Source organism: Ixodes scapularis, unplaced genomic scaffold (genome assembly GCF_016920785.2).
Source record: "Ixodes scapularis isolate PalLabHiFi unplaced genomic scaffold, ASM1692078v2 PGA_scaffold1__304_contigs__length_218370807, whole genome shotgun sequence".
NCBI lineage: Eukaryota > Metazoa > Arthropoda > Arachnida > Ixodida > Ixodidae > Ixodes > Ixodes scapularis.
In genome coordinates this window covers 58,483,479-58,601,152 of record NW_024609846.1, presented here as the reverse complement: position 1 = coordinate 58,601,152, position 117,674 = coordinate 58,483,479, and the positions used below count along the sequence as shown (strand labels likewise).

General features: G+C 46.9%; 5 protein-coding genes across 5 annotated transcripts; 1 reads left to right on the top strand and 4 right to left on the bottom strand.

The window, feature by feature from the left end:
* Positions 1-13,707: 13,707 nt before the first annotated feature.
* LOC8027398 (60S ribosomal protein L22) lies at positions 13,708-31,579 on the bottom strand. The gene is made up of 4 exons (XM_029983669.3): positions 31,415-31,579; positions 30,132-30,242; positions 24,948-25,157; positions 13,708-16,000 (listed from the first exon to the last, which is right to left on the bottom strand). The coding sequence occupies exons 1-4, from the start codon at positions 31,469-31,471 to the stop codon at positions 15,449-15,451; spliced, it is 930 nt and encodes a 309-aa protein (XP_029839529.2). The 5' UTR covers positions 31,472-31,579; the 3' UTR covers positions 13,708-15,448.
* A 3,135-nt stretch (positions 31,580-34,714) lies between these two features.
* LOC120839272 (uncharacterized protein K02A2.6) lies at positions 34,715-38,903 on the bottom strand. The gene has a single exon (XM_040209530.1). It carries the CDS (start codon positions 38,660-38,662, stop codon positions 34,715-34,717), a length of 3,948 nt encoding a protein of 1,315 aa, XP_040065464.1. The 5' UTR covers positions 38,663-38,903.
* Positions 38,904-39,801: 898 nt separating this feature from the next.
* On the top strand, positions 39,802-80,409 carry LOC8027396 (glycosyltransferase 8 domain-containing protein 1). Its single transcript, XM_042290752.1, has 8 exons — positions 39,802-40,047; positions 40,149-40,250; positions 47,946-48,220; positions 56,724-56,811; positions 62,184-62,284; positions 63,801-63,967; positions 72,645-72,745; positions 74,035-80,409. The coding sequence occupies exons 1-8, from the start codon at positions 40,005-40,007 to the stop codon at positions 74,274-74,276; spliced, it is 1,119 nt and encodes a 372-aa protein (XP_042146686.1). The 5' UTR covers positions 39,802-40,004; the 3' UTR covers positions 74,277-80,409.
* An 86-nt stretch (positions 80,410-80,495) lies between these two features.
* Positions 80,496-81,626, bottom strand: LOC8027400 (uncharacterized protein T19C3.4-like). The gene has a single exon (XM_029983666.4). It carries the CDS (start codon positions 81,552-81,554, stop codon positions 80,787-80,789), a length of 768 nt encoding a protein of 255 aa, XP_029839526.2. The 5' UTR covers positions 81,555-81,626; the 3' UTR covers positions 80,496-80,786.
* A 13,464-nt stretch (positions 81,627-95,090) lies between these two features.
* LOC8027399 (somatomedin-B and thrombospondin type-1 domain-containing protein) lies at positions 95,091-112,896 on the bottom strand. Its single transcript, XM_002408081.5, has 4 exons — positions 112,594-112,896; positions 103,599-103,793; positions 96,596-96,722; positions 95,091-95,520 (listed from the first exon to the last, which is right to left on the bottom strand). The coding sequence occupies exons 1-4, from the start codon at positions 112,847-112,849 to the stop codon at positions 95,247-95,249; spliced, it is 852 nt and encodes a 283-aa protein (XP_002408125.3). The 5' UTR covers positions 112,850-112,896; the 3' UTR covers positions 95,091-95,246.
* Between the last annotated feature and the right edge of the window lie 4,778 nt (positions 112,897-117,674).

Below are 117,674 nucleotides of genomic sequence, written 5' to 3'. Positions count from 1 at the left end.
GAGCATCTATGTAGGGAGCGCGTGGTCAATGAAGGCACGAAGCGCATCCTGACTGTCAGTGAGGATAATGTGACGACCGGGAGAAGAATGGTTGGTGGGTTGATGGGAAAAATGAGCGACGAGAGGGGCGGTGAGATGACAGCCACCGTCTTGCCGAGTCCCATCAAGGTAGGCAGCCTCTGCATATATGAAATGTGTGGGGTCGGTGCAAATGCGAGCCTCCCTGAGGCCAGCATGGTTCACTGCTAGCATGTTGCGGGGTAGAGCAGGAATCTGGATGCGAGACAAAGAAGTCCACGGGGGTGCTTTTGGCGGGAGCATAGGTCGGCATTTTAAGCTGTCCTCACTCAAACTCACGATCACTATTTTTTCCTCAATCAGGACTCACGCCCACTCACGATCACGATTTATTCAAAATACGGTCATCACCCGGACTCACCCTCACGGTTCAACACACAACCAAAACTCACTCGCCGTCATCATCGCGGTCGTCACGCTCACATATCATCACGGTCATCACGCTCACAGGTCATCACAAGTCATCAGACTCACAGGCCATCAGACTCACAGGTCATCACACTGACAGGTCCTCACGGCCCTCACACTCACAGGTCATCACGGTCCTCGCACTCACAGGTCCTCACACTCACAGCTCTACACGGTCCTCACACTCACAGGTCCTCACGGTTCTCACACTCACACAGGCCCTCACGGCCCTCACACTCACAGGCCATCACGGTCCTCGAACTCACAGGTCCTCACACTCACTGCTCCTTACGGTCCTCACACTCACAAGTCCTCACGGTCCTCGCACTCGCACAGGTCCTCACGGTCCTCACACTCACAGGTCATCACGGTCCTCGCACTCACAGGTCCTCACACTCACAGCTCCTCATGGTCCTCACACCTCACAGGTCCTCACACTCACACAGGTCTTCACGCTCATCTCACCCACAAGTCCTCACACCCACAGGTCATCAGGCTTACAGTTTGCTTTCTTTGTTTTTCTTTGGTTCCTCGCAAGCCGTTGGTCTAGGTCTCCGAGTGAGTCGTGCGACGGGGAAACTACCCCAAAACAGTGAACTTCTGAACCGCTTATCCAATTTGAAAGAAATGTACTATGTTTATGTTTATGCTCCGCACATTTCTACCAAATCTCGTTCACCCTGATTAGTTACGAAAATAACTAAATGCAAGCTGACGAAATTGGGTGTGTTGAACTTTCGCCTGCTGACAAGGGCAGCGGAAAAACACAAACGCCCCTTCCGACAGGTTACACAGACAACGTCGCAGTGATTAGAGCATCGCCTCGCTGTGCATACCTCGCTCATTTGTACGTACACAAATGAACGATTAATGCATATATCATCCCCGTTTCTTTTTTCGTGTGCCACCCACACGTAATTCTACGGAAGTTTATGCAGCATATATATAATAAACATATGCACTGACCAAATTGTTTTTTTCTCTTTTTTTTTTTTTTTTGGGGGGGGGGGGGGGGGGGAAGGGCGGTATTGTTAGGTAGGGTGACGTCCGTCTGGTTTGAAATCGCACCATAATCCCTGTTGGATGTGTTGGGTGAGGGGTTCCGCAGTTCTGTGGTGTCCGTCAGTCGTATGCTGTTCTATGAGCAGAGGCCGTTGGAGGCCGAGTTTTCCTTCTCACTCGAGCTACTTCTGCTTTTGTTGATCGACCGTGCTTGCCGCACTAGGCTGCGATTTAAGGAATCATCAGCCGACATTGTTTTTCAGTCATCTCGGCCTTCATAAAATACTGTCAGCATTTGTTATCTTGATACGTGCAGCCGTCCTTGGATTGGTTTCATTCGGATTGGTTTGGCATGGCTTTGCTTAATTTGGTTTAGAGTGGATCGGGGGTTTGGGGTCGCCTCCGTGTGTCTCTTTGTCGCGCTCTCGATCACGTACGGTGCGCCACTTTTTATGTGGCAAGCCGCGCCATTCTTGGCGCGCAGTTCATCGAACAAGTTTTTATAGACAGATCGTTTCATTGACACTGCGATGTTTCATCGGCAGACCGTTTCTTCGACATTCGATGCTTGACAGAGTTTGCTACATTTCGTCGACACGTCTTTTTTTTTTTTTTTTTTTTTACTCGAACGTCTAGACGACATTTGTCTTTCTCTCTCTTTCATCGACGCGGCTTCTTGGCGTCTCGCGTTCTTCGCATGTTCGCAGCGCACTACCGTGGTGTCCGCTACGGACAGGGCGCAGGTGGCGCAAGCGCAAATGCTCCTCACTCTTTGTACGCAGTGCGCTGTGCGCTTACGTTGCTGGAGTGGTGCGTGCGGCGAGGCGTTCTTTTGGATACAGTTGGCTGTACGGGCGCGTGATCGGCCTGTCTAGCGGCTATTTGTTTACGTAAGGAGCGTGCCCTATGAAGCTGAGGCTCGGCACTCGACAGCCAGACGGCCGGACGTAATTGTTGCTTTCTGTCGTGCTCTTGGCTGCGTGCACACTCGAAGCTCGCGAGATGCGTAATCGTTCCAAACTTTTTCTAAAGGAGTGTTTCTCGACGCGGTAATAGCCTCGTATACCATTCTTTTTTTTTTTTTTTTTTTTTGTAGAATTATGTAAGGTTTATTTTGTGCCCAGCAATGCACGCAAAATACCAAAACTGATGTTTTGCATTCTCGTCTTGCAAGTTTTCCGAAAAAGGTAGTGACGTAGAGGTTAACCTGTCGGTTTCGGTAGTCTTTTAAGAGTCCATGAACAAGGTATTTACATTGTTGTAGCGTGTAGAGTCGGAGCTGGCGGAGATCTATCGCCTACGTCGTCTTCTTTGCCACTGGGCAGCTGACCGATTCTACGTGCTGGAGCTCTCGCTGGAAGCGTAATCCTATTTATATAGTGCTCAACAGTGCTCATCCGTGTGTACTGTAGTGAACATTTCAGGCCGACATAGCAATAGGTTCTTGTTATCAACCAGGAAAACGGAATATCTGTAAACACCTCCCGACAAAAAATGAAAACCACAGCTCGCCGTTCGCTTTGACCAATAGTCCGATCTCACACACTCTCACGGCTACCACAATGACAATTGTGGTAGCCGTGAAACGCGAACTTAATCGCGCCGCCGCTTCGCGGCGACGCGACAGACCTGTGTGACTCATATGAGTCCTGAAAGAGACACAACTACCAGCTAGATGGCGCGCATCGCTGTTTCCCATGAGCTGATCTGCCCAACGCTCTACATTTCCTCTCCAACTTTTCCCTCACATACGTTGATTGATTGGCACCCTTCCGGATATTTGCGGCCAACTATTTTTAACAAACCCCTCTCTCATCTTTCTTTCCCCCTTCCTGGAGGATAACAATCTGCATAGGCATTAAACCCCTTTTCCCGTTTTATACAACCCCCTCCCCCCTCACCAACCGTCTGGAGCGTGCGTGACGCAGCCATATATATAGTTGTACTTCACATGAGGCAGTGGTAGTGCACGAGACGGCTCGTGATCGACACTCGCAAGCCTACTGCGGCGTTGACCCTCGTGCAGAAAGGCTACACTTCCCGCAATGCATTGCGCCGGAGGAGGCGTAGCGAAGCTGGCGGTGGGTCGGTCTATTACCTCAAGCCCGGTTCACACATCTGCGTTCCGAGCGAAAGAAACAACACGAACGACATCACACCGGGACGATTCTGTTCGCATAACAGAACGTGACAGAGATGGCAAAGAGCAGCTTTATCAAGCAATCATGTGCCACGGTGGTCCCGGTCACCGGTGTCATGTCGTTCGTGTCGTTTCTGTCGTTCCTCTATATCGGAACGCAGATGTGTGAACCGGCCTTTACGAGCCTACTCTGATGTTACGCTTGAACGTCACTGAAAATAGGTCTTCCCGCCTTTTCGAGGCGTCGCCACGGGTACGAATACTAACGGGGTCTATTTAAGTGATTTGTTCGGCACACAAGCGTCAGTACAGGTTATGAGTTATGACTAGGGATGCCGCGAACTCCTTTCGAACCGAAGGTTCGATGATCGATTCAAGCGGTTCGAAATATTTCAAATTTTTGAACTTTACATATCGAGAAATTCAACGAAAATCGAATTTTCGAACTTGTTAAACTAAGAAGTTCGAAGCTTTTAGAAATTTCGAACTTTACACGTTCAGAAACGCAATGTTTTTCGAACCATCGAACTTTTTACGCTAAAAAGTTCGATCCTTCTCGAACTTATTACGCTGCGAAATGGGATGCTTGTCAAACTTTCGAACTTGATAGACTAAAAAATCGATGATTTTCGAACTTTCAAATTTCTTCCACTAAAATGGTTGAAGCTTTTCGAACTTTTGAACTCCCTACGCTAAGAAATTTGATCATTTTCGAACTTTCGAACTTGACGGTGACAGCGCAGGGAAAACAAATCTCAAACCAGACACTCAGGAAGACAAGCATATGCGCTTGTCTTCCTGAGTGTCTGCTGTGAGGTTGGTTTTCCCTGCGCTGTCACCGTCAAATATGATTCACCAACCATGGGCGTACCAACCGGGGGGGCAAGGGGGGCACTTGCCCCCCCAGTTCTCAGAGTGGGGGGGCAAGGCATGCGTTTTGCCCCCCCTGAAACGGCCGCCACTGGGCAGAGCAGACACAGGCCGGCGGCGCCCAAGGAATACCAAGGGCACTGCCCCCCGACCCGCGCGGGCATATTTTTAACGCGCAGGCGATACAAACCCTAGCAACGGTGCTCACGCACGCCGGATTGGCTGGTTTGTGGAGCCTTGCCCCACGAACAAGGCTACACGGTAACCTAACGGAATCCATCCGCGAGACATGGGCCGGACGGGCCGTCCAGACCAGGACGTAGGCCCTTACACAAAATAAAGTTTTGCTTGCTTGCTTGGAGATAGGCGCTGCCGCCGTCAACATAGGCAGCGGATGCAATGCGAGTTTCCGAAGAGGTAGCGTAACTTAGTGGTGAGATGTCTGCCTCATACGTGTCAGACCCGGGTTCTGTTTATGGTGTGGGCCGGCTTACTTCTTTTTATTTTTTTTCTCGAACATTTTGTTTTGTCGAGGCATTTGGCGATATTTACATTTCTTTTTTACCATTAACACTAAAAAAACGAATGTTGTTGACGAAACATCGCTAAACTAAATCGTATCGACTCTATTTACGGAAGTGCATGGGGGGCAGCGGGGCTTGGGTTGCCGACCGGACGCCGCAAAGCGGCGTGTACGGGGGGTGGGGGGGCTAGGTGGGTTAATAGATTTGTAATTAGCAGCCGCACACCGTCACCGCGAAGCGGTGTGAACGCAGGCGCGGGGGTGGGTTAACGCGCTTCGAGTGATACACGAGCAGCCCATCCGGCGTGAGCGTCGTTGTTAGGGGTTCTATCGCCTGCACCGTAAAAGGAGCAGTGTGTGCACGTCCTGTAGTGGGCAAGAATTCCTACATTGGAGAGAAGCGGACACAAGCCCTTTCTTCAAATGCGTCAAGTCTCCTTGAGCTTCGGAATACAAAGAAACGCCACTATTCGGAGCTAATCCCTCAGTTACTCGATCTCTCTTGCGTCGTGTCTGTTCGCTCCCCGCGCCTCGTAGCAGTGTTGTTGCAGTGGGGGGGCTCGTTAAAATTCTGGGGTTTTTTGGACTATCTAAATCACTTTCTTCCTTCCCATCCCCCCCTTTTCTACTCCGCATGCTTCCCCCTCTGCAAATATCAGCTGACCTTCCGACCTCTGTTCTCTGTTGATAGGCAAAACAACCACTAAAATTAGAAAGTAATTTGTAATTTGAGTGGAAGTCACTCGGAAAAGTAGTTAAAGTAAACTACTGATTACTAGAATAGAAATGTAATTAAAAGTTACTAAACTACCCAGAAAAGTAGTTAAACTACAGTAACTTGAGTAAAGTAGTTGAACTACGTACAAGTCTGGCCTGGCAAGCGCTCTGCGTAAGTGTTTTCACTGATCTGCCTAGCCCCGCACACCATCACATGGGCCAAGAAAGGTGTAGTTTTACTGCAGAGGAGAAATCAGCAGGGTCCAAGATGGTGACAATGGAGGATGGGGGACTGTTCCAGTGGCTGATGGCTTGAGAAAGGAATGACCAATTGAAAGCGTTCGTAGAGCCAGAAGTGTGTTTGATGGTGCAGACGTTGTTGAGGCGAGAAGATGTTCGGTCGAGGGGTAATAACAAAGTGGTTTTGAAGTCGGGAATGTGGTAGTAGATTTTGTGAATAAGGCACAGCTGAGAGACTTTTTTGCGAAGCTGCAAAGAGGACATGGTTAGTTCAGTTTTTAGCGCCGAGACACTGAAAGAAAAGTTATAAGTGGATGAAATGAAGCGAGCAGCTCTGTTCTGAACTGCCTCTACAGCGTATTGATGAAGTACAGTCGATGGGTATTCCAGATGGTTGAAGCATATTCTATTTTTGGTCTGACGTACGTGTTAAAGGTTAGCTTTGGGACAAACGGTGGAGCGATTTTTTTAAGTTACGTCTGCTTAGTCCAAGAGTTCCAGATGAATTGGCGGTAATGACTTCAATGTGGTTATTCCAGGGAAGGTCAGATGTTAGTCTTACACCAAGGTATTTATACACAGTAGTGGTCTCAATCAGATCGGAGTCCAAGAAGTAATTAAATGACAGAGTGTTTTTTTTCTTGGTGAAGTGGATTAGTTTGCGTTTATACTTGTTTGGTGACATAATCCACTCTTTGCACCAATTGTTAATTTTATCTAGATCTTCCTGAAGCTGGTTATTATTTTGCACACAAGTTACTTTGTTATGGATGACGCAGTCGTCGGCGAAAAAGCGTTTTTTTTTAAGAAATCCCAATGGGAATGTCATTAATAAATATTAAAAAGAGTAAGGGCCCAAGTACGAACCCCAGGGGAACACCAGGAGATACATTTATTAAGGAAGATTCATGATCATCATGGACGTGACCTGTACACGGGAAAAAAGAAAGTCACGAATCCATGTAAACGGTTATTGGTCGAGGCAAAAAGATGATAGCTTAGAAAGAAGGCGTTGATGGAGGACACGGCCGAACGCTTTGGAAAAAAAAAAAAAAAAAAAGAAAACTGCGTCAGTTTGGACGTGACATTTAAGGTTAGTGTGCAAGTCATGGATGAAGTCGCAGAGTTGCGTTTCGCAGGAAAGTACCTTTTGAAAACCGTGCTGCTGTTTAAAGAAAAGAAATGGGATGATAGGTGCCTCATGATATTGGAGTAGAGGATATGCTCAAGTAGTTTGCAAGAAATTGAAGTCAATGAATTAGGGCGATAATTAGATGCGGAAGAGCGGCTGCCCTGTTTAAAGACTGGGAATTACCCTTCCCACCTTTTGGTCAGATGGAAGGCAGCTTTGAGATGAGGACTGAATGAAGATGAGTTTCAAATACTCACTAGAAATAACACGGGTGTTTCTTTTAAATTTTAGGGTTGATGTTATCGGTTCCAGCGGACGAAGTAAGTTTTAGTTTATCAATCATTGTTTTAATACCAGCGGAGTTAACGTTAATAGGATGCATGCGCTCGTAAAGCTCTTCAGGGAGAGTGGGGACGAAGTCCAAGCACTCGTTAGTAAACACTGATGAAAAGTATTCGTTAAACACAGAACTATCATGCTCGACGTTGCACATCCGACATTCCTAACTCTCCCCATCTTCCTAAACGTCCGTGTGTGTCCTAACACCAGAAACCGGAATTTTAAAGGTTAAAAACAGCACGTTGCGAATATGGAACGCGCACTTTCATGCAAAGCTGACGTCAAGTGACTCAAATCGAAAAACATGCATATTTACAGTATTGTTATCTCTTCTGGTGAAGGCTAAACAACCGTTGCATCCGTTTTCGCGCACGAAACGGTGACTCCCAGAGAAAGTAAGAACGCAGTGATTGTCTTTATTTTAACAATGTAAACACACTTGCAGGCGTGCGCTGATGAAGCCTCAAAATCAAAACTCTCGTAGTGTGATTCGTGACTGCTCCGGCTACTACCCAACCTCGTTGTCACGCCACTTTCTGCAAGCAAACACTAAAATTGCCAGTAAACACACAAAAGCGACATCGATACAATTATCTTGTAGAATATCACCTTATTTAATCATAACTGTTTCAATAGGTACTACAAGTTGTATTTATTTTAAGAAGAAGAAGCAAAATTTTTTTCGTGAGAAAAAACAAAATATCAATGTTAAGTCTGGTAACGTTGTACTTTTGCCGAATCATTTCCACATCTTTAGAAAAGTTCGACAAAAGTTGCGCCGAATTTTCGATTAAGGGGGGGGGGGGAAGAGGGTCGGGTTTGCCCCCCCACTCAAAAACAAGTTGGTACACCACTGTCACCAACTCGCCCAAGCATCCATCCTATCAAAGAACTTTCGAATTTATGTATCTAAAAAATTCGAAAATTTTCGAACTTTCGATTCCTGAAAAGTCAAAAGTTCGAAGAACTTCGAACGTTTAGGGTAAAAGTTTCAAGTTCGTCGAACTTTGAAAGACGGGCGGACGGTTTCATTTGGATTCAAGCCGTACGATGTACATTCGTAATTTCTTTTCTCAAATTTCGACATGCGGTGCCGCATTCCTTGCGAAAGACAATGCCGTTTATTTCAATCATCAGGCATGCTTGGTTTTAAAGAAATAAATTCCCGAAGGAGCAAGCAAGGACGACGGGTTTTTGACAATTGTCGTTCGCTCCATATTTGAAGCACGTTATAGCCGAAGCTCTGTATGGTAGAGATGTCAAACTTTTTAAGACTTATCTATGTATAGCCTAGGTAAGTGTCGTCTTTAGGTAAGAATATTGCTGTTCAAGATGAGTTTCGAAGAAATGTCCAAACATGTCCTTCACAATAATATATATAAAAAATGCCTTGCGCAAGTATAATTTCTATTGATTATTGAATACGTACTGATAAAATCCCAATCATTTGTTTTTCTATCTGATTCAAGCGAGTCGGACTGCTCATAACACTGGTCGAGCATGAAAATAACAAAAAATTGAACTTTTTCATGGCCGGTTTAAGATTTATTGTTAGTACATCGTTGTTTTTCGCAAAGGACTAATTTTACAGATTTTGCCTCCATACTTTTTAAATGCAAACAGTTCTTACATACGGCTGTCCATTGTGCCGTGTTTTGTGTCTTCTTCTATAAATCGGTAACGGTCAGCGACCAAAGAGCTCACCCGTACATGTCAAGCATATATACGCCGCGGGGAGAGTCCGTTGTTAGTAGGAAGTGTCGGGCGTAGTGTCGGTGTTGTGTTTGTGTATGTGTCGCTGCTGTATCCTACGTGGTGCTCGTGTTGTCTGTGATGTATGTGAACACTGATCTCAATGACAATTGCTGGATCGCGCTTGCCGCTCCCGCAAGTGAAGCCACCGGGCCTCACTCGCTTGGGATACGATTTGCCGTTTTTGCTAGCCTTTGCTGCGGTTTTCCAGCGTGCTGACGACACGTTTTCTACTCGTTCGTCGTCATTCGCCGAAGAAGTTTTTTGAAGACTCTGTGTATTGTTGAGACTTGCCCTTGTGAACACGTGGAAAAGTTTACGAAAGTGCAGTGCCGCAGGAAAAAGGCACAACGCGTCGAAAGGAAGGGCTGGCGGCGTGTTCAAAGCATCCTTGGCACGCCGAAGTGCCGTGTCTCTGTGCCTTCGCGCGCGTGGATACCGACCAAGAACCGACGCCGAGTGAATGTGTTTAGCGAGTGCAATGTGCGTGAAGCCGTGTCAAAAGGTACAACTCGTCGAAAACGTGTCGCCGGTGTCGCGGCGTGATCAAAGATTCCTTGGCACGCCGAGTGATGCATCTTTGTGCCTTCGCACGCTTGGATACCGGTCAAGAATTGACGCCGCGCCAAAGTTCTGAACGTGTGTCGCGCGTAGATGCCTTTAGATCATTTATATATATCGGCCACGGAGTTCTGGATCGTCCAGCTGTTCCGGTGAGTTGCTATCAATAAAAGGGGGAGATCTGTACGTGTTCTTATGTACTATATTAACCATGGCTATGTCCCAAATCTACTCTAATAGATTCCGTGGGAGCACGAATAGGGCAACGTTGTGGAGCCAGGGGGGTTTTCGAAAGCAAAAGTACAAGACGACGAGAATGAAAATCTTTGAAGCGCGGCCGATATGGTCGTGTGCAATCTGTTGACCAATTACAATTAGGCGAGCCGCGCTCAAACGTCAAGTGCAATTAAGTGGGTTGATAATAAGCCAGCACTGATCATTGATGAGGAGCTGTTGTGCACGGTATTGTGGAAATCGTCTAAGGACGAAAAAAAGACGTACCTTCTCCCCATCTTCCGTCGCTAGTGGACGCTGGATTAAGCTCGTTCCTAAACCGCGAGAGGAAAAGACGCTGATCCAGAGGCACGAACAGCTTCACGCACATTGCACTCGCTGAACACATACACACGGCGTCGGTTCTTGGTCGGTATCCAAGCGTGCGAAGGCACAGAGACACGGCATTTCGGCGTGCCAAGGAAGCTTTGAACACGCCGCCAGCCCTTCCTTTCGACGCGTTGTGCCTTTTTCCTGCGACACTGCACTTTCGTAAAATTTTCCACGTGTTCACAACGGCAAGTCTCAACAATACACAGAGTCTTCAAAAAACTTCTTCGGCGAATGACGACGAACGAGTAGAAAACGTGTCGCCAGCACGCTGGAAAACCGCAGCAAAGGCTAGCAAAAACGGCAAATCGTATCCCACGCGAGTGAAGCCCGGTGGCTTCACTTGCGCTGCAGCGAACAAGCGGGGAAGCGCGATCCAGCAATTGTCATAGAGATCAGTGTATGTAGAGTAGCAGTCTACTCGTGATAGTTCCCTTTTTTTTTCATTGGTTGCTAGAAATCGCACTAGGTGGCGCAAGTTACCGCCCGATTACAAGAGTTTGCATGAGCTATTTATCCATGTAAGTTCAATATTGGTTTTTTTTTTTTTTTGTTTTGTTTAGCGGTTTTGCCGTAGCCGTAGCTGCCGACGCCACCGACCGCCGACGATGCACGTACGTACCTTTGCACGTAGCTACGTCCGCCGCTCGGAGACTGTTTACTGTGCATAAAAGACATCGAACGAGAACGAACGCGTCCTGTATGCTTTCAGTTCGGCTGAAAGGCGCGGCTGGCTGGGCTCGTCCCTCGCCTGTTCTCGGCTGCTGGCCGCCATGTTTCATAAGGAACACGTTGAACCGTGCTTCTCGGAAGGCAAACACGGTGTAGCGTGTTAACTTTACACAGCACCTCATGTGTAGACGAAAAACACAGATGGCTCCGTGTAAAACGAACACGTTTCGACGTGTCCGCTATGGGACAACGGTTTACACGTCTGGGCGTGTTATTTTTGCTAACAGTGTAGGACAAGAACGGACGTGTGCTTGAATTGCGAGGGCAACAGGTCTAGCAGAAACCACAGCCGTTCGTCGCACGAGCACACGAAGGGGTTGTCGAGGTGTGCCATCTGAAATTCGGTGGTCGCCGCAGCAAAGAGAACGACGTCGTGCAGTTCCCAAAGCCTTCCCGCTTTGCGTCCGCCTTGGTCCCGCAGCTGTCATTCTCTCACTCTCATCCTCTCCCCGCGATCACGCGGGTTTTTGCGTTCGAACGCCGAATTTCAGCGGAAAGCGGCACTGACAACTACCGATGTAAAATCACTTATATAGTTTATTTAAGTCGATGCGTTTATTGAACAAATTTTATGTGATTTTTTTTTTCTATTTTCAATGGGGACGGTATGAGTTTGTTCTTTTTTTTTTCGCGGCACGCAGGCATCGCTCAATTACTTTTTTTTTTCTTTTTTTTTTTGGTGGGGGGGGGGGGGGGTGATTTTTGGGAGAATTCCCCCTAATAGGCTGTCGTAACGGCCGCTGAAAGGTAAGTTCGGCCGCCTTGCTAGATGTTTCGACTCGTTCGCGCGGAGACAAGCCACCCGTTCTTAGGAGGTATGGCACTCCACTCTCTCATCCGGCAGCATATGTATTCTCGAAATCGGTATCGGCCACTGATCTCTCGTAGTAGAGATCAGTGGTACCGACCGTTAGGTCTAGGTTGTTGTTTTTTTGTTTTTTTTTCTTGGGGGGGGGGGGGGGGGGGGGGAGGGAGGGGGAGGGAGGGGGGAGGGGCTGGTCCGGGGTCTACGAAAGTATGCAGACCTGTTGTCGGAGCTCCTCTCTCCGACGCTTCCCCGACCTCGGTTCTCGGGACCCTAGTGTCTGGCAGCTAAGAATGGCCTCTTCGCTGGCGCGAGCGGCCTTTTGGATGTGGACATTTGGTGTGCTTTGGAGAGTGTCTAACAAACGCTCTTGGATTCTGCCCTTCTGCAGTACGTGTGTCTTCTCTATGTTCGACAGAGACAGTGTAGCGATCATTGGCACGCCGGAGGTATTTATGAAGCCGAACCGCGGTAGTGTATGTAGCCTAAACGTCGCGAACGCCACATGGATGTGGGACCGCGCTACTAGGCTTAACGTCTCCTGATTCAGGTTGCCGCCACTGCAGTAAAACCCTTTGGTTACTGCAGCCAGTGTTGGTAGCTAAACCCATTACCGCGCCTTACACCGTCAAGCACACTGGGCGAACTTCGACCGTGGCGTCCCCTCCCCCCTCCCCTTTTTTTTAACGCCACCATGCACTAGGTACGACATCACATTGTTAGTGAATATGTGAGTAGTGACCCAACACGAGCGTTTTGTCAGACGAGAACTGCATTCCAAAAACGAACAGTGATTAAGCATAGAGTCATGTCGGACGCCGTGTTCAAATAAATCAAAAAGCTTTAAAAAAAATGCAAAAAGGGGGCGTCCCCCTTTTGATGAGGCCCACCTCTGGGGCTGGCCGTGGCTAAACTCCACAAACTGGCGCCCAACGCGGAGCCATGACTGTCTTTTTTTGTTGTTGTGGCTTCTTCGTCCCCATTGTCCCGATTACCGGAACTCTGCCTTTGACCATAACAAGAACACCCTCAAACATATTGTGAAAACGCGTATAATGTAAGCGAGCTCAGATTGCTCTATGTAATCTGTAGACGCTTCACGAAGCCAGTTTCGCGAAGATGTGTACAAAATAATCGCTGCCAAAATTTGTATTTAAATTTCTATCGACACAAAAAACAAGGGGAATTTACGCACATCGTTGCACGGCTGATATCGACTTGCTTGAGGGCAATGGAGTGTCACAGAAGTTGGGGCTCCAATCCACGCTGTGAAGGTGGTTAGCCAGCGAAGCTGTGACAAGTGCCGATCTCAAACCATCTTTGAAATCTTTTAATATTTTCACCATTTTAATGCACAAGTGCATTCTAACGGGGGGGGGGGGGGGGGGGGGAATTTAGATTCCGTGTCATCTGAAGGAGTGCCTTTGGACGGATGTGGAAGGTAGAATTGGCAAACGCTTGCACCGGGCACATCTTCGCCCGCATTGCATGTCAACACGTAAATTATGAGTCACCCTCATGTTCACACGACGCACCCCAACCTGTCTGCGAGTCTGCGTGTTTTCCGTGACTTTGCACGAAATAGAGGAAAGGAAAACAGACACTCCGAAAAGAGACTTCAACCCTTCAAAAGGTGATTTGACCGATAGATCAAACTACAAATACAAATCTTTTGTTCAGAATGTTGAATTCCTTGCCGAAAGTGGCACACCTAATACAGAATCTGCAAAGACTGCACTCGTCCCTCATGGGGAGGGAAGTCAATCCCCACGATGCTATTGAATGCAAAGTAAACGTGGCAGACATTGGATGATGTAAACTGCTTTATTGTGGATTTACACTTGCATTGTCATGAAGTGAGAAAAGCAAAGGTGAAGTCGACTACAAAAAGGGGACATTACTATGACAATAAAAAAGAAGTAAAATGCCCAGGAAAACAGGTGCCCTCAAGGTCCTGCCTGCCTGCCGAGGATTGATGTTAAGGCAATGCAAAAAATTATGTATCTTGAAAACAGCATCTTCCAGTTCCGCCAACCTCGGAACTTTCATATCCGAATCCCAAACAGATTCTGAAGAGATCTGAATAACCGAGGGTACCAAAAACACAAAGGCATGTATTCTAAATTAGTGTCAGCTTAATTCTTTATGGATACCCTTCCTTCTGAAGGATGCCCAGGTAAGGCTCATGCCCAAGCTTCGACAAAAACCACACGCTGAAGAAACAAGCTTTCTGAATCGGAGCAGCTTAACTTAACCGCAAGGGGCCATAAAAACGTAAAATGTAGGAGACCCCCGCACCGGAGACCTGGTCGACTGTGAAAAAGGCCACACTCCAAAGAGCTGACTGCACGCACACAAAATCCATCTTTGAGTTTCTCAGCCCAACGTGAGACCATCGGTGAAACGGAAGTTTCGATAAAAGAGACTACAAGTACCACTCTGCCTAGAGACCAGGGGAGTACAAAAATGGTGTTAGAAGGGGCACAATGCATATGTACAGTGCATAGTACTCAGGATAACGCAAACAGAACCCAACACTTATTTAACGAAACAAAGGTGTTTAAAATTTAGATCCCCTAAACGCTTTTTTGTCAAACTGATGGTTCCGAGTGGTAATTGTCAAACTGATCAAATTTCCTCAATAATCAATTATGCCCCACTGAGTTTAGCATCCAATGGTCATTCACAGAATAACAAGGGGTGCCCGTACCAACAAGAGCATCTTTAGAAAAGCAGCTGTCAATCCACAAATAAAGAAATATGAACTCCGACCGCTCGGTAAGGGGAAGAGGAAAGCGTGAAAAGGTAGCACTGCGGCGGCAAACAAGGCATGAATTTGGGGAGAGGTATTTGCTCTGTCGAGCTATGCTTGAAAACAATGAATGATTATGGCATTTGCGAAGCGGTCAATCTTACGTCAAAAAGGAGGGAGGGGGAAGGGGGCACTAAGTATAACAGTCAGGCAAGGTGTCTTGGCACAGGGAAGTATTTCTCTTCAGAAGGAAATGCTTCAGCACCATCCATCCCCTCTGCAGTTCCCAAACAACGTTGGGCAGTCTATAAATACAACTCTGCAGGGAAGATACAACTTGTGCATCGATCCCATTCGGAGCCTGACTCAAAAGTTATTAAAACTAAAATGCACTCTTAGGCACGCCAAACATGTCTCCCCCAACAGCGAAAAAAGTCTACAACACAAAGCACAATCTCCGACGACATTCATTGCCCTTTAATCCTCGCACAGCCTCGACAGAAAAGAAAATGACGGCGACATTCAGGTTTCAAGAAATCTGCAAGCAAAAAGAACTTTCCGACAGCAAGCCACCATCACTGAGAAAAAGACGCTCGCGCAACGCAGTGCTCGCTACGAAACAACGGAAGAAATGCAATAAAAACCCAATGTATGCGGCAGATGATGACGACACACTAAACCGAAAGGAGAACGAGAGTGTGGCAGGGTGCTTGCTGCCTCAGTTAGGCGGGAGGGGACAGAATTCAGCACGGTGGCCTTCCCCCCCGCCTTGCAACGCGAGCGACCAGAGTCTCCTAGGCGGCAACCTCTTCTGGCGGCGGCGCGGGTGTTGACGACGCCGTCGCGGATGCAGCCGGTGCTGACGAGGCCGGTGCAGAGGAAGCCGGTGCAGAGGAAGCCGGTGCAGACGAAGCCGGTGGGGACGAAGCCGGTGCAGATGAGGCCGGTGCGGACGAAGGTGGAGCGGACGCAGCTGGCACGGGTGATGCCGTAACCGACGGATTACTGGAGGCCGAGGGCTTGAGGTCTCCTCCGCTGGCCTTGTCGCCAGCAGGCTTCTCGTCGGCGCTCTCCGAAGCGGCCTTCTCGGCCTTGGGCGTCTTGTCTGCTGCGGCGTCTTCTTTGTTGTTCAGCTGCTCCTTCTTGTCTTCGGCCTGGGTGTCGTTGGTTTTTGACTCGGTTCCATGTTCCTTGGACTCCTTGGCTGGCTTTTTGTCCTTTGCCTCCTCGCGCTCCTCCTCGACCTCCTCTTCCTCTTCTTCCTCTTCCTCCTGCTTTTTCTGGCGCTTGGCTGCAGCTTTCTTGGCAGCAGCGCGTGGCTGCTTGGCTGTCCGCCGGGCGGGCTCCTGCGTGTCGTGTGAGAGGACGTCGTCATTTTAGAAAGACTTGGAGCGAGCAGGAAGTATGCTTGCTAGTGCACTTAAGTTACCACTTGTACAACCGGCAGAAGGCTGGCAGTGCGAAAACGCGAATAGTAAGAAGCGAAAAAAAAAAACGTGCATGTCCATTTTCGCTTTTCTATAGTCGGTTACAAGTTAAGAAGGTAGGAGAAGCTCCTCCCACAAGTGTGATGCACCGGTTGCAAATCCCTCCGCAGTAGAAAGAAGAGTTCACTGGAAACGCTCCTTGTTCCGCTTCAATGGATAGATATTGGCTACAGAGTGATGCCAACTTGTCTCCAATCCCACTTTTTAAGAAAGCGACCTTTGTATTCATCGGAGGGGGAACCGAGCCCCTGAAAGCAGCCATTGTATCCATCGGAGGGGGAAGCTAATCCCTGAAAGTCGTATTTGTTTCCATTGGAGGAGGAGAACTCTAATCTCCCTCTCGTGGCTTCCACAATGCTAAGTCAAAGTCGAAAGATAAAGCAAATATGTACAGTAAGGCAAGACCCTCCTCGCGCGTTGGCCGCGACGTCGCGGAAACGATGGGACGCTATTGGATGCGGAGGTGGCGGAGGGATATTTGCTGCTACCTTCTTGACTTGTAACCTACTATAGTCTCGTACCTGTTGCATGGGTGGTAATCTTTAGTGTGCCACCATACTTCTCGAAACTGACAAATCAGGAAAATTCACTCTGTTGGCGATGAATGAGTTGCAGGAGAAGTCTGACGTAGCCGTCATGGGTGTGTTTAAGCAATTAGACAGAAACCTAAAAAAGATAAAAAAAGAGATAGTCGGCTTGTTGAAGGATTGCGACTTTCTGTCACAAGTATCCAAATCAAACAGTACTCCCAGTGACAAGTTTGGGATTAAGTTTTTTTTAAAAGACCACAAGGTGGACCTTCCCCTCCAAGTACTGGCCAAAGAAAAAGGCACCTGGCAAAAATTTGTCTCTTCTTTCCTTTAGAGTGCTTTGTCGGTCTTGGAAGTTAAAAGTCCATTGTCACTACGTTGTTCAGATGATTTGGTTATGGAGTTGCAGCCCTTTCATAAGAGACCTTGTTTGGTGTTTTCGATGGATATATAGGACCTTTATTATTCGCTTGATTCCAAAACCCTTCTCAACTGAGTTTATATTTTTCTGGAAAACAACCTCGTCAGGTTTCAATTACAGTCTGGAATTTCAGTACTGGATTGCCTTAGAATTTTAGAATTGCACCTTCAGGCAACGGTTGTAAAGTACGATGATCACAATTTCATTCAAAAACAATGAATATGTATTGGTTCAGCCGTGGCCCCAGTCCTCTCAAAGATTCACATTAGCTTTTTGGATATGCGTCTAATTGGTCTCATTCAAAGCCGTTCTCCAGGTGTCATCCTCATACGGCGTTATGTCGACGATATTCACATTTGCACTACCGATTCTTCATGGTCAGCGTTGGTAGAGAACTTTGTCTATGTAAGTGTGCCAGAGCTACAATTCTCAGTAGAAAGACTGGTAAATGACTGCCTGCAGTTTTAGACATCCAGCTTAAAACTAGCTCCATGTTGTGTTGGCAAAATGGCAAAACGGAAGTCAAACCGCTCCTGCCTTTCAAAAGTTGCCACTTGAAAAATATCAAGGCTGGCATAGTCAGGAATTTAGTAGATAGTACCCTTAAAAAATCTTGTTCGCACTTGACTGGTTCTGCGCTCCAACACCTTTCTAACTGCTTCGGCGTGACAGGTTTTCCCAAGGAGTATGTGTACAGACAGTTGTTGTACGGGGTTAATAAGAAAGAGAAATGTCAAAAGGTTCGTAAATCTGCCAGGCATGTTGTTCTCCCTTTCTTCCATGAGATTTCTCATAACTTCAAATCGGCCAACGACCACTACGGCATTAGCACTGTGTTCAAAAATGATTTCAAACTAAGTCGTTTCACCCCGTTCAACTCGGCCAGAACTGGATGCACCAAAAAACACGGAGAAAAAAATGGTGATTCTGTGTCGGGCGTAGTATACAAGATTCCTTTTGCTTGCGGGTTATGTTACATTGGACAATTGAAGCAGTGTTTGAATGATTGTTTAACTGAACACAAACGTTGTATTAGAAACAAAGACCAGTATTAAGAAATGTTGAAACATGCGCTGGAATACCTCTATGGCAATCCACATCGGTTGTGTTGACCGAGAGAGAGGATCATAAACGTTTCGTAAAGGAGTCCCCAACTATTATTAGTCACGGGAATGCAGTATATAGGCCGTCTTTTAATTTAGACACGGAGTTGAAAAGATGTCGACAAATTTGATTGTTTGGGGGTCACCTTTATATCTGTGTAGGATGTTGTTAGTTTGGGTTTAAGTTTCAACCCTGCCCCCTTTGTTTCAGGTGTGACGAATGTCGGGGGTTGTTCGCTTTTTTCCTTGTTGGGGTTTTCCCCTAATGCAGCCCTGTCTTTTGTGATGTGCATCAGGACCTCACCGAGGTGGGGTAAGGGATCTTCCTCCACCCGTTTGTTTGCATTAGAACAGTACCGGTGTGGTACTTGTCAATGTTCTCCCTCTCTTGTGCGTTTGGGAAAGAGAAGTTCAACCTCTTCCTTTTGGTTTTCTGGGCTCTTGTACCCTATAAGACCACAATATTCTGTCCAATAAATTTCAACTCTGTTAGAAACTTTGTATTGCGTTGTCCCTTCTTCCCCTAGTCTGGGGGTTTCGTCTAAAATGTTGCCCTTATCTCTTATTTCACATACTGCATAAGTGTGCTCAAGTTCAAGGAACTACTGGTTTGTACCGATTTCGAAGATCTGTCCGAAGCACACAAATTATCGCAAGTTTTCATCGTCCGAAAAAGTGTTATGTGGTAGCATTTCCGAATGTGTGCAACGTCTTTGTGATCCCGAAATCACATCTCTACCTTGCTGCATTGCTGCTAATATTACACCGTCTTCTGTAATCGTGGCAAAAGCATGTGGCGAGATTTTTACTCTTGGTAAAGTTATGTGCAACAGCCCAAGACAACTTACAGCACCTTTTTTTAGACCACCCAGTTTTGCAAGTTTGATCCTAAAAAAAAAGAAAAAAAAAAGAAGTGAATAAAGCTTGGGGCTATAGAAAACTGTCTGTCCGTTTTTTCTTATGCCAGAGAGCGGCAGCACGTCCCCTCCTTTTTTGATGCACTACAGAAAAAGCCCACAGAGAAGCGGGTGCCATGACTGCCATGTTTGCCAGAGTTGCTGCGCATGTTGCAGCTGTTGCAGAAGTGTGCACGCACGTCACAGAGCGGTCACTCCAGTCACAATGGATGCAGTCGTAGCTATCGCGCTCGATGCAGATGTTCAAACCACCCTCAACCTCTTGGAACTTCTTGATTGTCTGTCCATTTCTCCATAGATCACATTATGTGGGTTGCATCCGGGAGTGGTAGTCTGCCAAGTGTTGTGCAGTGTCACCACCGCCTCAAAGGATCTTCACTTGGACTTGCTTTTGCACGTCCTTTGTCAACCAATGCATGACTAAAGGAACTAGTAAGGAATTCAGCAGTTTTGAATCTGCAAGTTGTAAAAGCATCATCTCCCCAAAAAATATTCCAGCAGGGGTCCTCCTTTGTACTTTTAGACTATCACTTGATCGCAAACTTTAACTTTGTTCATGCCGAAGGAGGAAAACAACTCGCACCACTTTCTCCGAGAGCACTCAAAGCTCGTACCACTTTTTTGGCCATTCCACCAAGAAAGACAGCCAAGCTCCTAATCTTTTTGTTTGATAACCTTTGATAATTGCAATTTATATTTACCTTGATTTTGCCCTTGGCCAAAAAGTACAGGGTGTCTACCACATTGCCTCTCTCAAATTCCCAGACCTTTCCAGGATTCCCCTGAACATTTCAAATCAATTCCGGCAATTACAAAAAAAGAAAATGCAGTGGTTCTTTGAGCCGTGTTCGTCCGTTTAATCCAGTGTTGGGTAAAATACATCTAAAAGGTACTTCAAGTAAAGTACGAAGTAAATGAGACGTAACATAATTTAAGTAAAGCAGTAAGTACTCTGAGTGCAATGTACTTGAAGTAAAGTACTTTAAATACAATGTACTTTAAAAGTAAAGTACAAGCATTTCAATACAATTTTTCATGATGTCCTTTAATTCCCCAATACAGTGATTTTTTTAACTTGTATGCATTGCCCAGGGGTAATCAGGGATGCAAGTCCTATTTTCCAAAAAACACCGGCAAATATTTGATAAAGTCAAGTTGCTACAGAGTTGTTATTCTCTGGAATGGAGCCGAATACAGAAGTCCGTCTTTTGAGTTGCTGGAGATTGTTGCACTCAAGGGGGTTAAATGTACAGGGAGAGAGAATGACGTCAGCCCCGTGGCTTCCGCAAGCAATTCTCTCATAGAAAAGTATCCTCTCCTTAATGAAAAAAAAGTGAGTGCACAAGCGAGCTGGTGATAATTAATCATAAAGTGATACCTGAGATTGGGGTGTGAAAAAAATTAAGGAACTTTCAAATAGAAAAAAAAGGCAAAAGAGAATGTCTCAAAACATTGTGACGCGTCCTCTTCTGTTGTCTTTTACTTAGACTTGAAAATTAAATTTATCCGTACTAGTCTCAGGTGTTACATTATGAGTAATTTTGCTCTCCTAATAATTAGCGAGAGTTCAAAAAGCAACGGGAAAGCCGCCCCCAGAACAAACGGAGCGATGCGATCATCTGCTCACGTTTCTGGGGAGAGTAGAATATCCCTCTCAGTATTTCTTCGGAGTTGACAAAGCATAATTTCATGACACAAATTTAACAAAATCAAATTTGGGGAATGTACTTTAAAGTTGGGAATTGTACTTTGCTTGGAAAGTACCAAAAAAAAAACTTTAAGTAAAGTACAAGTACATACTCAAAGAAAGTACTTTAAGTAAAGTACAAGTTTCCCAAACCTACTTGAAGTAGTACTTTAAGTACAATGTACTTAAAGTACTTCCCAACACTGGTTTATTCAGCTGAATCCGGTGGCGACCTACGCCGCCTAGTGATGCCTCGGGCAACTGTTATTCAGTGCAAGGGTCAGCCAAGGCACCGCAAGCCACATGATCCCGCTTCGTTGCACGTCACTGTGCTACCCACCATCACACATTTTCCCCCAACTTGGGAAACTTTCTGATGATACCCCTGACAATTTCCTGACTTTTCCAGATGTTTCGAAATTCCCTGATACTTCCAGGTTATCCAGGTTGGTAGACACCCAGAAATATCTTGCATGCTTCAGCCTTACTTGCAAAGTAAATAGTGAACCAAGTTGCTGGTGCTTAATGTCAGCGGTAGAACAACGGTCTCTTCGCCTTGCAGCTGGCATTTGGTGCAGCAAAGACTTCCACAGTCATACCATTCCTCAGCTAGTTAGGGTGCACAACACCACATTGCATCTTCGAGTTGGTCAAGGCTGCCCCACTTGCATTTTTTGCTCTCGGATATTGGGAGTCGCTGCAGACGCTACAGCTGAACACCATTTTCATCTTTCTTGACAAGAAATCAGTGACATAGTAGATTATGCAGTCCACTACCTCGGGGAAAGCATTGTCAATACAGAACATTCTCGCACTCCCTCTTTCCAGTCGCAATGAGTTCATCTATATTTGCTCGCAACCTTGCGAGATGCTGAACATCGATGTCAGCAGTCCTGCTCTGCAAAACGTCCTTAAACGTAGCAAAAATACAAAACAGGTACCTCACCTTTTTGCCGTTTACCGTTAGCAAACTTCAGCAGTTGTAATAAGCTGCATAACGTCAACATATAATGAACTATCAGGAACGCTGGCATGTCCAGATGAACGCTTTTTCCCGATGTCTGCCGCACCCTACCAACAAATCTCTCGGGATTTTGGTTAAATTGGCACGATGCCACACGTAGTTAGCAAATGCGCAGAAAGGTCTATTGTCGATTTCAGAGTGACATGAAGTCCTTGTGTGGTGCCCAGCATGAGGAACACGTCGTGCGGGATGGCAGCGTTCCCCAACTAATATCCCCAGCTGCCGAACCAGTCGATGCCACATGCCACTATCTTTAGGTCGGGACTTCCCGGGCAGTTTCCTCATCTGGATATTGCGGATTATGAACATCAAACAAGTACAACCGTAGGGTGAGCTCGACTCTCCCTGCACAATTCCACAAACTGTTCAGCTTTCCCTCACGGTAGTACCGTATCTGTGCCGTTCAGTCATTGGCCTGCTGAAAACGTGCGTAGCAAGCTTTTCCCGCATCCTGTCCACATTTGACGAGAAAGAGTGGCGACGTGCAATTTTCGAGCACACTTTCAAATCACTCACATCTGAGCTGTTTTCTCTGTACATAGCAGCGTAGTCAGACAGGCTGATCCATGCTCCATTACTTCTAAAGGGACACTTCAACGGAATTTGAAATATACCTGTCGTGTTCAGAAATGGGTTGAATATGATCCGCAATATCCGTAAATGAGAATCGCGCGTTTGTATTTTGAGCCTGATGGCTGTATTTTTCGTTGTCAACAGCCCACTCTGGCAAACACTCGGAAAGCAGCCAGCGGAGAATATGTCACATCCGCAGCAATCGTGACGAAGTTTGTCTCGGGACAAAGAGCTCTGTGGACTGGGATAGCCAGTCCACAGAGCGGGACTGGCTATCCCGGCCAGTCCCGCTCTGTGGACGTAGCCCGTGATACGCTTTCCGTATGTTGCTGTGCCCCCTCTCCAAGGTCACGTGACACTCACACGGCCTTGGATAGGCCCCGATGGCTCATAGCATCCGCTGAAAGCCGCCGAAGCACACCAGCGAACGGGCCACCGCAAGTAACCCCAAAGCTGCCTTTGTACGACTTTTGAGTGACGGGTAATCTTCTGTAATCTTGTAGAGGGACAATAGCGACTTCTTGGACACACAAAAAAAGAGTCTCAGGGAAAGGGAAAGGGAAGTTCCTCCTTCAGCTCTTCTCTCGTCGTGGCCGGAGGCGAGACAGTTACCCTCACTAACTGTCAAGGTTCCGAGACGGGCATTACAAACGAGGCAATAGCGACATCCCCCAGGTGCTCTTTGCTAATCGTTTAATTCATTAGAAAATTTCTTTTCGTGTCTTTTTCAACAAGAGATTGGTGCGGCTGATGTGACAATGCTCCCCTGAACACGAATAGACCAAGGAATAAGCGCCTATATTTCGTTGTAGTATCCCTTGAAGGTACTTCTGCTCGTGCAAATGGTTCAAATGCACTTGAAGGGGTGAAGTACATCAGAGACCCTATGTGGAGAGCAAGTTTGTCCACTTCTTGCACAGGGGTTGCAATGATGTCAGAACGTCGAGCTCTTACTGGTTGATGGAAAAAAATAGTGGGTAGACCTCAAGGCATCTAGCATACATACAGGTCAACCTATTATTCTTTCAATCAGCCAATCAGAGCTCGGCATCATTCCGACGTTACCGTAACTCCTGCGCAAGAAGAAGACGACTTGCTCTCCGCATACGCCCTTTTCTGTATGTCAGTTGGATGCTTGAAAAAGTTCTTCTCTGGGTGCAGTTTCCCACGGACTCCCAAGCTGTTTCCACATTGCTCTGTTGGTGGTATTGGTACCATCCTTGCCAATATGAATGGCTTGCCTCGAGCTAAATTATTGCTTGTAAAAGCAGCTAGCAAGGCACTGTTCCCCGGTAGCCTTCTTTGATCCAAACACACCGGTCGACTGTGCAGACCTCTCTCCCAAAGGGAGAAACATGAATGCCAACTCATAGTCAGCCAGGTCAGAGCTCTTTTTTCCCGTCTTTGCCATGACATACAAGGCCCAAGCCCCACATAGCTAAGTGCCTTTGAGCTCACATACTTTTCCACACTTGGATCTCATCAAAAAAAAAGAATAACTCCATGTCTGAAAAAGTCAGGCTAAGAAACCAGGCTACACCGTAGCCGACAACTCCTCGTCAAAACCACATCTCTAGCCAACCATGAAGATACAGCACTGCACAGTCTCCAAGGCAGGCAGAGCCAAAATGTCATTCTTTCTGAAAAGCCTGTACCCAGCTTGTGTTTAAACATGTAATAAAGGGCACAAAAGCAGTTCATTCCCCGTGCACCCACTCTACTTTGCAGCAGAAATGCCCTCCGTGATTAGCATGTATTGAGCATCAGGCAGACTACATCTTTTCAAAGCTTTTCTTTTTTTTTTTTCCCTTTTGGGGGGGGGGGGGGGGGGGGGAGGGGATTCTTTTTTTGCAGTTTTAGCTTCTATAGACAAGCTAACAACTTAGCTTCCAGCTTGTGTTTCGATTTTAGCAGCCTCAATTTAGACTGGCAGCATGCAAACATTGATTTCTCAACTGCACAAACTCACACCTTTCTTAACGGATGAACAGAATTTGCATCCCCCACTTTGTCTTTTGCTTTTTGAGCTAACTATTATGAATGCGGAGTGTTGCGTGGACTGACACAAGAGCTACACTACTCCCTCACTTACTCAGTGAGTGTACGACGGTTTTGTCTCCAAACTCTAGTCTTGTCTATGGCATAGGCGCATTCGGGACGAAGATTAAAAAATTTGCTTCGAATTTCCTCTTTCAGCACGAAAACTGGCTTCACTTAATAAGTCGAGCGCGTCGCTCGCGCCATGCTGGGCCTCCGAGACCTTTGCATAGCCGGTTTCGGACGACATTGGAAGCACTACGTTCCTGCCGAAAACGAGTGCCTTCGTTCGAAATTCTTCCGTTGTACTTTCTCGCAAATGGAGCACCCTCGCAGATCATGCTGGTGCATGCGGCCAACAGCCAAACCTCCGCGACGCAGAACGCCACGTGTCGGAGAGACGATGTCAGCAGGGTCGAGAAATTAAGCCATGCGTCCAGAGCACCAAGCTAGCAAAGCGGCACATGCGCAAACGAGCCTTCAAAGCGCCTCGCCAGGGGACGCCACCACCAACCTGCTTCTGCTGGCGCTGCTGGCGGGCTGGGGTGGGGGCGGTGCCCCTCGTCTGGGAGCGGGTCCTCCTGCGGCCAGAGTCCGGGTCACTGCTGTCCTTGTGGCCCAGCTCCTTGAGCAGGGCCTCCCCCTCCTTGGCTGCCACCTCCAGGTGACTCAGGCGCCGGGACGCCGCTGCCTTACTCTCCCGCTGTGGACGCCCCGACGACGTCTGTGAGGCGGGACAGAGAGAGAGAGAGAGGTTGGGCACCAGATGAAGCGGGCTCTCCCCTGTTCACCCCTAAAAGCTGGCTTACGCACTTGCGACAGCCCACGACTGAGTGCCTTACAATCTCTTGTGACGAAAAAACACACTGGCGCCTTCTATCGGGCAGGCATGGAACACTTGCCATTTCCGTATATTACCTTTTCCTTTTCGTGCATCATTCTTTCTTTATTGGCTCCAACGCTTTTTGACAACGTTACAAATGACCGTCCCTCGTAGATGGTATGTACATTTGATCTTGTAAACACTGCAAAACCTTAGCTCTAGCGAAATGCAGTTTGAAGGCCGCCTCGTAGACGGCGCCGGCGTGCCAGTGTTCTCTCGTATTTAAGAGATCGCGAGAGCTCGGTCATAGGCAAATGTAAGTGTATGAACCAGCCCAAAAGGGCCACTGCCAGCCCCAAGATCTACACATTATTCTTTCTTTTTCATTGTCTGAAACGCCTGAAAAGCGTGTGGGCACGCAAAAAATAAATAAAAAAATAAGAGCTTCTCCCTAATTCGAGCACACACCCCCCCCCCCCCCCCCTTTTTTTCTTTTTTCGATGACGTAATTGGCAAAAGCATTTTGAAACGTTAAGAGGTTTTGCAAGTTGCATGTCTGTAATAATTATTATTGTTATTCATAAAATATATTAATGCGAAAGCATTACATGTCCCATGGAGTGAGCCAACGTCATCAGTTTGGAGCGCAAAAACGGCGCCTAGTTTCCCTGACACTAGAGGTCCCATTGGCTGGCGCGCAGCAACGAGGCTCCCATTGGCCGCTGCGCGCGTCAGTTTCAACAATCGCCGCCAGATGGCGCTGCGTGTCCGTGCAGCCTAAAGCCCCTCTATCCTCGGAAAAGTGGCGCCATTCATTGTCGTTGACATGCTCGAGACATGCACCCGTGCCACTTCTGGGAAGAAAGAACATGGACTCTAAAACCTAGCTCAGGGCTGCGCTGTGCCGCCATGATCTTCACAAAGGCTGCACGTTGCATGCACCTTGCGCTACTTTTGAAACATTAAGGGGCTTTAGTACAGCGTAGAGTTCCCGTATAAGCTCCCTACGGGAGCCAGAGTTGCACGTTATCCCCGTAGCGCCGTCTTTCCTGCTTGACATGTTGATCCTGTTCCTCACGTGACTGAATTCGGCGAATAGCGGCACCGCGCATTCGAGGCGCACGGCCTGCTCCAAAGCAGGGGAACGTACGCCGAGGCACGGGCAACATCTACTTTCCAGCGCGGCATTTTATCCGGCTCCTGAAGTGATCGGATCTCAGCGACTAGCGGTGCGGCAGCACGTGAAAAACAGACGCGCAACTCTGGCTCCTGTAGGGAGCCTATACAGGAACTCTAGTGCCGCCAGCGCGCCGATAAAACTAACCGCCAGAACCCCATGCCTACTACAGGCCCTGTGCCGGTTAAAATGAACACATTGGCGCCTGCTCGGAGGCTCTTGCTCGTCTCTCCGCCGACCAACATACTGTCGCCTCCACTCTCCTCCACGACTGTAAAGGCACTAAACTGCCGATTGCAAAAAATAAAAATTAAAAAAGAATTGTTAATGATGAAACATCGGCTGTTTCCTAGCTTTTTCTTCATACTTTCAACATAATGGCACCCAGTGGCTGTGCTGAGGACAATCAGAGGGTGCGGGCACAACGGGGAAGTCGAGTACGGCACGGACGAGCTGTTGTTTTTTTTCTCGATGTTGAATAGCCTCATAAATAACCTCTCTTGCAGCACTTTTGCGACATCGCCTCTCACGTTGCTCACCAAGGGCTGCTACACGGCATTTTTTTCCTTACCTTTTTAAAAATTGTTTTAGACCAACTAACACGGCTAAAAAAAGAGGCACTGAAAATTGATCTGTCATCTGCACGCAAAGAAGGGTCTCGCAAAATACTGTCGGGGATGGTCAGGTGGCGCGTGCGCATGTTAAACGATAAGAGGGAAAGAAAGCTAAATGACACTTTCTCTTAGAAGTCATCCAAAAAGTCGAGGAGTGCACCATTTCGTTAACTACGTCATAGATTCGGGCACGCGTTTCAAATCAAGCGTTCTGAAAATATTACTTTTTTCTCCATAAAAATGCAGTTCTCAAGCTCAATATTTTTTGGGCGATCCCCGGGAATCATTTTCAGCCGTTTGCAATAATAAAAAGAATATCGATGTTGGGATTGTCAGTGGCCCTTTAAGCTGACAATGCTGTGGGAGTTACACGCTTGCCAAACCAGTCGAACGCCTCCCTCTCATCGCCCGACCCCGTTCTCTGCGCATGAGTACGAGAGGGAACGTGATGATGCGGTGAAAGGTGAATGCAGCGCTGGTTCAACAAGCATGTAGCTTCCGCCGCACTGTCAGCTTAGGAGCGCATGGAGTATGGAAGAACCAGAAAGATTAATTTCGGAACGCGCGTCCTGGCGGGTTACGTTTTACGTTACGAGTCGAGGGCGGGCACGATCGAAGAGTGGCTTTATGCCACGTTCCACCTGTGCGAGCAATTGTACAAAAAGGGCACTTTCAGAAGCAACATACTTGCACACGCTCCTCATAGCATTGTGCACGGCCCATTTTATCGGTCAAAATGTTAATTACATCGCTTAGGAAAGGAATGCCTACAAAACTGAAGTTTCATTGAGAGCAAAGTGGTCAACACTGAACCTTTCAAATGAAGTATCGCACATTATTTGTGTTGCTCATTGCACCAGTGGTTTAAAAGGGGCGACCTAGTCTATATTATTAGGCTTTTTTTAGGTATTGCCATGCCTCACATGTACACAAGAACATGGTTTTTTTTGCAAGTATATTGCATGAAGAATCTAATAAAAATTTAAGACTAGATGATTTCTGCAGAGAAGGTTAAGCACCATAAACTGTAAAAGTTTCCTTACGATATAGTAAAAAAATTTTTCCCCTGGCACATCTCCTTAAAGGGGGGTGCAATGATTTCCAGACTTCGGTAAAAATTTGTGGAAGTTGCCTTCTGACACTTTTGAAGTAAAGAACAGAAAACCGAATACGCCAGTGTGTCCTAGTTGTGTAAAAAAAAAAAAAAAGATAAATATTGGCATTTCTGGCATTCCTTAACTCACTCCCAGCCTTCAGGGTCACACCTAGTCGCATTCCTATAGTCGGTTGCAAGTTAAGAAGGTAGGAGAAGCTCCTCCCACAAGTGTGATGCGCCCGTTTCAAATCTCTCCGCAGTCGAAAGAAGAGTTCACTGGAAACGCTCCTTGTTCCGCTTCAATGGATTCCCACTTGTCTCCAATCCCACTTTTTAAGAAAGCGACCTTTGTATTTATTCATCGGAGAGGGAACCGAGCCCTTGAAAGCAGCCTTTGTATCCATCGGGGGGGAAGCTAATCCCCGAAAGTCGTATTTGTTTCCGTGGGTGGGGGAGAACTCTAATCTCCCTCTCGTGGCTTCCACAATGCTAAGTCAAAGTGGAAAGATAAAGCAAATATGTACAGAAAGGCAAGACACTCCTCGCGCGCTGGCCGCGACGTCACGGAAACGGTGGGACGCTATTGGATGCGGAGGTGGCGGAGGGATATCCGATTCCCTTTGAGGGGCATTTGCCGCTACCTTCTTAACCTGTAACTGACTATAGTGACGTAACTCGGGGTGACGTGTAGGCTCCCATAAGCTCTCTCGGAGGACGCTTCCTCTCCCTCCCTCTGCTGACATTAGCGGGCGTTATGTGCAGCTTAGAGCCGAGTGGGGTCACATAAGCTCCTTACCATAGTTTTTTCAGCTGCCACTAGCAGCTGCAGGTGGGGGGTAAAGCTAGACTTTTTGCTTTGCGATTATGCAGCGGAATTGCGACATTTTTTAATGAAGGAGATATTTACTCTGTCTTCCGGGGCACAATAAACAACATAAAAATGACGAGATGCAAATTGTTTTAATTTTAAAATCGTTGCACCCCCCTTTAATTTTCAAGTTGAGTGACAAGGCAACGACAGTTCACTCTCATGGTCTAATGAAAAATTCCATCACTTTCTTGTGGCAGTGCCATTTTAAATCTTGTTATTGCATCAGGTATGGACCGAAGGTAGTCACATAACTAATCGAAGATAAAAAAAGGGGGGTGTTGCAGAGAGATTTGGCTGTTTTAATATGTTAAACACTACTACTTATAGCCCCAAACATCCCACCCCCCCCCCCCCCTACGTTGACCCCCGACCTTTCAGGGGTGGCCTATCTGGCCCACATACATCTGAGACCCCTGTCCTAAAAGGAATGCATTCCAGGAACACTGCTTCATACAACACTGGATAGCAGCATGCTGCAGCGTGACACTTTTACCAATATCAGCAGGCAGAAACGGAGGGAACTTTTTTGAGGACATGCTATATGCGTCATTCGAAGATGCGATCAGGATCCATACCCCGGGGCCCGATTTGGGTTATAGTAAGAGCGAGAGTGTTCTCGGCTGCCAAATGGACGTGGTACCATAGTTTGAGTGCAATAAGCCTTCAAGATATTCTCGACCCGTTTGCAACTTTACAAGTTAGAAATATTTTGGTGAGAATGTCTCACCAATATAGAACTAACGACAGGGGTCTCACGGCCTCCTTCGTCCACCGTTCAACATTGGGTTGTGCACGGCAGCGGAACAACTTGAGATCTGCAAACAAGCGCAGGTTGTCGACAGTGTCACACGTGAAACGGCGGATGACCACAGTTTCAACCTGCATCCAATCTCACTTCGCCGTGGCACTTGTTTTGCAGTGGACTATGGACTTTTTTTTTTTCCGGCCTGTTGGCGGACGAACTGCGTTCTTCGCTCACACTGGCAGGCAAACGGCCTACGACCCTGCCTTCGCTTGCTTTGCAAGAGGCAAGTTAGATCTCGCAGTGACCGGAACGGACCCCTGGTGCATTGATACGATCTAACAGCTCCCCGCAGAACGGTGCAGCGTTCCTTACCCTAGCCGGCTCCACCTTGGACTTCTTGGCAGCTGGGCCGTCGCCATTGGCTTCGTCGTCCTTGGCAGCCGACGCAGCTCCACTGTCCCTGTCCTCCTCTCCTGTGGACGCCTGTGAAACGAGAGCTCTTACGAGGCGAAGAGAGACCAGGTCCTAGGAAAGGATTACTCTTGCCCAACCCAGGCACGAAAGATTACCTACCTACGGCTGGCGAGGCAAAAACACGGATGACAGGATTGTCGTCCGCGCTTTCGTACTGCCAGCCTTGCAGCTGTTGCATGAGTGGTAACTCCTAGTGCATCCCCACACTTCCTTTATAAAAATCGACTGATTTATTAGTTTTCAACTATGCTTAGCAAGTTTTTAATAGAAGCACACATTTATTTTCACCAAGTAAAAAGCTATGAAGATATATTAGTTCATTACCCTATTTATCGTGATAATTAGCCCTCTTTATTACGTCCCCTTGGCTGTATAACTCACGTGCACTGAAACGCATTAGTGTAACTTTCACGCCTTTGTTTTTTTATGTGAAAAACTTCATTTTTAACCAGTATAGCTTCTCCCGTATGTCTCGTATAAAAAAGATATAGCTTCTGCCGGATGTCTCGCATAGAAAAGAAAGTTTACTGCAATGGCGATTAAGTTCATAAAGTCCATTCACACCAGGAGAGCACATAAAATCTAGTATAAAACCCGACGAATGCCGCGACCGAAGTTCCGGTACAAGCTGCGCTAGAAGGGGGCCACCACCAAAAGCGTTAGAACCAGTGTTTCTATCATCGCTACACCATAAAAGAAAATATGGGCACGGTATGTTCAAAATCACGACCGGTCGCGATCGCAACAAATGCTGAAGCTGGCAAGCGGCGCCAACGACAACCGAGAAAGCGTCGCAGCTGGTAACCATGACGACGCTCCGAAATTGCATCTCATTACGACAGATGGCGAGACGAGCGGCTCGCGAAACTCCCGCTCCACGGATCGCCCGCCATTATGGACGTTGGGAAGAACGCCGAAAGCGATTTTCGAAATTGCGGCGACCGTTGCGATGCCGCCGACACCGGTGACGTTTCTTAACGCACCGGGCCCGCGGGATCGCCCCGGTACCGACAAGAGGCCTGAACACGCCGCACCACGTGCCGAACACAGGGCTTCGGCGAGCGGCGACGTTCGGCCGAACGGTTGTTGTTGTACGCCACACCACGACGCGCCGTGCGTCAGGTCGCTGCGTTTGCGAGATTGCCGACGGTTCGATTCGGATCAAAGATGGGCGCACTTACCAGGGGGTCCTGGTTGGAGCGTTCTTCTACCTGGGCATCCGGTTTGTTTTCGGACATTTCGGCGAGATTGTGGCAAGCCGTGTAGAAGCGCGAATCCCTCTGCGAATTGCCCCACCGACCACTCGCACGGGAGTTTGAAGGACGGCGTGGGTCACGTGATCTGGCGACTCGCGCCGCCACTGGGTGAAAACTGGAACCACGTGCGGAAAGCGCCAACTTCAAAGCGCCGTAAAACTTTCAAAAACAACAACGACAAAAAGCTGCTGTTAATACTGTAGGTTGATGTGTGCTAAAGTGAAGGGCAACGTTTTGAAGTCATATTTTCACGGAAAGTAGCGCCAGTGGTAGCGCCTTCAGAGGAACGAAACCCATGGAAGTGCAGTTTTCTCCGTTTTCTCCTCAGCCTCAATCAACAAGTGTGTTAACTCGCAAAAAAAAAACAAAAAAAAAAACTGTTTTATTTTTTGGTTTTTGGGGAAGTTGGAACGTACCCAGTTTTGCAGCCTCTGCTGAGGTAGTAGGTTTGTAGGTTGCTCAAGGGTGTGTTGGAGCTCTGTCGAAGAGCACTTTCGTCCTTGAAAACTGTTCGCAGCCAAAATGACAGAAGACCGTGCAACCAAGTCGGGTGGCACTCAGTTGGTCAAACGATATTTTAGCAAACGCCGACTTTTCATCGAAAGACACTTTAGCGAATAGTCGGCCGCCGCGAAGCGGCGTTTACGGGTGGGCCAAGTGAGCTAACATTTTTTAATGAGCCGCCGCAGACTGCCGCCGCGAAGCGGCGTGAGTGCAGCGCGGTTTCGCGTCCCCGTTATTCGCTAAAACGTCGATTCGCTCCAATGGTGCTGTTCGCTAAAACGTCATTCGCTCATGTGATATGGACCCCAATTACGTTCATTGGACGCCATATGTGAACGTGTTGCACACAGCGTTCATGCACATAATCTCTGCACAGAACAAAAACGGGCAGCAGGTTGTGTGGGACAACTGGCATTCGAGTTAACCGGACAAAAGCTCACCGGACAGAAGCTCACCCGTTTTTTCACAAACCCAAACAAAAACTCAACTCTTTTTTTTTTTTTTTTGTTACTCGGGTGAAACACGGGCTGGGAAAAAGTGCGGAGGCGATGAACATAGCACCATTTTTAGGAGAACTGGCATCCCATCACATGGAAAGGTGTCGAAAGATAAGCCATAACAGGCAGAGAAGCAACGATTTGGGACCAAAATTAAGGTCACTGGAAACCGGAAACTCGGAAAGTGGTTGCTTGATTCAAGGCATGCCGAAGCATCCTTGCGCCACGCCCGAGAAACTTCGTGAATCGAAGTTTTTGAACCCAAAGAGTGACCGAAGAAGCGAAGTCACCCTTCGGTGACCTCGATTTTTCATTGTGCTCATGTCACGCTAAACGCGCACATAAAGGTTAGGCACACTGTCTCTTCATTACTAATGCATGGGTTTTCTTGGGGTTCAGGGTAATATTTAAAGTGAATGGCTAGAAAAATTTAATTATTTCCGTCATTGAGTGATTGTAAATGTGTTTGCAGTCAAGGATTATCTCGAGGGTGATGTGAAAGGGAAACTGAAGCAAAATCGTAATATACAAACCATTGAGTGGCGATTTATATATATACATATATATATTGAAGGAACGGGAGTTTGGCCTTTTGGACAAGTACGAGACAGATGACCAATTTCGAAAGCTGTGCGGGACTTTGGATAGGCTGGCGTTCCTTCCACCAGAACTTGTGCCCGAAGAACTAACCTACATCAGGGAAAAGTCTACCGGTGACATCGGCGACCTGCTCGACTACTTTGATTGCGCGTACGTCAACGGCCCCTTCCGTTGTGCTTCTGCTCCTTCTGCGGCGGCGCCCAGTGCGAATTCTTCTCTTTGCCTGACTGTGCGCCAACGAAGACCGGAGTGTCCCCCGGAACGGTAGAATACGCCACTCTTCAAAATAAAGACCGGAAGAACAACACCTGCGAAGGATGTGATCACTACTGCGTGATGCACGTTAAAAACCCCAGGTTACCGGTTTTACTGCACTGGCTAAATTTCTCATCTACTAGGTGTCATAAAAGAAAATTTACACTGTTTTTACCGCAAAAATAATCGCCGAACGCTCATTCTCCGCCCAAAGGTAGAGCCACAGGTCACAACCAGATGCCAAAGTTTCAGCCCGATCCGATAACTTAATCAAAAGTTATAAGTGATTTTCTGAAAATTTTAATGGGAAAATGGAGCCCATTTTTGCCTGTTTTCGGTTTCTGGTGCCATAGAGCCCCATGTGTTTGAAATCTCCGTTGGCCGCCATTTTCCCATTGAAATTTTCAGAAAATCACTTATAACTTTTGATTAAGTAATCGAATCGGGCTGAAACTTTGGCATCTGGTTGTGACCTCTAACGCTACCTTTGGGCGGAGAATGAGCGTTCGGCGATGCCTAGTTTATTTTTGCGGTAAAAAAGACCGTGTAAATTTTCTTTTGTGACACCCTCTACAGCTAAAAGACCGATTACCCGTTGAGGCGCATCGCCATCAAGGCTGTATAAACGTGCAGAGCAAACCATTTTTTTTTTTTTTTTTTTTTTTTTATCTGCGAAGGATCAAATACCGGGTCCCAAAAGTTTGTCGGCCACGCCTATCCAAGCGTCTGGAGGCTGATTGAATGCCTACAAGGAAATCAGGCGCTCGATGACACAATCCCGGAGGGGTGAACCCCCAGAGACCCAGGTCCGAAAAAAAAAAAAAAAAAAAACGCATCTCCACGTGGTGAATGATGTTGATTGGGGCGAAGCTCTGGTGGGTGCTCGTCTGCGTAGACGCTAAGCCGCAGCATGCCGAGCCTTTCGTTCGTTTTCATCCATGTCACGCTGCAGTCAAATGCTCAAATACGTATATAACCACGTTCCATACCACACATTCTCTTTCTGATGTGGAAGAAAACGAACGAAAGGCTCGGTATGCTGCGGCCACGGTGGCTGCGACTCGATCACTGTCTACGCAGACAAGCACCACCAGAGCTTCGCCCCAATCAACATCATTCACCACGTGGAAATGCGTTTTTTTTTTTTTTTCCCTACACAAGTGTTTCAAAAAGGCGTGTTATCGAACGTAACTAGTTTAATGCTTGACAAAAGGTTACAACGTGGACGGTATCTGCGTCCGCCATGCTCGCCGGTTTCTTCGTCTCCTGGCGTAGAGGAAGGGGGAAGGCGCGTACGCCACCGCATGCCTTGGGTGGTGGCGCCATCTGTCGGCTCATCTTGTAACATCCTCCTTTGTTTAAGTAGGGACTACCCCACAATAAAGTCTTGAAACTTCTTTGGTAGAGCTGCTGTTCTCTTTGGGCGCGTAGGGGTATGGATTGGGGCGAATTGGTGGTCAGGCTCGTACGTCTCAGGTACTGGTGTCGTGTCTGGTTCGCGCTGAGGGGAACTTTTGACCTGGGGTGTTCTGTGGTGCCCACGATCGTCCTGAGTAGTAGTAGGGACATCTGCTTCAGCCTGTTGGCAACTGGGTACATCTCGTATGTGCACTCTGTTGCGGCGTAGCACGCCGTCACTGACCTGTACCTTATATGACCTGTCACCACATTGCTCCTTGATGGTTCCCTTTGTCCATAATGCTTCTTTGGTTGGGAGAACCATCACATCTTGTCCCATGCTCAGAGGATGGAGGTCTTTAGCCTGTTTGTCGTGATAGAAAACCATCCTTCGTTTCTTCTGCTCCAACTGGTTTCTGGCACTGACAGTTTTTGGCAGCAGCTGCTTAGTCGTTGGTACACATGTGCGTGTGCGTCGACCCATGAGGAGCTGTGCAGGGCTTGCATGCATGTGTTGCAGCGGCGTGTTACGATGGTCGAGAAATGCCATCTGAGGATCGCCATTGCTTTCGTCTGCTTTCTTTAAGAGCATTTTGACAGTCTTCACGGCAGACTCAGCCATACCGTTCGATCTTGGGTATCGTGGGCTGGACGTGACATGTTCGAAATTCCAATCGATTGAGAATTTGTTGAACGCTTCACAAGCGAACTGTGAGCCGTTGTCTGTGATCAGAACACTTGGGATGCCGTGTCTTGCGAAGTGTGCTTTCAGTCTGCGTATCACATGGGCAGATGTTAACGAGTTGAGTTGGTCGACCTCCCAGAAGTTGCTGTAATAGTCCACTGTGACTAGGAAGTGCTTGTTCTTGTGCTCCAGTATGTCGCATCCAACACGTTCCCACGGAAAGTCTGGTCTCGGGTGTGGTTTCAGCGTCTCTCGTTGTTGCGCTGGTGCATGTTTCTGACACACATTACAGGCTGATATGTGGTCCTTGATTTCAGCATTCATGCTCGGCCAGAAAATACTGTCACGTGCACGTCGTAGAGTGCTTTCGATACCCATGTGTGATGAATGTAGCTTTTCTTTCATCTCTCCCCGAAGTGCTTTTGGTATCACCAGTCGTTGTCCCTTGTAAACAATGTCATCTTCCACGACAAGTTCGTCTCGGAAAGGGAAGTACATCCTGATTTCTGGTGCAACATTGTGCCTTTCCTGTGGCCATCCTGTTAGGATCACTGCTGTCAGCTTTTGCAAGGTTTCATCCCTCAGGGTTGCGTTGCGGATCTTCTCTGCAGTATCCTTTCGCACAGGTAGGTGGTTCACCACGTTGATGTCTTCAAGCTGCTGTTCGCAATGTTCGTCTGGCAAGAATGCTCGTGACATCGTATCGGCCAGTAGAAGTTCCTTTCCTGGTCGGTACTGCAGGTCAATGTTGTAGCGTTGAGTCTGTAGGATCATCCCTTGCAGTCTTCTTGGAACTTGGTCCAGCTGCTTCTTCATGATGGCTTGTAGTGGCTTATGGTCTGTGATTACAGTCGTCAGTCTTCCGAAAGTGTACTGGTGAAACTTGTTCAACGAAAAGACTATGGCAAGCATCTCCTTCTCTATCTGCGCATACCGGACTTCAGTAGGCGTGAGAGCTCTGCTCGCAAAGGATAATGGTTGTCCATCTTGAAGGAGTGCAGCTCCTAAGCCACGTTCACTGGCATCGCATTGTACCATCAGCGGTTTCTGCGGATTGTAATATGCCAACACTGGGGCTCTTGCTACCAAGTTCTTTGTCTCTTGAAATGCGTTGTCTTGTTCATCGCTCCATGCCCATGGTTCACTGTTGATGACCAGCTTTCTGAGCGGTTCTGTGACCTGGGAGAGCTTTGGCAGAAAGCGTGCAAGGTAATTGACCATTCCACAAAAGCGTTGCACACCTTGGACGTCAGTTGGTGGGGGCATTTCTTGAATGGCTCTGACCTTTTCAGGGTCAACACGTAGTCCGTCTTTTGTCAGCAGGTGCCCCAGAAATGTTGTACTTGTGCGATGCAGCTCCGTCTTGTCTCGGTTGAGTCGCACACCAATCTTCTGACATCTCTGCAGCAGGTTTTCCAGCTTCTTGTCATGGTCACTGCGCGCTTCTGCATCGGTTTCGCCGATACCATACACTAGAATGTCATCTGCCACACACAGCACACCACTCAGTCCATCCAGAGCTGACTGCAGTCTTTTCTGAAAGATTTCACTACTGACAGCAAGTCCAAATGGAAGGCGTAGCCAGCGGTAACGTCCCATTGGTGTCTGAAAGGTGGTGAGTACACTTGACTCTTCGTCCAAAATGCACTGCCAATAGCCGTCACGCAGGTCCAGCTTCGAGAAGACCTTGGCTTTAGCAACTTCGGGCAGAATGTCGTCCAAGATTGGCAAGGGGTGTCGCTCTCGCTCCAAAACTTCATTAAGAGCTTGAGGATCAATGCAGATTCTCATATCACCATTTTTCTTCGTGGCAACAACCATTCGGCTCACCCACGGGGTTGGTTCGGTGACACTTTTGATGATTCCCCTTTGTTCTAGGTTTCTGATTGTCTTTTCTAGCTGCGGTTTAACACTCACTGGCACCCGACAGCCTGTCACCGCCTTTGGGCTTGCAGCAGGTTTAGTCACCAGGTGTACAAGTCCAGGTAATGAGCCTAAAGACTGTCCGAAGACGTCGGAGTGTCTTTCCATGATCTGTTCCAGTGCACCCTGTGCACCTGCAGCACTGATGCTGGCAACCAGGCTGTAATTCACTGTGATCAGTCCCATCTGCTCGGCTGTCTTTCGTCCGATAAGGGGTCTGAGGTCATCACGCACCACGACAAAGTCAACAATGTGCTTGTGTCCATTAGCAGTGGTTACATTCAACCTCGCCTTGCCGTATGGCACTACCTTGGTACCATTCCACATTCTCAGCGTTGTAGACGTCGGCATTATCTGATCAGGCGACACATTTCTCTTAGTGATGACATTTACAGCAGCCCCGCTGTCAACCTGGAACCTTATTCCTTCTTGGTTCAGATTTAAAGTCGCAAACAGTGGACTTGGTTTGCCGCTTTGCACCATCAGTATTTCATCTGTGTCGTCTTCTGGCTCCAAACTGGCAACAGTCTTGCTGTTTTTACACACAACTGCAAAATGGTTCTGTTTTTTGCATTTGTTGCATGTTTTGTTCCATGCTGGACAAGCATTTCTAGCACGTGCATGATCGCTTCCACAGTACTTACAATGCTGTACTGCTTGATTCGAACTTGTCTTTTTATCTTTTGCTCGGTCAACAGGTGGTAGACGACGGCGTCTGTCTTTCACTGCATGAACTTCCTCAGTTGCTGGTCTGCCTTCCTTGAAGACTTTAAGTTGCAGCTTCGTTGACTCATGCGCTAGACATACCTTGACAACCTTTCCAAGCGACGGTTCATCAAGTTTTAGAATGTCCGCTCGCGCTTTCTCGTCATTCACTCCGCAGACAATCTGGTCTCGAATCATCTTCTCCTTTTCAGGTCCGAAGTTGCAGTCCCGAGTCTTCAATTTGAGATCGGTTAAAAACGTGTCGAACCTCTCGTCGGGGAGTTGTACTCGAGTGCGAAAGATGTAGCGTGAGTACACTTCGTTCTGCTTCGGCAGAAAGTGCGCATCCAGTAGCTTCACAACGTGGTCGAAGTCAAATTCAGGGTGCGGTCTCGCTTCCGTACACTCTCCGAAGTCCAGAGTATTGTAAATGTCTAGCAGGCTTGGTCCTCCAACCGTGAGAAGAAGTGCGACTTGCCTTTCCGATGATGCTCCAGCGGCATCGGTCGCTTTCAGGTACAGCGTGAAGGCTTGTTTGAACGTGCGCCATTGTTCCGCAGCGTTGCTGGCGTTTTCAAACTTCGGCGGCGGCGGGATCCTGTCCATGCTTGCTTCCGTGGTCGTGGCGGTCGTAGCTCAAGCGTTGGCTATTGCCGCTTCTGACACCATGTTTCAAAAAGGCGTGTTATCGAACGTAACTAGTTTAATGCTTGACAAAAGGTTACAACGTGGACGGTATCTGCGTCCGCCATGCTCGCCGGTTTCTTCGTCTCCTGGCGTAGAGGAAGGGGGAAGGCGCGTACGCCACCGCATGCCTTGGGTGGTGGCGCCATCTGTCGGCTCATCTTGTAACAACAAGCACGCGAGCACGTGTTCACGTGCTCGTGAGCACGTAGGCGCGTGAGCTACTAGAGCAGGAGCACGTGCACCCGACGGCGGACGGACATACAGACATGGCTAGCCCCAGTGGCTAGCCCCTAAGGAGCTTCGCCCCTAAAACCACTCTGCTGGAGCTAGTAAGGGACTGCACTTGCTTCTAACCAATCGATAAATAAACTTGTTTCTACTCTAATTAACAAACCATGCGCCTGCCAGCTTTAATTTATCGTTGCATTTTAGTGTCGCGCGCATGCACCTAAGTTCTCCGCACTCGTGTACCAACATAAAATTTTCTCCTGGTGAGCTTTTGTCCGGGTCTGTGAAAAAATGGGTGAGCTTTTGTCCGGGATTCGGCATTCGACACGGGCACAACACCGGAAGTTGTCAGTTATCCGCCTGGAAATGCCATTTATTGCACACGATATGGAAACTAGTCAGTGGAAGAAAGGATGGGGAGGAGGAAATAAACTAAACGCTGAAGCAGTGGCGTACCAACTTATTTTTGAGTGAGGGGGCAAACCAGACACCCCCCAGTGCCGGGGGGTGCCCTTGGTATCCCATGGGCGCCGAGTGGCGGCTGTTTCAGGGGGGGGGGGGGTGGGGGGGAACACATGCCTTGCCTCCCCACTCTGAGAACTGGGGGGGAAAGCGCCCCCCTTGCCCAGGTTGGTCGGTACGCCCATGCGCTGAAGAGAGGAGGAGGTTTCCTCCTCTTTTCTCCAGCATTCCGTCTACTCCCACCTCCCAACCCTACTTTCCCCAAAAAACATTTTTTAACCTGTAACGAACCATAGATGGCGCAAGCTACTACCTATTACAACAATTACATCTACTATGATCTATCTACCCCTCTTCTTGCACCTTTTGCGCCGCACCCTCGCCCCCCCTTCTTGTAGCGCTTTGATTGGGATTGTTTATGTTGGAAAAGGGTACGAGCGATCCGAGAGGCCCGTGGAGTCCGAGGACCGAGGTTCTACGGGGCTAAAACGCGGCTGTGCAATGATGATGAGTAGCCTCCATTTCTGAGTGTGCCCGAGAAGTTGTACTACAGTCTCATTATCCAGCTGAAATGGGAATGCTAAAACGTTCTCACAACTCCTGCCTGGTGAAAGGTAGGTCATTCGGCTGCTACGCTTCACCCGTTTCCAGTCACAGGATCCGAGCTCGCCAAGCGCATGAATTACATGCATTGGTTACATGCATCTCTTTTCAGGCCTGTTCGCCTCACTGGCAGTGACGTGCCTTGTGGGACTCTACTACGGGTACCGTCTCATGGTCTCCAACGAAGCCATCCTCACATTTGGAAGAACTGTCGGTGAGTACGCATCTGGCCCTGTCAATCACGCCGAAACTACTGGAAGGAAGTACCACTTTGCTAATCTTCTAAACACTTTGGTATACTCTAAGAAGCCGGGTGTCAGCAACGGGTATGGGTCATCGCTGAATGTTTCTACGCTGTTCAGTGTTTTTTTTTTTCCAAATTCATTCAATCAGAAGAAACTGCTATCCTTGACTGAGGTGGCTCACAAAGTAAGGGCAATGATTTCAGATTTCCTTCACAAAGAGCAATGATTTTGTGCAATGATTTCAGATTTCCTTCACAAAGAGGAATGCCCGTTCTAAGTAAATTCTTAGTCTCCTTCCTTCGTGGAAAGCAATGAATAGTTACAATGAGACGTGTCTGCCCTTTCACCCATGCACAGTTTTCGAAACTTTCTCTAATACACCATATTCATGGGGCCTGTTATTTGGTGCGCGCTAACGTCAAACTTCCCTTCTCCAACTTCATGCAATGAATTGCTTCCGTCTTGACACAAGAGGTTGTGCACATATTGCTCACAATGTTGCAGCTCTTCAGTGATTGTATTGAGCTTTGCAATGCTTCGCTTTCACTTGCGCTTGCTCCATGCTATACACGACATGACGCATGACATCACACTAGGGAATGACGGACCCCGCACCATGCTGCTGTTTGACTTTGTACCATGCGCATGCACTTTCAAAGCGTAGCATGTTGCTAACGGCTCTGATGTTCGCTGACATGCACCATATTTTCAACAAAAGTGCCTAGTTTTGGACATATAAACTTTAAAAGAATGTGTCGAGCTTACGAAGGTTACGTTCAGGTCATTATGTGCAGAAGTTTTCGGCTTTGGTGCGATTGCGCTGAGAGCTGAAAATTTTGATATGTCACCGACGAAGTTTGGACAAAAAGGACTGTCGTACTATCGAAATGAGCTTCATTACACATTTCGGGACAATTACTGAAAAGGTCACAATTGGAAGTTTCTGGAAGTAGTAAAATTGCTCTGATTTCGCAAAGTATGGGTGAGCAACTCGAACATTACCGTGTTGCGGACGGCACAAGCCGATGCCTTAGCAACGGCGTCTCGGCAAGTGCACACATGTGGGCCACCGCCTGACCGGTCTTGCGGCATGACGCACTCGCCTATACTCAGCAAGGGAGCCCCAAGAAGGTATGGTTGAAGCATGGAAGCAAGGTGATGAAGTGAAAGGTAAAGGGTACCCACATCACGAACGGGCAAAGCCGACCAAAGGCGTGCACGAACGTAAGCAACGTTAGAGATTGCTGTCACTCGCTGCTATGATACGCGTTCTGCAAACTCGGTAATGTGCGGCCGCATCCCTTTTCACTTATACTGCTCTAACTTGATGGCTACTTTGTTGCGGGGTATGCTGATGAAGCAATTGCCAGGATACATACCAATTGCTACAGCCAAACACGGCACAGTTTGCAACGGCTCTCGCTGCGGGGGGCCGTCGACTCAACCACCAGCATGGTGGTTGCCAGCATTCAATGTCATTGTGTGATGTAGGTGCAAGCCATGTATAGTCTACACAAGAAGTGAGGTAGTGGGTGCAACTTTTCGTAAAACTTTCATCTGCTCTGCCCCTTTGCGTGTTGGCTTTTTGCAGTAGAAGTTGAACTGTGAAAGACGCAGCAGTTGTTGCAAGCACATGAGCCGCACTACAGGGGAAGCAAAGCAGCATGTGTAACTACCATATTTGGTTCCTCCTTGCTGTGTATTTGTACGCCCTCACTAGATGGCACCGCCGACCCACTTCGTAACGACTGCGCCGAAAAAGGCTAAGAAACTCTCGTCAGAGGGGGCCGACTCTAAAACCGCGAGATGGGAGGCTGCTGTCATTCCGGCCGCTGTTTATTAGTTAATAAAGTGTCATGTTAAACCCCAACTTCAAAGTACATAACACCCCTCAAGAACCGTGGTGAAGAAAATTTGGCACTTCATGGAGAATTACTAATTTTCTCCTTTATAATGCAAGGAGCATAATCTTTTTCTTTGGCAATCAAATCTTGTTCAAATCTTGTAAGAAATACTTTGCACAGAGCATGAACTACTGTATGCAAAACCTGCTTCTTTCTTGAGGTAAAATTGAGCATAACTTTCCTGACAACTAGGAACACAAAATGCTGCATTCGTGCTGCATTTGCCTTTAATATCAAGTCTGCAAGATGACATTCAAAGGTTGTTCATTAACTTTGTCCGGCGCGTACTGGAAAGTGAGAGGCCCGGACTTCAAGAAATGAGACGTTGGAACCTCCTGATTTAAAGATTGGCCTTCGTCATCGAAGAACCATGCTGTGCACCCTTTAAGAGTTGCAAAGGGGCAGGCATTGAACCATTTTCTCAGATCAGTGGCATCACTAGGGTCAGCGGCACCTGGGGCAGTGGCTTGTTGTGATCCCCCCCCCCCCCCCCCCCCCCCTTTTTACGGCCCGCCACGACACCGGGAGACAGACCCCCACCCCCCCCCCCCCCACCCCCCCCTCTCCAGTGACACCACTGTCTCGGATGGTTCATATCATTGCAAGAGATTGTGTCATCACATACTTCCTTCTCTCATGGTTTACAAGAAACAGTTTAAAGCCAAGCCATTGGTTTTTTTCGGCTTGCTTCTGATAGATGCAGGCGTTGGTGGACGAAAAATTGTCCTTCTGTGTTGGTTTATCTCTTAGGAGTGAAGTCCAGTTTGTGTGGAGACAGTATTCTTTTTTCTTCGTCAGTTTCAAGAAAAGAAAATCGGATTCCTTAGTTTCTGTGTTCTTTATAATTGCAATACATTCCTTTCATTTTTTTTTGGGGAGGATAAAAAATTGATATGTGAGAGGCATGATTCTTTCTTTTTTTTTTTACTTGAAAGATTATTTAGTTTTTCTCAACTTAATTGTCAACCTAATTAAACTTTTGCCCAAGTTTCACTATTTTGTAGAGTCACAATGTCAAATTTCTGCATGTCTCCTGGTCTAATCAGTGGAACACTGTCAAAATCTTTTATATAAATTGGGATTCTTAATCTTCTTCGCATTCTCGTCGGTGCAGCGCATCTATTGAAGGATTTGTCCTCTGATGGTGCTCTCTCAGTTGCGGTGACCCTCGCTCACGTGCCTCCTGTTTGTGCAATGCCTCCTAAGTGACAAGGCCACAGCCAGGGTCGGATTGAGGTATCGGCTAATGCAGGGGCAGATCCAGGGGGGGGGGGGGGTCGATAGGGGCGGCTCCCCCCCCCCCCCCCCCCCCCCCCCCCCCCCCCCCCCAAACAAAGTCGACCCCCTCCCCTCCCCCTTTTCGGAGGACAATTTCACATGGGTGGACCCCCCGGTGCACAAGAAAGAACAGGAGAATCTTATATTTTTAAACTTTCCGTCCCCCCCCCCAAAACGGAGTTCTGGATCCGCCCCTGGGCGAATGGGCTGCAGCCTACGAGCTGTTAGGGGAACCCAGGCTGAAGATCGAGGGAAAAAAATATTAAACCCAAGACATATTTCGGTCTGAAAATCGATAGAGAAAATTGATACAGTGGTGGAAGCTGTTAGATTACTGCATTCCGTTCGCCTTAAAATAGTAATTTACTTAAATGGTGATTTTAACCCGAGGCTGGGGTAGAAGGAGGAAATATTTTTATTTACGCTGCAAGAGAAAGTAACAGGCACATCGTAGAGATAATTGCTTTTCTTTATTATTATTTTTTTTTTTTTGACCGTCAGGACAGCATTTTTTGCTCTGTTTTGTTTATCCTGTTGGCTGCGCCAGTGATGATAGGAGTTTGGTTTCCCCGACCTTGATGGACCACCATGAGGTTGCCAATGAGGACCGGGGGATCATAAATGAAGCTAGTTGCTGGAGGGCTGGATGCATAAGTGGTGATGTAGAGGCAACCGACAACTCGTTCGGTTAACGAAATTGACAGAACTTTACTTAGATAAAAAAAAAGAGAATCAAACAGTTACATAAAAGACAAGTGTGAACAGGTCACACGCTGTAATAAACTGCCGAGCACGGCTTACAGACTGCAGGGGACGCCTCGGCGTCAGATGGTCTTACCGCACGTGGTAAGGACTGCGACTACCTTGTAGCCGTGAAGACGCTGTTGTGCATGACAGGTAACGTGGCGCACCGCGGGAGCTGAGCGTAAGTTGGGTCGCTCACGAGCCCGTTTCAAAGATTTTCTTGTCTGGCTGGGGCCTAAAAGAGTGTACTCAAACCCATCCAGGCCAATCAGGGTTCGACCCCTGGTCCCATTGGCTAGAGGAACCAACACACTTTCAACCAATCAGGTGAGAGGTCATTGCTCCGAGAGTAAACCATAAGCCAATTCTTGGTTCTCAGAACCCGAGGATACGATACAGCTTATGGCTTTCTTATATGCCACAGAAACACATTCGCGAACCACCGAGACATGTCAGCTGGAGCGCGTCTATGCCACCACTAAATGCCATTGGCAACTCCTTGGTCACCGGGTGTCACGGAAGATTTCCAAGACACGACTCCGAGGGCTCTGAAGCACTTTGTCTCCCAGCAAACAACCTGGCGACCAAAGACGTGTTTATGTCTCGGCCGTGGGTTCCCCAGAAAGCCCTTACGTCTGGTCCTGCATTTCAAGGTCAAGGGGTAGATGCAGGCGGTGCTGAGACAGCAGCCTCTCGTGGGCAGGTTAAGTGTTTTCACGTGAGTTAGAAAACCAAGGTTCCGCACAAAATGTCAAGAAGAGGGCGACATGCCCGTGGCCATTTCCCCTGTGCTGGGAAAGCTCATAAACAATCAGAATTCCGACTCGTAACATCGCGGGACTCCCTGGAACACGACACTCGTCTCCCAAAGCACGTTCCCATTCCCGACCAAAGCACAGAACGAAACGGAGGAGGGGGGTGCCGTCCTGGCAGTAAAAAAAAATAACAAAGAAAAGCGACTACCTCTACATGTCCCTCCTAAGTCTGTGCCAGGACTTCTTGGACTGGTCAGCAGTTAAAGCAAACAAGAGTGGTCGGCAAAAACCAAGAAACACAAATACAACTTATGCGAACGCACTTGCAAAACAAGTTAATGGGGCTTCTCGTAAAAATCCTAAAGATAATATGGTATAAAAGCTAGCAAGAAAATATAGCCATGAGTAATGGAAAGAAAATACATCTGGCCATCAGAGAACAAGGTTAACTGTGCCACCTAGGCACAAATAGACGCGAGACGGGTGTTCACAAATCACTTACTAAAACAATAAAAAATAGACAAAGTGCTCAACAAAACACACACAAGAAAAAACTATACAGGACTACAACAGTCATTGTGCGCAGTGATAAACACATTAATGCAGTTGTGACAATATGTTCCTGCAGTCTCTTGTAGATCACACTCCTGCAACTAAAACACAGTTGCACAAAAACGCTACTGTCCTGTGATCTTACGGAAATGTCACAACAGCTCAGACACGCTGGTTCAGGTGGTCCACATGCTCACAGTAACTGGAGGTGGCCCCACCCGTCTGCTGCCTGGGGGACGCCGGCGTTTTATGCGCACCACCACCTTCCGGGTTTCCAGTGTGCAGAAAGGACCCCGCGAATTCGCCATATGTTAACCAGTCATGCCATCGTCATCATCCCCATCATGGGGGCCTAAAAATCAACCTTAGCCCATTGCCCTGAAACCTCTTAATCTGGCTCTGGCCACAGTGCTGGTATTCTGCCTCCTACTGAAGGCCAGTGCGGTGCACCGCTTGCATAAGAGTTTTGCGTCGATTTTTAGCTGGGACGTGAGGGTCTGAGTCCCACCCAAACAATGGCGCAGCACTCTTGTGCAATCTGCGGCCCCCACTGGCCACCGGTACGGGACAGGAAACTTGGCACTGTGACCTTGTTGTGTAGAAGCTGTTGGCTAGCCGGTCAAACCTTCCACTCGCGCCCTCTTCAGAGGTCTGCACCCTCCTGCTGCGTCGATTATTTGGGGTCGCCATATTTTGGGCGTGCAGTTTGAGCACGCACTGGACACTAGCGCCACATCAGCGTTTGGGTGCATGCTCAGGTCCAATTGTATTCGACACGATTTTTGCGTCACCTCTCGGTGCAAACTCTGACCCAATCACATGCTTTGTGCAGTAAGCAATGCCCAGAGGGCTTTTGAAAAGGGTTGTTGCCTTCGCCTTAATTGTCCTTATTCAGATTTTGCTTGCCACCTGTCGCAAGATGCGCCAACCTTGTTCGGTAGACTCAAGCATGCCGACCCATGATTGAGGCTATGAGCAGGGCACGGCTACGTTCTGAAAGTGATGCTGCACTAGTGCTGTGTCTCGCTGTGTAACCAACCGGGAAATAAGAAACCGCCCTAAGTAAATGCACAGATTGCGTTGCTTTCCTTTTCAATTGGAACAGTACCGTTTTACTGGCACTACCCGAGTGGTGAAGTGACAGAGCTTGTGGTGGTTGCTTTGACTGTGGGCTCTGCCAAATTCTCTAGATACTGTAAACGACTAAATTTTCGCAGGCACCTAATTTTCACGAAAAATACGTCCCACGAACAATTCGGGCAATACGTGAACGCTACGGAAGCTACACTCGATTTGCAAAAATTAGAACTCGGGAGTAATTTGAAATTTTCTGCTTTGACCCGATTCGCGAATATTTGAGCTCGCGAAAATTAAGTCGGTTACAGTATGCGGCGTTCCCCGCTACTTCATTAAGGGCTGGTTAAATGTGGTTCACACATTTGTGTCCGTTCCGTCCACAGCAACAAAAATGACAGCAACAACATAGACACCAAAACAACCGCAGCTCGCAATTGTTTTACGACGGTACTTCCGTAGCTTGTCACGTTGTGTGTGGCAAACAGTTTTCCCAGTGACTATGCCGTCTGTATTGAGACAGTCGCCCCCTGACTCCGGTGCAACTGTCTGATTCAGTAGTAAAGTAGTAAGCTGGGAGAGTAGGTAAACGTTGAACAGCATGAAAAATCACGCACGAAGAGACAAGGACAGACGAGGAAGGAAGACAGACAAGCACATCTATGTTGGACAGGCTATGTCAGACAGACTGGACGGTGTCTAAATGACTAGCTGCGAGAGCACAACCTTTCTTTAACATCAACTGTAGGAGGTCACCTTTTGGTGCATTGTAAGACCTGTACGTGCACACCACCTTCAGGAAAAACTTCAATAATTGGGGGCTTTAAAGAAAAACATGCATGAGGTGCTCGAGGCATTTATTATCTTGAGTCTGGCCAATCGCTGCGTTAGTCAGTCACCTGTTGCTTTGAGCAAAAAAGAAGTTGCCTTTTTGCAAAAATTTGACTGTGACTGAATTGTATTCCCCCTGGTGCCAGTGTCCCCGGTCATGAATTGTAAGTACGCGCCAGAGTTGTGAGTACGCGCCTGTCTGTGTTCTGTGTTCCTTCCTCGTTTGTCCTCATCTCTTTGTGCGCGATTTTTCATAATGTCTCAACCAGGCTCACTAATATAATTTATTTTGAAATGCCTAATGTCACCACAACATCATAGAAACGTTATCATAAAAACTATTGCATAGGATGCTAAGCAGGTAGAGCAGGGACTGCGAGGAAGCTTCGAAGGTGGTGCGGAAGCTCAATAGTGCTCGCGGCTTCCAAAAGGTGGCGCTAATAATGAGTAAGGCCTATTCGTAGTATAGCGAGACATATGGGCTGGACAGGTGTTTGAAAAAGGAACTCGCTGCAATGTCTTCCAGAGGACGAGTTGGTGGCAGGGCCAGCGGAAGTGCGCGAGCCCGTGCACGTGGCCGTGGTGACGTCTAACGCGAGGCTGGGAGGTGCCGTGGCGCTCATGGCGAGCGTGGCGCACAACACAGCGCGCCCCGTGTCGTTCCACCTGGTGACCGACAACGCGACTCAGTACCACGTGCACGCCTGGATGCACGACCCACGCCTGTCCGGTCTCAGCTACGAGGTGGTCACGTTCCCGCAGACGGCACTGGTCAGCCCCGACCTCGTCGGACTTCTCCAGGTGAGCCGTGGTCCAGTGGGCACTTGGCCATTTTCTGGACTTTTGTCCATGGATTATACACGTTTTAAGGTTGAAGTTTTATGTGGTGCGGACTGTGCAAAGATTTTTTTTTCTGGATCAATCGTTACGAGATGTGACGGATTTTGAAAATGACAGAATATTTTGATGATTTCTGTATGATACAAGCTGTTTTGTGAGCTAGTAAAGCAGGCATCTTTTTTAAAGCTTGCTGTGTACAAGAATTTTTACATTGGGGTCTAAGCATCAGGTGCAAACGATCTAAGAGTTAACTTTTTTTTTTCGTCTAAAATTTGTTTTTGCGGACAATACACAGGACTGTAGTCCGGAGAATATGGTAATTAGAAATGAAAGCAGCACTTGGAGACAGTGCAAAAGAGCAAAGCAAGCTAGACGTTGGGTTCTTGTGCGGAGAGAGGGCAACCCTTTTGGATGATGGCGACAGTGGTTTAGGCTGTAGATGAGCAATCTAGTCAGTGTAGTACGACTGGCAGTCTGAAGTATTTAGCACGCAGTTCGCCGGCACAAAGACTGCTTCATCAACCGCACTCCAGAACGTTTTGGCCTCCGGTTTCTGAAATGCATTTTGACGGAAGCGGCTTGAAGCTGGCTGTAGGTCTCCCGTCTCAGCGGACTATTCCCATCTGTGGTGATCCGTCATGGAGAACTCCAAGCAAAGTGTGTAGGACCCAGCGACTGTCAGACATTCTGACTTGCGCAGCAGTGATGTGATTGCTGCGCCAATTGCGCCAAACTGCGCCAAGGGGCTAACCCTGCTACATCCTGCTACATTTTGCCATAATATGGGTAATCTGCACTAAGCCTGCGCCAAAGGATAAATTTTGGTCGCCTTTGAAAACCGAAGCTGAACTGAGTACCGTAATTGCGCACACATGAGCTATGTGGTGCAAGCAGCCGTCCGACACAAAGTACTGTACCCTGCATCAATCGTTCATCCGGCCTTACATGGTCTTTCCCGCCGTGTCTCGTCTCGCGTCTTTTTGAAGAAAAAAATTCAACGATAGACGTGGGCGTGTGCGGACGCCCCGACGCTAGCGTGCTGGGTACCAGCCATGCCGTCATGCTGTGAAACGAAACCATGTTTTTGCGCGGCGGGGGTTACTTTATCGGTGGCAATCAGTTTGTCGAATGATGTTTCATGGACAAATCGTTCCGTCGACACTGCGATGTTTCATCGACAGATCATTTCGTGGAAACGAGCACCCGCTCGTTTCATCGACAGATGTTGCGACGCTTCGTCGACAGCTCGCTCTGCCAGCTCGTGGTAGTATAGAGATCATACATATTAACTCTAGAGGAAAGGTCCGCCATTTTTCCATGCATTCTGGCTGCCGCACGCGGCGGAGTATGCAGGCTGCAAGCAGACCCTCGGGGTCTCACATGGTTACCAACTGCCTTCGATTTCACAAATATATCATCAGAGCAGTTTCATGAACTTCAACAATCCACGAACTTACCGGTGGAAAGATATTCGCGTTCCTTTCGAAGCTTTCTTTGTGCTTAGCATGCAGATGTATGGCCTCCTTTCAACACTAAACTAAACCAGATTACCGTCCTCGGTTATCTGGTTTAGGGTTTAGTTTCGTTTTTCCGGGCGCGGGTGGCCGCACCCGGAAATACGAAACGGCGCAACTACCAGATTTTCGAGATTTCGACAGAAGGGAAGTTAATGCAGCGTAATGAGTATGTTGCTTTTTATAAATCTTAGAATAGCTCAGAATTTAGTTTGCAAGGTTAAATTATCACTGTTTATATTGCTGAGAGTTTTCAGTCTTCGCGATTACCATTGCGACTGTCGTCCTTCAGCTGGCAACATTGGTTTCTTTCTCTCGTGTTTTGTCGCTCTTTCGCGATCTTTCACTCGGGACCCAGGATGTCGGCGCGCGGGATTTGTTACTCCTCCTCACCCACCTTTACCCCCCTGCCTGGTAGGGAGCCTCCCTAGCTCCTGGCTCCGCCGGCTGCGCGTCCTCGCGACCTCTGCGCCTGCGCGGCGCGCGGCCTTGTGTTGGATGGATGGATGGATGAAAGATGGCCGACTGGGCCAAGTATGGCGAACCAGTGCGCAGCCATCTTGCCTCACCACCTCACCAACTTAAACTATCGCAATTTTTTTTTGCTTATTCTTTTTTTTTGGGGGGGGGGGGGGGGGGGGGGGGGGGGCTCGCCGATTGCACTGATTTCGGAACTTACGATTTGAATGGTTTCGCTCGTGTCTTTGCCCCAACCTTTGGGGAAGCGTTGTCAAAGCCGGAAAGTTTTGTTATCGACCAGTGTCCTTTCTCAAATTAGATTTTTAAGACATTCAACAATATGCGCTGCTCTTGAGGGCTACGCTTTCGGAAGCATACGTGATCGAGGTGTCGGCACGTCATCGAATGCAACCCTTCGCGGGCTGGCCGCCGGCACTCCGACTGTTTCGAAAAAGTGGCTGGGTCATTTCCAGAGCAAGCGTATCTTTCCGTGCGTCGCGTCTTTTGGCAGAATCCCCAAGAGCCACCTGAACATAGCATAGATAGTCCACACGTCAAAACACTGAAGCTCTTAAAGAAAATTTGAAAGAATAAACGAGGCCGGTTTGCGGTGCACACAGCCTTCCTACCGTTGAAAATGGCATAAAATCGGTTTTCATCATGGCATCTGGTCTTAGCCGCTAGCAATAAACTTTGAAGGAGACTGAGCATTTTCCTACGCGTGGTTTACTTTTACGGTGATAAAACTCAGTTGTTTTCTACTCCAAACACTGGGTATTCAACGTACTGTACTTACCAGGCCGCATACGATTTTTAGTCTTTAGCATATTTAGCTTCTGGAGAATGAATAACGCAATAGTTCTGCATATGTTATGCCTGTAGTGAAATTTTGCATGCCGATAAACCAATATGTGACCAAAGAACATTAGATTTGGAAGCCGCTCTTTTGTAAAAAAGAGCTACGAACTTGCCCCAGGTATCTGTCTGCTGGCATCGATAAAAGAAGAATTGAATGTCGCGTGTGAGGACCAGTCCGCTGCTGCCGACAGATTTCGTCTAGTGGTACTACCGCCTCCAAGGCCTTGCATGTGGCGGCTGCACGAGAGAAGCTATATAATGCATTAAGATGCACATTCGATATCAACTATGGTTTACCTTGTGTAATACGACTAAACTTGGTGTACTGTTTTATTTATCTGTTACCAATTCTCGTGTTTATTTATATATTTATTTAATTTTTGCATTGCAATGTAGTTTTTTTTTTTTTTTTTTAGGTTTACTTGCGGGTAGCGTGCTCCCGGTCGAGTGTTATTGGTTTTCGTGCTTTTGTTATTTATTTTTATTTGACATTTTTTACAGCCCCCTTATTGTGTAATGTCCTTTTTAATCGGCCCTTAAGGATAAATGACGATGAAACATGTGTGACTAAACAGTTTTTTCGCGTATAAGTCGCAGTAGCCAGAAAAACACTGCATCACTTTTCCTTTTGAATAATTGAGGGTAATGAACATGCTTAATTTCAATTGAAATATTAGGGTCGTAATGTTGCAATAAAAGGCTGCAAGTTGTATTTTTGTTTAAAAATAACCATCATGAAGGAAAAAAACAGTGTTTACGCCCTTTTCCGCAACCCACCATTGGATCGAAGTTTTGCTTTGTGCCTACGCATATTTTTCTCCACCGCTTTTCTTCTTCCAGTAACTTTCGGTTCTATAAACGGGCATCGGAACTTGCAAATATCCGAATAGGCCGCGCGCGAAGTCCTGCGCGCTCTTGCTTTTCCATCTGACACGGATGAGAGCGAGAGGATAGCGCAGTTGCTCACCTTGGAGAGCAACTGCGCTAGGCATCGTCTTTTTCATGTGTTACAAGCGCATGTACCTTAAAGGGGCCCTGCAATCATATTTAAGCATCTACCTTTTTTGCGGTTTCCACGTCTCTTGGGGTTCGGGCAAGCCAGCGGGCACGGAGAGAGTAACTAAATATCAGTGCGTCATATTTTAACCGGACGACGCGGAAACCTCCTCCACCGACGAGGGCGACCCACGGTACCGAAAGCGCGCAAAATGTGACGTCTTTGGTCCTGGGCTTGCCACTGGTCAAAGCCGCTAAGAGCTTTTTTTTGGTCGAGATACAAAATAAAGGTGTCGTGAACCGTTTCAATTATGTATGAAAGTAGTTTTTGTTCACTATTTTAGATCAGAAAAGAAACAAATGCAGTTTAGAAAGTACGGAAACGAGAAATGACCCGTCGACATACCCGCCACCAAGCGGCGGAGAAAAACGGCGCATACTAGAAAAGGCTAGTGGGATGAGGCTACGTCGAACGAGGAGCGTAGAAAGGTCCCGGATGTACGCGGCGGCGCTGTGGTCGTATACCGGCTCAAGAATCCGACCGGTTCCGAGCGTTCCGAAGGCCTTCGGCGCGGGCCCTGCTGGCAATTTGGCCATTTGGCGGTGCGTCAGCTCGAAGTGGCTCCCGTTCTGAACTGATCTTTACCCCGTGTTTGCTGTCGTTTGTGGCCAATGAAGTGTTATGCCGAATTAGTGATTAGTCGCGCAGCAAATGCAATGCGAGCTGCCCTGGCCGCCCGCTTCATACAGCGTACCCAACACGTGCTTTAGTGGCGCCCTCTCGAGCCGTCGACACGGAGTGCGGCAGCCGTGTGCGCTCGATGAGCTCACTCAGCTCACTACTCCTCCTCTAGTTCAAGGCCACTCAAGCCAGGACCTACAACGTCATGAAGGAGGTTATTTTTTGCTTGTTTTTGTAATTCTAATTTGCCTATAACTTTTAAAATAAAGCGAAATTTGAGAAAAGAAAAGTTGGATTAAGTTACTACGTTCAGTACGCTCAGGTTCAGTGCAAATTAAAAACCAGTCAAAAAGTCATTGCAGGGCCCCTTTAAGCTTCCAACATTCCTTTCGAAATCGCAAAAAAAAAAAAAAAAAAAGTTTGTCGACGAAACGTTTTACGGTGGTGCTGTCGACGAAACGTGTGTCCATGAAACGTGTGTCCACGAAAATTTGTCCACGAAACGTAATTCCACGAAACGAGTTTCGACGAAATGATAGGGACCCTTACTTTATGGGCTGAAGCACTCGTTCCTAAAAGCAACGGCCGTGGACAAACTATATTTGGTCCCTGCCTGCCAGTCACCATGGTCGCGCGACGTCGGATGTTGCCGTCCCCACGTTACTGCAGTTATGGCACTTTCTAAACTGAAACGTAAGGACTGCCGCATGTTCATCAATAATCATGTTCTTGTTTAATACGCTACTACAAACATCCCTTTAGCTCAAAGACTGTTGTGTCGAAGTATTGATTACCTAGGTTTCTCTCGGTATTTCTTTAGAGACGTACCCTGGTACGTGAAACAAACCAGCCGCGAAAGAAAGTTAGTGAAGAGAAGTGAGCTAAAGCAAAGAAGGCTATGTCCGCATGCTGAACCCGCACAACGTGCTTATTTATCTCCAATTCAGTCGTTGAACAAAGCGCTCCAAGAATTTTTTGACCTTGGCTCGCGATGTCTTCCACGATGCGCTCAGGTTTTTTTTTGTTTTTTTTCTTCTGTGTTTAGCTTGTACCTCGCCTGCCGGCCTGGCAGGCCCGTGCCGCTGGACTGTTTTTTTTTTTTTTTTGTCGTATGTTGGGCAGTTACATTTTGCAAACAATTTTGGGAATTAGTTGGAGACGGAGCGGAGTGGCATGGTTTCAATCGAACAGGCCATCTCCGCTCGCGCGACAATTTCGCAATGCACGGCAGTAGTTACGTGTTTCATCAGTGGGAGACTGCTTCCATTTATTATATTACCAGTCAACCTAATGATGTGATATTTACTACTAAGCTGGTCATTTTCAAATAAATTTTAATATGTGCAGTTTGGTCCAATATATTTGTATTATTTAACTGAAGCATTGCAAAATGTGTCATGTCATTGGCATTTCAGTTACATGTTGAAAGACTCCCAGGTGGTCTTGACCACCTGGGAATCTTTCAAGATAGACCACCAGGTGGTCTATCTTGACAATAATTGGTTGATTGCGGCGAGCAACGTGTCCTTCGTTTGTCCACCACTTGAAATTAATATCTTTTTTGTTTTTTCTTCTAAGAATATCTGCTCCAAAAGCCACTTTCGCTGCTCCGAACCACTGTTTTAGCCGCTCCAAAATTCAGTTTTGCTGCTCCAAAACTCTGTTTTGGCTGCTCCAGAACGTGCTCCAAAACGGCTTAGGCCAGTCACATCACTGGCGCAGTGTTCCTGCAGCATTCAGACCCTCTGAGCCTGAGATGGCCTCCTCAGTGTTATGGTGGCTGTCTCTGAAAGGGGGTGAAGTTTCACAACTGGTTTCAGTTGTGAAACAGCAGTTGGAGCACACAAGCCACGGCCGAAGTGCATGAAATTCCCTGGAGTGTCACGGGTGCAGGCCGGCCGCAGATGATCAGATGACTATCCGGCAGGGTTGGGCAGTATCACGAATAAAAATGTATCGCGATAGCATTTTAGAAATACATTATGTATTTATATTTCTTGAAAGTAAACATTAGAGAGAAGTCTGTCTGGTTGGGGGAAATAATTAATAAAATAAGACGACCAACCAATCCCTAAATCGGGGGCACAACGCTTCGAAGCCTGTTCGGCTTCTTTTTCAGGGGGCCTCTGAAGAAGAAGCTGAACAGGCTTTCAAAACGTTGGGCCCCTGATTGAGGGATTGGTTGGTCCTCTTATTTTAATAATTTATATTTCTATGTCGCAATATGTACAATTTTTCAACTGTACTTTGTATTCCTGTATTAAAATACATTTTTGGTGTATTCCTGGCATTGCGATACTATTAAGGCCAATGTATTTCATTATTTTAAAGGAATTGTTGACCTCCACACAGAGGGCTGAGACAGAGCTTCTTCCGGGACGTTTTGTGCCTCTGGCCGTACATTACTCACTTTATTGTACAAAAATTACCAAATGCTTTTCTGAACTTTAGATAGTCAAACATTCCTGTAGATTCGAAAAGTTGAAGGCTCTGTTAGCGTGCCCAAGTAATAGATAAAGGATATGGGTTTCTTGAACTTCATTCCACGGTGACATTGTAAGGTCGCTGCTGAAAGAGGCGCCCAGATCGGACATAATCATAGTTCCTTCTCGAGGTTATTTGGGAAAACACGAAACGGATTTAGAGATTCCTGGAATTTTGCTTCAGAAAGATGTCAAAATAAAACCGTGCTCCAGCCATGGTGAAAATATCATTCGCTTTACTTACGACTTTCAAAAAATGCAACCCGTTAACTTTGCGGTAAATTTGACTCGAGCCATAAAACGTAAATGTCAAAATTCAGGCTCCATCTTGCAGCAAATACTCGTTTGCTGGTATAGAAATAAAACATTGTATTTAAGATCATGTTTCTTTTTTGTTCTTCGTATTCACCATCACCAAGGGATGCACCACAACATCTGCAATAATGTTTTAGGGGCGAAGCTCCTTACGGTCTAGCCTTGTCCGTCCGGCGTCAGTACTCATATCGATCTTGCTGGTGCTCGTGAGCTCACGTGCTCGTGTAGGGAAGGAAAAAAAATTATGAAAAAAAAATGTTTGTGAAATCAACAGGAGCCGAACCTGTGCAGAGACACCCAGTGGATTTCTAGTCCATCGCCTTAACCACTCGGCCACAACTGCGGGACAAGTAGGGGGCTTTGAGATGTGGTAGTAACTCGAGCTGGGGATATCATGGATGAAATGTTGCATGTAGCCACTCAACATCTATACAGGAGAGGGTGCTGCGGTCAAATGCGTATATAATCGCGTTAAACTTTGCATGCATTGGCTCAACGTTTATAGACGAGAGGGCTCTGCGGTCAAATGCTCAAATGCGTATATAACCACGTTCCATACCACACATTCTCTTTCTGACATGGATGAAAACAAACAAAAGGCTCGGCATGCTGCGGCTCAGCGTCTATGCAGGCAAGCACCACCAGAGCTTTGCCCCAATCAACATCATTCACTACGTGGAGATGCGGTCATTTTTTTTTGTTTTTTTCTTATAACAATATGTTTTAGTGCTTTTATTTCTGCCCCACCAAAATTTGTTCCTGTATTTGTATTTCCAAACACTATTTTTCAAATGTATTTCTGATGCTTATTATGATACGTTTTTATAAATGTATTTCAGTTGCAGTATTTTAGCTGTTTTTGCCATGTATACCAGTATTTGTTTTTCCAAATACTTTTGAGAATATTTCTGCCCAAACCTGCGATCTGGCTGTGGAGTCCTTTGTCTTGTGTATGCTGCGAGTGTTATAGAAGCAGTTGGCTGGTTGAGGGATATGAATTCCTTTGAGGGCCATCTGCCACTGAATGAGTGTCCATCATGTGCCCAATACATGCTTTTAATTCCTTTTTACTGGGGTTAAGTAGGAACTTTGCTTGTGTAGTCCTAGCTCAGAATGAAGAATGTCTTTTTCTTTTTTTTCCTTGTGTCCCTCTGCAGCTGCCCTTTGCAAAGCTCTACCTGGCTCGTCTCCTGCCGTCCGTGGCGGGAACTCTGGTGGTGCTTGATGATGACGTCATTGTGCAAGGTCAGTGTGCACCATTCCACGGTGCTCGGTCCACCGTGTGCCCGCACAACAGTAAATGCTGTTTGGCGAAGCGCAAAACTTGAATTTACAGAAAACAGCCTGTCGAGACATCTTGGGAAATTTGTCCCGGTTGCAGCTGCATGCTGTCTGGGGTGGCCTTTACAGATTTGCTTGTGACTGTCCCTGCTCCCGTGTGTGCGCTGCACGATGCAGTTAGCACAATCATGACACAAGCTTTCTTGCACATAGCTCAAACCAACGTTACTAGAGCACTGAGTTGGGAAACTCACCGTTGAAGCCTGGGCCGCTGGCGTCCACCGAGACCAAGCTAAATACGACAACAGCGCCACTCTTAATCTTTTTCTTTACTGTGGTCACACTGAGCTCTCAGAAAGCATGTTTTTGCGTAAAAACAAACGGAAAGAACTCTTTTTGTAGGAACTTTATTTGGAGATTAGTACAAAATAGCAGGCGCACAATGTTTTCTAAAATCTTTAGTTTACAAGGTTTTGTGGCACATTTAATATTGTTTTGATACAATCATGTCTCACCGGTGATTTAAGGTAGCACGTCCCGACCCTGGGCAAGTCCTAATTTTGGAAAGAAATTCGCAGCGCGTCTGCTTGGGAGACGGGGGTTGGCATCCCAGAAACTCCTTCCACCGTATATGTTTCGGCGCCAAAATGGCCGATTAAGCCAAAATAGAACAGTCACAGGGGACGCTATCGAATGCGATACTCCCGAACCAACACAAGCAGCCGTGCAGTTCCCCGAGTGGCTGCAGCGGGAAAAATTGCGGCGTTGCGATCGCGATTAGCTCGGTTCTTAAGTACGGATCGGTGCCACTTTTTCAGAGCAGGCTTTATAGCAGTTTCCCAACTGAGTGGTTCTAGTAACGTTGGCTCAGACTGAGGAGCTACGAATGCCAGATTTTTGCCTTAGACAAGCACATTCCACTACAATAGTAGCTTTGGTGAAAGCATTTCAGTTATAGAAGAAAATGAGAGAAATGCTGCAATGCCTTTTTTGTGTAAACTGTGTTGCACTCTCTATGCAGCTCCTCAATATTGATAATACAGTGCAACTCATTAAAAACCGGACCTCCTATAAGAAGTTACTTTGGTAACAAACACTTCTATTTAGACAACATGTTTTATTGGGCCTCAAGGTTTTCAGTACATAGACATAACCTTGGTTAACCATTTAACTGGGGAGTGTGTCTTGAAATAGGGTGTGTGTCTGAAGACACACTACACTTTATTCGAATGCAGGGAGTGCACCCTTTAATGTGCATGAATTTAAGCGGAGGGTTTAGGTGCTGTCATCTATGAAATGCAACAACAGATATGTTTAGCTGAATTTGTGGTACCTAGGTGGCAACAGATTTGAATTTTCTTTGGCAGGAAAATCTCAGTTCTGATTCTGGACCACATGATGGTCGGAAATGGTTCAAAGCATTGACAGGTGCAGAGATTGCAACTGAACCATGTATTCATTATGCTATTGCACAATGAATACATGATCAGTTACAGTGACATTCGGTCACTTGACAACAGTAAGGACAAAGGGGACGTTGAGGATGCGGTGATGTCAAGCATATCAGTATCGTGCGTATTGCTGTGCAAGACACTGGAGTTTGGAGGGCTTGCTTCCCGACTTACCATGCAGAAAGGAAGGTGTGAAAATGAACACCTCGCAATGTGTTACTGTAGTCAACTTAATTTTTCAAGGACCTAATTTAGAGAATTTCGCACCTTTGAAAGTATCGTGAAAAATCAATCATGTGAATGTATCAGCCCGTGGTAACAAACACAGCATATCACACTGAGTCACAAATGTTTTGCTGCCAAAATATTCCCGACTGTGCACTTAAACAAATTTGTAAGTTATTGAGTCCACGAAAATAAAGTGGTTAATAGTATCTCAGAATATAAGTTTCAAAGTTTTGATGCATGAACAATCTTCAAGATTTTGCGTTCAAAAACCTTCCAAAAAAACAAGTTAAAGGGTTAACTGGACACAGGGTTGTTTTTATGTTCATGCGAGTCTTCTTTATGACCTTGCCCAAGGAAGCTCGCGGTGTTCAGGGGGGGGTGAGCAGGCACTAGAAAAGTTCTAATGCCAGCATGTGTGCACTAACTCCCATATGCATGAAAACCGGTAAGGAATTTGGCTGGTGTAGGAGTAGCATAGTGACCTGCAACACCATTGCATGATAACGTTGCTCTGCTTCTTTTTACTTATTTGAATTTTATTGTAGGGTGTGTTAAGGCTGCAGTGGTTGCTAATTTTTTTGTTTAATTATGAATGCTGTTCACCCTTAACAGGGGAGTGTGACAGGTATGGGGTAGAAGTTCTTTTGTAATATACAAGTTCATATAAACTGTACAATTGAAAGCAAAAGAGAACCAAAACAATACTGCCCATTAGGCCGACAATAAGTGTGTTAAATCAATATGAAGAAAACTATAATTAAAACACTTTAGTCTTCGATAGTACAGTAGAACCTGATTGATACGTTCTCAGTTTTTACGTTTTCCTGGTTTTGACGTTCAAAACCGCCGGTACCGCCGAGCTCCCATAGGAATACCTATATATTAAATTCCTGCTTATTACATTTGCCTTCCCGGTTCTTGTGTCCAAGACCACTGATGCGCGCCTGGTGGTCTTTGAACCGTACAACGTCTGCACCACGGAGTTGTAAGCGCCGTTGAGGAGAACAGCACGGAGGAGCGTTAACGTATGTCAACGTACCGCCAGCCGTATGTGCCCATAGCTTCCACTATGGTAGGGCAGAACAAAACTAGTTAAAATGCAGCAAACATATTTTTTTGTCTATAATTTAATTCATTTGAACCCCTTAGTGTTTTCAGGCGTAATTTGCAAGTCTGTTTCACGTCTTACAACACAGTGAGTACAGGGGGGACTCGCTTGTCAAACAAAAATTTTTGATGTCAGTCTTCCACATTTTTCGAATCGCCATATCCCAGATGAGTGCGCGTCCCTCATGGAAAGAAAAAATGTTCCTTGGGCAGAATGATTTCGAAAAAAAGCACGCCAGCAGTGAGCGCGTTAAAATAAATACTTCCTTTCCTCTTTGCTGACTCCGCGCACGCCTGCCCACGCAGCACTGCTACCGCCTCACCCACCGTTATGCGCTTTCCAAAGCTGTTTTTTTTTTTTTTGTAGGATTGACCAGTTGAATGAAGTAACTGTCATTCTTTTGCTTCTGACCCTCGCTTGCCCAAGACCCTTTGCTGCTCTCCGGCTCTGCGCAAAACATGAGCCTAGGGCCTTGGACGTTTCGAACCACCATCCATTTCTCCATCTTTCACCGTGTGCAGTGCTCGTGCACTTTCACCCTGTGTGCCACATTTGCATTGGTCGATGCTTTTGGTTGTGGTCTCTGGTCTCGCTCCTCGGCTCCTCCAGTTTCGTTTTGTGTGAGTTTGCTTCCGTTAGTAGCCATGGTGTCCCAGAAAAAAAATGCGCGAGTTTCCAGGGGAAGCTGGACATTCTCCGAACACGCGCAGGAAATGGAGGATGCGATGAAGAAAGTCGGAGCCCCTTTGCGTGCTCGGAATGCCTGTCGGTTGCCGAGAATGTTGTCACCTTTGAACCGCTGAGCATATCAGACATCGTCAAGGAGCTCACCGTGATCGACGATGCTGAGAGTGCTGAGGACGTCGAGGACGCAGTCACCGGTTACGTAACACCCACACTCGTGGACGCGATCATGGCACTGCGTACCTTGTGCAGGTACGCGAGTGTCTATGGCTGCGCGGACGGTAAGAAAGGGTTGCGACAGCTCGAAAAGGCACTCTTATTGTCAAGCAGTCGCTCGAAGCACCAGGCAGAGATTGCAAGCTTTCTTTAAACCTATTTCAGTTCACACACACTCACAATAATTTGCATGAAATCGAATTGTATTATGATAGTTGCTTTCCATTTCATCCCTAGCCTCCCCCCTCTCCCCATTTCTTGTTTTTTATGTTTCCTGGATTATACTTTCTTTTCCGCAGTCTCCCGTAAAACATATCGATGAGGTTCTACTGTACAAGAAATAGATCCAAACAGTCAACACTGGTTTATCTTTTGACAAGAACGTAAAGAAAAAATGACATCTAACAGGCTATAGGTATATAGGGTTCGGAGTTTTCGGATTAAACCGATAAAAGTATGCCGAATCCATTTTCGAAAATTCGGTTTTAACCGAAAAAGGTCAGTTTGTAGGTTCGACTTTTTCGGTTTACACCGATAAAAGTATGTCTAGTCCGTTTTCTAAAATTCGGTTTTAACAGGAAAAGGTTAGTTATTTCAGGGCCGCGTCGAGGTGGGTGGGAGGAGGTTGGAAGGGGAGAGAGGGCTTTGCAAGGTTCGACATTGTCTGACGTCTTCGTGATTGCCCTCTTCCAAGGTTCAGCATGCAACAAAAGAGGTCTTCGATTGGCCTTTGTGGGACATCTGTGTCCTTTCTGTGATCGGGCTTAGTGTGTCAAGTTCCTGGTCCTAAAAAAGAAGTTCGGGTGTCATGCACTTCAGAGGACATATAGACCGACATGCTGTTTACAAACAAGCCCGCCTTTGCCCACACGAGGTGTGGGCACTGCGCGTGCGCAGAAACCGAATTTGGGAGGAGTGAAGCGTCTGCGCATGCGCTGTGCCGCGGACAGCGCCACCGCAGCTGCGTGACGTCAGGGCCGCGTGTTGGTCTATACAGAAAAACTATTAATACCTTTCTTAACACCCCCTCTCAAATTTCCTTGTAATTAAAAACATAAATACAATGGATTTTTTTTTTCTTTGCCATTCCACTGGTTTTTGCACGGTCATCACTTCGAACGGTCACGTCTTCAGAATGGGAAGGAAAAGGAAGCGCGCTGAAGATTATGCCTGTGAATTCCGCGATTTTGAGGTGTGTTCTGACAGAAGTTATAGCGAAGACCACGTATGTACATGTGTCGTTATTCTTTGAGTGATCACAAATATCACAGCTACAAGGATCATCTGATCCGGTGTCCGATGGTGTTTCTTTCATATTCCTTGAAAAAAAAAACGGTAAACTTTTTTTTAAATATAAATGTACACCGAAAAAAAAAAAAATTGAATTTTAAAATAAACACCGAAAAAAGTACGCCGAATTTTGAAAAAATAAAAAACGAAAACGCGGAACCCTAGCTATATTGTATAAACCTGAAATAACATATGAAAATTCCCGTGGACAGTTGATCGACACAGTATTCTGGGTAGGTTATTCCAGTCGCGTATAGTTCTAGGAAGCAAAAAATTACGGTTTTCTCTTTGTCTGTGCGAGTATTTCGTACCTCCTGTTTGGACGTCTGGAGGCTCACCCCGCTGCACGTCCCTCACAGGCGACGTTGCCGAGCTGGCCGCACTGCCCCTGCCCAAGGGTGCTGTGGGGCTCTTCTCCCGGGACTGCGACACCTTCTCCCGGAGGTACAACACTGCCGGGGTGAGGGACGCCCTCCCTGCTGCTTGCTCGCAAAGCCTCCCGTGACGCACGCATGCGTGCCCGGGGTATTACGGAAACGCGACCCATGAGGCCCCGGCTAGAGCCGCTAAATGAGCTACGCTTCAGATTTACGACCGAGGAGCACCAAGGAGGTGACTTCTGGAGTGGCGGTCTCCCGCACTCTCCCATGCGACCGGGTGAAGCCAGTTTTGCCGGTCGGTGGCCATCTTACTAAAGGTGAAACAAAACGGCGCTCGAAGCGGCAGTAGCAGTGCACCGTTGCTTTTGGGGCTGGTTATTAAAAGAAAAACAAAACAGATTTTTTTGTTTGTTTGTTTAAACAAGGTAGAAAGCCAATCCGCTTTCTACCTTTAGTAAGACGGCAGCGGTCGCCGTTTTTGGCGTCAGCTCCGCAGCGCCACCGCCACTCCAGAAGTCCTAAATATAACCTCCTTGGTTACGACGCTTTGGCCATGTTAGTGCTTAAAGTGACCGTTGCCAGTCAAAGGCGTTATAACTATTCGAGTGATGGGAGACAACGGTGGTGGTAGGGAGGAAAAGATGTGAGGAAGAAAAATGAACCATTCAATTCATGTATATCTTTTTTTCGTCTATCCTCTCTTTTAGTTTTAACTTTATCAAGTGCATTTTTCTTGCATCTATGCAGTGAAGCAAACCATCACAATGTCTAACCAATTAGCCCAAATCCAAGCATTATAAGAACAATCTCACTTGTCGCCTCACTACCATTACCATTGCCCCCCCCATCTTATCACTCGAATAGTTCCAACACTTTGACTGGCCACCATGATTTTAGCTGGTAACAGTGGTGTCAGAAAAAAAAAGAAAGGGAAGTCGGGAAATTCTGGTTGAAATTGCTTGAGTCTTGAGTATGGTAACAGAATCCCTTGATCTGTAGCTGTTATAAATAAATCAAACTGCTTTATCTTTAATTCTTTCAAGACTAGATACTTTGACAGGTAAATAAAATGGCTCCCAAACAGGGCTGGCATACTCGGTGGTTGGTTAGATCAAAAATTTAAAAGCTGCTGAACTACTTTCGCCAAAGTTTGGCGGGAAAAACCGGAATTGGGGGTTATAATTGTACACCAATTCAATTCCTCCGCTATATTTAGTGGGGAAGCCGTCTCCATATAAATGGAGTGGGAAAGCCTTCCCACACTCTTCCGTTATACACTTCTATCTAACACTGTCGTTACACTTTTTCGAGACATTTTTTTTTGAAGGCTATGCACATTTTGTGTAATAATAAAAATCTCGGCCAGAACCCGGCATTCCACATGGCGGGCTTGTATGGTCTTGCCTGCTCCAGCCCGCATTGACGCCAGAAAAGTATGGGGCAGCGCACTTCCGCTCTGCGTTCCAAAACATGCTGCGCTCTTAAATCGAACGCTGTGGCACCACACCTAGCGCGGCCAGTGCGGGACGTGTGGAGCGATCGAACATAGCAGGCGTTGCATCCCCGTGCCGCTCATCGGGCTCCTCCGAAGCGCAGAGCCGGTACGAGCAGTACGTGGAGGCCAGGCGTCCGTCCCTCCAAGCCCTGGGCATCTCGGCCACTGATTGCGTCCTCAACCTGGGGGTGTTCGTGGTAGACCTTGCTGAGTGGAGCCGCCTCAACGTCACCGAAAGCGCCGAGGCCTGGATGCGTCTGAACATCAAGTGAGTGCCAACCTCCTCGACCCGGTGTAAAATAAATTCTTGGTTCCTAGTGAACTGTGGCGTCGGCCTAGACGCCGGACGCCGCCGCCTGCGGTTACGCCGCAGCGTTTAGACTCGGCGGACTTGCGTTCCAGCGGATTCGGCAGGCTGCATTCGTGCTCCACTGCGACGTCGCACGGCTTCGTGACATTGAGTGTCGCTAAAATTGCCGCCAAGTTTTCCCGGCAAATTTTTCCGTTAAATTTAGAGGAGGGACTTTTTGGCGTAAGTTAACTTAGTTTTTCCGCTACATTTAGCGGAAAAATTGTGGTGAAACATTACACGACGTCACGTGACGCCGCAATGTCGGGATGCTGCAACTCCCACCTAGATTTGGCAGAGAAGTTTTCCCGCCAAAATCGGCGTGCCACGACATACGTACACAAGAGGCACGGGGTCTGCCGTGGAGTTGCCCATAACGTTTCGACTCAAAAGCGGCGCGCGTTTTGCAGCTGACGACAGTCGCAGAAACAAAAACAGGTGCGGTAACAACAAGAAACTACAAAGCAGATGACATAAGTACCACGAAAAAGCTGTCAAAATAACCCGACAAACCATTTTTTTAATTGATTATGTGTCCATTCAATGTGTTTTATTAGTAAGGATGCTAAAATAATGCATTGGCAACTGATATCAGAAAAGCTCGCGCTGCTTTTCAGCCCCCTAGACATTTAAAAAGTTTCATGTAAACAATACAGAAAAGGGAAACAAAAATCTCGCTCGACCCCCTCCACCACCACTGTCTATAACCCCCCCCCCCCCCCCCCCCTTCCCGAATAGTTCCAACACCTCTGTATTACCCCCAGCTCTTTGATACCTAGTGTTAGAAGTTTGTGGTGTTTGGTGTGTACCGTTTACCCGCAAAAAGGACGCACAAGGCAGAGAAAAAGAACACTCCTTTATTCCAGCGGCGTAGCTGTCACCAGGGATATGGAAACTTCAGTTCCACCTAACATACATTTCGACCCCCATTACCCCAAGTCATAAACATCCCAAAAAACTCAGCCCCCACCTCCTTAACCCTTTTTTGACGAGTGTTGCCTACAGGAAACAAACAACATATTTTTTTTTATCTACTAGTCTGGCAACAGTCTTTAAAGGGGTACTGAACCGAAATTTGGATTTCGCAAAGTAAGGCTGCAGAAGTGTTGAACCGGACGCTTCGAACTCCAAAACATCACTCCTACATCGATATCTCAAACGGATGGCCTTACTTTTGGAAAAGAAGGGCGCGATCAAGCGAGTTCTTTGACGTAACTGTCCTCCGGGAGAATTTGAGAATGAGGAGAAGCGGCCTCGCTTCTCTCCTCCTCGCTTCGGTTCACCAGCTTGACGGGACGTAGGGAAGAGGAGAAAGAATGGGAATCGTGACGTGCCTTGTCTCGTCGGCCTCGTCGGCCGGGTTTAATCGCCCACATCTTTTCCAAAAAAATATGGTGGTCCGTTAGATATACACTCCGTGCGGGAACTATAGGGGGCGCTTTGAAAAATGCGCGCAGTGCCGCTAGCGGAGGGGCTGGCGTTCGACAGTGAGGCGCGTTCAGCAGCCTGCGGCGCCTTTTCGCATGCCAAGCTGTGGCGGCGGAAGCGCGCACGGACGAAACTTTTGCTTTTTGAGCCGATACGTTGAGGGTGACGTTGCATGAGTGCTGGGGCAGAAGGGCATTTAGCTGTTCTCCACTTCTTATACATTGAGTTCGAGTCGTTATTAGGGGTAATTTCTCTAGTTGTGGCCGAAAAAGGAGTTGGAGCAATTTTCCGAAAAACAAGACGGCCGCCACAATAATTGTTCTGAGTGAGAAATTTATTTCGCTCGTCGCTTTAAACGTAGGACTGCTGAAACGATGACATTTGGAGGCGGGTGAGATGTTTACTAAGTTTGTGCACGAGGTGTGCCAAGTTTCATTAAGACAGCAGGTGTGGAAGTTATGTTTCTAACGAATAAAGAAATAAAGCTGTACGGGATATCCAACATTGGACCCAAAATGTTGTGTTATAGTGGGATGTGCAAAGTGCAAATTGGGCACACAGGTGCTTGGACTTGACAGTAGCATGACACAGCACTTATTATACAAAAAAAGGTGGCATAGGGAAACCAGGTGGAAATTTGGTTTGGGCGGCGTAACTCAATGGGAACCGGTTTTGACCATGAAAGGGCTGTCAAGAGAATACCACTGGTCGTGGGAGGTGGAGACTTTATAGGTAGGAAGGGACTAGCGGACTATACTTCCAATTGAAACAAGTTTACGAAAGCTGGTTCCAAAGCCGAGAAAACAAAGTTGTCGGCCAACACACGGTTTGGCCGTCAAGGGCTTTTGCGGTCAGCTGTTTGTAATAACGTGTTGTGCAAGGGGCTGATTTTCGGCGCACAGGTACTTTGATATGACGGTAACTTGACACAGCACTAATTATACTAAAAGAGTTGGCATAGCCAAACCAGGTGGATATTTAGTTTGGGCGGCGTAACTAAATGGGAAGTGGTTTTGACCGTCAAAGGCTGTCAAAATAATACCACTCAGGAGGTGGACACTTCACAGGTAGGCAGTGGACGGTACTTCCAGTTCGAACCACTTTGCAATAGGTGGCTTTAAATCCGAGAGAAAAAAAAAATTGTTGTCTCCAGAACTCGGGGTGTCAGCGTTTCCACGTCCAAAAGGAGGCTGATCAAGAAAGCACACCACATAAACTTCCATACTCAAACGTCGATTCTCTATGATTCCGAGTTTCATTGTTGTTTTCTTTTATATTTATAATTGCTACTTTTTTTTACCGTTCGAAACTTTCTTCGTGAAGTACAGATTGCGTGCCATACTTGTCCGGAAATATCATGGACACGTACGATGGGAACGAAACTACTTTGGAGGGCATTCCTCCAACGAAATTGGCACTGCATAACTGCGAGTGTGGGATGACATTTCAGTTCGTCCCATCGGCACTAACAAATGTAGGCGTTACTGGTACGAAAACAAACGCAGAGCGTAAAGCGGCAGTGTAGAATATATCAGCCGTGCCGACACGGTGGCAGACATGATCGGGAGACCAAATTTCTCGCGTCGTATGGTACGGGTCCATCGTTGTCGCTGTCCCACAAAACATCAGCGAGGTGAAAAAATGTGAAACTTTGTCCCCACGAGATACGACGCATAACTAATAAAGCCCTTAATGACGCAGCACAGGCAGCACTTCATGCTGTGAACCCAGCGCAACCGCACCGCTCCGACTTCAATGCGTACCAACGTACGCAGCGTGGTTTCGGTTTCGTTTTCTCTGGGGCTCTCACTGCCTACCTTCGGTACCGGCCGCGCGGCGGCGCGCCAGTCGCGTCGCACGGAGTGTATATCGCCGTATGAGTGATATCTTTTGGTTTTGCAGCTTCCCGCCTACCCTCCTGGCCTTGTTTAGTGAGCTCAAAATTTCGGTTCAGTATCCCTTTAAGATCCAGAGTCATATATTGGGAGAGTTTGGCCAATGGGCAAGGCAAAGGCTGCCACCAGCGCCGAATACACCTCCCGGGGTTAGGCGTAAACTAAATGTGCGACAGCGTTCACCAATCAGTAGACTGCGACGTCACAATACAGTCGAACCTCGATATATCGAACAGCGCGGTGATGGCGAAATAGTTCGATATAGTCAGAATTCAATATATTAAATCACATCAAAAACGCGTCAAAAACTTGTTAAAAGCGCGTGGCCGTCGCGCTCCGCGAAGCGCCGACCGACCGCAGAGGTGGGAGCAGCCGCGTGTCGTCTGCTACGGCGCGCCGCCGTGCCGCTCAGCTTGCGGGAGCTGGGAAATCTCGCACTCGAAGGATGAATTAAAATAATGTTAAAGCGGGCCTTAAAACGTTGCAGCCAACCGCTACCGGCATTGAAGTTCTTGGCGTTAAAAATGAATGCAAAGTTCTTGGCCTTCTGCTCGGTCCGGATACAGCCTAGGAATATTCCGGGCCCTTGCGTCGATGAACCATTTGTGCAGCGACTTCTCAACATCTTCATAGGCAGCTTTGTGTACACGCCGCGCGCCTGAGTGCTGGTTCTGTTCTGCCTTGGCCTTTATGTCACTCTTGTTTTTCAGTAGAGTACTCAAAGTGCTTCTTGGTAGGCCTAAAGCTTCGGCAACGCTTGACTTTTTTTCTCCATTCTCAACCCGCTGGATAGCTTCCAGTTTTGCAGGAAATGTCAGGGACGTCCGTTTTTTCAGCGTTTGGAGCCATTACTCACGCAAGGCAACACGACACACGAAAGAACTACGATCACACGCGTAGCACTACCAATAATACCGAGGAAGAGGAGTCGGTGCGGCAAATGCAGTGCGTCGTTGACGTTGCGCCGAACTATCCAGGCAGCGGCGTGCGTGTAGGTCGTCGGAAACGCCCATTGCGGCACCGCTATCTTTGAGGGTGTTGCGGGAAAGCTCGCCGCCTGTCAAAAGAGCGCGGGCTGTTTGGGGTGGCAGAGTTCGATATATTCATTTTATGACCGACCCCGTTCGAAATAAAAAATAAAACATGCATGCGATTTTCCGCGTGATATAGAAAGTGTTTGATATAGGCAATAATTCTATATATCCGTGTTCGATATATCGAGGTTTGACTGTATTGGAAACAACATTTAAAACGTGAAATAGAAGCATTCAATCTCATCATCTCGGTGACAGTTTTCTCTCGGCCGGCTTGCTAGAGCAGCGTCTCAGCTGAGACTGGCTGAAAGACAACAGGAAGACGAGGACGTTGAGAGGATGCCACACTGGGCGTCGGCGGTGCCTCAGTCTTACCCTGGGCCTCAGCACCTCGGAGGTGGCAGCTTTCTGCTTTGACTGGGCTACCCCTTGGAGCCTGTTTCGACCCCAGTGAGCAACTCCAGAGCCAAATGAAGATCTTATTTTTATTATTATTATTAAAACAGTGCAAAGGGTGGGGCATGCAAGTGTCTCGAGACGCGGTTTGCTCGGCTCAAGTTCAGACGGTCCCGCTGGGCTCATGCGCTGGCTTTGGCAGTGCTTTCTTTCTCCCAGGCTAAGCTGAGACGCTGTTTCTAGCAAGGCAGTTCCGGTTTGGACTGCAGTTTCGTTTATTATACCGTTAAATATAGACACAACGAAAACCTCACATGCGCCAAGTTTTCAGTCACCAAGAGTTATACCTTTTTACTCGAGTGACGCTAAAACGGCTTAAATTAGTCGAGTCGCATCTTTAGAGCTCATGATCACTTCAAGGGGCTGTTTCACGGCCTGTGGTTGGCCCCGAGATGCTCACCTATTCAAACCATTGTATGGCCAAACTCTCAATATACGGCTCTGTTAAGGTCGAAACTACAGCGCCATCTAGTAAAACAATATGCAAACAGTTGACTACAAGAAAAAAGCTTGGCGCGCAAATACACGGCAACCAAGAACGGCGAAACAGCAAAAAACATGGATAAGTGTTTTTCTCTTGCCCCTACTATTTTACAATATGCGACCATTTTACTTGAGGTTATTGTATGTGCAGATATTATTGACATTTTATAGTGATCCAAAGAGGCTACGCAAGGGAGCCACCTTCGGCCTTTTGCTGGGTGTTTCCTACACGCAACAAAGCCATAACTTGCAAATGTACCTCACAATTCTTTTTTTTTATTTCAGCTCTGTTCTTTAATTTGATCTTGTTAAACATTAATATCTTAAAAAAAAGAGTTTTAAGCAATTTCTGTATATCTCGTCAATAAAAGGTTACAAAAAGAATTCCTACATGCCATTGCTTTGTTTGATTGTGTTTCATGTTCCGGCACTGACTGCCAGGAGTCGAACATTGAGCATGGCTCACGCCACTGATCTCTATGGCAATTGCTGGATCGCGCTTCCTCGCTTGGTCGCTGCAGCGCGAGTGCAGTCATTGGACGGCCAAATTGCGGTTTTGCCAGTGTTACAGAGACTGGCTGCAGTATGCTGAAGACACGTTTTCTACTCGTTTGTCATCATTCGCCGAAGAAGATTTCTAAGACCCTGTATAATCGTTGTGGGTTTCTCTATAAAGGTCCCTCTACTAATAATCGCTGCCTGATCGGTATGCGTTTCGCTCGTCACTCAGGGAGTAACATAACAACAGGAAGACAGCGAACGGGTTTACTGTACCTCCCGGTCCCCCGTCGTCGAGAGCTGGCAGTCCAGGCACGCTGGCCCTTGTTGTCGCCCGTCGCTCACAGTCGGAGTCCGTGTCCAGGCCTGCGGATCGTCCTTCCCACGCCAGCGCTGCGTAGGGTGGCTGTCCCGGGCTATCACTGCCTGAGTCTCGCTGCAGAACCACCCCGCTGGATGGCCACGGCTTGCCGTTTCCACCGGTCTGTCTCCAAACCTCGCTGGTGGACCGCCCCGGGGTTCGCCATAGGCCAGGCCAGGCAGCCCGGCTCCGTCGTTTCTGCCCAGCTCCAGCCTCGTTCAGCCCGCACTATCTCGCGCTAGCTCGTGACTTCTCCGCCGACCGCCTGTCACGTGCCCTCTGCCTCGTCTTTCACCCTCGGCTCCCACATCATTGAGACTTGTCGTTGAAAAGACGTGGAAAATTTGACGAAAGCGCAGTGCCGCAGGAAAAAGGTGCAACTCTTCGAAAACAAGTTTCGTCGGCCTCGCGGCATGATTAAATCTTCCTTGGCACGTCAAAGTGCTGCTTCTCTGTGGCTTCTCATGCTTGGATACCGATCAAGATTTGAGTGGACGTGTTTTGCGAGTGCAATGTGCGTGGAGCCATATGTGCCTCTGGAGCAGCGTTTTACTTCGACGACTGTATCTGTAACTTGCGACACTCGCAGTCCAGTAACGAGCTTGATCCAGCGTAAAGTGGCAACGGAAGAAAGGGAAGGGGAAGGTACGTCTTTTTTTTTTTTTCGTCGTTAGGCGGTTTACAGAATACAGCCCAATAGCTCATCACTAATCAGTGGTTTGGCTCATTATCAAGAATTGCATGTGACATCAAGTTTGAGTGATGCTCGCCTAATTGTGATTGGTCAACAGATTGCACACGACCGTATGGGCCGTGCTTCAAAGATTTTCAATCTCGCCGTCTTGTACTTTTGCCTTCAAAAACCATCCTTGCTCCACAGTGTTGCTCTATTTGTGCTGCCATGTGATCCATTAGAGTAGATTTGGAACATAGCCATGGTTAATATTAATAGTGCATAAGAGCAACCATACAGATTGTTTTCAACCCCTTTATTGATAGCAACTCGCCAGAACAGCTGGATGATTCAGAACTTCGTGGCCGATATATGATGCAAAGACACCTAAGCGCGGCACGCCTTCGAAACTTGGCTGCGGAATCGATTCTTGATCGGTATCCAAGCGTGCGAAGGCACAGAGATGCAGCACTTCAGCGTGCCAAGGACGCCGCAACACGCCGCGTCGCGACACCGGCGAAACTTGCTTTTGACGAGTTGTGCCTTTTTTTCTGCGGCACTGCGCTTTCGTAAAGATTTCCATGTATTCTCAACGGCAAGTCTCAACGTTTACACAGGGTCTTAACAATTTTCTTCGGCAAATGGCGTGTGGAAAATGTGTCTTCAGCACGCTCCCGCCAGCCTCTGTAACGCTAGCAAAACTACAATTTGTCTATGAACAAGATGGCCGTCCAATGGCTTCACTCACGGGAGCGAGAAGCGTGATCCAGCAATTGTCATAGAAATCAGTGCCTCATGCACCTATGCTGTGGCGTACATAGGGCTGGTGGCCCCCAGGGCAAGTACCGTAGCTTATTTGCACCTCTGGTGATGATGATAATTATAATCATTATTTTGTGTAAAATTGCGCGTGTCCATGAAAAAGGACTGGCTCTTGGGACATACATTTTATTGCATTGCACTGAATACATGTGGAAGGAAGATGCCAAACATGATAAGTTCCTCTCAAACCAGCTCCTAGTGCTCGTCTGGTATTCTTATTTTGTGGCAATATAAAAAAATTAGACATATAAAACTATATTAGTTCTAAATAACTTCGAACCACACAGAAGGTAAAAAGCAAAGTGGGCATGTTTACCGTTAAGCGTCTAGATAAAGTAATAGACATAAGCGGAAAAGTTTAGGTTTCTGAGGTTTTATTAGACACATTTTTTTATTAAGAGAAAAAATATGAAGCGGAAATAATACATCATGGCACTGCAATAAGCTACAATATAACTTTCCTTGCTTCCGCTGAAGTGAATTGATCAACAACGTCGTTAAAGTCAATTTGCTTGGTTTCTTCTCGCCTCTTGCTCTACACTCCAAAGAGCGGGATCACAAGGTCTGTCCTGGCTCATGGAGGCCCCAAGTTGGAGAGTATTAATTTAAAATTTCGGCACGATAAGGGCATTCTGCACTACCCTCTAGCAGGCCACTTGTAGCCACTTGGGCAGAGAGCTTTCGGCCCGCGGTGCTCTTTGTCCAATCCTAACTCAGGGCAACCTTTTCGAGTACTTGAGGGCCCGGCGCTTAAGACGTGTGCTTCCTCCCTATGCCACACCCTAGGTATGCCATTGCACCCGTGGTTGGCACTCAGTAGGCTATGGCTAAGTCTTTGTCTTCGTCTTCTGCCTTTTCCAGTACCACAAGCTGTAGCAAGCATGGGTTTTGTGTGTTCCGATGGTTAACCGGCCGGGACCAACTTCTCTGCCTATTTCTCGCTCAGGGAGAAGCTGTTCAAGCAGGAGGGGCCAGTACCAGCGCTGCTTCTAGCGCTGCACAACAAGACAGCGACTCTTGACCCCCAGTGGCACGTGAGGAACTTGGGTGAGTTGTGAGTTGTCTATCACCTGCTGTCAGGAGATGGTAACTCTGTATGTTTGCAAACTGTTGAATAGTCCCTGCCTTGCTGTGCAGTCAATTTTAGCATAAACTCGGTCGTGGCTGTCGTTCTCTCGAAAACAACCAAAAACAAAGCTATGCGGCAAACAAGTTTGTCTTCTTCTTGGACAGAGGGCAGACTGATGTCACAGAACCGGGCTCTGATGTAAGGACATATAGTAATGTTTTGCCGATATAGACATTTCCGTTCCCGCCAACAGACAAAGACGCATGTCTTTAACCAGTTCATCCCGAAACTGTTATCTGTATAGCAGGATATTCTTATTAACAAAGTTCCTATTAACGAAATCTAACTGTACTGTGTAGATACAAAGGCAGAATATTACACTGCCAAGCTCTGATTGGAAAGTAGGGTACACAGGGGGTATTCACTGGATGCCATGTTTGAAGGCGATGCTTAGAGCGCATGCTCAAAACAAGCTCACATTAATAGCCCGCTAAGACTGGCAATCTCAATGATGCGGAATGCATGTTGCAAAAGAACTGCGGAAGCTCGCCGTCAGCATGTACTCATTAGCCGCGCACACAGATATGGCTGCCAGCAAATACTTCCTATAGTCTGTAGACACAAAGACTGAAGTTCATCATCCACTCCTTGCACAGAGGGTACAGTGACGTCAGAGGGCCAAGGTTTGATTTGAAGACTGGGGTATGTAGACACAAAGATGTGGAACATCACAACTATTGTACCGTAATATCACGAGATATAGCCCACCTAAAATTGAAAGCAAATCAAGTGAAATTAAGGAGTGAGCTAAAAAAAATGCTAGTTTTAGATTTTGGGACCTGCGAAACTTGCGATTGCGGGGGACGGTGGAGTGAGGCGGGGGGCGGGGGCGGCGGCGGCGGCGGCGAAGAACCAAGGACAGCTGTCCTTCCCAGTCAGCAATGTTTGCTTATATCCCGCCGTAGCTGAGTAACACTGTTTCTGCCAAGGTTGCTAATGGACAAGGCCCTGCAATTACTAGAAACGGGCTATCTTTCGGTGTTTTGAGAAAAATAGCAAACCGTGCCAAAAATAGCGGGTAAGTTACCTTTCAGTGGTGGGACATCTCTCGGGATATTAAGGTAAACACAAAAATAAAATCCAGAGAAAACACACCCGAATTCGTTGAAAAATAACCCCCCAAAAATGCCGATTGATCTTCCGACCTATCGAAAGGTTCCGCGGAAAGGAAGGACAAATGTGGGGGTGGGTCGTTCGGGACTCGCAGGGGTGACGGCGGGGACGCAGTACTCTCGTCTGTTTGTGAGCTCCGCCAAGCTGCTGCACTGGTCAGGGCGCTTCAAGCCCTGGAGCTCCAGGTCCCCTTACGCCGACATCTGGCACCGCTACTTCGTGCCGGATCCCACGGGGCGCTTTAGGCCGGCCTCCAAGTCCAAGCACCGGCGCGGCACGACCGAGGGCCCTTCCGTCAGGCAGCTGGCACGGCGGCCCGTCAATGGCTCGGTCTGAGTCCCGACGCGGGACGTCCCTCCCCAATTCCCATTTCGTTTGTGCCGTCCGCGTTCGGGGTCATGTTGGTGCCCAGGGGCGCATCTCCAGCCGGCTTGTCGGCCGTGTCCTCGAACATGGTCCTTCGATTTTTGCTCGACAACTTAGCAGAAGCGGCGCGCCGTCGCCCGTTGCAGTCCCGGACGCCAGTTCCGTTGCGGCTCGTTCTCGGCTCCACGGTTCACAAAAGCGTCTGCGGTGACTATTGTATGTTGCCACGTAAAGATTGACTTGAAATATAGGCCTAAACTCCCCCCCCCCTCCCTCCTCTAATTCTAACCAACAAAAAAAGTTTCTTTGTGTGTTTTTTTTTTTTTTTTTGTTTATACTTTTTGTTTTTGTATTTATAGCCATTTTTGAGATGCCGGTTTTTTTTTTCGGTGTATGGCCTGCCGACTCTACACGTTTAAAAGATGAAATTTTACCTGGTGCGGACCATCTACAAGTGCAGACTATGAGGTTTCGTATTTTTCTAGATCGTTCACTGTGACAGGACGTGAAGAATTTCACGAATAGCAGATTATATTAATGGTGATTTGCGTACGATGCAGGCTCCTTTGTGAACTAATACAGCAGGCATTTGTAAACGTGTGCTACATATATTTTTTTACGTTTTTGATTAGGCACTATGAATGGCTTAAAAAAAACCTTTTTTTTTTTTTTTTTTTCAGCTGAACTTGGTTTTTGGAGACTATAGTTTGGAAAATACGGTACCCATTTCTGAAAAGGACGAATTATATGTGGTGATATGCGGTAATTGGGACATTGCTATGACGGCGACACTCGCGTTTGCTCGCCCGTCTCGCCCAAATTCTACGACGAACCGCCCGGATTGCAACGTCCAACAGCTTGGTGCACCAGCTCTTGCGACATCATTAATTACCACCTTGGGTCTACCTTGGATGCACGAGCGGGATGGACGCTGGGCACACCGGTCGGATATGCGCTCTGGGCACCACAGTTGCGACGATCGGAGCGACCATCGTCAGCTCGAGGTTCATCTCGCGGGCCGGAAAGTTTGTCAAGCGTGTTCGGTTAGGACGCCCGCTTTCGAGGACGTTTAAGCCGAGCACAAGCTCCGGTATTGCGTGCGAGCTAAAAATTTGATGCGTCGCTGAGGCGTCTCTTTCTCATCCGGGAAGAGGCACCTTTTTGTGTCTGACATTGTAGTTCTCCTACGAGGGGAGTTTACCGGCAATACCGAGCGGAATCGAAAGACTGTCGTTTTGTGGCGCAAAGCCCGCAAAAGATGTTCTAAAGTAAATCTTCAGGTGATGGGATATTGTAGACGAATCTGGTGGATGATGCTGTCTGCCACGCCACCGGTCGGGGTCTGTTTTCTCATGATTTATGAGCGTTTCAATTAGAGATGGTAAGTGCTCAGAATGTGCGTAGGGTATTACAATAGCTGTGACTTTCGAAATATTTCTTATGTTGTTTCTGTGCTAGGCAGCACGGTGAACCTAAGAAAAAGGCCAAATTGAGTCTTCTTTTTCATCCGACGGAATGTACGCGGGCGAGGTTTTGTCTGAGAGGTACTGGTAATGGTCATTCTCACTAACAGCTGAAGTTCAGCCATGTGGCACATGTGCATATTTTTCTGTTCAAGAGCAGATAGGTTTTAATGATCAGTGTTGTCCACTATGTACTTCATTTTCTTTTCGTACTACTTGTGCACAAACTATGAACTGTGAGTAATAGCACGCCAGTCAGCACCAAATTGGACTACAAATTTTCCATAATAAGGCTGCTGCTACTAATAATGCAAAACTGCATTTCTTTTTTTCATTTCAAGGAGGCTTTGTTTGTGGGACATGTTGGCTGGTTTCTTAGGGATGCAGGCAAGTCTTTAAAGCTTATAAAAAGAAGAGCAAATATTTATAGCCCACACATTCTAGGCAGTGCAACATGCATGATTTCTGCATGCCAATCCCTTTTCGGCTTCCTCTTCGTGGTTATGTGTGGATTACAGCCATGTTTAATGCAAACACTCAACAACCAGTCAGTCCCATTTTTCTGTGTTGAAACGAACAGCCAAGAATCAAACTACTATAATGTTAATACATGTTGCAATGTCGGTATAGGAATTTGTGCAGACATAACTTGACTTTCCACACTTCTGACAACTAATTGGTTAGTAACTACTTATGGCTTACCAATCCATGCAAATGTACCAAATGTAGAGCCCCTGTGGTATACGATAATACTAGTATACTGCTCCAGACAATTTCATAGTCTCTTTTGAATTTTCTGCAATTTCAAAAGGTGCTCTCCCTGCTAAGGTCTCTAAACCCATTTATAATTAAATGTCATAAAAAATTGGAAAACGAGAAATGAGAAAATCAGGCGGTCTTTCCAGATATAATGAGCAACGTTTCTAATTTAGCAGCTGGCATTACTTGTAAAAGTTTGCTAGAAAGCAAAACCGGTTGTTGGTCTGAAGCAAAATCTCAAACAATGTTTTTGGCCCAACACTTGTTTTTTCAATTTCCAATAGACCGATCTCACCAGCTAGTTTGAGTACGCCACCGCTGCCGCCATGCATCGTGGCAGCTGTAGTCTTTCTGCACGCGCGACAACCCCGCTGGAGCTCTGCGCGAGCAGAGCAGGAGGTGGCATGAGCTGTCTCGTGAACTGGCGTCTGCGTCCTATGAACTACAGTTATGGCGGCGTCACGCATGCGTGGAACGCTTGGTGAGATCGGTCTATTCAAATGTAAAGTAATATCCCTAGAGATGCCTTACCCCCAAAATATAGCCCGCCCCCTATTTTTGGCATAATTTGCTATTTTTTTCCGGAACACCGAAAGATAGCCCACGTCTACTAATTGCAGGGCCCTTGCCAATGTTGACATCGACAAAAACAGTGTTATTAAACGACAGCGGGAGATAAGCAAACATTGCCGACTGAGAAGGACAGTCATCTTTGGTTCCTTGCTCCATCCTGCGATCACAAGTTTTGAGGGCCATAAAATCTAAAACTAGCATTTTTTCTACTTCTTTTTATGACACACCGAAAGTTAGTTCACCCCTTGTTTTCATCCGATTTGCTATTGATTTTAGGTGGGCTATCTCTCGAGATATTGCTCTAGGTCCTTGCTCTTTAAATCGACTTTTGCTGTGGTGCACGTAAACACCGGCTCTCTAACCTCCAGTGTGTGGTCTCTACAGACTTTGGAAGACATATGGGACCACTCTACGACATAGTGTTTGCATTGAACTAATGGTGTTGCAGTGCACATGCTCGCTGCGCACTTCACTCCTTTCCTTCTACCTCGTATTTGTGCAGCGAGTTCAGCTTGTGCATGTTCTGCAACAGGGAAGTTGCTTGTCGGTCCTGCAGGAACGGATCTTTTGGTCGTGACCAGAGGGTCGCCACTTTTTAGAGCTGTAATGGAAGTGTGCTGCAAGACGTAAGGAGGTTACGAAAGAGAATGCGGGCGGTACGTACACCGAGTAGGAAGTTGCATGCAGAGTTTGTGTGAGAGTGCTGCTACGAGGAGATCTCTGCGTTGTGATTGTTTTGTATTCAGGATTGAGGCTCCGGTGCTAATGGGTGACGTTGGTGCTACTGCAGTTCCAGCCGTGGGGTTGAGTAGAAATGAGTTTGTAGACTGTGTGTGCATTTATTTCGAGTGAAAATGTGCGTGTGACTTTGTGTGCAAGCAGTGTTACCCCCACCCGGGCCACCGGAAACGACGACGTCTCCGCCTTTTGTGTTGCTCTAAAAAAGGTGCGAGGCTTCTTTTCCGAGCAAGGTCGGGCGTAAACACTCGTGGATCTTCAGAACGTGGTTAGACGCTTGTTGCATGAGAGTTGTACGGAGTCTCTGACACTTTGTTTATATGACCCCCATTATAGGGGGTTATATTCATAGCTACTAGATATTAAGCTGGGACTTTTGTCAGCATCATACTTTTTTAACTATAAAAATTTTAGAATTTTCTTTTTTATTATTTAGCAAACTTGGGTTGGCTCTTTGCCAGCTTCCCTCTCTTCTCATATCAGGGCACCTCAAATTTCTTTTCCCAGAGGTAACACCGTAAAATGCCAAGCCAAATCCCTCCTAATCTATTGAAAACTTTCGACAAAATTGGACACTGGATGCCTCAAGCAGTTTGCTAGATTTTGAAACTGCCTAATCTTGAGGGTTGGCACGTGCGCAGGCATGAATCTATGCTTGCTATGTGATGCTTTTTAAAAAAAAGAGGTAAAGGCTTACTTTTTCTTTGGCAGTTAAACGTTTTGCCCACTTTGTTGCGAGTGTTACCCCCACGCAGTTTTAGTACCAAGGTGTCCTCCGTTAGTTCTGGGTTGTCTGGCCGAGAAAATCGCCATTGTAGGAATGAAATTTTGCTGTTGAGGTTTTTTCTTGTCAGTAGAATTTTAAAATCATTGAGACAGTATTTTCTACAACTGTATTCTTTGGTTGTGTTGATCTGACTTTTTAACACGGGTGATTTTTGTTTTTTATTCTTGTCATTTTAAAGATTTTACCATTCATGTGCAGTCCCCATTACACTCTACTGGGGCAGGGGAGTGAATTTTAATGCAGAACAAAATTCATACATAACCATACCTATATTTATGTGAATCGAAAATATATGTACTTTAATGGGACATGGACATAACCCGACGCTACCGCAAGAGCCTGTACATGCGCATGGAAATTGGCCAAAGTATGACAAGAGTGGGCTTAGCATTTTCTCCAGTTCAGTATGATTGGGTCTGTACTGTGGTACCAGATTATCGTAGCATTTTTGCTACCTTCTTATTTATACCATCTATAGATTTGTTCTAAACGTTTTGCTTTGTTTTCCTCCGCACAAAAATTCTCACCTTGTTTTATTTTTTTTCTTTTCAAAGAGAGTGAAATTGGAAGCAAAATCTCTTCCTTCTTACCTTTGTTTTTTCTCAGCAACTGTTTATTCTTTCTGAAATCCATGCACCATTTTTTTTTTTTTTTTCACTGCTGTTTGGCAGTGGAATAGGACCTGTTTGCTGCAAAGCTATTTGTTTCAATCACGGCAAACCGCTCTTGGTTGTGCATACCAGGATTTTCATGTTCACTTGTTTGAGCAGGTGGACAAAGTACGTAAACCATTTTCTCTGATTGACATTTGTTTCAACTCCCTCTAGCTAGTCTTAAATACCCTTCAAGCAAGTGAACTGTACAATGATTATATTTATGTATATATTTATATATTAGCAAGCTCGTGGCATTGTCAGGTAGGTGCTGATGCCACTATACAGCTTCATCAGAATCTCCATCATCTCAAGGGTTCTGCGTAATACTGGGGATTATAGGAGGCAGAGACGCGAGCGTGTGGCTTTTGAAAATGCTTGTTCTCTCGTGAGTGTTTGTGCAAACAATGCATTTTGCTATGCTGCCCTTTTCTGCCTTTGCTGTTGAGTGCTGCATGCAAAACTCAGATGGAATATAGGTGCAACTTTGAAATCTGGGCCGTGAAGCAGTTTGTGGTTGGCTTTTTTAAACAATATTTATTGTTTTTATATTTATCGTGCTATGTTGTAAATTTGGGGTTCTGTGATGAACATATATGCTCTCTGTATTTGTGCATTTGCTGTCAGTCTACTGCGTAATGTGCGTGCTTGTGATGATTTGCCGAAGACTCTGTCAAGGGGGAGAACAATCCAATATCTGAGAACCATGTTTATAGAGCAGTGGTTGGTGGAACTTTTTATTTTTTGTACACATATCTCTTTGTACGAAGGTGAGAAAAACATTTGTGGAAATAACATTTGCTTGCCTGAAATTTGCCACCGATTGTTGGAACTTGAAACGAACAGTGCAGCAATAGTAACGGTCCTTTAGCTCTGTTTGGGCATTCATTAGGCAAGAGAAAAAGAAGCTCTGCTGTAACCGTTCCTAATCAAGCAAAAAAAAAAGAAAAAATAAGAATCATTTAGTTTGGCAGTTCTCACATTTAAATGCTTTGTAAAATTGTATGCCCTGCTTCGTTATCCATGTACGTTAATTAGGTCTCTTTTCACAGTTCAGATCTGTACATTAATTTTTAGAAGGTGAATTTTAATGAACTTGAAACGAGTTGATGGAAATAAACTTTTTACGTGCATACATGGCCTGTTTTAATTATAAGCTTCTTTGTTTCTAAATAAGAAGTGTTGCATAAATTTTATAAATGTTCAACATTGCAGGTCCCGACTATCAACCACATGGCTTGTAGCAAGTCTGTGTCATATCGACACACCTTAAACTAGAGCAAGAGCTATTTGTCAAAAGGTCTAGTTTTTGCAGCTACCCTGACCTTCCAGGTCCAGTAATTTTGTCCCTCAAGTCCTATTGAATCGCGCTCGCTTGACCACCTTTTTGGACGAAGAATGAATTGGAACAGTCCATTTTGCACTTTAGTGTTGCTCTTTACCCTGTCGTTATCATTAATTCCCCCACCCTTCCCCGTCGCCTAAATTTCGACGAGAAAGCGCTGTTTCAGATCAAGTTGAGGCCGGCCTTGGCCGCCTCCTTCTTGGAATCTTCGTCCGGTTTGAGCCTCCTGTGCTTGCCCGGGTCACCTAGTGCCAGTTCGGACTTGTCCTCGCTCGACGACGAGGTCTCTGTGATCGCGTCAAAGTTCAGCTTCATGTCGCACGGCATCAGGTCCACCGCGCTGCAGTTCTGGCGGATGTGGCTGAACACCGAGTGCATCACCACATTGGTCATGTATTTGGCCGAAGACGTACCCAGCCGGGAGGCGCGCACCTTGAGCTTGGACAGGTGGGCGTCGATCTCGTGCTCCCGCAGCACGAACTGCGGCAAGACCAACTTACGGAAGATGAGGCTGGCGCCCTTGGTGGTCGGCGACTGGAGCCAAACCACGAGGAGCACTTTGAGCTCGGCGTAGAGCGGCAGGCAGCAGGCGAACATCATGTCTGCCAGGGGCTCGACACTGAGCAGCCCGGCCAGGACGATCCAGTACATCATCCATCGGACGTACTCGCGCGGGTTGCGGGAGCGGACCGCCTTGCAGGACGCGTAGGCCGGGTGCAGGGCGCCCACAGCCAGCAGCACGAGGCGGCCGAAGGTGTTGGACAGCAGGCTCATCAGCAGCAGCAGTAGCCACAGCATGGGGCTACTCTCTCTGCCGGATCCTGGTGGGTTCCGAACGCCTTCGCAGCGGGGGTTCGGGGCAGGCTGCTGCTGCTGCTCGGGTCGGTGCCTGCTGGCGAGGGAGCCACGCGCTTCGTCCTCGAACTCCATCCTCCTTGTCTGCGTCGTCGTCCTCTGGCACGCCTGGGCTCGAGGAGCGCTCGAGCTTGGGGGGTTGCGCAAGGCGCGCGAGAGAATTCGGAACATCGTTAAAATAAAATGGAGCGTTCTTCATTCTACCTATAATTCGCCGAAACTTTTAAATCTGGTAATTTTTTTCTTGCCACTGTTCGACTTCTCCAACCGGTGTGGGCTGTTTATACACCATTCCAATCCTCAGCCCAGCACGCGCATGTTCGTCGCTTCAGAAAGCGAGCAAATTGCGCGCCATACGCACGAACACTGAAAATGGAAGCGGCCAGGAACCCTTTTTTGGAAAGCAGAAATACGGCGACATAAAGAACGAGAGACAAAAAGGCTTACGAGCCACTCACAAAATTTCGAAAATGCCAAAGGTAATCAGCGCGGAACGGGGTACAAAAACAGCAAAAGGAGAAAGCTGAGGCCATGAACAACTGCAGAAAATCCAAACCAGTACAAAGCGATTCCGGAACTACTCATCGCCGAATGCTCAATGCTGCAGTCCGGACGGTCCGGACCAGATGCCAAATTTTCACTCCGAACTTGCCGTTGCCTTATTAAAATTTATTATTGATGAAGATTTCAATAAAAAAAATTGGGTTCGTTCCCAGTAGCTCACGCCATTCACTCCATATATCCGTGAGCATCGTGGGCCGCCATTTTCCCCATGTCACCAATGGACATATTTTGCCACACAAACCTGCGTTTCAGTAATGCACCAGAGTGTTGATTATTATTTTCTTTTTTTTTTTTAGGTTCATTATCAAGATATATTGAAGGTCGTACGACCCTCGGATATTTCCCTGAGCGCTGGAGATATTTAATAAAGGGTGGCGATGTGGGTTAGTTGGTTCATACTGACGAAAAGGTAAACGGCGCACAATAAATGGGGACTAGAAGAAATGCAAACAGCACAGCGCTTGTCCTGTTTGCACTTCCTTCTAGTCCCCGTTTATTGTGCGCTGTTTGCCTTTTCGTCAATATTTAATAAAATCCAGAAATATGCCCAGTTTGACTGTTGTAAGCGCATTTTGAGGCGATTTTTAAATGGAAGTCATTTAGATGATAAAAGTAACAAAACGAATGGCAGTACGTACTCGTAACTATAAATTTGATAAGGCCGTTTTCGCTAGATTTATTTTCAATCGGTTCAGCGAGATGGAGACATCAGTACCAAATGCCCAAAGCAGGCACGTAGCCGGGGGGGGGGGGGGGGGGGGGGGGGGGGGGGGAGGGGCATGGGGCCCAAGCCCTCCCCCCCCCCCCCCCCCCTTTTGGCTACGTGCCTGCTTAAATTCCGGGAAGGGAAGCGAGCCCCCCCTTCCCCCTCCCCCCTCCGAATCAAAATCCTAGCTGGCTACGCGACTGGCCCCAAGCCAGCGCATTTGATGTTGCTGCTGTTTTCACGAGCTTGCACGTACGGCGACTCACGGCACGAGTCTTCTGCTTGATACCGCAAAGATCAGTTCTGCAGTTTTGTCGGAGAATCGTTTGCGTTAAGGCCGGTTCAGACACTTGCGTTTGAGTACGTTTGACTGTGTTGCGTCGAGAACCGAAAGCGAATCACCGGCACATCTGTGCTTCGTATGAAGCGTGGAGTCCAGTTCGAGGAATCAGCTTGGCACGCGATATGATGTCCTGGTGTCTCGCAGCCGCAACGCAGTCAAACGCAGTCAAACGCAACAAACAGCGGTGTGTATGTATTTCCTCTCACGGTTTCTTCTAATTTGTAATTGTTCAGCTGACCATATTCAATTCATGTCTGAACCAGGCTTTAGATTTCTGTCTGCTGCACCACACAAAAAGTAGGATCAATGAGAGGCGACGCATGGATGGCCCAGTGATTAAAGCCACCGTGATGCCATGGCCACGTGCTGTGTCTCGCTGTCGCGCGACGAGCTTTCAATTTTATAGTGACCGCGGCCGATGCGATTACCTTCGCAGCCAATCTAACGGCAAGAACGTGCCACGTAACCTCGCACTCGGCGTGTCCCGTCTCACTAAAGTCACTGGATCCAGGGAAAGTAGCGCCATTGCCTTCCCTACCTGCTAACCGAACACAAACATATACTAACATGCAGACGACCAAAACCTCGCAAGGCGATTGCCATGGAAATCGCCATCTTGGTTCATTCCAATCTTCGAAGAAGAAGAAGAAGAAAATAAATGGTGCTATGGAGAATTTGGCAGCCTTGAAATGGCGCCGGCTACTCCAATCTTCGATGTTTCCAGAGGGTCGTTCTATACCAGTCGCGCCAAGATCACCATGGACACGGAGCATCATCGTACTGGATGCGTTCCTCGCCGATATAAGAGTCTTTGGCACTGTGAGCGAGTGAGTTTATTGAGCAAAAGAAAAGGGGGTAATGCGGAACGAGAGGTTAGTCTCCCAATAGCGGGGTCAGCTTTCTCGTTCCGCTTGGGGAAAGGGAAACCAAGAGTGGTTAAGAGGAGGAGGATGGTTGACGCCCGTCAGTACAGCCTAGAGGCGTGTTGAGAGGCCAGTCTCTTGGAGGAAAAGAAGGATGACTTTGAATGTTTGCACCCTTAGTGCTTGTGGTCCTGCGGGAAAAAGAAGACTTCGGGTATCCTGGTTACTGCCGTTCGCAATAGATTTTTTCAGGACGTTTCTTGAATTGGCGTTTTGTGGGCATGTCCAAAAGATGTGGTCCAGATCTTCTCTTTCATCACATGCGGGACAGTTTGGGCTAGACGCTTGTCTCATGAGATGTAGACGAGAGTAGGTGTTTGCACAGTTGACTCGTAGTCTATGTAGCAACGATTGTTGCGGTCTCGGGAATTTGTTTTTTGGAATGGTTGGAGGAGGTAGTCCAGAAGCCGTTCCTGGGTGGGGGTGATTAGTTTGTGCTTCATTATGGATTATGATTCAATAGTTGTTGTATGGATGTATTTCTATTACTTGGGATACATTATTGTGGGCTTCATTTGCAAGGGCATCTGCTCTTTCATTTCCATGTATACCCACATGCGAAGGGATCCACTGAAAGTACCGTATTTACTCGCGTATAGGTCGACCTGTTTTTCAAAAATCGCCTCATCAAAACTGGGGGGTCGACCAATACGCGAATCCCGGTATTATATTTTTCAACTTTTTTTTTTTTTTCGGGGGTCCCGAAGTTAGGGGGTCGACCTATACGACGTATCGACCAATATGCGAGTAAATACGGTAGATGATTGATACTTCTTTAGCCATGTGGTGTACGAGTTGAACAATGGATCTTGCCAAAGGAGTTCCCCTTCTCAAGTTTTGGAGCTGTCGTAAGGCTCCTTTCGAGTCCGTGAAAATAGCCACTTTTTCATTTTCCGAAAGTGTTATTAACTCGGAGAGCGCGAGCCATATCGCAGCAAGTTCTGCTGTGGTGTGTATACAATCAACTTATCAATCATGCCCACTTCCACGGATCTCTTACACATATATTGTTCTCCCTGCGTATTTCCAAACTGTAAAAAATTATTATTCAGTGCCTCCAAGCAGGGCCGTACCCAGAAAAATATTTCGGGGGGGGGGGGGGGGGGGAGTGCGGGGACAACGGCGGCCATTTTGAAAGTGTCTACTGTCTTGTTTTCGCCTATGAATCATGTGCATCGGTGGCATACAATAGAGAGTTACAGCAAACCGGAGAACCGGTCCCGGTTTGGTACCTGGTAGCCGACCGGCGCCACTGCGCATGCGCAGAGGTGAAGATTAAAATCGGCTGGCTGCCAGTGCACCGACCAGGGCCGTACCCAGAAAAAAATTTCGGGGGGGGGGGGGGGGGGTCAGAACCCCCTGACCCCCCTCCCTCCCCCCCCCTGGTTACGGCCCTGCCTACAAGCACCGACACAGCATGTGGTGGTGGTACGAAGATGTACGCTTGTTTCGCCGGTGTGTGGATAGCAAAATCTCGGTATACAAGAAACGTCTCCATAAAGCTACCCGTCACCAGCGAATTTAGATCGGCTCACCAAGAACGGAGGGGTCAGGGAGAAATTGCTCATTTCACGGACCAAAATGGCGACTATACGGTGAGCTTGGCGCTGCTTTCCCAAGATCACGGTGCCCAACATCCAATGACTTTAGGTCACACCGAAGTGTCACACGCCCTCAGTAAAGCACCTTGATATGTTTGTATGTCTTGCAAGCGTCATGAAATAATCAGGTACGCCATTGCACGAGCCCGTGCCTGATGCGACACTTGGAAGCAAATGGCGGCGCAGCCCTAAAATGAGCGGCCATGGAACGACCTCTGAAAGGAAACTGGTGCGGCTCTCGCTCGTGGTCTCGTGGTGCGCTTGTGGATGTTGGTTCTTGTAAGAAACGCTAAAAACGCCAAACATGATTTTTATCCAGCCACTTTAGCTCACAGCGCTGGTTTGGCTTCCCAGGCTTCTATCGGCCGCTTCAAATCTCGGCCATTTTCTTACCCATCTTATATTTGCAAAAAAAAAAAAAAAAACGCTGTGGTTTTTATTTAACATGAGAGCTCGGGCCATATTGCATTTAATTATCTGTTTAGAAATGTCATGTTTTTCACATTCGGTACGAGCGTGAACCAAGGCGGGCGTTAATGATGATCCCGTGACAACCGTGAATGTGGTCATCCAATTTAGCTCTTGGATTCTACGGTGTCGCCGAAACAACCCCTTCCCGTTTGAATCCGTCCCGTTTCGACCCATTCTCAAAACGACCTTCCCGTTTGAACCCGTCCCGTTTCGTCCCACTCCCGAAATGCCCTTCTCATTTGAATCCGTCCCGTTTCAACCGATACTCGAAAGACCCTTTGCGTTTGAGCCCGTCCATTTTCAACCCATTTGTATAAGATCCTGCGCATCACAACCTCTTCGCGAAAAGTCGAATCGTTCTAACCCTGGTCTGCGCACCTTTTCTGCTTAAGAATATATGTTCTGAAATATTATTGCATGCCAATGTATTCTAAAAATAGTAAGTTTTAGTAGATCGTTCCCATGACTCCGTTAACGATACCCGATACTCCGCCACCGCCTCCCTTGCGCATGCATAGTATCGTTATCGGGGCCATCGGAGGTATGGGAACGATCTACTAAAACTCTCTACTATGTACCTTTTTCAAGCAAGCTTCGAAGTAATATATTATTCTTACTTCAACCACTTAAAATATTTTTGCTTCTTTTTTTTTTTTTTTTTTTCAAGAGGATTTTTTTAGCGGGCAACCGCGATACGGTCTATGTACACTCTGTGACACCGTTACAGCAAAGACGACCTTGTCGCTTTTTTTTTTTTTTAATTTTACTTCGAACCGGTATTAGCAGGCGCCAAATTTTAGGGCTTATAATAGGGTACTGGCTCAGATGAGCACTTCCAGACAATAATAATTTTTATGCCAGCCTTTTGATTATATAAGATAAATAGCATCATTGCCGATCGCTTGTTCGCGCTACGTAAAATAATGAAGTCTTGCATACACAAGCACAGTGAGTAAGCTAAAAAAATAGCGTCGCCATCACGACGCTATTTTTAGGGGATCCAAAGTGCTTGCGTACGTTATTCTAAAACCTCATATTAGTGATGTTCATATTTTGGAGAGCGATAAATCAGTCAGGGTGACAGGCGTATTAGAGAGTTTTAGTAGATCGTTCCGATACCTCCGATAGCCCCGATAACGATACTATGCATGCACAAGGGAGGCGGTGGCGGTGTATCGGGTATCGTTATCGGAGTCATGGGAACGATCTACTAAAACTCTCTATTATCGTGACTTTCTTTTCTTTCACAATTTCGGACACTGGACACTCGCGCACACAGGGAAACATCACAGACCAGAAAATGCCTTCGCCTTGTTGAGAAAGTCGAACAGGGAAATCGTGCCATCAGAAAGGCGACACTCCAGTTCTGATTGTTTGCGGTCCTTGCTGACCCACTTGTGACCCCTGGTCCGCACGGCACCACTCTTTGCAAGCTGCTGCAAAGATACCATTGCCAAAGCCTCATCCCGTTTGATCAAATCGATGAAGCTATAAATCTTCGGGTGAGCCCTCCCTGACACTGTGTTTATCTTGCGGTGCCATCTCTTCAAGGTTGTTTCGGGAGAGGGAGAAGTAAGGTCAGCAAGGAGGGCAGACATTGGACACTTAAACCTAATCAACTGTTAACGAACAATACAAACGAACTTACCTAACTGATAACAAACGATGGCCGAAACGGGAAGGTTGTTTTGGGATAGGGCGAAATGGGAGAGGGTGAAAGGAGAAGGTCGTTTTGAGCCGGGTCGAAACGGGACGGTACAAACGGGAAGGTTGAATGGGGGTCGAAACGGGAACCACCTAGTCGCGTAGCTCAGAAGGCAAAAAGACGCAAGTTCGGCAGATTTATCGCTTCACGTGGCTTGCACGTATACGTTTTTTGCACCATGCCTCTGTGCACTCTACTTCCTCTTGCAAAAAAATAGCTTTTAGTTTTTTTTTCCCATTTTGGTGAAGAAGGAAGAACACTATGTGCCGCCATCTATGATCGACGGCGGCAACCAGACATTCGGCAAGCCAGTTGTCTGGTTGCAATCCAGTTGCCTGGTTGCCGCCGTCGTTTATAGATGGCGGTAGCTGTCCAGAAGGTTGTGTCGAGATTTATTTGTCCACGGACTCGAAACTGAGGAAACTAGCCCTTGACAGCTCCGCTGTAAAAAAGCGACCGTACAGTTTACGTGGCAAACATTACAAGGCCACCACAATGACAGTTGGTGTGACGTCAGTGCTTGCCATGAAACCACAGCTCTCGTGCCTTCGGTTTCGTTTGCATCTATGTTGAAATAGATCCTTGAATGCATAGACGCTTTAGACACGCGCCAGATTACAGCCGCCATTGCTGACTTTCTCTTGTCTTACCAACATACCAAGCCACTGAAAGGGACGTTGACGAGCCTCTTCACAAATGCCAATGCTGGGAAGAAGGACGCAGTAGAATCTAAAATGGTAATAACCTGACCTGTTATGGTAATGATAAGGTGAAGTAATAGGAATAAAAGGAAACAAAAACGCGAGGTTAAGGCATCTCCGGACCACCCGACCCAAGAAAGAAACGGCTTCAAGTAACCCAGTACACACGTTAGGGGACATTGATTTACCAAGTTCTGTGAAGCACGTTCTAAGCTTGGGCCCCAAGTTTGCAGTGGAACCCAAGAAGACGGCACCGGAGCTACTCTCCATCATTAGGCAAGTGTCGCGACGAGCTCCAGAGACCGAGTTAGATCGATGCACCTCCGAGGGAGTGGACATGCTCGTTCGTTACAAGCCTTCAGCTACACCTCTGCCTATCAAGAGAGTAGAAGCATACCTCAAAGAACACTCACTGACACTTATGCCAGCTGACAAAGAAGGCGGTTTTGTGCTCATGCACAAGGAGACGTTCGGAGAAAAAGCTTTAACAGCGGTCGAATCTGTCTTCAGCAGCAACGACGAGATCTCCCTGGAAAAAGTTAAACGGGTAGCAAAAACGTTTTGTCAGTCACAGAATTTGAATCAACTTTGCTCCAGAATTGAACGCAGCAAAAACTTGAGCCTTCAATTATTCTTCAGCGCCAAAACTCATAAACCGGAATGCCCTCTTAGAGTAATAATTTCAGAAAGGGAAACTTGGCAGAAGTCGGTAGGTGTATTTTTGCAAGAAAGACTGAAGCTGCTAGTCATCGATGATCCTTACTTGATTCATAGCTCTTATGACGTCATCAGCTTCTTCGATCAAAATAGCGACCTAGATCTAAGAGCATTCTCCATCGATATCAAGGATCTCTAATATTCCCTGCCCCAACCCCATCTCCTAAGGTGTATCGAGGACTGCATAGACACATATGGCATTACCGCCTTTCAGAATGCGGCAGGCCTATCCCAAAGCAAATTCTTAAACTTACTTGACATCTATCTAAAATCTACCTTCGCCACCTGGGATGGACATACGTATCTACAGAAGAGAGGGGTGTGTATTGGTTCGTGCTTTGCACCTATCCTCAGTGACCTGTATCTTGCACACCTTGACAGGAATTTAAACCAAACCCTCGACGGGTCAAAAGTTAAAAAAGTATTCAGATATGTCGACGATTATTTAATTGTCCTCGCCACCGATGACCAAAATCTGACAGCCTTGGTACCAGACATTCTCAACAGTTTCAAAAGGTGCATGAACCCATTGGAGGTTACCCACGAACTTCCAAGTGAAAGAAGTTTAAGATTCTTAGATCTTCGTCTTTGTACGTCACCGTACCACACGTGCTGGACTTACGAGCCAAGGGGAAAGAAGCCACTTCTGCCATTCAACTCAGCGCATTCAAAACTCGTAAAGAGAGGCATAGCGCGGTTGTGCCTTAAGAACTCTCTTACGAAGTCATGCTTCCATTCCATCCTAAGGAGCTTTGATGGGCAAGTGTTGAGATTAAAACGCGCTGGATATCCACCATCCTTGTTAATATCAGTGGCGGAAGGACTTTTCAGAGATTTTAAGCATGATGAGCGAATTAAGAAAAGTCATCGGGACAGGGCAAAAAGACCAGTGATTGTGCCATATCTCCATCATTTTTCTCATGGCCTCAAGAAAATAGCAAACAAAGTAGGCACGGACGTTATTTTCTCCGCTCCGAACAAGCTCTACAGCCTGTGTAAGAGGGTAAATACTCCTTCAAGAACACCGACGTCCTGCACAACGAATCACAGAAATAAGTTCGTTCGATGCACGGGAAATGTGGTATACTCCTTCCCCCTGTCCTGTGGAAGAACATATATCGGACAGACGGGTAGGTGTTTAAACCACCGCCTTAGAGAACACAACCTGTCCACCATCAACAAGAACTCTGGACATGTTGGCATACACATTCGGGACTGTGGGTGCACAGCGGAACTTGACAAGTGTGTGGTGTTGGCAAGGAGTCGAGACCAGCTCACAAGGGAAATAATAGAAGCGGAGAACATTGCCAGACAAAACGGCAGGTGTATTAGTAATCCATCTATAGCGCTGTCACAAAAAGAGCTGGATTACTTAGCTTTGCATCATTGATCTACAGTAATTTCAATTTCAATTTTCATTTCATTTTTCCATTTAATTTTTAAATTTTAATTTTCAATTTCTGGCTTAAAACTTTTACAGTTAACCGTTAGCAAAGAAAGAAAAAGATGAGGCCTAGGTTATGCATTAGACGTGAAAGAAGAGAAAAGGCGGGAATATACAAAGAGTTGAAGTCAGCGCTGTGTAAGTGTCCCTTTCTTTTGGTGTGACTGTGAACGTTGAGTGTTTGTTACGGGTGCGCTGTGTCCTCGTGCGAGGTACTATATATATATATATATATATATATATGTTATGGTGGCTGCCGTGTTGCCGAGAGATGCACAAGTCTGTGTAATCAGAAAACACAAAAAGGGGCCACCGAATAGCCGAGACGTATATATATATATCATGAGGACGCTACAAGCCACCAAAGTCAATCCAGCACTGAATGGATGTGACTGTCTGGGTTTGTCTTGCGATTCCCGGAGTCTATGTCACGTGGAGCTGAATAGGCTGCATCGGCCGCGGTCATACACTCCTGAAAGTGAAAGGCAGGCGCGCGGCAGTACTAGCAAGGCATTGCGCGTCGCCATGGCATCACTAGGTCATGCATCGTCTCAAAATTATTCTGTAAGTCAAGACGGCAATAAAATCTCGCAGTCTCCAGTAAAGCCGATCTCGGCCGCATCCGGTGTCAAGCAAACGACACGTGCCGCACGCCGTTTGCTTGACACCACTTGCATAGCCTCTTATTATATGGGACTATGAATTGGCTACGAAGCCAGTTCATAGTCCCATGTAATAAAAGGCTATGGCCAAAGCTTTTGGCGTCCGTGCACAGCGCGGCTCAAATCTGTACACGCGGACCCTTTTCTGAAATGACAGAAAACAAGCTGGATTCGGAGTCCTGGGACACTGCTTGGATAGCTCGCTGCCGTTGCCCGCTGCGTCGTTTTTGGAAGTGAAAGGGAGGCGCGAGGCATTGTGCATTGTCACGGCATCACCAATCACTACGTTATAAATGCATCGTCTTCTTCAACGGTACGCCATCAACTCGTATGGCGCCCACTCACTAATTTGAACCGAGCCTGACTCGGAGCGTGTTTCGATGTGTTGTCTGGACACGACTTCCAGCCTAACGTTGACCCTGCGTTCGTGTCCAATTAGTGTCTGCGCTCGATCTCATTGTGATGACACGAAAAATCGAATGCACAGGCTTTGATTGTTTTATGTGGGTTCCTTCTCCTTCTCTAGACGGCAAGGAAATCTTACAGTGATCCGGCAAAATCGATCTCGCCCGCGTCCGGTGTCAAGGTATACGGCGTGTGCCGTGTATCATTCGCTTGGCACATATGTGGCACAACTTTCGCTGGCTCTGACGCGAATGCTACAGCCGCCCGTGCAGTCGCGCAGCTTTGAGCGTCGCTCAAGGCTGTACACGAATGCTCTTCACTTCTTCAGAAATGCCCCGCGCCCACCGTGCCCGCGCCTCAGCACGCTTGCTCAAGTTGCACGCAAGCAATAAAGGCAAAAAAAAAAAAAAAAAAAAGGAATTTCACAAAAAAGAAGACGAAAGGAAACCATTGTTTGCTTTTTGATAAATCGTCGATTGGCAGTCACAAGAATATGACCCCGCTGAAGAAAAGGCCGGAATAAAGAATGAATACCAGGCGAAACTTGGAAGAGCTCCTGCCCGAGCCGGCACATCCCCTGCTCCCTTCACGGGGTATTTGGACGACGAGGGCAGGTTCTGGTCACCCGAGTTCGCACAGAAGCAACACTATCACCCGCGAGACTCGCATCGTGGAACAAAGGCAAAAGGTCTGGCCTTTGTTCCCAGTGCGACATGAACGCTAAGGCGGACATATACCACCAAGTGTGGGTGTGCCCCAAGTATCACGCAGAAAGGGCGAAATTTCGACCTCAGAACATTGCCACTCTGGAAGGCTGGACTCATCCCCCTGGAAACGAGAACCAACAACGAGCGATCCTGCGAAGTCTCCTGGACTTCCTCCACGAGGCAAAGCTGGAATCGTTTATTTAGTGTACATGTTTTAAATAGTATGCCGCATCCAGGCCTCGACTATTAGCCACCGATGCATTCTTACACCCCTTTCCCTGCTTAATGGCATCAATAAACGCTCTTTGAACTGAATTGAACTATGTTTCTTTTCTTTCTTTCTTTTTTAGGGTTTATTGGCGCTGATGAGCAGATGCTGAAAGATCCTTATAAGCCGTTAATATGTTTACAAAATCACAGCCCAGACTGCTATGATTTTGCATCGTTTCAAAAAGTGAGCAAAGCACCCGCCATACGCACGAACGCTGAGGATCACACCGGCCAGAAAAACGTGACTGGAGTGTAACCGGAGCAAACTCAGTTTCACGGCTCCGCCATGCGACGTGGGCTCACGAGAACTAGCAGCGCTGCAGTCGAGTTTTGCTTCCGGATTGCCTAGCCCGCGAAGCTTCAATAGCAATACTTGAGCTTGGGCGAGTTGGCAATTCATACTAACACTTCGCAGCACAATGAAACAGACGCACACAAAAATAAATTCCAAATACTCAAAGAAAGAACACCCGCAATGCGCTAACTCTGATCTCTGTGGTGTATTACACTTCACCTTCATCATCCTTTTTTGCTATGATACACATGGAAGTAAAAAAAAAAGGATAAAAAAAGAAAAAAAAGAAAAGGAAGCTCTCAGCGCGGTGGTAGTAGACGACGCGCGAGACTGGGAAGCAAGATCCCACTCCAGTGCCGTTAGTTCTCGTGATCGCCACCTTGGCCACTCACCTCTGCAGGCGAGAATAGGGAGCTGCGAAACTGAGCTTGCTCCAGTAACGTTGGGCCAGAAGCTCTTCATTTACAAAATGCTGGGCTGTGAAGATCGCACTGCTCAACATATGCAATCTTTACAGCTCAGCGCGCACGTGTTCGTCAATTCCAAAAGCGAGCAAAGCGCGCGCCGTGCGTACAAGCGCTGAATATCAGAATATCTCACCAGTCAGAAGGTACTTTGTACGTATACGGCCGTGACTCGTGAATAATGTGACGCTAGTCATTACAGGCTCGCATGTAAAGGCTGAATTCAGTGAAGCTAAGCTTAACACCAAAATTATCGCTTCAAAAATCTTTTACAACACGCCGCTGCGTATTTCTCGGAAACTAAATTTCATGCGACAAACAAGCGATGGACGCCGCCAAAGACAATACATGACGTCAAGGCGTCGGTTGCGTGAGCCCTGCCCTGCCGTGCATGTTTTCTCCATACACCACCCCATGGAAGATGTGAGGCACGACGAGAGTTCGTAAAACTCAAAAGGATCGTTTATTGCATCGCAACGATGTCGAAATAATAAGGGATTAGCTGTTCGGAACGATGCACTAAAGCCTACACAACACCTTGAGACGTGGCACTTTGGATGACCTTCCTAAATGGGCAAAAAGAATAAAACACGCACATACGCACACTCACGGTCCCCGTACAAATGGGCGTCTTCTTCTTTAATATGGCGGGGGAAGCGGACGATGGATCGCAGTTTGGCACAGTCAGTAGAGAGTTTCAGTAGATCGTTCCACTACCTCCGATACCCCCGATAACAATACCCGATAACGATACGATTCATACGCCAAGGCGGCAGAGTATCGTTCATCGGAGTAATCGGAACGATCTACCAGAACTTTCCAGCGTTTATGAAGTTCATGAAAAAATACGTACAGTCCAGCTGCATATAATCGAGCTAATACCATTAAAAAAAAAATCATTCATCTTAGGAGAGGCAGCCGCGCCATTCGTCGAACCGTCGCTTCGACGTTGGGTCCTGCGGTGATGTCAGCGTATCATGCTGAATCATTATTGCGAGCAGGATACATTTATCGGTGGCTGATTACATTTCGACTTTTAATCAGCAATTACACGAAGCCATATTAACTAACTTTATACCTTTTTTTTTCTTTTCTTTTTTTTGTTTATATATTCATGGAAGAGTAACGCGTGGCAACAGAAACAAGATAATAGATGATATCTGTAGTCTAAGGGTCAAGACGCACAAACGACTGGCAGGGCACTAATTGCATTCAAGGCAGGTTGTTTGCGTCTCCTGTTTAATGCTCACATGGATGAATCTCATCTTTATCGGACCACGCTAATTCAACGTTTCATAATCAAGGTACATATAATATAACCTACACACACTTCTATCGCATACTACCGGTTGGTCTCTCAAGCGAATGCTAATAATTGCCGTATGAATGCACAGGACATTCAGTGGGATTAGGGAATCGGACGATTCAGTTTTCCCACCTCCGGCGCAAGCTTACTGTTTTTGGTGGTGCTTTGATCTAAATCTCACGCCTACAGCATGGACACTGACTTCCCGCCGTCTAAACAAACACACGAGACATTTATTATTATTATTGGTGGTGGTGCTTGAACATCGTGCGAAAGAGTGTGAACTTTAATTGCACGCGACTCTAAGGTGTCATCGAACACTGCCAATGGCAGAGGCGGATTGTTCGAAGATGACGCCCTGTCATTCGTAACTATATACGCTACTTTTGTATCATTTAAACTCATTTGGCAACACCACGTTCCGGCAGATCGGGGCAAGACGCAACATCGATAGTATAGGGCCTCCCGTATGTGGCCGTGTGACTAGACGAAGATGAAGTCTGGCTGGCGTCCGTGGGGGCAGTGCTGGAGCGTGTCCACGCGCTGCCAGCGTCCGTGGCAGTGGAGGTGTCCCAGGGCCGCGAACCGCGTGTTCATGCCCTCGATGCCGTGGCCCGTGCAGCGATGTCCCAAGTGCTTGCGCATGGCCGTCGATTCGCAGGAGACGCACAAGTGCTGGCTCGACTTGAGTACGCTGAAGGCCTCCAGCGTCTCGCACGCCTTGCGCGTCTTGGTCACCTCGAAGAGTACCACGTACCTGCGAAGTTTTGGGATGATCCGATCGCGCAGGTTTCGTGCCAAGTGGTCCGCACAATTGCAGGTCGTTGTGCCGCCAGGTACTATGACGTCACATGACCTGAGGTCACATGGAATGGTCACGCGACCTGAAGCCGCATGAAATCGGGTCACGTGACAGAAGTTCCCTTGGTAAATTTATAAGGAGGAATCATCACGGTGTCACATGATATGGTCACGTAGCGTCGTGGCACGTCACAATGGGGAATTGTAGTAGACCGTTTCCGCAGCCCGCTAAGCACCCGGATAGCGCTCCGTAATCCGCCACAAGACCTTGAACTGTGCAGAGAAGGCTGACGGCGCGCAGGCGCAGCTGTGGCGTTTTCTTCGGGAATAACGTAGCGGAGGAGAAAAACGGTCTACTACAATTCTAATACCACGTTGGGACGTCACACTTTCCCCGCTAAATTTAGCGGGGAAAATGATGTCACGGACATCTTTTTTTCTTCTTTTTTTTATCAAAAGTTTCATCAAGTGCTCACTTTTAGTGCATTTGACGAAATGCGCTAGGCGATTTCTTTTTAAGCCGCCTCGGTGGCTCCGAGGCGAGAGCGCCCGCTTACGGATCCCCAGGTGGCGGGTTCGAATCCCGACCGAGGTGCCCGCAATATGACGGAGGCTTAAGCGCGAAACACATGTACGACGAAACCGTCCGATCCGACGTCCGACCGCGCAATACGACGGTCGGAGGCGAGGGTTTTCAATGCTCTCCGATGCTACGAAAACCCTCTCCCCCCAAGGTCATTCCGGCAGCCCGCACGTCGGATCGGAAGGTTTCGTCGTACATGTGTTTCGCGCTTATTGCGGAGAAGGCGCCGTGTAACCGAGCTTTCGGTTGCACGTCAAAAGATCCCCAGGTGGTCGAAATTAATCCTCAGTCCTCCGCTGGGGCGTGCCAGATGCCCGTCGTAGGTTTGGCACGTAAAACCCCCAAATTTGACTTTTTTTTTACTTTTTCGATTTCTTTTTATCCTCTGTAAAGGCTTTACGACTCCTCAACAGTGTTTGAGAAAGCATGTATCTATGAAGCTACTTACGGCTTGGTGGCATTGTTTTCTTTGCTGAGCTCGCTCTTCGGCAAGTACTTCAAGTTTTGTCGGATGTCGTACGAGTCGTTCATGTAACGAAGTTGGGAGAACGTTACCGGCAGCAACATCGCCGTCTCTGCAACAACAGAATGGGCGGATTTTGTTAGTAAGACACATAAGTAAGCCCCAGTCCGCCTCTAGCGTATTTTCAATCATATACGCAGGCATGGTGATTCTAAGCATAAAGGCTGGTTCATTCTAAGTTTACGCAGCATCGTTGCCATACGTTACGAAGCCTACGTACGCTATACGTCTAAAGCAGGCTATAGAGCAAAAGTCAACCCAATGCAACGTACACTATCTGCTAGGCCATCAAGTCCCCTGGATGTGCTGTTCTCTGCTTTAATTTTTTCGATGTCTTTTTCTTTCTTTTTTTGTGGGACAAGGAATTTGTGTTTATCGAGCCTTATGTCGAAAAATCAGGACATGGGCATGGAATTTCTCAACCTCCAGGGAACATGTCATGCCCAGGATACTTGGAAAACGTCCCGGTACCATTGAAAGACGGAAACGGGGTACGGGATCTGGTTTCTGAAGAAGTAGCCTCACGGACAGTTTTGTGTGGCTGTGTTCAAGGTAAACACAAATTAAAATTGTAATTGAAGATTTTTTTTAGCGAAAGAAAGTTCCAATTTGGAGCTGTTCGGTTTTCCGCGATTTTGATAAAATTGGGTCGGGGGTTATTTTTTGGTCTTTATCGGTATTTACCGAAAACACGGAACCAGTTATCACGCTTAGCGAGGGACGTAGAAACGGAGATGTTTTACGTTGACACAAAAAAGTTTCTACACTACCCGGGATCCGCTTCTAAAGCGGATCCCGGGTAGTGTTTCGTGTAACTTGTGGCATAACGTGAGTGACACGTGACACAAAAAAGTTTCTTCGCTAAAAAAATGAGTGCTTTTACATGTCCCCGTGACGTCGCGAGACACTGTGGCGTCAGATCTCGGCAAATAACCCGAAACTTTTTTTTAGATCGACTGGGGCATGTTTATTAATACGGCAACTGTAAGTGCCAGCAATCTATGACGCAAGTGCAAGAGCCATACAACCGCTGTCGGCGTGGCATGCGCCCGAGTGGACCATATCAATAGCGCGGGGGGGGGGGGGGGGGGGGGGATATGCAGGCGCCCTATCAGCATACGAAAGGGAAAGGGGCCGGGCGACACTCCGTTCGTGTTCTTCGGCGACGGAGGGCGTTGACTCCTCCACAGGACCACGACCCCGCTCGCTTGAATACGAGACGAAGCAGACGTCAACCGCGGAGACGTGACCGCTCATCGGGGGACCAGCTTTCGCTCACTGGAGAGCGCGAAACGCCTTGTCAGGCCCGTGGACATCCGGTACAATAGCACAGAGCCATAGACCCTTCTGTGCGACAGCGATGTGTGTGTCCCTCCGCGGTCAGGTCGCGGTGGATCAGTAAATGTTTATATTAACTGCATTAAGTTCACACAAAAGAAAATGAACCACTGCAGCCGAAAGTGAAGGAACGGCAAGAGTTTATAACCGGAACTCCGCCTCTCAAAGGAGTCCGCGAGAGATGTGGTAAAATGGGAGAGAACGGGTCCATTGCTCCGATCTGCTAGTGATCGCCTAACTCGAAGCAAACCGCACAATTAATTCTAGGACGAACTCGCCAAGTTTATTAGCCTGATTAACTGTAGTATCGTTTCATTCCGGGAAGAACTATCAGGTGTACACATGGTACGCGTTTCGACTATCTGATGAAGGGCGCCGTGAGAGTCGTATATGTTTGTGATGCTAGAACGCTACACGTATGCAACACAATTGCCTAGCAATTTGTCATGCAATTTTACTGATACAGCGGTGTGAACCGCTTTAAAGCAAAACTGAGTCAATCAGCCTCCCCCTCCCCCCCCGTTTTTCTTCCCTTTTTTTTTTAGTTTGTTATTAGGGCTGGGCAGTTGATCGATTAACCTACCGATTAATCGATTAATGCTTTAATCGCGATTCATTTATTTTAACCGGTTAAATTTTGACAGACAAAGAACTAAGACGTCAACGCTTTCCCCAGGCAGACGTGGACTAGTACACCTGTATGAAGGCAAACTTTAGGCGAAATTTTGACCTAGAGTAAACTGTAGGGGTGAGATTTGTAACTCCAAGCAAGGTGGAGAGGGTTATACGTCTCCCAGCCACTTTAATGCCGCGCGAATGTCCGTTTATCGCAGCAGAGGACATTGTGAACAATCAAAGGAGTTCGCTATAGCCGGAAAATAACAACGAACTTCTTTGCTTCTGCGGTTGGAGTAATAATTCGTGATTTCGGGAGTCATTTGGCTCTTCTCATCTAAACATCCGAAATTGCACATTGCCTCGTTTATCACAATCAGCAAAGGTCAAATATGCATATATACAGGGTGTCACAAAAGAAAATTTACACGGTCTTTTTCACCGCAAAAGTAAACTAGGCATCGCCGAACGCTCATTTTCCGCCCAAAGGTAGCGCTAGAGGTCACAACCAGATGCCAAAGTTTCAGCCCGATCCGATAACTTAATCAAAAGTTATAAATGATTTTTTGAAAGTTTCAACGGAAAAATGGCGGCCGACGGAGTTTTCAAACACGTCGGGCTCTATGGCACCAGAAACTGAAAACGGGCAAAAATGGGCTCCATTTTCCCATTGAAATTTTCAGAAAATCACTTATAACTTTTGATTAAGTTGTCGGGTCGGGCTGAAACTGTGGCATCTGGTTGTGACCTCTAGCGCTACCTTTGGGCGGAGAATGAGCGTTCAGCGATGCCTAATTTATTTTTGCGGTAAAAAAGACAGTGTAAATTTTCTTTTGTGGCATCCTGTATATATATTGCATTTTTAGTTGTTATGCATGGGAACGAAAGAAAACGATTAATTAATCGATTAAAGTGTGGCGATTAATCGGGATAAAATATTTAATCGACGCCCATATGTTAGATGAATGATCACTTCAGCGATAGAGTCAAGTCTTTTTCTGGAGTGAAGGAACACAAGCTGCGGGCACAGATTCAGAAAAGGAGATGTCTTCTAACAGCGGCAATGGCGCTCGTCGATGCGCGACCGTGAGGCCGCCTTCCTCCCCCGTACGTTTCGCGGGAGCTTCTTTCCTAAAATAGAGGTGTCCTCTTGTGACACGCAGACTTTCTTGGTGCCGTCAGTGCGGGAAACCTTAAATCCGGGGTTGCACTCGCTTATACGTCATACAAAATACAGTCTGCATACGATTTCGAACGCGAGTCACCGCGAGATCCGTGCTTCGCATGCCGTACGGCAATTTATTCAGGGAGAAACTGGGTACACGGCATTCGAACCACAGGTATTGCGGTGACTCGTGTCTTGCAGACTGTCTTTTGTATGATGCATTGAGCAGGGTGTGACCCCGGCTTAAAGGGAAGCTGAAACGGTTCTGTATTTGAAGAGAAACAATGAAATCGTCTTCATTTGGCCTCCAGGATCACGAATATCATTATTATTATTTTCAATTTGGTGCACGGAGGCTACAGAAAATCATTTTCAAAGTACCGCTGAAGCCCCTCCTTCCCGAAGCGTTACGTCAGAAAATGAGTTTTCGGAATCTCCGCTTTCGCGTATCTTCGGCGCCTATCAAAGCTGTGCACGCGCACTCTCGCTATTTTCAAAAAAAAAAAAAAAAAGTCAGAAAAAGACGTCACGACTGGTGTCAGTGCGGGGGAATATACCTGGCAAGCTTACAATTGCACGCGCTGCCCGCACGAGCGACACGCGCTTGGATGTTGAAAGATCATTTTATTACGTAACGACTGGTCGCAGGTTTTTCGTGTTTTCTGGCGTTTAGTTACCTCTGCGGATAAAACGAACGTGGTATTCAGATTCACGGGGATAAAAATACTCTAAAATTCAACCCTATTTTATTTTTTGTTTTTTTAAGGCGGCGGACGTGGCTATTTACGCGGTAGCACAGCACATCATCGCGCGGGCGAAACTGAGCACAAATACCAGGAGGATGTGCGCACAGACATCCGGACGGAAGCTCTATATATATTTTTGTATCTTCTGATCACGCGAGAGAGAGGAAGAGGCAGAAGAGGAGGATGGTTGTGAAGATGAGACAGTCACTCCCGGCAACCCAGCGCAGAAATAAGAATAGAGCTTTGGAAAGGATGAATGAGCCATCCCGATATCTCTGATGGCGTCCACAGCTAGGGAGCGTCAGGAGCCAGGTACTATATATAGAAGCTCTTGACGGATGATGGAGAGGGTTTCGTCCTGTTGTTATGTAGTGTGAATACGCCATTCACCGTAATATTGCATGAATACTATTTATTGCTAGGCGTATAGGGGATCACGTTGAGCAACAATTATAAAATCCCACAAAAAATATCACGCTTTGTATAGGAAGGTGGTTCCCCATCACAACTTGCTGGTAATAATTCTTGAGTTGCGTGCTAGACCAGGATCAGGAGTTATCTACATAAGCACAAAACAATCCGAGAGGAAAAAAAAATGCGGCGTAATTGTCTTTATAAGTTAGCATTCTTTTTCAACTTTAATCCAAAAGTAATTAGACCCCGTAAAAAACGACATTTCTTTATTACCTTTATAAAGACTGTGAATTCGAGTAGGCCATCATCAAAAACGTTTTTTTTTTTTTTCTTGCAACATATTGCACATAAAGTTTTGCTGTAGTCAAATATTCCTCAACTATCCAGAAAACATCACAATTTCTTGCCAGAAAGAGGTATTTTTGTTTTGTTGTTGATTTAGGTGATGAAGGATTTTAGCATGTAATGGATGGTCTAAACTAGGGGTCTCAAATACGCGGCCCGCAGGCAACCGGCTGCGAGTCCCCGTTTCCATTTCTCGAGCGAGAATGGCGTGCGCCATGGGCGTACCAACCGGGGGGGGGGGGGGGGGGGGGGGGGGGGGGCAAAGGGGGGCGCTTGTCCCTCCCCCCCCCCCCTTTGCTCCCCCTCCTACTTCCAAGCAAACGCTTCCCGGTTTTCTCCCCCCCACCCCCCCCCCCCCCCCCCCCTTCAAGTTTACAAACCCGCCCTTGTTTGAGTTCTTTTTTGCCCTTTCTCTTTTCCTTTTGTCTGAAAGTCTATTCATTGGTATGATCATATTAATAAAATTCAGCTGCATTTGAGATTTTGTTGTGTTCCTTTTTTTATCGTTCCCCATCTCAGGGTTGACAAGATGTCGATTAATTACGAGCTCGCCTGCACTCTATCACTGCTTACAAGACTAACAGTCTTTTTTTTTAGTCATGTTGAGCTTCTTTAATTCTTGACAAGTGAGCAAGGGGAACGACAGTGTGCTTGCTCTCTTCTCCAATTAAGAATGACAACACGTTGGCGGGGCGGTACCATTTTAATTATTGTTATCTCACCAAGCGAGGGCCCAAAGTCCTATAAACAAATGAAAGCTAAAGATGTTACTAGCAAACTGCAAGCTTGCAAAAAGTATAGTGCACAAGGTCACCCCCCTCCGCCTCACCTTACGTTGTCCTTCGACCCTTCGGGAAAGGGCTATCTGGCCCCTATACTCCCATGAGTTTGAGACCCGTCTAAACGGTAAAAGGCTTAACTTTGTGTTGACCATGCCCTGCACGCCCCCCCCAAAAAAAAAAAAAAAAAAAAAAGTCTCTATTTTTTTTTTTTTTTTTTTTTTTTTTAAGACGCACAAGTCGAGAGAAAGATCTCTCCACCAAGATGTCCACTGCCATAGCCTCCTTTACAGAGGAGGCTATGCCACTGCGTGCACGAGCAGCCCTTCCTGTTTGTCAGTCTAGTCTGTCACGTGGACCGCTGTAGTCACCTACACGACGAGAACATCAGCCCTGGCGTTCCCTTTTTAAAGTCCGGCCTCCAGCACGCGCTTGTTGCCTTCCGCCGTGCTTTGACTGCGCGTGCACGCTCAAGGCTCACGAGACGTGGACGTGTCATCGAAGGCGGGATACCCGCGCTGGAGGCGGAACAACTGAAGCTCCTCCGCGCCCCTCTCGTTCTGTCGGTGATTATTCGCCTCGAGATTCGATCGGCATGGCTAATCTGGTGAAAAGCAGAATTACGCTTTGTTTTACACTTACTTGAGCAAAACGAATACGCACGCGAGGCCGAGGCCATGAAGGCGCCAATGCAGCGCTCGCACTCGGGAATTCGCTGCTAGGAGCTCGTGCTGTGTACCCTTGCCCCTATCTCTGTGCCGTTAGTGTGGATGCTTTGTCTCCACCCGCATTGTGGACAGAAGTAATCATTACGAGCGTCATAGAAAATCATGGATAAGCGAGAGCACGCTTCCCCTAAAGTCACTGGATCCTGGGAAAGCAGCGCCAAGCTCCGCGTATGGTCGCCATCTTGGTCCGTGAAATGAGCAGTTTCTCCTTGACCCCTCCGTTCTTGGTGAGCCGATCTAAATTCGTTGGTGATGGGTAGCTTTATGGAGACCTTTCAATTGTACACGGAGATTTTGCTATCCACACACAGGCAAAACAAACGTACATCTTCGTACCACCACCACATGCTGTGCTTGCAGGCACTGAAAAATAAGTTCAGTGTTTTAAAATACGCAAGAAGAACAATATATTTGTAAGAGATCCGTGGAGATGGGCATGATTGACAAGTTGATTGCATACACAGTTCCAAAGACTCTTATATTGGCGAGGAACGCATCCAGTACAATAAGATGATGCTCCATGGGTGCGACTGGTTTAGAACGACCCTCTGGAAGCTTCGAAGATTTGAATGGACCGAGATGGCGATTTGCATGGCAACGTAGACAGATTAGCCAATCGCCTTGCGAGGTTTTGGTCGTCTGTATGTTAGTATCTGTTTGTGTCCGGCCAGCAGGTAGGGAAGGCAATGGTGCTACTTCCCCAGGATCCAGTGACTTTAGTTTTCCCTAAATATAATCTGAGTCTCGAGGCGAATAGATGATCCCTCGTGCATAGGCCACTGCCACGTATGCACGTACCTCTGTGCAGGGTGTCGTCCGGCATGCTCTCGCAGCGCATGCCGTAGCAGCCCCGCCGCTGCAGCAGCTCGGTGCAGGGCAGGCCTCCGTTGCGCGGCTGGCCCAGCACGGTGCGGTCTCGGCTCATGACGCCCGGACCGCAGCTGGCGTCGCATTCGGACCAGGGACCCCACTCGGACATCTGGCAGTCCACCACTGCAGCGCAGAGGGAGAGAGGAGAATGAGATGGGGAGGACCCGCCGCAGAAACACAACCTGATATTACCCCTGTTGCATGGTTAAGAAAAGCGGAACAAACTCCTCCCGCGAAGCAGCAGCAGGGCGAATGCTGGAGAGGAGGCAAATCCCTCCTCGCCTTATCTCCCCCCCCTCTCCCGCGTTCGCACTGGTAATGTGGAAAGGGCGGAGGGCATCGGGGGCACGAGCCTCTGTTTTTATCATCCTGCAACAGGGTTATAGTAACACGCACCTTCAAAAGATTGGGTGCAAAGCGCCCGTCACCTGCTATGGTGAATAAATATGTCATTTTAAAACACTTTTAAAAAAGAAAACTGTATTTAAGATAAAAAAATAAAAGAAAGAAAGGTTTCAAAGTGTATTGTTTTGCTACAGTGCATTTAATGTAGTACATCAAATGGATTCTTGTAATGCCTTCACTGGTCTTTAAAGTGTATTACAGGAAGATTCAACCGTCGGTTATCCCTTATCCGTGCGCAGTTTTATCACTGAAATAAAGTTCGGTGTTATGATATGGGAATACGACTAAGAATAAGTTTCCGGTGTCCACAGACATCTCGGGTCAAAAAAAGACGTTAAAGTGAGAGTTAAAAAGACAATTTAAATAGAAGAGCCTTCTAACGTATGTACACTGTGCAAAACTGTTAGCGCGAACACGATATCGGCACTTTTTCGCACTTCGAGAAAATGTTGGTGGGCATTAAACTGTACCGCTTAAATCATTGCCCTAAAGCCGATGTCACACAGTTCATACAAAAAGCAGTCTGCAAACATGAGTCACCGCAATATCCGTGGTTCGAATGCCGCATGCCAAACGGGGTCACAGTGTTTATACATCATACAAAAGACAGTCTGCATACACAGATTTGAAGCGAGTCACCGCGAGATCCGTGCTTCGAATGCCACATGGCAATGAGTTCTATGGAGAGACTTGGCACGCGGCATTCGAACCACGGATATTGCACTGACTCGTGTTTGCAGACTGTCCTTTGTATGATGTAGAAGCCGTAATTTTCAGGACAGCATTTCTATTCTGATAAAAAGAAAAAAAAAAACACGCCACGATCTCTTATTCGCGTTAACAGTTTCGCGCAGTGTATATACATGAAGCGGTAAACAAAACTTCACGTACCCACACTAAATGTGCAGACGTCCAATGACATAAACATGTCAAAATTATCAGCCATAATTCTGACATTTCTCGTGGCATTTAACGCCCTTTGAATTACCAATAAAAGTGGATCTGAAGCCATACGAGTCGGAGAAAGCATCAAACGCTGACTGACCTGAGATGAACATGGAACATAAAAATCTAAAAAAAACCTTGAGGATTTTTCGGAATTATTATGCACGTGAAGCAACATCAATGAGAGACGACACACAGCGGCCCCCCGTTGTTTAATGCGAGAGCTATAATAACCGATAAGGACAAAACGAGTGATACGGTGCCCCGAGAAGATCTGGGTTAATAACCAGACGTCAACTTTTCCTAACTGCGTGACAACGTAAGTCGACCCCTTCGGGCCGCTTCGTGCGATTAGGCTGTTATTCAAAGGGGCGAAGAATCAAGAAAATGAGAACGATCTTAATCTAGCGGCCCTCAAGCGACCGCCCTAAACAAACGCAAGATGAGATGCGGGTGAACGACTCACTGCGAGAAAATATAAAAAAGGAACAATTTCTGTAACGCAGCTTAATGAGGCATCTAGCCTCTTATGTCGTTCAAGTTAAGAAAGAACAATTTAAGAAACGCAGAGCGCAGTGAAGCCCGCTCTCTTCGTTATCCTTGTACAGACAAAAATCGGAAACCATGATCATACCAAAGAAAGGAAAATTGTATCGTCTATTTTCAACTCATAAGAGAAATAGTAGTATTTTTGTATATATAACGTAAGAAAGACGGTAAAGGCTAATAGTCTCAAGGTAAACCCCCACCTTTAGGAAAATTTAGAAGAGATAACGTAGAGGTCAGTTTTGCACACTCGCGTCTTGACCCATTGATTTCAACAGTGTAGATGTACTGTTGTTCAACAGTACATCTAAAAAGTACTTACAGCAAAGTACAAAGTAAATGATAGGTAATGTACTTTAAGTAAAGTAGTAAGTACACCATGTGCCATGTAATTTATCTAAAATAGTGTAAATACAATGTGCTTTCAAACTAAGTACAACTGCTTTTTTTTTTTTAACACGATCTTTCATGATTTCTTTTCATTTCCCTATGCAGTATTTATTTTTAGTTTTTTAGCATTAGTGGTAGCGGGGGGGTGCATCACTTATTTTCAGAAATGGCGGCGGATATTGGGTTAAGTCAATTGAGCCCAGTTTACCGCGCTCAGACTGCTAGGTCCTATTCAGTGGGACGTTATCACAATATTTTTGTTGTTAATACGTGTAACATTTGTTTTCCAATGAATGATCGGTTTAGCGACCACATTCGACAAGGCGTGGGAACATGATTCGGCCGTGAATAGGACTAATTGAATAATATATTTAAATTATTTCGTGGAACAAACTGTAAGGTGGGTACTTTATTTGTGTGTGTGTGCAAATGTTAGACTATGCGGCATAACTTGAAAACAGCGCAGTGAGAATTGGGATATAATCAAATTTGTTTCTTACATAACTAGTCTGCACATATGATGTGCTAGCACCATCCAAGGAAAGGAAAACTGACACAGCTTTCTCAAAGCTGTTTCTAGACATGAAGCCTGCCTGCTTCGTGTGCCGTCAGCAACCTGCTAGCGAGTTTGTCATTCAAAGGACTTGCGAGTGCAGCGACTATAGCAATCGGTGGGCCCGTAGTCACCGGATCGCCGACAACTGTGCAGTGCGTGGTACAAAACCTCGCGACTGATCGGGTGTAGACTCTAAAATAACAGGATCATGCAACCGCAATCCATTCAGCTCGCGTATAAGCACGAACATTCACTAATCTTTGACAACAAAGTGTCTGCGAGCGCATCACCGAAATAGATAAAGAACGTTGAAGAAACTAATCTGCTCTCACTTTTAATAAGTTAGTGGCACCACTCTGTCTCTTGTTTTTATTTTCGAGCGCGTGATAAAGAAACGGCAGTTTTATTTCACCCACGGCCTCCTCACTCCTACGAAACTCGTACTGCACCGGGAGCATCCTTCAAGATGGCGTCCGCTGCCCTATGTACCCAACCAGATCTGTATTTTTTATTTTTCTTTATTGCTGTCAAGTTTTTTGGAAGAGGTCTATACTAATGTTCCTGTATTACGTGAAGAATCGTCGAATTAGCTCTCGATCGTGGCTCTGCGCGTGCGCATCGGCTTGCGCTGCTTCGCCGATTCGTTGAAGGAGTTCCTTCTGAAGGGCAAAGGAATTAATGCCTTCTTATAAGAAGGCATTTAAGGTTTAACGCTGTATATATACAGCGTTGAACAAGTAATGACAATAAAAAAAAAACAGCCCGACTTTTTAAAAAGAAAACTTTCATAACGGCCAATTTGCTTCTGTAGATCGTCTAATCAAAAGCGTACCTCAAAGCCGCCACGACAAAAACAGCTGGCACACCACAAAAGAGCTCGTCGTCACAACACGGAACTACCAAAGCGACAATTCCTGTCGTCAGTCTGTCTGTCGTGTGTTATGGTTGTCCCCCTGTGTAAACTCGCTTTCTAAACCTCAAAGAATGTCCAGCCAGCACTTTTTTCCTCGTTACCAAAACAGCAGCGCGCGGTTCTTCACAGAGCGGGGATTCCACTCCCCCGCGAGTTCGCTCGATAAACGCCCTTCAAACTTGCGTTATCTCGCGCGTCTTTTTTTGTTTTCTTCATTCTCTTTGGTTCGTGCGTCGGATGACGCTAAGCCGCGACCCCGCATCTTGATTGGCGTCCCTCTATTTCCGGAGCCTCCGGCAACTGAGCGCGTCCCACAGATCGCGTCTGCAGAGGGGGGCCCCAGCTGACGCAGTGGGTCGTCGTCCGCAGATCGTGAACTCCTCCTGCCAGACACGGGAAGCGCTGCAGAGGTCCCGACCGCCACACAAGGAGGCCTCTTTGAGCGCTGCTGGCCTTGGAGCACTCCAGTCAGTGACCCACCGCGTCTTGTGCACCCCCCCCCCCCCCCCCCCCCCCCGGCCCCTTATTTTTGTTTTTCTCTTTCATAGAGTTTATGGAACTTCTGAATCATGTGAGGGCCCTTCGGTGAAGTTAAGCTTGGTGCAGCCATCCACTCGTGCCATCCACGTCCTCCGGCTTCCCGAGCTAGCGGAACTTGGGCACCATGTGCTCGAAGCTATATTTGACCCTGTATTACATATACAGCCACGTAATGAAAGCGGCTGAAGGAGGTCATCACCGATCTCATTTGGTTCATCACCCAGAACAGAATGCGGCTAGGAGACACTCGTCGTCTGCTGAAACGACAGGTACGAAAATAATAAAGCGCGATCCACGTGCTTGTCCTCAGCGATGACAGTTTGTTTATTTTCCGAACACACAGGTCTCACTAGTGCTTCGCTGCCATTTTTCCTCCGGCGTTTATTTGATGTATCGGCTACGGGCATGCTCCGCACTTGACATCTCAGCCGATAGAAAGTTTGAGAATAGGGAGAACCCGAAGAGTGGGGGCCCTTATTCTAAAGTTCTCTAATAGACAGTTTTTGAATAGGCGCCCTCTCGCTTGTCCCAGCTTGGGGCGTTGCACCGCGCTCAGGGCACCCCAATGTGCAATGGGACGCCCCGAGCACCTAAAAAGACCCAAAACTGTTGGGGCCTCCTATTATGAAGCTTTCGATTGTCTCCACCCTGAGACACACAGATATCGGGGATCCGTAGTAAGCTTGATCAGATGTCCACGCAAGCGTTCAGTGGTGGCTTCTACGGACATCATAATACCGGGCACAACAGGGCTATATGCGTGTCCACTGTGCGAGCACAATCAGGGAGATTGGGGGGGGGGGGGGGGGGGGGGGGGGAGGTATTGCTTATAAATGCTAATGACGAATATTGAATTCTATCACTTATGTTATAGGTAGCCCCATCGTATATTGAAACTATTAGTTTTCACGAAAGTGTTGAAGCTTTTAGAGAACAAGAAAAACCTGTCTTGCTTATGCTATGAGCATTGCGCTCTTTAGATATGGCGACCTTTTTCAAGCGACGATTCATCGGTAGCTCGCGCACCGACTGACACCCATCATAATCTATGAATCTTGGATGTCCAGTGACCTAATCCTAATCAAGTAGGTCAACAGGCAACCTATAGGCATTTGCACTGGCATAATGTAATTCGCAACATTAGGCGATCCAAGAAACGTAGCGTTGGTTTTCAAATGTTTTTCGTCGTTTAGTGACGCTACTTCCCTTCGTCATTCCGTACATTTGTCTTGACTTCAGAGCACACTGACAGAGCGCATACACAGGTTCTACTGCACACTAACGGGCTTAATATGTGCATAGTAGTTCATACATCGAATAGCATAAACGGCTAGCCACGATAAGTGCTTTCAGGGCATCTCATTTGTATTTTTCTCACTGCCTTGAACTACGATTTCACTGGTTTGACTGCGCGCACTCAGGCCTCTGCTTTTCAGTTCCCCGGTCATCCGGTCCAACCAAAAGTCCGATTCCTTCCAAAACCTCAAACTATTTACGTGTGTATATATAGGATGGTCCACCACCGAGGTTTTTCGTATGCGAAGCTCTTAATTGTACTTGTACAGTTGGCAGAGCAAAAATTAATATTTAATAAAGACACAATATAAATTTGGTGCATGAGATTGTATTCATTCGCATCACCGCATGCTGATCCCCTTTCAGGGCCGGTCCTAGGGGTGTGCGACCTGGGCAGTCGCCCAGGGCACCATAAACAAAAAGGCACCTCCCCCCCCCCCCCCGTTTTTTTTTTTTTTTTGCATTTTGATTTATTTTAGCACGGCGCCCAACACGACGATGTCTATGCTGGATCGCCGTTCGTTTACAGAATGCAGTTCTCGTCTGAAAAACAGATCTTGTTGGGCCACTACTCACGTGTTCACTGACAACGTGATGTTGTACCAAGTAGATACGGGCGTATAAAACACGAAAAAAAGGGGGGAGGGGGGGCGCCATGGTCGGAGTTCGCCCAGGGCGCTTGATGGTGTATGGCCGGCCATGGTCCTCGTCCGTAATGTTTTAGAAAATTATATCAATGTGTTTCATTACTAACTCTCAGCGAATGCCCATATGAAGACACAAAAGAAGATCTAGGCACGTTCTCCCAGGAAAACAAAATTACTTCCCATTTTTGTGACGCTAATAAGGATGTTTTTCTTTTTGTTGAGAAGCGATGTTGTGGCATTATCACAACATCGCTGGTGGAATATGTTAAAAACAATAGATAATGCATAGTGTATCAGTAAGAACTTAGAAGTCGGTCTTAAACGACTGGAAGCAGACTGATGAAAGTTCATAATCTAATTTTCCTAACCATCTGGCCTGCATCCTTTTGCCTCTTGCTTAAATATAATTTCAGCAATACCTGAGGTCCTGAACCATTTTAACAATAAAGCGAAATTGGTACTGTATAAATTAATCACCCGAATGCGTGGTGTACATTCCGTGGTCCAATCTTCAAAGCTTATCACGTTTCATAGATGGCATTATGCGACTTGGTAGAGTATACATAGGGGTACCGTGTTTTCGGATAAATCCGATAAAATCCGAAAAACACTCCCCGGTAAAATTGTCTTAACTTCGGATTTATTCCAAAAACTCTGAATTCGGTGGTCACGACGACCAAAAAGAAACAAAAGAACGCAGTTTTCGACAAATAAGTTTGGACAGAGCACAGGTTCAGCGGTCATCAGGAGAGGCCTCTCCAGATTCCTTGAAAAGCTCATAGCATTGACCGAAAAAGGTTCACCGCCTACCCCGACGGGGTTCGTTCAGGGCAACGGGGCATTTGAATTTTGGGTCACGACTCAAACCACTCTTTTGGTTTCCCGATTGATATAGAGGAAGGTAGGGTTGTGATTTGATAACCGCGAAAGCTATTAACTGTTAGGTTTCATAGGAGGAACAGCTGAAGCTTGGCTTGCATCACTCCACCCCGCGCAGCCGCAGGGAAAAGCGGCAGAGTAAGATGAAAAGAAAACAAGCTCTCCAGAGACTACGTCAAGGAATTCAGTGATTTTAATGTCTTTTTTTTTTTTTTTTCAAGTTTTGTTGTAAGACAGTTAGTATTACTAATGAAGTGCGCGAATGCCATCTGGTACACGTGCGTTCTTATAGGCGAAAATATATGTTTATTTTTATCTTGAAAATTTGAAAACATAGCAAATAAGCTTCCTACTTCGGAGAATTGCAAATCTAACAAAAATAAAACTCAGAAAAACATACTTTGAATTTTACGAGAAATAAACTCCGAAAACACGGAATCCTACATATACAATACGCTTTGTCCGAGACAAATTACAAATATTCACTTAGAAACGTAAATTGCATAATTGTAAGATAATACCTTTTTTTTGTTTCCACTTTGGGATTACGGCGTCACAGATTCCTAGGATGACCCGCAGTTTTACAATATCGTCACCACCACCTCAGCGCCAGCGGGAATCTCCAGGAGCGTCGTGGTGCTTGTTTAATGATGAGAAGCTGAAAAGTCCCGAGCTTATAAATATTGGCAAAATTTACTTCCCACTTGGTTTGAGATATCCACGACAAATATGGCTACTGTATTGAAGGGACTATAAAGGCTTTTGGAATTGGTTGAGATAGTCTGCTTCCTATCCTAAGCCAAATGTTGCTACAGTATGTCACGTGTGAACATTCTACTTTTTCCGCATTGATTTGCTGGTACGATCCTTAATAATAATAATAATAATAATAATAATAATAATACGTGCGTTATTTAGGTATCCAAAAAAAAACCAAGAGGGTCTTCACTTTGGTACACTATCAACAAACAATAGAAAAAGAAACGTTTACCAAACAACAAATAGAACAAATTAAGACGCATATAAGTGCTCATTCAATTGACTGATGTGCAATGTAAATGATGAAGAAATGTCCAGGCGAGGTGGAGCGGTGGTGTTATACAATGACGGTATCTGAGAAAGTGGTGAAGTGTTACAGGGCAGATTAACCTCTGCAAACTTGGACAGAAATATGATTTGCTATGCTCGCGTGCTGAATGAATGGTGTTTTTATTAAGCTATCTTGAACTTCTATTGTATTCACCTCATATTTTTCTTCCTTACTTCTAGTCTGCGAAGTAGACATCTCAATTTTTATAACTTATACAGTTCGCTCCACATTATATCTACAAAAAAAAAAAGTTGCACATTTTCTTACGTAAATACAACCGCCAGCGTCATGAATGCTATTACCAAATCTGTAAGGTCGCTTTGGCCCCCGTTGCAGTCTTTGACGATTCCTGCAACCTCACTGATGAAATATTTAGTATGGGAGAAGGACCACCGGCAGATGTTCAACGTGTTATTAACGTGAGTTATCAAAAAAATGTGGGAAGAAACTGAGGTCATACAATACCTAGAATCTTTTATAACCACTATCCGCGCACGTTAATGGACCGGACACAGAACGCAAACCTAGGACGAACAGCTAGCTCTGAATAATAAGGTTGATTGGTGTTGTGACAGTAAGAGTGGTTAGCCTGGACATAAGAACCACCCCAATGGCCATTGATACCTTAGGCAGCAAAAGTACTGTTGACAAAAGGCAAAAATAACAGATATATATATCGTGAGTGAGACTATAATCCACCCCCAACCCTGGCCCACCTCCGCAGGACTCCTTGAAGTCGTGGCAGCAGTCCCCGAGCCTGAGGCACGCGTGGTCACAGTAGCAGGCCCCCTCGTCGGGGTCCTCCACGATGGTGTTGAGGACGGCCTTCTGGACGACGCACGAGGCGTCCCTGCCGGGACAGCAAAGCCCGGCCGCCCTGCACGAGCCCTCGGCCTGCCTGCGAGCAGGGTCCGGTGCCGCCTGTACCAGGACCCAGGAGCCGACCGCAAGGAGCCACCGCACGAGACGCATCTTGATGCCAGGCCTGCAGAGCTCCTTGTGACGAGGGACGCTGGCCGAGTCCGTGCGCTTCTTGTCGGATGGTGTGGCCCCTCCTGGTTCCTCTCACTCCTCGGCGGGGGGTGGACGGGGGGAGTACCCCTCCTCGCATCTGGTGTCGTTGGGGGGAGAGGGGAGAGAAGCCCCCCCCCCCCCCTTCCCCCCTCTGCAAAAGGGAGATGTGTCGCTTTCTGGAAGTCTCTCCCCTCAAAGTTGCTGTCGTTGGAGCGAGTTTTTGCTCCGAGGGGTGACGGCTGGAAAGGAGGGTGCGTGGTTGCTGCTGAGGTCTCTTGTTTTGCTCTCAGAGGATGTTCGCCGCGGGAGGAAGAGAGGAGAAAGGTTACGCGTGTTTATACAAAATGGCGTGGCTCTTTTCGGATTTTTTTTTTTTTTTTGTCCCATAGGCATTGTTGTTGCACGCTTCGCTTAGTTCGACGTGGCGCGTTGGTGAAGTTAAATAAAAACAGAAAGAATAAACATAGGGACGGACAGAAAGCACCTCTTTCGGTGTTTGTTGCCTTGCCGAGAGGACATGATTTTGGGTCGGCTGTTTTCGTGGAATTGAGTGTCGTAGGGGGAAGAAGAAAGGTGAGATGAGCTTTTGCGGTCGCTCTGGTTCCTAGAAGGGCATGTAGGTAACGAGGCGACTTCGGTTTTCATGCTTGTACTATAGAGAAGTATCGTATGTGTGCCTTGGTGATATGTTTGAAAGAACTTAAGGGAAACACGCTCATAGAAAAAGAATCACCAAGAGAGAAATTCTCAGAAGTACATCCGACGTTTCTTAAAAATAGCCTCGGGGTTTAAGCTGTCGATCCAGCACTGTGAAATAAATCCAGGGTTTTGTGTTTTGGAAATATCTTTGGCGATACAATCGTAGGCTGTTCAAGCATCATTGTGACATATCGTAGGCATATTTCGGAGTCTTGGTTGGTTTGAGTTGCTCACATTTTAAATATGAATGTCACGTAAGAAATTTCAAAGTTTATTAAGTATTTTGTTGTTGTCTTTTCTTTTTTTGAGAAGGGACAAGACAACACAGCTTTTCTCTTTTTTTTTTGTCTTGTGCTGCCTCTTCTGTCCCCACCCTGAAGGCGAAAATTAGCGTTGGGTAATCTCTTATTATCATGCGCGTCCTATCACTTCTTGTTACAACACACCGATGCACGCGGACGAGCGGATGAAAGATGAGAAAAGTCGTTCAGATCAATCAGTCAATCGATCTTCATTCATCTCCTTTAAACGATAACAACACTGCATATTGCATCTGGATCCCTAGCCATTGAGGCTAGTTGTGGATCCATACACAGGTTCATTGATAATAAATGCGGGTTTTTATTTGACACGCATTCTAGCGCCTCACAAAGGAACTTCAAACAAGAAAATTCACGGTTCCCAGCATTTCTCATTAATGACTTTTTTAAGACAATGCAAATCATTGGCTTTCTTTCATGTTTTTAATTATTAAAAACTTGATATTAAAAACGCTTGATACAGTACACTGGTGCAGTACTTTGGAACGGTTCCAACGGTATTGTACCAGTGCTTATCAAGCGTTGACCATATGCGTTGCTGAAGAGCGGAGTATTGTAATTATATGCAAAAGCATTTGTCGTGACTTTAGCTGAATTAATATGCTAAGGGAAGAAAGGAAGGAGTGTATTTGACAGGTAATATTGCCTTAGTTCGAAAACGCAGAACCGTAAATAAAACATACTTGAGAGATTTAGAATAGGAGCCCCCAGCATTTTGGGGCGCCCAAGAAACTTGGGGCGTCGCACTACGCACCCGCAGAACTTCTCCGCAGTGCGACGCTCCAAGCTCCTCGGGGGACCCAAAGCATTGGGGTCCCCTATTTTCAAACTCTCTGTTTTTAGTACTTAAGAGCACTTATTTAGCCATGCTCGACGTAGAGTTGAATCGGCGATAAATCTGAGCACGACGCTAACAATTAAATGCAATTGCACATCGGTATGTTCGCAGCCTTTGTTCTGCCACGCAGGTGGTCTACGCGTGCCACGATCGTTGCCTTTACCGTGAAAAGTTTATGCCATCAAACTGATACTCCAAAGAAGGCAATAAGTTGGAATAATTCCGTGCACAGTGCAGGATAGCGTCAACAGCAAAGGGTTGAAGGTCTCAAGAAGATACGGATATGTACATTGGTTCTATAACAATAATGAAGGCGCTTATATATTAAAACAATTAAATGTGTGTTCATTAAAGAAAGGCAATTCAACGAAGGTAATTTATCCGTTCATTAGCCAAAGCTGAGCGGGTGTGTGGAAACCGTCCTACACATAAAAAAACCATCTCGCCAAGTTTTCCGCGCGACATGCGTATACAATGAGATCATCGACACTCTTGTCATAACCGCTTTCGATAATTGTTTTCTAAAGCCAGAATTAAGCGCTTCGTTGTCTTTCGATCGTTTTACGACATCACAATTTCTGAGCAACAACAAAAATTGGCAAGTAGTTCAATTTATGCACATTAAATGAGAAAACTACCAGAGCATATACACTTTTGCAAAAATCGCCTTCTGCTCGCTGCCATCTTTGTCTGCTGGGCTGTGGAATGCCTTCTAAGCATGCGCTGTAGCTCTGCTGTGTGGTTTATCAGACACTGCGCATGCGCCCACAGCTCAGTGATTCAGCATTTTTCGCCCGGGTGTTAAGCGATGGAAAGGTCTATATTGCAAGAGTATACATTCTCACCAGGCGAAAAACGCAGAGTCACCTGGAGACACGCTAGGCTGTTAATGTTCCGCAACAAAGAGCTATTGCGCCTAAAGCAAAGTCCCTAGATTAGAGCTTCCTACAAGTAGCGACATTCTTTCAAACGCCGACTGCGTGACGGTGCAGGTTTGAGAAAGCGAATGGCGGCACACAGCGGAAGATTGAACTGAGTGGCGTCATTTTGTTCCAGCGGAATGTGCGCTCTCATTCGTATTCGTTGTCGTTACTTGTAAAAGAAGTATGAAGGGACTTTAGCCTAAAGTCCCCTGATACTTTTACAAGTAAGGACAACCATACTAATGACGAAGCACGTTCCGCTGGAACAAGATGGCGGCATCCAGTTCAAACCTCTGCTGTGCGCCGCCATTTGTTTCCTAAAACCTGCACCGTCACGCAGTCGGCGCTTCAAAGAATGTCGCTACTTGTAGAAAGCTCTTATCTAGGGACTTGAACTGCGCCCGTCCAGTAAATAATGATGACAGGGCGCGAAAGGCGATTATTGGAAGGCCATTCCAAAGATAGCTTTCTGCTCGCTGCCGTATTTGTGTACAGGGCTGTAGAACACATGCACGCGCCGCAGCTCTCTTCCGCAGAATACCAGATGCCGCGCATGCGTCCGTAATCCAGTGACTCGGCTTTTTTTTTTTTTTTTTCCTGAGTGATAAACGTTAGAACTGTGAATAGCTGGCAAAATTGATATTGGCTGATTGGATACCAGATGCGCGAATTATTAGTCCTCTCCTCTGGCGTGCGTCGTGCATGTTATTCGCAGCAGGTGGACACATTGCTTCAACGTTCCCGCGGGCACCACACCCTCCCAGCCAGACGAACTTTTCAGGAGAGCGGCGTGTGTATACGCGGGTAATTAGGCGGACGGAATGCATACTGAGCGAGAGCATCCGGCCTCCACGAGAAGCAAACTCCACGAATTCGGTCTCGGTGTAATCACAGCATACAGCGAACGGGGACCGGACGCCATGATTCAGCAACGGCGTCTGCCTGAACAAAGAACGAGGGGACGTATATTTCCAGGAAGGTTGAATCGCTGGACATGTGGCCGTGCCACAATAACTGCCTCCGGAACGAAGGATGAGCCCCAACGCGACTAACCGCTCGACTCTTTTTTTCAATTGGCCCATCGTGTGCAGTTGATCTCCCCGCCAAGGGCGGCTCGTTATTAAACACTTAGTGTGCGCTAATTGAAGTCATCAGTTCGCTTCAGCGAGGACGTCACGAGGACGTTGGACTGAAAAGATGACACGCCAGTGATTGGGGACGTTATTGTTTACCGTAAAAGGCCCGATTCCTTGAAAATATTTGGTTATAAATAGTGTTCCGTGTTTTCGGTAAATACCGAAAAACCCCGAAAATTAACCCCCAAATCGGTTGTATCGAAATCGAAAGAAAAACAAAAAACGCGAAAGCCCCCGGGAAAAATCCAAGATTCACAGGGAAATATCTTTATCTAGGGTTTCATTTTCAATAGACCCGGCACACAGCCCACATTGAACTGAGCGCGAGGCTTTTTCTTTCTTCAGGGCCGCAAGCATTATCTCCTTTTCCTTTGTTATCGGAACGTTTTCTAAGCAGTCGAGCCATGTGTATGTTACCTGAAGCTTAAAAAAATTCAATGTCCGTGCCTTTTCTTTCTTTTTTCTTTTTTCAACGGAAACTTTGGTAAAATTCGACATATTATCTGAAACAAAAAGCTTATACCGAAAAACATCGCATCTGTGGAAAATCTAAACCCGGAAATAACACCCCCGATTTCGCTGAAAAATAAACCCCGAAAACAAAGATCCCCAGTTATAAACCGAAAGGTTTTGTGGCTATAATCATTCTGTGTACTTCTGTAGGCGCATGAAGTTGTCATAAAAATATGCAGAGAGAAGATGTGCTCCGAGCCAAAACGCCCAAGGAGACCAAATACTCAACTGCGCCGAAACACCAAACGTGACGAGATGTTTTATCGAGTCAAAACATTCACGCATGAGTCAAAACGTTTCACAAGACAAAAACATCCAGTATTCGACATTTTGAGCCGCTGGACGTTTTACCTC

What these genes read in the sequence shown, in the direction of transcription:
- LOC8027399 (XM_002408081.5), bottom strand. Translation starts at nt 112,849, where the DNA reads ATGCGTCTCGTGCGGTGGCTCCTTGCGGTCGGCTCCTGGGTCCTGGTA. An exon ending in GGACGACACCCTGCACAGAG is followed by an intron (nt 96,723 to 103,598) that starts GTACGTGCATAC and finishes CTGTTGTTGCAG; the next exon opens with AGACGGCGATGTTGCTGCCG. An exon ending in GAAAACAATGCCACCAAGCC is followed by an intron (nt 95,521 to 96,595) that starts GTAAGTAGCTTC and finishes AAAACTTCGCAG; the next exon opens with GTACGTGGTACTCTTCGAGG.
- LOC8027396 (XM_042290752.1), top strand. Translation starts at nt 40,005, where the DNA reads ATGGGAATGCTAAAACGTTCTCACAACTCCTGCCTGGTGAAAG. An exon ending in CACATTTGGAAGAACTGTCG is followed by an intron (nt 40,251 to 47,945) that starts GTGAGTACGCAT and finishes AATGTCTTCCAG; the next exon opens with AGGACGAGTTGGTGGCAGGG. An exon ending in TGGATGCGTCTGAACATCAA is followed by an intron (nt 63,968 to 72,644) that starts GTGAGTGCCAAC and finishes TTTCTCGCTCAG; the next exon opens with GGAGAAGCTGTTCAAGCAGG.
- LOC120839272 (XM_040209530.1), bottom strand. Translation starts at nt 38,662, where the DNA reads ATGGACAGGATCCCGCCGCCGCCGAAGTTTGAAAACGCCAGCAACGCT.
- LOC8027398 (XM_029983669.3), bottom strand. Translation starts at nt 31,471, where the DNA reads ATGTCCGAAAACAAACCGGATGCCCAGGTAGAAGAACGCTCCAACCAG. An exon ending in GCTCCAACCAGGACCCCCTG is followed by an intron (nt 30,243 to 31,414) that starts GTAAGTGCGCCC and finishes CTCGTTTCACAG; the next exon opens with GCGTCCACAGGAGAGGAGGA. An exon ending in AGCAGCGCCAGCAGAAGCAG is followed by an intron (nt 16,001 to 24,947) that starts GTTGGTGGTGGC and finishes CACGACACGCAG; the next exon opens with GAGCCCGCCCGGCGGACAGC.
- LOC8027400 (XM_029983666.4), bottom strand. Translation starts at nt 81,554, where the DNA reads ATGGAGTTCGAGGACGAAGCGCGTGGCTCCCTCGCCAGCAGGCACCGA.